The sequence below is a fragment of the Bradysia coprophila genome (assembly GCF_014529535.1).
Source record: "Bradysia coprophila strain Holo2 chromosome IV unlocalized genomic scaffold, BU_Bcop_v1 contig_84, whole genome shotgun sequence".
NCBI lineage: Eukaryota > Metazoa > Arthropoda > Insecta > Diptera > Sciaridae > Bradysia > Bradysia coprophila.
The window spans coordinates 877,847-1,022,025 of record NW_023503376.1 but is presented as its reverse complement, the minus strand read 5'-3'; the positions used below and the strand labels follow the sequence as shown (position 1 = coordinate 1,022,025).

The 144,179-nt window shown below is 36.0% G+C and overlaps 3 protein-coding genes and 1 long non-coding RNA gene across 6 annotated transcripts; 1 reads left to right on the top strand and 3 right to left on the bottom strand.

The window, feature by feature from the left end:
* Positions 1-2,682: 2,682 nt before the first annotated feature.
* Positions 2,683-4,803, bottom strand: LOC119072722 (probable cytochrome P450 6a13). Its single transcript, XM_037177997.1, has 7 exons — positions 4,206-4,803; positions 3,899-4,083; positions 3,713-3,840; positions 3,414-3,635; positions 3,207-3,351; positions 3,035-3,138; positions 2,683-2,972 (listed from the first exon to the last, which is right to left on the bottom strand). The coding sequence occupies exons 1-7, from the start codon at positions 4,713-4,715 to the stop codon at positions 2,785-2,787; spliced, it is 1,482 nt and encodes a 493-aa protein (XP_037033892.1). The 5' UTR covers positions 4,716-4,803; the 3' UTR covers positions 2,683-2,784.
* A 10,986-nt stretch (positions 4,804-15,789) lies between these two features.
* Positions 15,790-60,274, bottom strand: LOC119072719 (mitogen-activated protein kinase-binding protein 1). 3 transcript variants are annotated; one of them, XM_037177995.1, is made up of 19 exons: positions 59,851-60,141; positions 58,459-58,629; positions 44,935-45,026; positions 34,620-34,721; positions 34,527-34,549; positions 33,801-34,132; positions 31,902-33,734; positions 31,594-31,845; positions 31,391-31,527; positions 31,187-31,325; positions 30,900-31,077; positions 30,703-30,830; positions 23,443-23,542; positions 18,747-18,946; positions 17,085-17,175; positions 16,928-17,014; positions 16,642-16,863; positions 16,381-16,570; positions 15,790-16,309 (listed from the first exon to the last, which is right to left on the bottom strand). In XM_037177995.1, exons 2-19 carry the CDS (start codon positions 58,549-58,551, stop codon positions 16,165-16,167), a joined length of 4,344 nt encoding a protein of 1,447 aa, XP_037033890.1. In that variant the 5' UTR covers positions 58,552-58,629; positions 59,851-60,141; the 3' UTR covers positions 15,790-16,164. The 3 variants fall into 3 exon arrangements, with proteins under 3 accessions (XP_037033890.1, XP_037033889.1, XP_037033888.1); XM_037177993.1 differs by lacking the exons at positions 15,790-16,309; positions 16,381-16,570; positions 16,642-16,863; ... (1 more) ...; positions 17,085-17,175; positions 18,747-18,946 and adding exons at positions 20,245-22,894; positions 30,507-30,554 and having other exon boundaries at positions 59,851-60,251; XM_037177994.1 differs by lacking the exons at positions 15,790-16,309; positions 16,381-16,570; positions 16,642-16,863; ... (4 more) ...; positions 31,391-31,527; positions 31,594-31,845 and adding exons at positions 20,192-22,894; positions 30,507-30,554 and having other exon boundaries at positions 59,851-60,274.
* A 12,682-nt stretch (positions 60,275-72,956) lies between these two features.
* On the bottom strand, positions 72,957-136,643 carry LOC119072721. The gene is made up of 3 exons (XR_005086913.1): positions 136,099-136,643; positions 85,855-86,511; positions 72,957-72,969 (listed from the first exon to the last, which is right to left on the bottom strand). It is a non-coding gene; the product is annotated as an uncharacterized LOC119072721 (long non-coding RNA).
* A 2,807-nt stretch (positions 136,644-139,450) lies between these two features.
* Positions 139,451-140,620, top strand: LOC119072720 (origin recognition complex subunit 6-like). Its single transcript, XM_037177996.1, has 3 exons — positions 139,451-139,816; positions 139,887-140,331; positions 140,399-140,620. The coding sequence occupies exons 1-3, from the start codon at positions 139,628-139,630 to the stop codon at positions 140,545-140,547; spliced, it is 783 nt and encodes a 260-aa protein (XP_037033891.1). The 5' UTR covers positions 139,451-139,627; the 3' UTR covers positions 140,548-140,620.
* The last annotated feature ends 3,559 nt before the right edge of the window (positions 140,621-144,179 follow it).

Sequence of the window (144,179 nt, the reverse complement as noted above, 5' to 3'; positions counted from 1 at the left end):
CTGCGTCACACTTTTCTCGAAGAGATTTTGTTGGGATTTTTTTAAGCGACTGAGGAACATATTTACCGCAAGGTTTTGATGCCCGCAACTCCTACGCGTTCCTATATATTTTATTGATACCTGTAATGCAGTTTAATGTCGGGCTAAAGATAAAAAAGGCATTTAAAGAAAAGGATCTCGATCTAGGGCTGACGGTGTAATTTTTGCCAATGTGAGTGTGGAGTCAGAAGGTGGTGCCATCCGATGTAAAAAATGACTTTTGATATGTGGTATAGGACCGACGGAAACGTGTTTCATAGCATTTAAATCTCGAGAGAGGTGCGGGAAAACAGAAAAAGTATGAAAAAAACCAGTTTTGCATTGTCACCAATAGCTACTGTTGTACAAAACCGATTTTCTTAAAAATTCAATATTTCGTTTAGTTTCGTCGGTACCTTTCATTTGACATATGGCACACCATTTTTGAGCGAAAACATTTACCTGAAAAACTAATGAAAAACAGGCAAAACACGATGTCAAAATGCAGCCAGTGAAAACTTTCTTTTTTGTTCATTGCTTCTTTAAAAGTAACCAGCAGTAAGGGACTGCTTTCCCGAGTTACAGCTTCTAGAATTTTATTCACATGGAACAATACTTTGTTCAGATGTGACCAGAAGGCAGCCTTATACCCATGCCATTTTATTCTCACAGTTATATTCACTTTATAAGTCCCTTCATAGTCACAGTAACAGTTCTGGCGATGTTTTGGAGAGCACTTCCATTTGAGTGAAACGTTGTCGATAGCAATGAAAGTAGATAAGTAGGTATGGCCAGTCCATACAAGTCGGAGCACATACGGATTTGCATGGCGCCACCTCAAACGAACTCATTTCTAGTGGAAATTTGCACTAGAAATGAGTTCGTTTGAGGTGGTGCCATGCAAATCCGTATGTGCTCCGGCTAGAACCAATTTGAACATTTGGCCATACCTATCTATCAGTCAAAAACACTCAAAGAGTAAAAGTGACGCAAGTCCCTGGGCATACTTCCAAAACAACTGATATCGCTGTAGGTGACGCATTCTGCGGTTAGGCGCAAAAATTGTAAAAGCAAAAATTTTACCAAAAAAAATCTAGAAAAAAATTAACAAAAATATTTTGCGTCACAAGTGGCAGATGTTGAGGAAAGTACTGTTAATAAAATTGTTAAAATAGGGAAAAATACGTCCTGAAGCAAAGGAAAAACGGAAAAAAGCCGAATCATCTGCCACTTTGTGACGCAAAATTTTTTTGTTAATTTTTTTCTAGATTTTTTTTGATAAAATTTTTGCTTTTACAATTTTTGCGCCTAACCGCAGAATGCGTCACCTACAGCGATATCAGTTGTTTTGGAAGTATGCCCAGGGACTTGCGTCACTTTTACTCTTTGAGTGTTTTTGACTGGTATCAGTTCTTTTGGAAGAATTAGTAAATTGAAAAATTTGAAAAATTTGAAAAATTTGATAAATTTAAAAAATTTGATAAATTTGAAAATTTTGAAAATTTTTGAAATTTGTAAAAAGTTTTGACAATTTTTGAAATTTTTGAAAAAATTTTAAAATTTTGAAAATTTTGAAAAATTTTGAAAAAATTATAAAATTTTGAAAAAGTTTTCAAATTTTGAAAAATATTCAAAATTAAAAAAAAATTAAAATTTTAGCTATATACTAACTATATATAGGTCAATGTAGGTATATACTAACTATATATAGGTCAACGTATCTATATATAGGTCAATATAGTCATATACTAACCATATATAGGTCAATATAGCTATATATATGTCAATATAACTGTATATACGTCCCGTTGCCCAACATACACCAAAAGTGATCAAATTTTTCCCGCTGCCCAACATACACCAAAAGTGATCAAATTTTTCCCGCTGCCCAACATTCACCGAAAGTGACCAAATTTTTCCCGCTGCCCAACCATACACCAAATTTAATTTTTCCTACTACCCAACATTAAAATTTTTTTTTTCAAATTTTCACACTCAAAAAATCCACACACACACACACACTTAAAGGTGTTCTTATATGGGACTTATATGGGAACTTCGAGGAGCGCTAGCTCCCAAACGAGGCCCGTTCCCCCCAAATTTTTTTTTCTGGAATGTCTTAGAATGACGACTAGAATCTATTCCCAAAATTTCAAGAAATTCTAAAGAAGACTTTAGGAGATAGGCTATAACTGGAAACACGGACGGACGGACAAACCACAAAGTAACGTAGGATTTTTTCATTTCGTTTAAAGTACTGTAATAGACCAAAATGTATGGGATAGTGGCTTCTTGGAAGATTTATTGCGTGGCCAAATTTTAAGCTGCAAGAACGTGTGATAGCTCGTTGAACTCGTACGGACGCCTAGTTTTTTTTGAAGCTAATTTGGAGTCATTTGGATTTGAATTGTAGAACTTCAATATTTGCTGTATATATGGTTCTGCAGTCTACGACAAAATTTTTTTTTTTAATTTTTTCTAGTAATAGGACTTGCGTCACGGGCGCTATGCTAACGCGCGCCCATGATTTACTTCCATTGGTCGATAGAAAGTTAAGTAAAACAGAGGTAAACAAGGTAACTCTATTTTTTGTGTGGGGTCTCAAAACAATCGGCGTATTTGCCTGTTTCCCGCTGTTTTCCGACTCGTTGGAATCCAGAAAATTATTATTTAATGTTTCCACCGAACTTCAAAAAAAACGTTTACAAGATAAAGTGTTTTATCTGAAAATTGACTTATTAAGGCACCGGACAATCTGTCGTCGAATCACTCCCTTTTTCGTGGAGTCAAAATTATCTTGACGCCATTCTTTGCAACATTCGAAAACGACATCGGATGCAATTCGAATGGTTTGTTGTTAGGACCCAATTTAACATGGAAATATCGAATCATCTCGAACAGTCCCATCTTCATATTGAACAATCCCAACTGCATGCCGATACACATCCTGGGCCCTAATCATGCATTTTCATCAATTGTAAAATTAAAACTTTTTTTTTTTGGATCCAATACTTACCGTCACCAAACGGTATAAAGGCAGACTTTGGTCGAAGGAGCTTTTGTTCTGGAGAAAATCTCTCTGGATCAAATACATCAGGATCGGGAAAGTAGGTTGGATCTCTTCGTTATGGAAATGTAAATTTCGTTAACATAAATCGAAATGACAACAGTTTCACTCATCCACTTACTTATAAACTGCTGCAAAGGGTAGTACAATTGGAGTCGTTGCTGGTATTGTCACGGGTATCTTCTGACCAGGAAGAAGTGGCATTGTGTAATCTTTAGTGCATAGCTTAAGCAATCCAAACAGAAATGGTTCAGCCCTCATAGTTTCTATATGACAACAACAAGGAAACTCAAGGACCTCGAAGCATTTTACCTTGATCAGGCCTTACCATACAGAACCTTTTCAAGATATTCGTGTTTCTGGACAAGGTCGTAGGTTACTTGATTATCGTTAGCTGCAATTGCCTCGTCAATAGTTTGCACCAATTTATCTTGAATGTGTGGATGTTTGGCTAGTTGGTACAGAGCTAATACCAAAGTATTGGGTGTGGTGTCATATGCTTCGAAGAAAAAGGCAAAGCAAATTCCAGCAATTTCGGTTTCGTTCAATCCTAAAATGAATTGAATGAGGCGCTGGGAACATATAGTTTGACCTCTGTCATCAGACGTCAGTCAAAGCAAGTTGTACCGTATTTTTCGCGGCCACTCATTATTGTCTGCAGTAAATCTTCACACCGAACTGTTCCCGAGTCACGAGCCTTTATTTGATCGCTAACAATTTGCTTGAGACGATTTGACATTGACGGCGAAACGAGGCTAGAGCATCATCGTTAATTTAATCCGCTTACGATGATTGTTAGAAATATTTTCTTACGCAACGTTAAGGTACTTCAAAATGTCCTGCACGAAGAACGTGACCATCATTTTGATAGCAGTTATTGCATCCGGATCAATCATTGATTTACCCATGTCTACGAACTCGGCTTGTTGCTCAAAGGATCTACCGTCAATGCTAAAGGTGCTTCGAATCATAGATTCAACAGTGTAACGGGAACATACCTAATTATTCGGGTTATGAGTCACTAGAGTAACTAAGACAATACTGATTCTGGCGTAATTCTTCGGCAGTAGCTGCCACTAATTTACACTAATTTAATTTTACGACAAAACACCACACTTACGTCTTTCGCGTCCACCTCAGCATTTTCTCCCAAACTCCGCACGAATCGTTCCCACTCCCTTCCCACTTCTAACACACAAGTAAGTGTTTGGCGAATTTTGTTTGCCGAAAAAAATGACCCGAAATAGGTTCGACCTCGTTGCCAGTTTTCGCCGTTCTTGAAAAATGGATTCGTACTTCTCAGATCATCATCGGCCGAAACGTTGGCATCATTATCGTGAAAATTCGGAAAGGCCTTGACCAGGATTTCTCTTTGCAATTCCGGATCTCGAATCAAAATCGCCGGCTTGAACAGCTTGTAGAAACCAATAAACGGAACATCGTTAAATGTATTATACCATCTTATGGGAGCGATGCTATGGTGCTCTTGCAACGTTAACGATTTGAACAAATTGCCGAAGAAGAACACTGGCTTTGGACCTTTGACTCCATGTCGTTCCCAGTACGTGTATCGATGTCTTAGCCAGAAATAGCAAAGTATGGTAACGACAATGAAAGACAATAGCAACATTGCAAAGGTTGTTTACAGATTAAGACTTGATAGTTAAATGTCTCAGCGACAAGCGAAATTCGAATGCATTGTTGTTTATTTGGGCGTTTAATCTTATCGTTAAAGAAATAATAAAAAGCTCTGATGTCGTAAAAGTTTTATAATTAGCCACAAAGATAAAATGATGGCCAGATCGAATGTTATGTTTCTTCCGAGCGTTATATAGGAGTAGAAGCCAGACAAACATTTGTGATTGCTTACGTTTGCTTGTTAGATAATGTTAGAATTTACGGTCCAACAACGTTCGAGTGGTGGCGGGACATTTCCACACCGTCAATATCGTCAGGAACGATATTATCGTTTTTTTGGACGATAGTATCGTCTCAAAATCGATAATATCGTTTTTTAGACGACACTATCGTCCAAAAAAACGATATTATCGCCCAAAAAATTTTCATTCAGGACGATAATATCGTCTAAATTGAAAAATTCTAAAATATTGTCTGGACGATAGTATCGTTTTCTGGACGATATTACCGTTCTAGAAAATCTAATGGATATTTTCGTTTTCTGTACGATAATATCGTCTTAAACGATAATATCGTCCTGGGCGATATTATCGTTTTCTTAAATGATAATATCATCCAGGACGATACTGTCGTTCAAAAAAACGATAATATCGCCCAGGACGATATTATCGTTTAGTTTTGGGTGGGTAATATTGTCCAGGACTCAATTTTACTCAGAGGTGCAGCAAGAAGCGAATTCTCTTCCAAAATATCGAAAAACAATTATCAGAGGAAATCACATACACATCAGTGTTTAAAAAAGGCGTTTAGTTCGTCCCTAAATAATTCATCTTTTTACGAAATGAATATCAACTTTGATTGTACATAAAAAGCGTTTTAACACGCCGAGCGATCCGGCCCATTGCCCCGGAGCGAAGCGGAGAGCCGCAATGCGAGCCGGGCGCCGGAACGGTGTCGGAACTTAGGAGTTAATTTTTTTTTCTCGCATCGTCTCATAATTAGTCTGTGTAATTTTTCTATATAAAATTTAAATTTACGGAACCAAATGAACCAATTTTTAATATTTTGTGTTTCGTCTTCAACAACCATCCAGAACGATAATATCGCCCAGGACGATATTATCGTCTAGAATTTTTATTTTAAATAAATTAAAAACGATATTATCGTCCTGGACGATATTATCGGCTCAAATTTAAAAAAATAAATTAATTAAAAACGATATTATCGTCCCAAAAATTATCGCCCAGGACGATAATATCGTCCAAAATAACGATAAATTTGTTCAGAAAAAGAAAATAACGATAATATCGTCCAGCGGATATTTTCATCCAGGACGATATTATCGTCAAAAAAAACGATATTATCGTTTTTTGAACGATATTATCGTTTTTTGAACGATAATATCGTTTTTTAGACGATAGTATCATCAAAAAAAGCGATAGTATCGTCCAAAAAAAACGATACTATCGTTTAAAAACGATATTATCGTTTTTTTAAACGATAATATCGTCAAGAAAACGATAATATCGTCCTGAAAATATTTTAAAATTTATAATTTTAGACGATATTATCGTCCTGGATGAAATTTTTTTGGACGATAATATCGTTTTTTAGACGATAGTATCGTCTAACAAACGATACTATCGTTTTTTGGACGTTCCTATCGTCTAAAAAACGATAATATCGTCCAAAAAACGATACTATCGTTTTTTAGACGATACTATCGTCTAAAAAACGATAATATCGTTCCTGACGATATTGACCGTGTAGTTATGTCGCCTCATCGGTTTCAACAATTTCATTAAGCTTTGAACAATGCAAGAGCTGAACCTTTTCGACTATTTTAATCATGTATCGAAGTAATTAGTTCTGTTGTTTGTATGAATATTTAGAGAACGTCGCAACTCGCATTTGTAATTATCTCAGTAAGTAAGTATCAAAAAGGACTTGCGTCGCATTTACCCTTTAAGGGTTTTTAGACTGATATCACCACTTTTGTAAGTATGTCATGTCGACAACATCAAAAAACCTTATGGAAATTAAAAAATGCTAGAGAAATCAACCTGAATCCAAAAGACCAATCTTGGAACACCTCACTTATATCGAAAGTAACTCAAATCAATCCGATATTTAAAATACAGTTTTATGCCAAGATTCCTGTGAGTATACGGGAACACCTTTACCACAAGACAACAATAAAAACAGCAAAACTAAACGATGACCTCTGATTGATATGGTTTTAGAAAAAAATACAAGTCAAGGCCAGGTGAAGTTGTTTACTATCGCGATTTGTCACTTGGCCAATCGGGAAAAGTTCTTCATATTTTTTTACAACTGTCCTTTTTTTTAATTTCTTTATTATCATCCCTTGACTGACGTGTGTGGGATACGAACGATGATTTATACATATACACATACAAAGATAAATACATTTAGGTCGATAGATCAATCCTCTTAAAGAGATTTGTCAAAGAAAAACAAAATAGAAAAATAAATTAAATTAATTCGGATAATTAAGGGACTAGAAGGTTACATAAAAAACAAATATCACAAAAAATAATCTAATCATCACAAAGGCAGCACTAAATTTCGGATCAGTTAAGGAAAACAAATCAAAATTTTCTCTACTTTCCCGTTAGTAGTTTCTGCTCGAATAGGAATAGATGAAAGTGGTAAGTGGCCCAAATGTACAACCCTTCTTAGGATTACAGTGACAGCCGCGTTTGTGATGTTAGACTAGTGAACCGTGGCACTTTGAGTCCCCACGGCTTCAAACCTGTGTACCATTTTTCCTACGACTTTTGTTATGTAGCCCAAGAAAGGCGAGACGAGTGTAGCCCTAGTGAATATCTCGGCAATCAAACGTCGTAGGAAAACCACATTGGAAATGAAGGTATTGAGGCCAAATAAAGATGAGAAATATTTTTTTTACGGGCTAGACCTGTCAAGCACGAAATAGCCGCCAACGAAAATTTATTTCTCAATTCATCATTCTTTATTTGACTTCACTTCAATACCATTATTTGGCTAAAATACCCGTTTTGACCCCAAATTGTTCTACTTCTGGCGCTAGATAACAAAAGTCGCAGAACAATTGACTTTATGTGTCTAGTAATAAAACAATTTGGCATAGGTTTCAAGCTCTGACACTGGCGTATAATGTTCATGATTTTCAATGGTTAAAACGAGCCATCAGAACAGTCGGAGCGTTTGCTGCGACTGAGCCCCGTACAAACCCGTATATCTATTGCGTACGTGACCCTAGTGCGTCTGTCACCATACTTTGACCGTAAACCTATTGCGCCGGTTAATGTAGTTAAAGTAAAATTATTATGTTATGTGTACATCTTACAAATTGCGCATGGCGCAATTACGAAGCCCCGTACGACGTTCCTTTCAAATGAAACAAAAATTTCAAATCGCCCTAAAAATTTTATTTTTTTGAAGGGCCTAGTATCGGCCTCAGTCCGAGGACCCAAATTTAAAATTTTTTTCAACTACATTCTATTCGGCCTTTGATTACCTTCCAAATGAAACAAAAATTACGAAAAACGGATGAAATTTGCTCGAGTTATATGTAAAATACACATAGGGCCCTAGTAGTGGCCTTAGTCCAAGGACCCAAATTTAATTTTTTTTCAACAACATTCTATTCGGCCTTTGATTACCTTCCAAATGAAACAAAAATTACCAAAAACGGATTAAATTTGCTCGAGTTATATGTAAAATACACATAGGGCCCTAGTAGTGGCCTTAGTCCAAGGACCCAAATTTAATTTTTTTTCAACAACATTCTATTCGGCCTTTCATTACCTTCCAAATGAAACAAAAATTACGAAAAACGGATGAAATTTACTCGAGTTATATGTAAAATACACATAGGGCCCTAGTAGTGGCCTTAGTCCAAGGACCCAAATTTAATTTTTTTTAACATAATTCTATTCGGCCTTTCATTACCTTCCAAATGAAACAAAAATTACGAAAAACGGATGAAATTTACTCGAGTTCTATGTAAAATACACATAGGGCCCTAGTGGCTTTTCACTTCTAAGGCCCTAACTCACGGTCCACTCACCCGATTTTAAAAAACTTTTTTTTCCTGGATTGGTATTGACAATACCTATCATTTGCCGTGTCATTTACATTTCCATCGTTTATTTTGCCATAAATATCACCAAAAGACCTTAAATCACTTAGGTGGCCCTAACTCACGAAGGGCCGACCCGAATATGCCCATCTTCGAACTTAGCCTCACTATTTCGACTATCTTTCAGGCAAAAAAAAATTTTTAGACCCGTACGAAGTACTGGGGTCTTATAGGTTTACGCATACGTTTGTAACACGTCGAATTGGACTCCCTGAGTAAGGGGAAACCTATTGTGGTTGTCAAGAGATGCCAAATCCGCGAAAAAAAAATGTCCGTCTGTCCGTCTGTCTGTCTGTCCGTCTGTCTGTCTGCACGATAACTTGAGTAAAACGCATCCGATTTTGAAAATTCTTTTTTTTCCCGTTTGGTAATGTCAAAAGACAGGCTAAGTTCGAAGATGAGTGATTTTGGATCGACCCCTCCCGAGCTGTGGCCCAATAAGGTATTTATAATACCGATCGACAAAAAAAAAGTTTATGGAAATCGGATGACCGACTCGTGAGTTAGACTCCTTGGTGTGGAACAGGCACAGGGCGGCAAGCAGTTTTTGCTTGTAGGTCGGCCACATTTGAACATATTTCGTCTGTTTTAGCTTTATTAGATAGGTATTGACCGTACCAATCAGGGAAAAAATAATTTATGAAATTATGTTCTCCGGAGCGTGACCTAGGTCTCTTGGAGTGAGCTCTTATCTGGCTACTCGGAAGTACAGTGAACGTGGTGTATTTTGACAATATCTCGAGTAAATTTTGACCGAATTTCATGAATTTTTTTTTGTTTGAAAGGTATTAACGAATGTAAAGCGTCGGTACTATTTCCGGTCTCCTAACAAAATGGCTGCCGGCGGCCATATTGGATTTTAGTAAAATTGAAGTATCTTGGGGAAAATGGTACTAAGAGAGTTTCTGTTAACATGGAAATAATTTGTTAAGTGTGAGGGGTTTCAGGGATTCCATATACGGACATCTATATATACCTATATACAGCTATATTGAGCTATATACAGGCATATAGAGCTATATAATAGCATATTCCTCTGCGAAATGTTTATTTACAGTGAAATATAGGTAAATATAGCGGTATATAGCTGTTTAAATAGGAATTTATGAAATTTGACTTCGTACGGGGCTGTCTATATTGCCTCCGGCAATTTAGTTGTATATGATAACAAGGCAAAGAGTGGATAATGTAAGTGATTTTAAAGGGAGAATAGTTTTTCAGCAGAGAAGAAAATGAAGTAAGAGAAATGAAGAGTTTCACATTAAAGGCTTTTGATACGAATAGGTGTTTCGTACGGGTCGGCGTTAGCTATGTTTTGAAATCGGATTTGATTTACTCAAGATATCGACGTGACAGACGGACAGACAAAATTTTTATTGCAGATTCGTCATCTATGAACATAGGCAAACACTTTGGCCTTACCGTCTGCTTCGAATTCCATCAATTACGGCATCGTAATCCTATAAGCCCCTTTGTACTTCGTACGGGGCTAAAAATGGCTTCACCGGTCCACTCGTCCTCCAGATAAAAACTCCAAATTTCAAATTAATTTTATTTTTATTATATAAATTATTTATTTATTATTAAATCCTGCCTTCGACTGTTAATACAATATTTTGTTTCTGTCTAATTTCTTTCAAATTCCACATTCGTCATTAAAATACAATTTAAAAATTCCATACTTACAATCAAACCGTCAATCATTACACTGTATCAGTGTTATGTGAATGAAGTGCATACAGAAAAATATTTCTTCTTTTTCTTCTTCCATTTTATTTATTCTCATTTTACATTTACATTTAACTTTTGTGTAATTTATTAGGATTAGATTTTAAGAAACTAGATTTTGTTAGGACTGTTTTTTATCATTGAGTTTTATATTCTTACCACTCAACAAGATCTATAATGTTTTTTTTGATAAATTTTATTTTAAACATTTGTTTTAAAACGCAATTAATTGTATAGGTGTGTCCCCCGCTGGCGGTTAGTTGGGTAAAGTTTTAATTAATTTTTCGGTTTTACTATTTTAACTTAACTTCAACCACAATGCCCGATTTAATTGTCGCGATTTTCAAAGTGGTGGTGGTATGAGTAAAAATTGGTTAAACGTTTACCATTCGATATTATAATAAGTATTTGTTAAGGAGATGAACTATTTGTAAGTTCATTTCAATTCTTCCGGCCTTTTCGTTCAACAATTTAAGTAATTGTTTTACTTTTTAATTCCTTATCACTTAATTGCAGCGATTTATACATTCCTTATAGTCTGTTTTTGGTGTCTTTTATTTTTCGTTTCAATTTTTTTTTTCACTTTTAAATTTAATGTTTTTCGATTAAAATAATTTAATTTTCGTATTTTCTTCTTATTTTTTTGAATAAATTAATTTATCCAATTTTTCTCTCGGTTATTTTACTAATATTCTATTTTGTTGTGGTCAGTCTTTTTGCAAAAATAATTCTCTTCGGATTTTAAATGAAAAACGGGATTTTCATTCTTCAAACCTTTTAGAAATGGCATCCGTGACGCATAAAGATTAAAATCTGATTCTTAATTTGTTTAAACTAATCGCGCACACTGTTTGATAATTCTGTTTTCATTTGTTTCACTACTAAGGAACAGAGGGATTCTTTTGAATTTCGACTGACCGAAATCGGCGCTATTTTTTCCGGGACTTTTTTATACATGTCTAGTTAGGCCTTGGTGCCTAGGCCCCAAAACCAGTCTCAGATATTTTTGATCTTCCTTACCTGGTTGGTTGTAAGTGGCCAAAAGTCGAAAAATGAGGTTTCGTAGTTCGGATTTCATTTCCGTAAGGTGGCGAGGACACGGGCGTGTATGGGTTCGTTGGAAAGCTGAGGTCAAGTACTCCTGGGGCAAATATTAACTTCATAAAATTTGATGATAATCGGCCGAAAGTATGACTTCCGGAAAATTTCTCAGAAGCGATGGAACCTCCGTGAACTTTGATGAGTTCTGTCACCTCCCTAATGCAATTATTTGATTAAATTATTACTTATTATGAATGTGGAGGACCTCAGCTTTACACCGATATCCATATTTGGTAGTTTGGTACGTGACTACGTAACAGATGAAAACTGTGTGTTTCACTCCGCCAAACTAGTAAATATGCGTATCGCTGTAAAGCTGAGGCCTTCCACATTCATAATAAGTAATAATTTAATCAAATAATTGCATTAGTGAGGTCACAGCTCTCATCAAAGTTCACGGAGGTTCCATCGATTCTGAGAAATTTTCCAGAAGCCATCTTTTTGGGCCGATTATCAGCAAACTTTATGAAGTTAATATTTGCCCCAGGAGTACTTGACCTCAGCTTTCCAACGAACCCATACACGCCCGTGTCCTCGCCACCTTACTGAAATGAAATCCAAACTACGAAACCTCATTTTTCGACTTTTGGCCACTTACAACCAGCCAGGTATGGAAGATCAAAAATGTCTGAGACTAGTTTTGGGGCCTAGGCACCAAGGCCTAACTAGGCATATATAAAAAAGTCCCGGAAAAAATAGCGCCGATTTCGGTCAGTCGAAATTCAAAAGAATCCCTCACACTAGTCTCAACTCATCGCTTTTTTCTGTCTGTCACCGACGGCCGTTTCTGAAAGGTCAAAAATCGAAATGTGCACTACGTAAGTAATATTCATAAAATGAGGACTGAATAATATGGCTGGGTTTGATGATGGTATTTTTAAGCGAGATTTGCGCTAATAAAAAGTCGATAGCGAGCCTTATACGACTTCTCCTGGCAGGGCATTTCAGATAAATTATCTGTTGATTGAATTGAAGTGAAAGTTGCCTCTTGACGTTAAATATAAGATTTCACCAGGGACTACTTTTGCGTAATTTCTCAAACTTTTCCAAGTTTTCCTAAATTTTCCCAAAATTGATTTAAAATATGGCAAAATGTTATCCAAAACATGTCTCCCGGATTTACTTAAGGGTATTTTCCGAGGAACAAGATTTTAGACTCAAAACTCTAGTTTCAAGAAAGAATTGCAGTTTCAGGCATTAGATTGATCCTTCCTTCATCATTGCCTCAAACTGTTGAAAATTTGATCTCAGTTAACTGATCATGCAACACTATTGTAAGAGGCGCAGGTCTGCATTTTTAGACGCATATACTACGACGATTTCCGCTAGCAACATTTTTCCTGCCAAGGTCCTTCCGACTCTTATAAGTTCCAATTTTTTAAAGCTCTTGTCGGGCGGGCTGAATAATTTTGATTAAAATCCACTCAAGCTCGGCCCGAGTCTCGTTTTAAAAATTCCGAGATGAACTAACCCGACCGATTTAAGATCCGCCCGGTCCGGGCTCACCTTTACTAGTCAACAATTTGAAGTTTTTGGAATGTGCACAAGTGGTGGCATAGTGCTTTGGAACTTGGATAGGTTTCGATGCATTAAGTACAGCAACCGCTTGTCCCAATGACGTGTAGTTCAACTACGACCGATTGGCTCAAAAAAATGTGTTGCCTGTCTTCATCATTCTTCAGGAATTCGTTGTAAATTGATGCAGAATCACTTATAGTGGAAACAACAAAAGTTTGAAATTTTGAAAGGGCGTTTTGTGTACGAAAAACTGAAAATGTAATCCCCGTATTTTTGTTTCGCCACGTTCGTACTCAGTCCTCCAGAGAATTTTGATTTGTTTGATGTGTCTTAAAATAAATGTTTTTTTTTAGGAAGAAAGAAAATCGATTTTGTTTAAACGATTTGCAGCCCCTGTATCTTTTTATAATTTCTTCTTTTCCTATTTTTTTTTTGTAACAATAAATGATATGATTCTCTTCTAAAGCTCATTTTTTTACCTAAGTTAATTTAACGTATAAATCGAACAAAACGAAAAAAATTTAATTTAAGAAAATTTGAGTGAAATTTGTCTACAATAAAATTATTTGCTATTTCAGTGGAGTTTTTATGCTAAAACAAAACAAAACAAAGTTTCCTTTAAGATCCGAATAAATTGCAAAAACATCGCTGACGTTAAGAAATCAATTTTTTGCGCAGTTAAATCAATCATCACAAAATGTTCCTAAAAGCTCCACTGCGACTTAAAGCTTTTTACTATTTTCTTTTGCAATTTACTCGGCATTAAAACAATGAATTTTACACGGATATGGACGGGAAATTGATTAGCTAATTAAATTAGATTTTCTTTGTTAAATTTTTAAAAATTTATTTACTTTGTTCAACGACGAGAGTCAATTAATTGAATTAAAATGAATTTATTTGGCAGTTTGCAGCCGTTAGCAGCCGTTTTGCACGGCAGAAATTCGAACTGTGTCAATTTTTGTACGTAAAAACGAAAACTTTCAACAAAAATACACGTTCTCTTTCTCTCTGCCCGCATATGGATGGTCTATCTGTCCGCAATAACAATGTAACAATCATCCAGTTCCAAAAAAATATTCAACTTTAGAGTGGAGATCAATTGTATTGGGTTGTGGTTATTGGTTAGTTATTGCTACGCATATTAGGATGTGATAAAGCGAAAAATTATGCGAAAATTTTGTTAGGCTGAGTAAGGAAGCCATCACACATTAAGTCCTTAAATTCTACAATTTTGCATTTGCAGTTGGATTGTGTGCACGACTCGTTGTAGCATTGTGAAGGTGACATTGATGGTGTTTCTACAAAGACCTGAACTCAAATCAAACGTGAAATAAGACTGTGCTACTGAGGCAACCACCTAAATTTGAGTGGAAATATTTTTGCTCTGTGATCTGGCAAGGTGTTAGGGAATCTCGCGCCGCGTCATTCACAATAACTCACAAAGTGACATCTTCCTTATACAAAATGTGTCAAAATGTGAATTATTGTGAATGACGCGGCGCGAGATTCCTAGTAACCCTCTGGCAAGTCACTGTGAGTCTATGGAAACAACAGAAATCAATTTAAGTCACACCAAAAAAATGGAGTTGCCTTTCCAAACGGGGCTTTAACGGTTTGATGGTCGTAAAACTCATGAATTTTGAGGATTTCGTTTTTGCAAATGTTTCAGAAAAGCTTTGCCTTCACAAATAATGTGTCGGCTTTAAAAAAAATGGTTGTTGACAGTCTGTTTCAAAAGACCGGAATCTTGTAGCCTGTCAGCCGTTTCAAGAATGCAAAAATTTTGAACCACAAACTAAACATAATTGATCCACACTCAACGCGTTGTTGAATGCTTTGAGACCGAGAGCAGACCGTCTTGCCAGTGCCTTACAAGGTCCCAAGGTTTGCAACCGTTGTGCACCATTAGTCCCGCCCTCAGAAGGGTGAGTATAGCGGGGAATTTTGATTTTGAAAAAACTCCGAATTTTTTTGTAGGATTTTTTCGGAACTTTTCCGAATTTTTCCAAAATAAAATTCGAAAAATAAGGCACCGAAGCCTAGATTACAATGTAGCAGGGCTTACTTTAGAGAATTTTAATTCCAAAAAATCCGAACATTCTGAAAAAATTCCGAAAAAGTTCCGAAAAATTCTGAAATAATTTTTCGAAATTTTTCAGAACTTTTTCGGAACTTTTTCAGAATTTTCGGAATTTTCAGAATTAAAATTCTCTAAAGTAAGCCCTGCAATGTAGATGAACCAAATTGATGCCACACTGAAAGTGTCAGTGCCATACGAAATATTAAATTGAAAATTTAACGGACAAAAAAAAATCGTAAAATTTGACTTGTCAGGACTGACGGACGTTGCTGTAAAATTTGAATTTTTCACAACCAACATTTTTCGTCTTCGGTATGGTTTCAAACCTTGATTTTGTGAGAACTGGTCGACGTGCGGTCTCTCAGCCAATTTGAACGTAATGAATTGGTCGCTGCATTGTGATAGTAAGCGTTTCTATTAAGCGTTATTTTGGTTAAAGCAAAAAGTGACGTTAAGTAGGTTGATCAAGATAATAATTAAAGTCTAAAATACAACAAAAACACGAAATTTTAACTGTTGAATTAACAAGAAAGAAAACTTTAAAAAAAAATCAAGAAAAATTTCCAAATAAAAAACAATTCATCAGCGGATGTCCAATCGGAATGTTCAACCGACGTTTCTTGTTTCTCATTAATTTGGATTATTTTTTTCTTAAATTTAATTTGGCTGGCAAAACACTCTTCTTTGTCCATTTCTTTCTTCACTCTTCCTATCCGGATAAACAACGACAATAACATACAACACCAGAAAACAATTCCAACGGAATACTCGGATCCCTCACACAGTTTCTAAACAACTAAAATACCGTAAAACACTCTCATTGAGCTTTATGGCCGAATTTTGCGAAGCACGACAATCAATTCCTTATGTGTTCTGCACATGCTTTTGAACTTTGTGTAGCATATCCGAACATTTGTCCATCATTTGAACGTAATCACCGTTTTGGGTGGTGCCTCGATTGTCCTTCAAGTGATATGGCTGATGAGAATTTGTGCTGTCATTCGACGATCTGATCAAAAAAATAAAATTCCGATTTTAGATTTGTTGGAACGGGATGCCCTGAAAAAGCCTGATTCTCACCTGTTGTTGGTCACTTTTGTCAGCATGGATTGTGTCATAATAACGGCATTTTCCAACTCTTTCAACATCAGATTCTTATGCCTTGCTCCCGACGATTCATCGCTGTGTTTTAACCGTTGATGCAGCTGCATAACGGAATTCGTCGTCACCATCAGTTGTGATATAATATTCGAGCATAGTTGTGAGGTTACTGCAGGACGAAGGAAAAACCGAAAATTGAATTCGTGTCTTGGCAGAACAAAGAAAAAAAAAACGACTTACAATCAGCGCTGTCCACATCAATATCTTTTGTCGGCAGTTCCTCGTAATTGTGCGGCTTTGGTTTCAGCGGTGAACCACCCATTCCCGGTATGGCCCCGTTGCGTTTGTGATCAACTGATATACTTCGCGGCCGTGGTGGAACGGCTGGTTTGCCATTGGTTGGAGGGATCGATTGAGCTTCTTCGGAACTGGAGTCGTCTTGACCCAGGCTTGACAAATTTACTGTAAAAGGTGCAGACAAGTTAAACCGAGGGCTTCTCTAAGAAAACAATTACATTTTACTTACCACTACTAAAGGCATTTGTTAGGCCTCGACGCCGATTTATGATACCAGCTGCAGTCTTTGAATTGTTATATTGTCTGCTCGACGGAGCTGATAGATGAAAAAGACGTTTTTTCTTTCGTTAGTCTTAGTTCAGAGACTTGAGTATAATGTAACATACCGTTGCCGTTTCCATTGACTTTATTTTGAGATGAAATTGTAGGTCGTGCAACTCCACCTCTTGCATTTGCACCTTCTGCGTCTGAGTCGCTCTTTAACAAAAAACGGAAAAAAAATTCAAGAAACAAACGATTTGAACGGTTTTTTGTGACCTGTCGTGGCGCTCCCAGACTCACGACCCTCCACTTTATTGTTACAATTAAGAGTCATATCGCCAAGACTTCAGGTGATTGGGGAACAAGCCGACTCCGATTTTAATGAGTGATAGCTCGTTGGATTCGTCTTTCAATTCTAGGAAACACCTATCTTTCACTTTTCTTAAAAAAAATTGTTTTCTGTGAAAAGTGTTCAAAAGTGATCACATGTCAGAGAGTACCGAAAGCAGTTTTTCGGCAATAACTCAAGAAAAAATTATTTTAAATTGTTGTAATGTTGTACGATTGTCGGCCTTGGAAAGACCTACAGATAGAGTATACGCACTGCTTGGTGCTAGTTGATCCACGAGAGCTATGACTTAAAATATAGTGAATGTTCGGAGAGTACTGCTTCTCTGCAGCTTCGTTGTTCCACGGAACTAAGTATGGGGTGTTGTAGCTGGCCTCACCCACTATCGTTCCACACATAAATGAGCCCAGTACTTTTGTGCTGCAAGCCCACAGAAGTGTTAGAAAAAAAGTTGGTGCCAAAATGCAGATTTTTTTCTTCTTTCTGAGGGCTCTACAGCTGGAACAGCATCTGGAACGGTACTATGGCAGTCATTCTTTATCGTCAGTCGTTAGTTTTTCAATTGGACCAATATTTGCTACGTGACAGGAGTTTGGCAAACCGTTTGCTCCCACTTGATCGTATCGTTTTTCCAAACTCCTGTCACGTAGCAAATATTGGTCCAATTGAAAAACTAACTACTGTTCCGGAGTCCTGAGGTCATTTGCTATACGCTAACACTTTATTTGACTAAAATCCTCCGAGAAAAATTTGATAATTTTTCTCTTGATATTGCTAACATTGGATCTGATATATTCGTGACATATCGAAGCGTTTTTCTATTGATAAGGTAAAAGAATAGTAGACGATAAAGAATGACTGCCATAGTACCGTTCCAGATGCTGTTCCAGCTGTAGAGCCCTCAGAAAGAAGAAAAAAATCTGCATTTTGGCACCAACTTTTTTTCTAACACTTCTGTGGGCTTGCAGCACAAAAGTACTGGGCTCATTTATGTGTGGAACGATAGTGGGTGAGGCCAGCTACAACACCCCATACTTAGTTCCGTGGAACAACGAAGCTGCAGAGAAGCAGTACTCTCCGAACATTCACTATATTTTAAGTCATAGCTCTCGTGGATCAATTAGCACCAAGCAGTGCGTATACTCTATCTGTAGGTCTTTCCAAGGCCGACAATCGTACAACATTACAACAATTTAAAATAATTTTTTCTTGAGTTATTGCCGAAAAACTGTTTTCGGTACTCTCTGACATGTGAACACTTTTGAACACTTTTCACAGAAAACAATTTTTTTTAAGAAAAGTGAAAGATAGGTGTTTCCTAGAATTGAAAGACGAATCCAACGAGCTATCACTCATTAAAATCGGAGTCGGCTTGTTCCCCAATCACCTGAAGTCTTGGCGATATGACTTTTAAATATCAAAAAGTGGTAGAACTTACGGCTTGATTAAGTGTTCCGACCGAGATACTTCTTGTTCCCATTCCCGAACCGGTTGTGGTTGGAGCTGACGATGTGGCAAAGGGATTACTTTTTCCCACTGAAGAATTGCTTCGTTTCGGCGGTACTCTGCTACTTGGTACGGTTTGCCGATTGGATGGAATCGGTTTGAACGATAGCGACACATTCGTTGACTTATAACCTACATTTTGTCGGATTGGTCAAATGAGTTAAATGAGTTTTCGGTCGATTAAAGTGGTTGTAAAGAAATTGTCAAATCGAATTCAAATTGAAACAAAAGAAAAATTTAACTGGACATTTAAATGCAAAACGAACAACAAAAACACTGTCAAAGAACTAAATTGGTTTTCTGATTAATTTTTTTTTTGTACGAAAGACAACAACATTTTACCTTTTCCCATACTTAAATCGCTAAGCGAAATAGCACGTCTAATTGACGACGAATCATCATTTTGAGTTGAATTTAAGCTTTTTGGATTTCCTAGAACGAATGTTTGTAAGCAAATTTAGAAAAAACAAATCGAATAACATCGAATAGAACATCAAGATAATCAAAATGAAGGAAATGTAAAGCAAAGTGGTTAATATTATACGCTAAAAGCCAGTGAAGCCATGCCAATTCGTTAACTAAAACATGTTGACCTGGAGTGAATCGAAGAAATCTTTCAGACGAACTGAACTCAAAAGGCGATAGATCAACGATTCAATGAAGTCTCGACATCGAATGGTTCAGGTTCGAATCGGTGTGCCTCAATCGATGTTGCACTGATTGGTTGGTAAACCCATCCATTGATAATTAAAATCCTGATTTGATCCTCCACACTACTGACATTTCTTTTTATCATAGAAAGCTCTAACGGTGCGGTTGAATGAATTTTAGATGAGCATTTCGATGCATTTTCGATATTTTTGTGTATTATTAGTCAACTCGGAGCCCTGAACAAGGTTCCACAAAAAAATATTTTGATTTTCATCCGTACCATAGGTGCCAGTGGAGCATAGACAGTACTGTCCACAGAGAGAGAGCGATTGAAAACTCATTGGGGTTGCAAAAGGTAGTGGTTGGAATAAGTGTGTTTCAGGTGGCGCTGAGTTTCACGACTGTGACCAAATATAACGGAAAAACTTTGAGCTACTGCCGGTCTCTACGTAAACGGTCTACCAAAATAATTTTTGGATATTTATAGAGGTCCCTCAACCACTATGTTTTAGCTTCATCTCTCAAGTATCTACGCCTCTATGACCTTTTGAAAATCGTGTCTTTTACACTTTGGTATGTCTCTGCCGGCTTCTCTTGCACTCATGGGAACGAACTTTGGCTATTAGAATTCCAACCACTGTCGATTGCAACCCCAATTAATTTCGCTCTATCTTTTTTGAATCGGTCCATCTGTGGACAGGATGGCCTATGTTCCGCTGGATACGGATGAAAATCAAAATATTTTGTGGAATCTTGTTCAGGGTTCCGAGTTGACTAATATACAAAAATATCAAAAGTGCATGGAAATGTTCAGTTAAAATTCACTCAACCGCACCGTGCTCAACCACGACACGACGGTCAATGATTTTTTCTTTTTTCTTTTTGTTTCGTTCGTGCGCATCAACAAACAAATAAAAAAAAAACGAAAAACAACAGCCAAGGGTCATGCAGCATTAAAAAGATCGTGCAAAACAACGATGACCGAAAAAATAAGAAGGAACTGTAACAAATAGAAAGCGGATGTTCTCACACCTTCAAGGGACAATGCGTTTTCAAACTGTTGATTCGAATTGTCGTCAATGTTCAATTCGCACAGTTGCAATTTAGCCCCCTCCAGCACATCCGGCAAGCTAAAATTCCGTTTCATTCGCTGCTCAAATTGTCGCTGTGTGAGCACATAGTCATTTTCGTATTGCAACGTTTTCGCCAAATTGTCAAAGTTCATCGTTAACGATTTCACGTAACCCTTCTCTTTGCTGTTACATTGAAATGGTTTCATTCGATTCTCCTTGAGTATACGTTCGTGCTCCAGTTTTTTCTCTTCTAATTCGACCAGTTTGTTAATCACATCGATTTTCTTTTCGATGTCTTGGAACTTTAAGTACTCAGATTGGGACAGGAATTTGGAATTTAACACAGACCCGTCATCGATACCATCCCGTTTTTCGTGAAGTTGATCAAACAATTCAGCGGAACTATCTTTCGGAACAACTGGCTTGTCATACAGTTTTAGATGATCAACATTTTCATCTTCAGTCACACCTTTTTCCGCCACATAAACGTCGAATGATTTCTCATCGCTCGGTTTATCCGACTGCTGCACATTTGTTTCGCAGTTTCCAACCGTGTGATATCGATCCTTATCCCGCAGACTTCGTTTGCTTTTCACACTAGACGATCGTCGATTTTTCGCGGGCGGAGGCTTATGCGGAACATAGTCCATTTCCAGCGTACCTCCATATTGTCCGGACATTTTGCGTTCCTTTTCAAATTTTTCCAGATTTTGTTCGTACTTCTTGGTACTGCGTTGCGTTCGACGGCCATCGAACATATCGATATCGAAACTGCACGACTTCTTCATCACATAAACACTCGGATCTTTGAAAATATCGATTCGTTTAACCGTTTTCGGTTGCGAGGGCATTTTCTTTTGGCTCGACCTCTCGTCAGCACATTCGAATATTGGATTGGTTTTGCAGTTTTGACGGTGGTTGGCAAATTCTTTGCTCAAACTTTTGTTGACTGACGAACTGTAGTTGTTGGATGTAAGACGCGGAATGAACTCATCAATTTTGGATGTAGGCGCAGCAGTTGATAACCAAGGGAATGTTGGTGAGGATGTAACAGTGTTAGTCGCAAACGGTTTCGGATTAAGTGTTCGGGACGAATCTGATCCTACTTGGTTGTCTAGTAAAGTTTCGTAGCCATAGCCGGACATGTCGTAGGTTTGCATATAATAGTCAAAGCCACTCGTAGCATTTGGACTAGATCCGTAAGACTTAGACGCTAGTTCGACGGTTCGGCTTTCATTGTTTGCCGTCGCATAACTGCCAAGTATTTCTCGTTTGGTACGAATGAATAACGCTTCCAGTGGAGCACTTTTGCATTCCGAGTCATCAGACAAGATGCTTTCCATGCTGTTACAATAGCTTACACCTTCAGCCCCACCGATACTATACTCGTCGGACAACAAACTTTCCTGGCTTTTCTTGTTACAATCGCCCGACAGAAAGAAGCTAGCACTTGAATGTCTTTGGTGGGAATTGAACAATGAATTGTCTTTGGGTTCATTGTCGTCGTTTAAAATGTCGGATAACGACACGTTTCGATACGTAGCGAAACCGAAATCTTCGTAAATGAAGTAGTCTGAGCTTGAACGCTTGGGAAGTGTGGTTGGCTGATCATTTCGTCGATTGTGTTTCGGACAAACTGATTTGGTTGCTTTGCGACGATCAAAATTTGGCACATCAAGATCCAAGCTACAGTCTTCTAGCGAATCTGAACTAAAATTACCGTCGTCGTTGTCGAAGTATTCATTATCTTGTAGCGTGGATTTACTGTATCTTGGCTTAAGCATATCGCCAGTAGAATTGCTTTTCGGTATGAATGACCGCTTCGGATCAAAATCATCCAGATCACCGTACTTTTCGGTTATTTCCGCTATCATCTTCTCGGTGTCATTGTGTATCATATCCAAAATGGTTTTGGCATCTTCATGGTACATGGAATGGCGTTTTGGTGGTTCAGTTACGGTGATTTTATTGCCAACCTGATTGGCTGCGGCAAAACTGGACCAGTCCACTTCTTCGTGAACTGGCGACACCGGGCACGATTTATAGTGTTTGAGGATACTCGGATGCTTTTGTCCTTTGATCGGCAATACTGTCGGTTTATTCGACGTTGTGGACACCTGATCCAAATTGGGTAATTCTAAAGTATTCGGACGTGTTGATGATTTCGTTGATGGTAATGGTGGTTGTGCTTTTTGTGGTAATGAATGTGCTGTGGATGCGTTGTGATAAAGACCTATTTCACACGGATACGGTGGATAGTCACGCTGTAATTGACGTACGATGTTACAGTTATGGGTTAGTACAGATTTTGGTGCAGCACAGTTCAAGTAGTTTGCATGAGTTTTATTATTGTCTCCTGGTTAGTCATTCAAAAATTACCCGAAAAAGCAGCATTGGAAGGAAGAAAAATTTATATTTTCATGTGAACTAAGTTCGTTATCTATTTATGCACACAGGTATGTTATTAAGCCGTTGTTCTGATGGAAAAGAGAAATGAAATGTGCAATGATTCCCGGAAACAGAAAAAACTTTGGTTAATGATTTAGTTGAAGTGAAGTTTAGAGAACATAAAACAATGACGTGTCAATAATATCCCAATATTCTCTTCCAACCAATCAGATCACGACATTTCTTTTCAAATTTCACAAATCTATGTTAACCTTCCACAGACGGCGTCTTTTGTCTTACATATTTTCAATTGATCAAAGCAAAATCTTTTACTTCACAAGTTTGAACATTTCGATAAAAGTGAAAAATTTACTAGATTCCATCTGTAAAAGGTTATTGATATTAAAGCCTCAACTGTTACGAGTGGTTAGTTGCCATCATAGCATACCGGTGTTAGCTTCTTCAACCCTAAACGAATTATTTGCATTAATTAAAAAAAACTAATTCCAAACTCACCGGTTCGTTGTAAGCGACCTGCCAACGAATTATCGACATGCGAGGATCGACTTAAATCAGCTATACTTTGACTGGCTCGTAAATTCGATCGATAGCCCACCTGAAAGTGTATAACGGTGTGTTGATTAAGAGATTTTACGGAACGTTGGCGTTTCGAAAGGCAATTTACACCAGCTAAAACGTTATTTGTTGAGGTAAGTGGACACATAAAGATCTTAAGCGGAAGTGATTATGTTATCGCATTCAATCCCGAAGGATTGCATTCATTTTCGCAGTTATAGGATCAAACGCAGTTTTCATATTTTTAACAATTCAAAAAAACTGGAAATCTGAGTTAGAATAAATGGATGAACCAAAAATCTGTAAATAGAGGCCTTGTCTCAGACCTGTCGTGCAACAAAGGGATGATGGAAATTTTTCAATTAGGACACTACGTCTAAACAAACCAAATTAAAAAACAATTTTCAACTTTGTCTCTCAAAAATTTATGAATTTGTTGGTTCAATGGACTCGATGAGGCGACATAACTACACGGTCAATATCGTCAGGAACGATATTATCGTTTTTTAGACGATAGTATCGTTTTTTAGACGATAGTATCGTTTTTTAGACGATAGTATCGTCCAAAAAACGATAGTATCGTTTTTTAAACGATACTATCGTCTAAAAAACGTTAGTATCGTCCAAAAAAAATTCATCCAGGACGATAATATCGTCTAAAATTATAAATTTTAAAATATTTTCAGGACGATATTATCGTTTAATAAAACGATAATATCGTTTTTAAACGATAATATCGTTTTTAAACGATAATATCGTTTTTAAACGATAATATCGTTTTTTTGGACTAAACTATCGTTTTTTTGATGTTACTATCGTCTAAGAAACGATATTATCGTTCAAAAAACGATAATATCGTTTTTTTAACGATAATATCGTCCTGGATGAAAATATCCGCTGGACGATATTATCGTTATTTTCTTTTTCTGAACAAATTTATCGTTATTTTGGACGATATTATCGTCCTGGGCGATAATTTTTGGGACGATTTTTTTAAATTTGAGACGATAATATCGTTTTTAATTTATTCAAAATAAAAATTCTAGACGATAATATCGTCCTGGGCGATATTATCGTTCTGGATGGTTGTTGAAGACGAAACACAAAATCTTGTAGATAAACGCCTTTTTATAGACGGCAAATATATATTAAAAATTGGTTCATTTGGTTCCGTCAATTTAAATTTTATATAGAAAAATTACACAGACTAATTATGAGACGATGCGAGAAAAAAAAATTAACTCCTAAGTTCCGACACCGTTCCGGCGCCCGGCTCGCATTGCGGCCCTCCGCTTCGCTCCGGGGCAATGGGCCGGATCGCTCGGCGTGTTAAAACGCTTTTTATGTACAATCAAAGTTGATATTCATTTCGAAAAAGATGAATTATTTAGGGACGAACTAAACGCCATTTTTAAACACTGATGTGTAGGTGATTTCCTCTGACAATTGTTTTTCGATATTTTGGAAGAGAATTCGGTTCTTGCTGCACCTCTGAGTAAAATTGAGTCCTGGACAATATTACCACCCAAAACAAAACAATAATATCGTCCTGGGCGATATTATCGTTTTTTTAAACGATAGTATCGTCCTGGACGATATTATCGTTTAAGAAAACGATAATATCGCCCAGGACGATATTATCGTTTAAGACGATATTATCGTACAGAAAACGAAAATATCCATTAGATTTTCTAGAACGGTAATATCGTCCAGAAAACGATAATATCGTTTTTTGAACGATAATATCGACAAGAAAACGATACTATCGTCCAGACAATATTTTAGAATTTTTCAATTTAGACGATATTATCGTCCTGGATGAAAATTTTTTGGGCGATAATATCGTTTTTTTGGACGATAGTGTCGTCTAAAAAACGATATTATCGATTTTGAGACGATACTATCGTCCAAAAAACGATATTATCGTTTTTTTGGACGATACTATCGTCTAAAAACGATATTATCGTTTTTTAGACGATAGTATCGTTTTTTAGACGATAGTATCGTCCAAAAAAACGATAATATCGTTCCTGACGATATTGACGGTGTGGAAATGTCCCGCCACCATGGACTCAATTCATGTTTATCTGATTCAAGAAAAAATTAATTCTAATAAGCTGAAGCGTAATTCAGAACGCACGTCAACATTAATTGGGTTATTTTCGATGTTATTACAAGTGCATCTTGCAACCTTTCAAAAACGGCGTACAATGGTTAAATCTGTTACTTCCACTGTTTAAAATAGCTCACAGAGTTTGAAGCAGAATCTTTTACTTCATTTGTTTAACTGTAAATCATCGCTTATTTCTGTCATTCCTGTCGATAACAGATGATCGGCCGTTTCTAAAAGTCTATACGTAACAACATTGAAAGTTCCATTCGGAAAATATATTGACCACTGCGACTGCAGTTACTACATTTCTTCGCGAACGTAACCGTATCTAATTATACCATTACCTCATTACACTATCCGCGGTTATATTCGCTTAAAAACAATAATTTATTGAGCTTGAACGCAAAATCTGCATGATCTATAAAGAACAGTTTCGTCCCAATATGTTGCAATGTACAGTGTCCGATGATCTTTCGAGTCAGTAATCGGACGCATTTTCCATTGGACTTTTTATATGTGCCTAGATTGGTTTTTGTCCCTAGAACCTAAAGCCACTTTCAAAAAAGTTCTTCGAAGCTTGTGTGGCTGATGGGAGTCGATCGTAAACTGAAAACATGGACTTTTCATACAGAAATTTCTCGAGGTACACGAAACGTTCATGGTCGTGTGGGGTGTCATATGAAAGTTAATTGCATGTACTTTCAGGAGAAGTAGAGCTTACGGAAGTTTGGTAGCATCTCCGATAAGTGATAAGCACTTAAACATTTCAACTTCACATAATTCATCGTAGATGCTACCAAACTTCCATAGGCTTTACTTTTCCTGAAAGAAAATGCTATTACCTTTCATATGACACCCCACACGACCATGAACGTTTCGTGTACCTCGAGAAATCGTTTTAAGAAAAGTGTGAGTTTTCAGTCTTTTTTCGGTTGAAAACTTTAACTGCACATGTCTCAGTGTGGATGAATTTTAAACCCAATAAGACCCTATTTGCCCCGGAATTACATGAAATTACCTTTCTAATGACACCCCATACGGCTCGAGTAACTGGAGAAATTTTTGTAAGACAAGTGCAATTGTACAGTTTTTGATCACCTCACACTAGCCACACAAGCTTTGAAGAATTTTTTTGAAAGTGGTTCTGGCCTCTGGGGTCGAATACCTTATTGGTCATATATAAAAAAGTCCAATGGAAAATGTGGCTGATTTCAAGATTCTGTTTTTCTAAAGAATCTTTCTAAAAGAAACTAACAAAAATTCAAAACATTGAAAACGGCATATTCGGTAAATTCAGATTCAGCTTAAACCAGGCATATCGTCAAAACTTCAGGTGATAGGGGAACAAGCGGTCTCCGATTTTAATGAGTGATAGCTCGTCAAATTCGTCTTTCGTTTTTTCGAATATTTTTTTAATTTTCGGTTTTCAAAAGTGAATACATGTCAGGGGAACCTGAAAACAGTTTTTCGGCAATAACTCAAGAAAAAAATTATTTTAAATTATTGGAATGTTTTACTAATGTCGACCTTGGAAAGACCTACAGGTAGAGCTTGAGATCTGTATTAATTCATTTTCATGCCTTGGGTTTGAACTAAGGAATTTTTCTCGTAATTTAGGCCCTCAGCATGAAGTGTTATTTACGTGTCTGTTGTGGACGGTTTATTTTAGGCACTTTCGCTTGTCGCCCTCGCTTCGTTCGGGCTACAACTCGCGAAATTGCCTAAAATATACCGTCCACAACAGACACGTAAATAACTATTTCTAGCTCGGAGTGGATATTTTGCTGTCGCTTTCGTTCCACTTCTTACATCATCAGAACTTATCGCTTGTACATCGTTAATTTTGGTAGCCTTATATCCGATATCCGGTGCAATCGATGTGATGTTACAGCCAGAGCTTAAGAGTGATACCGCCGAATCTTCAGGTGATTGGGAAACAAGCGGTCTCCGATTTTAATGAGTGATAGCTCGTTGGATTCGTCTTTCAATTCTAAGAAACATGTATCTTTCACTTTTTCTTAAAAAAATTTGTTTTCTGTGAAAAGTGCTCAAAAGTGAAGACATGTCAGAGGGTACCGAAAACAGTTTTTCGGCAATAACTCAAGAAAAAATGATTTTGAATTGTTGTAATGTTGTACGATTGTCGGCCTTGAAAATACCTACAGGTAGAGTATACGCACCGCTTGGTGCGAGTAGATCCACGAGAGTTATGACTAGAAATATAGTGAATGTTCGGAGAGTCCGCCTTCTCTGCAGCTTCGATGTTCCTCGGAACTGAGTATGGGGTCTTGTAGCTGGCCTCACCCACTATTGTCCCACATATAAATGAACCCAGTACTTTTGTGCTGCAAGCTTGCAGAAGTCTTAGAAAAAAAGTTGGTGCCAAAATGCAAATTTTTTCCTTGTTTCTGAGGGCCCAACTGCCAGAACAGCGTCTGGAACGGTTCTACGTGAGTAATTTTGTATCGTCTACTATTCCTTTACCGTATACGCTTCGCTTTGACTCGAAAATAGGTCGTTACAACATACCCAGTGTTAGTAATTCATGTGAAAAATTATAAAATTTTTCTCGGAGGACTTTAGCCAAATAAAGTGTTAGTGTATAGCAAATGACCTCAGGACTCCGGAATAGTAACTAGTTTTTCAATTGGACCAATATTTGCTACGCGACAGGAGTTTGGAAAAACGATACGATCAACTGGGAGCAAACGGTTTTCCAACCTCCTGTCACGTAGCAAATATTGGACCAATTGAAAAACTAGTTACTATTCCGGAGTCCTGAGGTCATTTGCTATACACTAACACTTTATTTGGCTAAAATCCTCGGAGAAAAATTTAATGATTTTTCTCTTGATATTACTAATACTGGATCTGATATATTCGCGACATAGCGAAGCGTTTCTCTATTGATAAGGTAAAAGAATAGTAGACAATAAAAAATGATTGCCGTAGTACCGTTCCAGATGCTGTTCCAGCAGTTGGGCCCTCAGAAAGAAGGAAAAAATCTACATTTTGGCACCAACTTTTTTTCCAAGACTTCTGTAGGCTTGCAGCTCAAAAGTACTTGGTTCATTTATATGTGCAACGATAGTGGGTGAGGCCAGCTTCAACACCCCATTCTCAGTTCCGTGGAACATCGAAGCTGCAGAGAAGGGGTCCTCTCCGAACATTCACAATATTTTTAGTAGTAACTCTCGTGGATCTACTAGCACCAAGCGGTGCGTAAACTCTACCTGTAGGTCTTTCCAAGGCCGACATTCGTACAACATTACAACAATTTAAAATCATTTTTTCTTGAGTTATTGTCGAAAAACTGTTTTCGGTACCCTCTGACATGTCTTCACTTTTGACCGCTTTTCACAGAAAACAATTTATTTTAGAAAAAGTGAAAGATAGGTGTTTCCTAGAATTGAAAGACGAATCCAACGAGCTATCACTCATTAAAATCGGAGACCGCTTGTTCCCCAATCACCTGAAGATTTGGCGATATCGCTCTTAAGATTCATATCGCCAAGGGTGATTGGGGAACAAGCCGACTCCGATTTTAATGAGTGATAGCTCGTTGGATTCGTCTTTCAATTCTAGGACATATTCGTGACATATCGAAGCGTTTTTCTATTGATAAGGTAAAAGAATAGTAGACGATAAAGAATGACTGCCATAGTACCGTTCCAGATGCTGTTCCAGCTGTAGAGCCCTCAGAAAGAAGAAAAAAATCTGCATTTTGGCACCAACTTTTTTTCTAACACTTCTGTGGGCTTGCAGCACAAAAGTACTGGGCTCATTTATGTGTGGAACGATAGTGGGTGAGGCCAGCTACAACACCCCATACTTAGTTCCGTGGAACAACGAAGCTGCAGAGAAGCAGTACTCTCCGAACATTCACTATATTTTAAGTCATGGCTCTCGTGGATCAACTAGCACCAAGCAGTGCGTATACTCTATCTGTAGGTCTTTCCAAGGCCGACATTCGTACAACATTACAACAATTTAAAATCATTTTTTCTTGAGTTATTGCCGAAAAACTGTTTTCGGTACTCTCTGACATGTGATCCCTTTTGAACACTTTTCACAGAAAACAATTTTTTTTAAGAAAAAGTGAAAGACACGTGTTTCCTAGAATTGAAAGACGAATCCAACGAGCTATCACTCATTAATATCGGAGTCGGCTTGTTCCCCAATCACCTGAAGTCTTGGAGATATCGCTCTTAATATTTGGAAATTAATTTCCAAAAAATGCCTTAAATTAACATACATTTTCAAAAACAATTCCCAAATATTAGGCTCTGGTTGATGACCTTCTTATATGCATGTGGAATGGAATCAAAGTCTAAGTATAATTGCCTGGTTCACTGTTTTCAATCATGGGAGATTAATCTCACTTGAAAATGACGTCACTTTTGTACGAAAAATTTTGTCATTTTCCAGCGAGATTCATCTCCCATGATTGAAAAGAGGAACCCAGGCAGAACTTTTTCAGACAACTATGGCCTTTTGTAGACTCGAAAGCTGTTCAAACCCACTAGTTAGGCGATGGCTCTTTTCTGTTCACTCCACACCTCGAGAGTCATTAAAAACTTCCTACAATTATGCCGGTGCTCACTTCAGTGATCAGTTTTTTAAAACTGAATTTTTTGTCCGATTTTGAATTCAAGTTCTCGAAAAAAAATGACTGCACGGTGTTGTGTGCGTGGACGAATAATTAAACAATATTAAAGTGTTGTGTTGTGATATCAATTGAGTGTTTAGTTAAGATTGGTGATCATTTTGTTAATTACAAAGCAATAATCTAGTTGGTGGCGGGTGAATGTTACACAAGATGGTTAGATTATCAACGCAACGAATGAAATTAATATTTTTCGGCACAATGACAAAGACAACAGTATCTCACCTCGTGTATTGTTTTCAGTTTTTTACCTGCGCTACGATAGCTATCAGCCTAAAATGTGTACCGTCGAATTAAACACAAAAATGAGAAGAAAAACAAAAACTTAAACTTTAACCGACTCCAAACACATAGAAATGAAACAAAATCAATAATGACATGACGGGGTTGTGGTGAACGATCCCCTTAATACGAAACTTACATTTTCCAATTTCTGTTTGGCCTCGTTGATCACTTTCATCAGTTCTTCTTTCTTAGTATTTGAAAACGATTTCGAATACGACGAATTCTTGTTGTCCGTATTGTGTTTTGCACTGATGCTTCGTCGACCTAAAAAGTCGACACGGAAATCAATTATAAATTGATGCGAAAATTCGGTAACGACGATAGACTACATACTTCTCTCGCCTCTGTCCGACAAAGCACCAGGTCCATCGAGAGCTGCTTGTAGAAAACTAGATGAACTTTGTTGAGGTATACTTTCAGAACTGCCACCCAATGTGGACGCTAACGATCGTTCCGCATTATCACCACTAGGAGTTGAGCCTTCATCTTCATCGTCTGTTGTGTTGAACATCTGTAAGAATTGACAAGGTTAAGAAGATCGTAAGCAAACGAAAACCACTTCTGATTTTGAAGAACTGACTGGGTAAGAGAAACAGATAAGAGAACTAAACGTAACTCACTTGACTCTGACTAGGACTGGAACTGCCAGTTCCAGTTGGAGTTGTAGCAGTTGGTAAACTTAACCCTTGACGTTCAAATTTCTGCCGACGTACCGATTTCCGTAGCTCATCCTCGTTCATTGCATTCACTTTGAAATCCCTGCGACGGATGTAAAACAAAAATTAATTTCTTTCGCAAACACACACCTGTATAGTGGCACTTACGTTGGAGTACCAGGTGCCACAGTGGGATAGAACATCATTCCGTGATCGGAGCTAGTTCGTTCTCCATCGGATATGTCCTCCACATCGCCATCGTGCTCATTGTTCGACTCAAAGTTCATGCTGTTCAGTTTCTTGTCCTTTGAAAAATGGAAAAAAAAAATTATTTTCGTTCAATTGGTGCTGATTGTCCCCGTTTAACTCACATTCTTCGACACCGACAACAAATCTCGTCGATTTTCCATGCCACTGTCAATCGAACTGTCTTCGCTAAGGTACGTATTGTAAACATCTTTGGAACTGCCGCTGTTGTAGTCAGAAGTCTGATTATTTGTTTGAATGGTTGGTATTGTGTACGATGAATTAGGACTATCAGCTGGTCGCAATTCCAAAGCATCCGGTTCGAAGGTTCCCTTCTGCGCCCAACGACCACGAGGCTTCGATCCCGCTCCGAATAACTGTCGTGGAACATAAGATTAGTAAAACGAACAGAACGAACAACCGCTTCACTCACTTGACTTTGACTAGGACTGGAACTAAGAACATTAGCACTGGGTGGTGGTGAATCGTCATTTGTTTTCTTTTTCGCCCATTGTGGCAGTTGTCCAACATCTGAGAAACGATAACCTGGTTTATTTGGCAAATCATCCAGAAAATTGGGCGGCGACCCGAATGTGTCTGCATGGGGTGTAAGGGATTCATCACTAGCCGTTGACTGGCTTATGTGTCGAGGAACACTTGGATGACCCGATCGCAAAGCTTGTTGAGACAGTCGAGCCTGCATTGTCACCATCATATCGTGCGGAACGTCCCAAATGAACAAGCATCCATCGCCGCTGGCTGATATCAAGTGTCGGCAGTCGTTGGTAAACTTAAGGCCCGTTACCAATTCACTGTGACCGTACATTCTAGCCATGCATTCGGTCGAATAATAATCGTAGACACTCAACGTTTTGTCCGTGCAGGATGTGGCTATGTAAATACCGCTGAGATCCAAGCAGAGTTTGATCAGACTGCCCTCATCGGAATGCGAACCCTTGAATGTTTTGGTGTGTTTGGCGTTTTGTGTACCGTAGATCCGGATATTTCTGTCCTGGCATGCGGTTAGGATGTGCTTCGAATTGCTGTCGATTTCCATGTCGTACAATGTATTTTTGCCGGAACAATTGTTTCCGCGCAAGAATTGATTCTGTTGGAACGTTCGGAAAATAATTGACTTATCCGCACCGCACGAGACCATTTGAAAAGCGCTCCCGCTGATGCCGGCTATAAACTTCACAGAAGTTATACTGCTCGAATGATCGTCCAACGTTTGTAGTATCTGGTAACTGTTTTCAACGTCAAAAATGTGAATGAGTCGATCGCGACTGGCACTGGCCAACAGCTTTCGATCGATTTTCTCACTGGTATACTCAAGACACAACACTTCCGAGTCGTGTGCCTCGATAGTTGTGATTAATTTCAAATTTTCTAGATTAAAAATACGAATGTTGCCACTTCTATCACCAGTGGCCAAATGGATGTGATCGGGACTAATTTTGATGCATCGAACACCGTTACGACCATCGTAACTGGACGGCTTTTCCATGTTCAATATCGGATTGTCCACGTCTTTGATGTAGTTCAGTTCGTCGTCGATGTACAGAACTTTGAGCAGTTCTTTGCTGTAAATGTTACGCCGATAAATTTCGTTGTTTTCACAGTCGTCCAGACCCCACACACGAATCGTATCGTCCGACGAACACGTCAAGAAGCAATCCAATGGCAGTTTATTCGAAACATTAGTTTTCAGGTAATTGTGTGATGGCACAGTTTCTACGCCCCAGATGCACGCGGAATGATACAGAAACGAATGACTTTTGCCGACGCGTCGAATGTCTCGCAGATCCCAGATGTACAAACTGTGATCGTTGTACACGCAACTGACCCGTGACCGCGGCTCGTCGAATACCATTGCAATTGTGTCGGGAAATTTAGCATTTGGTGGAACGGCTGTTATGTGACTGATGTGTGTACCTTGCGCCACGTCTGCACCCAAGTAATGCGTTCGCGGTAATGTGGTCAGATACTCCAACGTTTCGGCACTGAACACACGAATTATTGATTCAGCACAGCCAACAAGAATGTATTTGGAACTGATGCACAGACAATTCGCTGATGTTGTTCGACACGCAACCCATTTATCAAGCAGACGTCTTGAATTAAATTCGACTAAATGGCCATTCCGAGTTATAGCATATGTACTGTCGGCAGCATCACCTTTACCGCAGGCAACCGCACAAAAATCGTTATTTCGTAATTCACCTAGAATGGCGCTTCTTCCCATGAGTGGTATTGGTTCTTTGTACTGTAATGGAATGGAATTGATTGTAAGCGAGCCGAACAGTTTCCAGTTACTATGCTGATCACTCACCTTCCTACTCCCTTCCAAATACCAATATTTAACGTGTCTATTTCCTACAGTAACAAAATAACTTCCATCCTCGCTGAAACACACATCCACCACCTTGGCACTGACTTTGTTCGATGCAATTTTCAAATTTGATTTCCAATCGAATACGTTCACAATCATGTCATGTTGGGAGCCGACAGACACTAGATACTTGCCGGTCGGTGAAAATGCTATGCAACTGATGGCGTATTTGTGACCGAGAAATTCGGCTACCATAGTGCCACCAGTTGTGCCACTCTCTGCTTTTCCATTTGTCGTATCCAGTTCCCAAACTTTGATTGCCGGATTTTGACCTGTTCGGAATGCATTTTATAATGAAAAGATGTTCGAATTGTTAACGAATCATCGCGATGAAATGGTAACTCGTTCATGACTCGCTTCTAATATTAACCGAGTTCGAATTGCTCGAAAATTTCATGCAACGACATTTGAATCGAAATAAGTGATTAAGTGAGATCAAAAATAGAGAGAAATTGTCGTTGTACTCTATGCTGTACAAAGTTCTTTAAATGACGATAATGTCATCGTTATTAGTCGATTTCTAAATTTATTCAACAAATTTTTTCCGATAGCAACAATAGACGACAGGTACACGACTTCAATTTCGACAAATTGCAAGACGAACGAACAATCAAATTTTGACGATGACCATTTTCGTACTCGGAAAATATAAAATATTCTACTCACCGCATTCTCCAGTTGCAATGTAACTGAAAAACGTGAAATTATCATTTGTTATTGGAATCGAATCAGTTTCGCTTGTTTAACTCAACAACTTACCGTCCACATTGTGAGTAGGCAATAGCGGTAATGGCTTTTCTGGACGTATTCAGTAAGTATGATTGATTCAGTTTCTTTGAGTTAAATAAGACGACTGTGCACCTGAAATAGAAGAAAAAATTGTATTTTGTTGAAGCAATTGCGAAAATTAGTCGAAACTATGATTTTGAATCATGCCTGCACGTTAGTAAGCAGGCGTGACGCAAGTCCACACTACAAAAAATTAAAAAACATAGCTAACGCCGACCCGTACGAAACACCTATTCGTATCAAAAGCCTTTAATGTGAAACTCTTCATTTCTCTTACTTCATTTTCTTCTCTGCTGAAAAACTATTCTTCCTTTTAAATCACTTACATTATCCACTCTTTGCCTTGTTATCATATACAATTAAATTGCCGGAGGCAATATAGACCGAGGAAATAGTACCGACGCACAGTGTTCCAAAACGTTACTGCCACATTCATAAATCTATTTTTGACATCAGTACGTCACTTTGCGACCCCTTTATGTCCGGAATTACCCTACAGTAACAGTAGACTTTCGAAAAACCAAGAAAAAATTTTGTTGGTTTCTTGGGTTTTGGAGCCCATTTTCCCCGTGAGGGGTTTGTAAATTTTCCATGTTAAATATAAAAATCCTAAGGACGTTGCAACTTGCATTGAGACACCTCAAGCATACTCCTTATGGTATTTTCTATGTTCCCGAACCTACCTGCTCACCAATCGCTGTAAAACAGATCTCTTATTCCTCATTTTCATCAATAATCAAAAAAATTCAAAAAAGCCTCATGAAATAAAATCGTTGTCTCTAACATTTCTGCAGAAGTAAGTGAAGGCGAGAGGCAGGGGAACATAGAAAATACCATAAGGAGTATGCTTGAGGTGTCTCAATGCAAGTAGCAACGTCCTTAGGATTTTTATATTTAACATGGAAAATTTACAAACCCCTCACGGGGAAAATGGGCTCCAAAACCCAAGAAACCAACAAAATTTTTTCTTGGTTTTTCGAAAGTCTACTGTTACTGTAGGGTAATTCCGGACATAAAGGGGTCGCAAAGTGACGTACTGATGTCAAAAATAGATTTATGAATGTGGCAGTAACGTTTTGGAACACTGTGCGACGCTTTACATTTGTTAATACCTTTCAAACAAAAAAAAATTCATGAAATTCGGTCAAAATTTACTCGAGATATTGTCAAAATACACCACGTTCACTGTACGGCCGAGTAGCCAGATAAGAGCTCACTCCAAGAGACCTAGCTCACGCTCCGGAGAATATAATTTCAAAAAAAAAAAAATTTCCCTGATTGGTACGGTCAATACCTATCTAATAAAGCTAAAACAGACGAAATATGTTCAAATGTGGCCGACCTACAAGCAAAAACTGCTTGCCTGTTCCACACCAAGGGGTCTAACTCACGAGTCGGTCATCCGATTTCCATAAACTTTTTTTTTGTCGATCGGTATTGTAAATACCTTTTATTTGACGTATCACTTACAAGTTTAACGTTTAAATGTCCGGAGATATCTTCGAAAAACCGTAAAGCACTTATTAGGCCACAGCTCGGGAGGGGTCGATCCAAAATCACTCATCTTCGAAATTAGCCTGTCTTTTGACATTACCAAACGGGGAAAAAAAAGAATTTTCAAAATCGGATGCGTTTTACTCAAGTTATCGTGCAGACAGACAGACGGACAGACAGACGGACATTTTTTTTTTCGCGGATTTGGCATCTCTAGACAACCACAATCCGTTTCCCCTTACTCAGGTAGTCCAATTCGACGTGTTACAAACGTATGCGTAAACCTATAAGACCCCAGTACTTCGTACGGGTCTAAAAAAATTTTTAGGGACAAAGGAACATATATACAGCAACTTTTTGACTTTTCCCCCTTGGCTCCCACGACTCTTTAAGTATGATAATCGTATTCTGGGCGTCAATACGAGTTCAACGAGCTATCGCACGTCTCATTAAGTTCAAAATTGGCCGAGATATTGCATTTCAAAGTCTAGATTTTTCTATGGGAAAGGTCAGATTTGACCCATTCTGAAATGATGAATTTTACCAACCTTTGCTTGCTTGCTTGTGGAATCTATCTCGAGAACGGCGCCTACGATTTTGCTGAAATTTTAGGAGTAGTTCCTGGGCATGATTCTAAGACTTTTGGCAAAAAAAAAATTAGGTCGACATGATCTTGTTTAGGAGCTAGGGCTTTTGGAAGTTCCCATACAATTTCCCCATATAATTAAATGTAAAATGAAGTTTTATGTATGTGTGTGTGTAAGTATTTGTATGTGTTTCTCGATATGTTATGACATGAAGGCTGTTCGGAGATTGGAATGTTTTTTACTTTCAGTTTTGGAGTAGAATATGGCCGTTCGTGCGAAAACTGGAAAAATTTGTTCACTATCAGTTTTTAGACTTATCTCGGGAACTGTGGCAGATGGAAGGTTGGTTTCTTCGGCAAAGTCTTAGATTTTGGGAGTAGAATAGAGCAGTATGTACAAAAACTGTAAAAATTTGGTCACTATCAGTTTTTAGACTTATCTCGGGAACTGTGGCAGATCGAAGGTTGGCTTCTTCGGCAAAGTCTTACAGTTTTGAGAGGAGAATAGGGCAGTATGTACAAAAACTAGAAAAATTTGGGCGCTATCAGTTTTTAGATTTATCTCAGGAACTGTGGCAGATGGAAGGTTGGTTTCTTCGGCAAAGTCTAAGAGTTTTGAGAGTAGAATAGGGCAGTATGTACAAAAACTGTAAAAATTTGGTCACTATCAGTTTTTAGACTTATCTCGGGAACTGTGGCAGATGGAAGGTTGATTTCTTCGGCAAAGTCTTAGAGTTTTGGGAGTAGAATAGGACAGTATGTACAAAAACTGCAAAAATTTGGTCACTATCAGTTTTTAGACTTATCTCGGAAACTGTGGCAGATGGAAGGTTGGTTTCTTCGGCAAAGTCTTAGAGTTTTGGGAGTAGAATATGGCACTATGTACAAAAACTGGAAAAATTTGGGCGCTATCACTTTTTAGATTTATCTCAGGAACTATGGCAGATGGAACGTTCGTTTCTTCGGCAACGTCTCAGAGTTTTGGGAGTAGAATATGGCACTATGTACAAAAACTGGAAAAATTTGGGCGCTATCAGTTTTTAGATTTATCTCAGGAACTATGGCAGATGGAGGGTTGGTTTCTTCGGCAAAGTCTTAGAGTTTTGGGAGAAGAATACAGGCGAAATGACCAAAACTGGAAAAGTGTTTCAATTTTATGGTTGGTGTCTTCGACAAAGTCTGAGTGTTTTAGAAGCAGAAAACAGTGGCAAATATGAAAATGTGGTTTTGGTATCTTTTGTGTTACGGGACATATAAAACTGCTTTCTTCGTCTCTAAATAAAAACTTTTGATATGTTATAACTGACGCTTTAACCTTAAAACTTACAAACGTAAAGACAAAAACCTCTTAGAAGAGGAAGGGTGACGCAAGTCCTTTACTTACAAAAGTATTGATATCAGAAAGGGTGACGCTCAAGGCTCCGATACGCAAAAATTTTACTTTAACACCAATTCTTTATATTAAAAAAATTGCGTCACAAATGGCAGATGATGAGGACAACCAGACAACAAATTTATTAAAAATTATTTTTGTCGTCCTTCTAACTGAGTGATTAATTGTCGTGGCACCATTACAACTATTTCGTTCAAGTATGTTTCGTGAATGTAAATTTTTAACATACAAGAAACTAAGCTTACACAGGTGCAATCTGAATTAATACCTCTTAAAACTTCAGAGCAAACATTTTGAATATCCGTAGAGGTTTCTTGGAAGCGTCTGACTTCAATCTTTATAATTTTATTTTATTTAAAAAAATGCGAATGAAAATAAACTAAAAAAGTGGAATTAAAAAAAGAGAAAACTGAATTCGCGTATAGTCGAAAGTAGAATTACTTCAGAAATAGAACCGAAATCATCTGCAATTTGTGACGCAATTTTTTTAATATAAAGAATTGGTGTTAAAGTTAAATTTTTGCGTATCGGAGCCTTGAGCGTCACCCTTTCTGATATCAATACTTTTGTAAGTAAAGGACTTGCGTCACCCTTCCTCTTCTAAGAGGTTTTTGTCTGATTAAGCAATACTGGAAATAATTGGCGGCACTTTAGCTCAGCAATAATTTAAATATATAGGTGCTTGATGCACCAGCTGTTACAACCGAAGCACGATTGCAATCGAATTCATTTAGTTAAAACTGATTTACAGTAAATGTCAGTGAAATTTACGTATGGATTTGATTCACCTGTTTTTCATCAGGTCCACTCAAACAAACAAAACTGATCATGCTTCTTTATACGGTTTTACCACTACACTCGCGTGCGTGTACTTTTTTCACCCGTATAAAGCCGTATAATTGTTTGTATAGTGGACCAGGTGAAAAACAGCTGAAGCAAATCCATGTCTAAATTTCACTGACGTCGACTGTAACAGATTTAAAAGAAAATTGTAGAAATGGTTCAACTGTCGATGTCGACAACAAAAATAACTGATAAACGTTGACCAATGTCTTCTAGTAATCGCAAAACCGCAGAAGTAAAAGGCTTTGTTACCTAAGAAACTATGCTTCTCTTCAATAAGCAGTGATAGCTTGAACAAAGTAACAAAATGATCAACAGGGGAAAGCCCGTAGAAGGTTACAACATTATCAGACAAAAACCTCTTAGAAGAGGATGGTTGACGCAAGTCCTTTACTTACAAAAGTATTGATATCAGAAAGGGTGACATTCAAAGCTCCGATACCTTTAATGCCAATTCTTTATATTAAAAAAAAATTGTGTCACAAATGGCAGACTAACGATGCGCCTTCCCCTGGTTTGAACCTTATCCACCGAAGGAAGTTCTGTTTAATCATTTTCACAAGGTTTGGCTTTTGTGCCCCATACGATATGAAACTTAGGAAACCGTGGTCAAACGTCCTGCCATTTTCACAAGCAACCAGTTATTCGAGGAACAAGTCTTTTGTTTGCAGAATTTGTAATTCAAAATCTTTTACTTCAATTGCTTTAACACTGCTTCCGTATGAGTAAAAACTTATCGTTTTCTGTGTCGAACAGAATAATTGTTCATAGCTCAGTTCCTCCTAACACACACGTTGTATGACAGGCTTGGTATAAAGTCCTGATTTTCCTGATATCAGCAGAAATTGAGGAAGAAAATGAAGAAATTTTGAGCACAATGTAAGCAAAATTCATTTAAGAACAAATTTACCCGGGAGAAGATTGTTGTTGTTCTTTTAAACACGTAAATAAAATGCAAACATTAACTACAGATAAATCGTCGAGGTTATATCCAGATATGGTTAGTGGTTTCTGATACAAATATCAAAGAAAAAAATGCGGCACATTTATACGTTGAATTAAAAACTATGTTAATGAACGATCAGAATTTTTCTTCTCTTTTTTTTTCGTACAGAAACCTAATTTATGATTGAAAATGATTATATTAAAATGTGCATTTTAAAACGATAATTACATTGCAGCATTTGACAAGAAAATCTGTTTTTTGTTTAGGATCTGAGGTGGTCTGCAAGGTCAGTTTCAGCTCGGAGAGTAATGCAATTAATCATTAGGTGCATATTTGTATTGACTTAGGCGACAGACGTTTCGCATTTCTCATTTTTATTAACTTTGGTTTTTGGTAATAGAACATTAAGTAGCGAATTTATGTCCAACCCGAAACATTTTTGATACGAATAGTGATAAGCATTTGGATGGCGTCGAAACTAGACATTTGAGTTCCGTTCTTATTCAAAAGTCATTGTAATTTACTCAATTTTTATCGCAAATTTTAGCCAAACAATCGTACGAGTAGTTCCACATACCCACAGACTCTTCGCTGAATAATGACGCGATGTACATACGGCTATTCATCTGCTATCGATAACGACGACGAAAATAATGACAAACTCTAGGCAATACGGTCCTTTTTAAATAGTAAAATGTTAAAAAAAAATGAAGTACAAGATTTGAAATCAACAGATTAAAAATACTTTACTTTGATCGATGGAAGTAATAGACTCGAGTAGCTGTTTAGCCGTTTTCTAAGAATAAATATTGATGTGCTCCAATCACTTAGTGTTTCTAACCCGACCGAGTAAAACACACATACCGGTGCGAATAGCGCAGAGGGATTCTTTTGAAAAACAACCTACCGAAATCGGACGCCTTCTCCAGTGGACTTTTTTATATGTGTCTAGAAAGGTATTCGATACTAGAAGCCAAGACCAGTTTGAACAAAATTCTTCGAAGCTTGTGTGGCTGGTGAGAAGTGATCAAAAACCGAAAACTTGCACTTTTCTTACAAAAATGTCTCCAGTTACACGAGCCGAATAGGGTCGTGTGGGGTGTCATTAGAAAGGTAATCACATGTACTATTGTGACGAATAGGGACTTGATGGTTTTAAAATTCATCCACACCGAAATATGTGCAGTTGAAGTTTTCAACCGAAGACGTACACTGTTCTTACAGAAATTTCTCGAGGTACACAAAACGTACATGGTCGTGTGGGGTATCATTTGAAAGGTAATTTTATGTGCTTTTCCATCCAGTTTCAACTTGCTACAATTGGATCTGTTCTAAAGTTTGGAGAAAAAATTTGTGGAGAAATTGGATGAACAAAAAAAGAATTTGGAGGCCTCAAAATCATGCGTCATACGCCCAACGTTTGTATGACCAATTCTCTTTTCTGTATTAGAAAACATTTTATTTAAACAAAATCGATTCACAGCAACTGACATTTCAATTCGAATTGTCTGCCTTAAAAATATACCAAAAAAGTGTCATCTTGTCCCGGGCGACATTTTATTATTTAAGAGTCATATCGCCAAGACTTCAGGTGATTGGGGAGTGATAGCTCGTTGGATTCGTCTTTCAATTCAAGGAAACACGTATCTTTCACTTTTTCTAAAAAAAATGGTTTTCTGTGAAAAGTGTTCAAAAGTGATCACATGTCAGAGGGTACCGAAAACAGTTTTTCGACAATAACTCAAGAAAAAATTATTTTAAATTGTTGTAATGTTGTACGAATGTCGGCCTTGGAAAGACCTACAGATAGAGTATACGCACTGCTTGGTGCATGTTTATCCACGATGGTTATGACTAAAAATATAGTGAATGTTCGGAGAGACTCCTTCTCTGCAGCTTCGTTGTTCCGCGGAACTGAGTATGGGGTGTTGTGGCTGGCCTCACCCACTATCGTTCCACATATAAATGAACCCAGTACTTTTGTGCTGCAAGCCCACAGATGTCTTGGAAAAAAAGTTGGTGCCAAAATGCAGATTTTTTCCTTCTTTCTGGGGGCTCTACAGCTGCAGCAGCGTCTGGAACGGTACTACGGCAGTCATTTTGTATCGTCTACTATTCTTTTACCTTATCAATAGAAAAACGCTTCGATATGTCACGAATATATCAGATCCAATGTTAGTAATATCAAGAGAAAAATTATTTAATTTTTCTCCGAGGATTTTAGTCAAATAAAGTGTTAGCGTATAGAAAATGACCTCAGGACTTCAGAACAGTAATTAGTTTTTCAGTTGGGCCAATATTTGCTACGCGACAGAAGTTTGGAAAAAGGATATGATCAAGTGGGAGCAAACGGTTTTCCAAACTCCTGTCACGTAGCAAATATTGGACCAATTGAAAAACTAGTTAGATCTGATATATTCGCGACATATCGAAGCGTTTTTCTATTGATAAGGTAAAAGAATAGTAGACGATAAAAAATGACTGCCGTAGTACCGTTCCAGATGCTGCTCCAGCTGTAGAGCCCCCAGAAAGAAGGAAAAAATCTGCATTTTGGCACCAACTTTTTTTCCAACACTTCTGTGGGCTTGCAGCACAAAAGTACTGGGTTCATTTATATGTGGAACGATAGTGGGTGAGGCCAGCCACAACACCCCATACTCAGTTCCGCGGAACAACGAAGCTGCAGAGAAGGAGTACTCTCCGAACATTCACTATATTTTTAGTCATAACCATCGTGGATAAACATGCACCAAGCAGTGCGTATACTCTATCTGTAGGTCTTTCCAAGGCCGACATTCGTACAACATTACAACAATTTAAAATAATTTTTTCTTGAGTTATTGTCGAAAAACTGTTTTCGGTACCCTCTGACATGTGATCACTTTTGAACACTTTTCACAGAAAACCAATTTTTTTTAGAAAAAGTGAAAGATACGTGTTTCCTAGAATTGAAAGACGAATCCAACGTGCTATCACTCATTAAAATCGGACACCGCTTGTTCCCCAATCACCTGAAGTCTTGGCGATATGACTCTTAACATCTCCGATTTGATCTGCATTGATGTAGTCGAAAAACCAAAAAAAAATCGGATCTATTACTTCATTTGATTTAAATATTTTGAATATGTTGATTTCAATTGTCTATAAGAACACGTTAGTCAGAGCTTGTCCTTGTCGTTGAACCCGTTGGGAAACCTAGTGACTAGTCACCTGCTACTGACAACTTAAATTAATTAGGAATGAGACCATTTTATTCTATAATAGTTTATGTTGAGTCAATTATGCAATCATCTTTTGAAAAACACTTTCCATGGCAGCTGCAGAAAATTGTTCAAGTAACTGGTACAAATGTTTTGATGTTAATTATTAAAACAAATAACAAATCGAATTGATGAACGTAACCACTAACCATATATGTCATTAGCGGCTTTCAATTTCAAGCAATTTTTTTTTTTGGAATTCTGAATATAAATATAAAATGAAATTCCACAAATTATTATTTCACGCATATTTATTGGTTGATATTGGATACATAACAACCCAATTAAATTGCAAATTGTTTCGCATTCATCTTAATCATTCAATTTCATGAATTGCGGTCGTACGGGCATAATATTAAGTTGTCAATGAAACGGATTTTTGTTTTTCGAAAATAAAATAATTTTCTTTAGCGAAAATAAATCAAGGTCTAATTTAGTATTATTACATTTTAATTTCATTTAAAACTAATAATAATAAAAGCCTGAATTCGTTTTCGCTAAATTGTATTTTACCATTTTCGACCGCATTGAGTTTTACGTACAATGGAAATGGATATATTCTCAGAAGAGCCACATTGACCTGATATGAATTTGGTTAAAATAAATTAAATTCCTCATTAAGTCCAGTCGTTTAATTTTAGCAATGACAGAGTAAAGACGTTATTTTTTAACAATCTTATTGTTTGTTGTTGAGAAGGTTAATGTGGTACACCGGTACAGAGTGAGGGAATTATGAAAACCGGCAATTTCAAATTCGATTCAAGCTATTCCTTCCACATGAAAAACAAAACGTTTTTTTTACCATACACATATGTACGTGGTGATGTTATCATGTAATAAGGTACTGCATTGCCAATTGAAAATATAATCTCACTTTCATATCTATAGATGTTGCGTTGCTGCTATTCCTCTCCGTTTCTCTTATTAAGAGTGATACCGCCAAAACATCGAACAAAATCAGACATTTTGGGACAAGTGGTCACAGATATTAATGCACAAAAAACCTCAAAAAAGCGAAAGACAAACGAAAGGAAGGGATAAAATTTCGTCGACTTGTGGTGAACTTCCGCTAAAGTCACTCCAACCCTTTGCAGTGAAACTTATCCAAGGAGGTTTTTACACGTTATGGTACTATAGAGACTAGGCTATCTCACCATACATACCATGTCTCGGACTTATGTCACTGCAGTCGGTCAGGGACTTGGGAAAATCACCTATTTTTTCACCTAAAATGATTGATATCACCAACAGGTCAACATGGACCTGGTGGTGTGTATACTCAAAATGTGCGTCTCTTCAGGGCCTACAAGGCTAGCGAAAAAAGTTTTTTTCCCAAAATTGTTTTACTCGCCTAATCGGAAGAAAACGATTTTGGGCCCCTTTTGGCAGACCCTTACTTCATGACCTCGAGCGTCGACAACAAAATATATGACACCAAACGTAGTACCACGTTTTACTCGCAACAGTTCAACGAATCGTTTGAGCTTTAAATAATATCCGTGACCCCTCGCCCCAAAGTTGTTCGAAGATTTCGCGATATCACTCTTAATCCAATTTCGTACGCTATTTAAAATGGCAAATGAAAGAAATCAGGGAAACCAAGAAGACTACAGCTTAGTTCCGAAAATGGGATTTTTAACGGGTGCAAAACAGTAAGTGGAACAAATAGAAATAAATTGACTTGTAATCGTCGGTTCGTCGAATTCTCAAACAGTGTAATAATCTCGGTAATAATCTAACAATAATATGATTTTTGAACTTACCCTGCTGGATAGGCTAAAACACCAGTCGTAGGCGACACATCGAGCGCTGCATTGCTACATACTGTTAGGCCCAACACTTTCTTCAGTTTTATCTGAAAATCGAAAAGAAGCAAAGGTTAATAACATGGCAATTTGCGAATAATTTCGTTCGTTTACTTAGAGCCTAGACGATAAACTAATGGCAAACAAGAGACGTTAATTAAAATTCATTTTTTTTTAAACTCAGACAAATTGTCTGGCATCGGTACACATTTGCATAGTTAATTGTCTGCATAATCGTTCGATTAATATAGCCGACCAGACTATTGAGACTTTACTGGATCAAGGAAAGGCGTAACGAAAGCAAAAACATTGCAAAACAACAATTTGCGTTGTTTTCAATATTTCAATATACGGTACGATCTCAACGCCATATGCAAAATTAAATTGCTTCATTTCACAACGTAAATAAAATCGATAATCCTATGACTTCAATTTATACTTACTCGGCCAATTTTGTACACAATTAATGTTATATTCCAACCTTAATACATTGTAATGATGCAACCGTACATTGGAGCTCTCCAATGGGACAACAGTTAAATATTAAAACTTTAAAAATACAATTTTAACCAAAATGTAACCTTCTCGTAACGTGTTTTTGGGTATGTCAACTAGGAAATTTTTTAAGTACCAATCAACCCACGATAACATGTTTATATAGGAATGCTAGTTTGCAACGTTTCAATGATTAAAGAATTCAATAAAATTTATTGACACCTGAACACCACACAGGTTGAATCATACATCAAAAAGCTGAGTAATTACGTATTCCAAATGAGTCTTAATTACCACATCAATTATTTAGAAATGAACTGTAAAAAAAAGTGGATGGAAACAAAAATTGTTTATTGTGTATTGTGCACCAAGTATCCATCTGTAACCGCAAGAAAAAAGCGAAAGGAAAACGAGATTAATTAACAAACTAACTTTCTTTGTAATCCATCATCGTTCGTGTATCTCGACGACGAGATTTATCTTATAAAAAACATCTTATCATAATCGCTTCTCAAAGCAAACTTCTTCGGCTACTTTATGTTGAGTTTGATGTTTTGACATACTTTGATTATCGCGGCTTTTAGCGAGCGGTGTAATGTTAATTTATGACTTGTTAAATTGATGTAGGAAATTTTCTACTCTACGAGCGGCTAATCTTTCAGTAGAAATGGTTTTTAGCCCCGTACGAAGTACAAAGGGGCTTATAGGATTACGATGCTGTGTGTAATTGATGGAATTCGAAGCAGACGGTAAGGGCAAAGTGTTTGCCTATGTTCATAGATGACGAATCCGCAATAAAAATTTTGTCTGTCCGTCTGTCCGTCTGTCCGTCTGTCACGTCGATATCTTGAGTAAATCAAATCCGATTTCAAAAATTTTTTTTCCCCTGAAAGATAGTCGAAGTAGTGAGGCTAAGTTCGAAGATGGGCAAATTCGGGTCGGCCCTTCGTGAGTTAGGGCCACCTAAGTGATTGGTGATATTTATGGCAAAATAAACGATGGAAATGTAAATGACACGGCAAATGATAGGTATTGTCAATACCAATCCAGGAAAAAAAAGTTTTTTAAAATCGGATGAGTGGACCGTGAGTTAGGGCCTTAGAAGTGAAATGCTACTAGGGCCCTATGTATATTTTACATAGAACTCGAGTAAATTTCATTCGTTTTTCGTAATTTTTGTTTGATTTGGAAGGTAATCGAATGCCGAATAGAATGTTGTTGAAAAAAAAATTAAATTTGGGTCCTTGGCCTAAGGCCGCTACTAGGGCCCTATGTGTATTTCACATATAACTCGAGTAAATTTAATCCGTTTTTGGTAATTTTTGTTTCATTTGGAAGGTAATCAAAGGCCGAATAGAATGTAGTTGAAAAAAATTTTAAATTTGGGTCCTCGGACTGAGGCCGATACTAGGGCCCTATGTGTATTTTACATATAACTCGAGCAAATTTCATTCGTTTTTCGTAATTTTTTTTTCATTTTGAAGGTAATCAAAGGCCGAATAGAATGTAGTTGAAAAAAATTTTAAATTTGGGTCCTCGGACTGAGGCCGATACTAGGGCCCTATGTGTATTTTACATATAACTCGAGCAAATTTCATTCGTTTTTCGTAATTTTTGTTTCATTTTGAAGGTAATCAAAGGCCGAATAGAATGTAGTTGAAAAAAATTTTAAATTTGGGTCCTCGGACTGAGGCCGATACTAGGGCCCTATGTGTATTTTACATATAACTCGAGCAAATTTCATCCGTTTTTCGTAATTTTTGTTTCATTTTGAAGGTAATCAAAGGCCGAATAGAATGTAGTTGAAAAAAATTTTAAATTTGGGTCCTCGGACTGAGGCCGATACTAGGGCCCTATGTGTATTTTACATATAACTCGAGCAAATTTCATCCGTTTTTCGTAATTTTTGTTTCATTTGGAAGGTAATCAAAGGCCGAATAGAATGTAGTTGAAAAAAATTTTAAATTTGGGTCCTCGGACTGAGGCCGATACTAGGGCCCTATGTGTATTTTACATATAACTCGAGCAAATTTCATTCGTTTTTCGTAATTTTTGTTTCATTTTGAAGGTAATCAAAGGCCGAATAGAATGTAGTTGAAAAAATTTTAAATTTGGGTCCTCGGACTGAGGCCGATACTAGGCCCTTCAAAAAATAAAATTTTAGGGCGATTTGAAATTTTTGTTTCATTTGAAAGGAACGTCGTACGGGGCTTCGTAATTGCGCTATGCGCAATTTATAAGATGTACACATTACATAATAACTTTACTTTAACTACATTAACCGGCGCAATAGGCTTACGGTCAAAGTAGGGTGACAGACGAACTAGGGTCACGTACGCAATAGATATACGGGTTTGTACGGGGCTCAGTCGCAGCAAACGCTCCGACTGTTCTGATGGCTCGTTTTGTTAATATAAGCCGGAAAGTGATAGCCATGGCAAAATTAACTTTCTTCGAACGGCAGGCGCAATTTATAATGATTGGCTCTGCCACATCTTTTGCTTAATTGTGTCATTGTAGTTAACAATAGACCAGCCGTTCCTAAAACACTAAATGGATTCTGTTTAAGGGTGCAATGACTTAATAAAAGATTGTAAAGTACTTTGGCAGCGCCTCGAGTGACAAACTCTACATCTAGTGCCTCAGAAAGCATTTACAATTTAGCATGCTGGTGGAATTTCTTCCTGCGAGCAAAATAATCCTAAAATTGCCGCTTTTTAAAAATTGCCGCAACTGGGTTGTGGTGATAAATTCTATTTCCAAACGCAGGCGAGAAAATAGTCATTTTCTCATCACAGCTGAAACTTCGGGAGTCTTTGTTGTAAACATTATGTTGACCTCGGGAAAAAGTTGGAAATTTCATTTTCTCGTGTGATGTGTGGCCCTCGCTATACTCTAGTCACAAACAACACCATCGAAATGAAATTTCGAACTTTTCTTCACTCGGTGAGCAAATAACTGTTTCATTTGTGCGGTTTGATTAGCCTAATTTTCTCCACCATGAGAAAATGACGGTTTGTCTGATGACAGCTATGGGCAGAAAATGTATTTTTTCTCCCTTGTCATGTCCAGACGGGAGAAATTAACATTTCATCAAATCTAAATTGATGTTTGCCGTTTGCGTCTCGTGGAGAAAACTGATTAATCACACCTTGCCCAAGTAAATAACTATTTTGGGAGCTAGATGTGTAGTTTGTCGCTTGAGGCTGCAGGTACATCGTGTACCAAAAAAAAGTATTATTGTCACCGAGTTGCATTACACCGTTTTTCTCAATCAAGCCAACGAAAGTTTTACTTTTCGTCACTGAGTAGAGAAAATAACTATTTTGACTGAGGTCTAAACATTGAATTATGGTTCTAATCTGTGACAATAGGCATTGCAAAAATGAACGAGAAGGAAAGGTTTACATTTTTTAATCCAAAACAAAACATCGAAACTTTTCTGTTTTACAACAATTCTATTGCTGTAACCGAACTGTCGGCTTCATAACATTATACAAATTCGAATGAAATACCATTTCTCAAATTCGTCGTATTCAATTTCGTGGGCGTTTATTTGTCCGCTTCCATTAATATAAGTTGCTGTCGTCGATTTTTCTTAGTTTGTTTTTTTTTCGGTAAAAATACAATTTTGATTTTATCAACGACAAAATCTACAGTCTTATGAATTACGAGATAAAATGTGTATAAGCTGCATGATAATCTTATCGGCAGTATTTTTTGCGTGTGTTTCCCAAATCTGGAAAATTACAGATGAAGACAACTAAATACCGACAGGTTTTGATTTGGTAGTTTGGTTAGCAAGTGAACGCCTAGATTCTTATGTTTCAACATTTCGTTCCGCGACTATTGCAATCTTGCAAAAAATACAGAAAATCAAAATCTAGGTTTTCTTTTGTTAAACAGACTATGTGGATTTCAAATTCAAACCACAAATGTATCTCCCAAAAATGTCTGCTTTTACTTTTCTTTGACTGTATTTGACTGAATGTGTTATCATTCAGAATGAAATCGAATCGGTGCTTTTGACATTTTATTATGAATGAAGGGGTAAGGCTCCTTTTGATTACAATTCTTCCGTGTACTAAAGTTCAAGTCATTTCATTTGTTTCTGCCGAAAGGTTTTTTTAGATGAAAAATCATTTTCTAGATTTTTCTTTTAAGGGTACAACATCAAAGGCTATGTGCAAACAATATGTTTGTACAGGGAAATGTTAATGGAAAACGGATTTAATTATGCAGCTGCAAATACTCTTGATGCCTGCATCAATATTTCAAAACATGAAAGTAATGTAAACGTTATTTATGTCGAAAACTAAGCAGACTTCTATGAGTTAAGCATCACAGCCACCTAATAACTTATACAAGCAGATTAGACAAGCAAGCAAACAACTAAACTATGTCTACATGTTGGGTGGGTCAGATCCCTGACTGTCTAAATTTCTCAATAGATTGTAAGGGAAATGATTTCTGAATAATTTCAATCAAATGTAAATTTCGATGACCACAAAAACATAATCAGAAAAAGAAATTCTAGAACGGTCCTAGTCTCTCATTGATAATTTCATTTTGACCAGGGGTAATTTCGCCCAGAGCTTTCTTGTTCGAAGTTACCTTTATGTTCCATGCGGTACTATTGTCTATAAAATGCACAGGTCTAAAAATTGCGTCTTCAGTTAAAATAATTCTTGTGTGAATTCCGAGCCTCGCTCCGCTATTTTTTAATTGTTTGAGAATTACTCCAGTCATCGTGTTAACAAAGAGAAGAAAAGGCTTCTTTTGAGAACTACTACCATATCGTTGAACCGATACCAACGCATCTTCAACCTTGAACTTAGGATTTCAATGCTTCATCGAATAAAACAAAGTTTTTGAAAATTGGTTGAGATTGGCTAAAGATATCGTGTTAATAAAGGCACAACAGTGTTACGTTTAGAGGGATTCTTTTGAAAAACGACCTGTTGAAATCGGACCCATTTTCCAGTGGACTTTGGTATATGTGCCTCAATAGGTATTGGTCCCTAGGAGCCAAAAATAATTTTTTGAAAATTCATCGATGCTTGCGTGGATAGCGAGAGCTGATCGAAAACCGAAAACATACACTTTTCATCTGGAAATTTCTTCGGCTACACGAAGCATACAAGGTCGTGTAAAGTGTCATTAGAAAGGTAATTGCATGTACTTTCGGGGCAATGAGTCGATCATGGGAGGTAAAATGCAACGCTGAGGAGTTACGAGCAGTTGAAAGTATGGGTAAAAGCTTGATTATTTCTGCGAACTTCTGACGGTTCCTCTGCATTCGAAAAGCAACAAAAACATCAAAAAACTGTTTCCCCTAATTGCTACTGGTCTTAGCTTTCTAATGCATGTTTTCGGTTTTCAAAAAATTATTTTTGGCTTCAAGGGACTAATACCTATTGAGGCACATATAAAAAAGTCCACTGGAAAATGGGTCCGATTTCGGCAGGTCGTTTTTCGAAAGAATCCCTCTTAACGATTGTCATCATATTTCCATACATTTTTAATCACATAGTGATCGTGTTACGTATGTACGGTGTATTTTCTGCTGTAAGACCCATGACTTACAGTCAATGGAATAAGAAATTATGCAACTCCTATGGCACCGACAATTTTTATTTAGCATCTGTCAGCAAAATGGCACCGTCAGGTAAATGTTATTCCTTTGTCTTTCCTACGTGGCTTTAATCTATTGACTCATAATAAAACCACTGAATTTCTCACTATCTTACCGTTTGTTCTTAATTTGGTTTTACAATTAAATTGTCCATCATGTTCAGTACTTGTTAACATTCTAAGTTAACAGTCTTGGTTACAATGAAAATTTTTGCAACATAGTTGGTCTATTTTATCGGTAAAAACATAGTTTTAAAGCTGAAAGACAATTATAAAATTCGCAATAAAACTAAATGTTGTGGATGGATCAGTTTTAAATTGCTGTTGTCCAATAAAATATTTACATTCAACCTAATTCAATGTTTAATTGGGAAGCGAGAGAACCTTTTTGATATTTTAGCTAGATCCGAATGCACAATAAAAAAAAAAACTTGAAGGTTGTTAGTCTTTGAGTTGAGACAGTAATTGCATCTAAATCTCATTACATTACATCCCGCTTTGCATGCAATTATTTTCATATTGATCGAACGTGAGTGAGTAGGTAGATGGTGAATGATTATTCAATTGCAAGTGCATTCCATAAACGATTTTATGAAAGAAATAATAATCAAAATATTTATTAAATCGCATCAAGAGTTACCCGCAGTTCTATTAACCAACAGAAATAATGCGTTGTGTTTATTATATAATTAACACCTCTCGGTCGGAACGAGCACATTTTGCACGGACAAGTATAATAAACACATTCTCCAGCATATGTGGCATTGTAAAAACGGAAAAAAATTATTTCTGGATTGCATTTGAAATTGCATTTCGAACAGCAAAAATGTTGTTACATTTTCGATAAAAATTTGATTCAATTTGACATAAATTTTGAACCTTCAGGCAATAAATTGCATTACATAATATTGTGTACCCTACCACATAGACTGTCGTGTAAGTTCAATTTTACGAATGAAAAACATGATTATCCACACGATTTTTGTTGAAAAAATTTGTGGAATCTCAGTGACTTGCCAGCCGAGAGAGAAAACATGAGAATTTTCATTCGACTGGATGGCAATTGGCAATAAAATAAGATTTTGAAATCAGATACAAAGATGATGTTGGAAATGTATTTTTATTATTCTGATATCAGATCCGTATGTCAGGAAACAGAAGATTTATTGGTCATTATCCAATAAATGTATTGTTCTATAATGATTAACTCTGGCATTGATGGCTGGAAGAGGTTCATAAACGCCTACGATTTATTGAGTGCAGGGTATGTTATTAAGGAATTTGTTAAGAGCAATGAACCCTTTGCAAATGTTTAGCCTACACTTAGGCGGAAGAACATTCCGTTAAAGGAAAAATTGGTTTGTGAGTCCTAACTCAACCCTTGGAGGAACCTGTACATAAATTTGCACAATCTGCAATGGTTTCCCCAAGTGGGAAGAGTTATCACCCACAAACCAATTTTTCCTTTCAAAGTCCTTTTACATTTGCAAATTTTTAGCCTACATTTAGGCGGAAAAACATTCCTTTAAAGGAAAAATTGGTTTGTGAGTCTTTCAACCCTTGGAGAAACCTGTACATAAGTCTGCACAATCTGCAATGGTTTCTCCAAGTGGGATACTTATCACCCACAAACCAATTTTTCCTTTCAAAGTCCTGTTACATTTGCAAATTTTTAGCCTACATTTAGGCGGAAAAACATTCATTTAAAGGAAAAATTGGTTTGTGAGTCTTTCAACCCTTGGAGAAACCTGTACATAAGTCTGCACAATCTGCAATGGTTTCTCCAAGTGGGATACTTATCATCCACAAACCAATTTTTCCTTTCAAAGTCCTGTTACATTTGCAAATTTTTAGCCTACATTTAGGCGGAAAAACATTCATTTAAAGGAAAAATTGGTTTGTGAGTCTTTCAACCCTTTAAAGGAAAAATTGGTTTGTGAGTTATGAATTAACCCACTTGGAGAAACCTGTGCATAAAACACAATCTGCAAAGGTTTCTCCAAGCGGGATAACTTATCACCCACAAACCAATTTTTCCTTTCAATGTCCTCTTTTTCGAAAAAAGATTTTGGTTCAAAGTAATCATCAAAAAACGAATATTTTTCCGCCTAAATGTAGGCTGAAAATTTGCAGAGGGTCAACTGCTCTTAAATCATTCAAATGAGTAGATTTCGTTGAATTCAATTCCAAGAAATATCGTTTACAGGTTCACTGTAGATTCAATTCAAAAACAACCAAAAACAACGGATAGAAAATCAATGAATTGTTACAACAGGTTGCACTGCGGAAATTAATTCCCCTCCCTCCTCGATGAGTGACATAATCTTGCCAATGGGCCCTTATGATGTGCTAATAATCGTAAAATAATGTCACGTTCGATATCATAACAATTTACTGTTTTTCACACATGTCTCTGCGTTCCGATCGATCAATTCTGTGTCCAATTTATTACTCACTTCCTTAATCCATTACCAATTGTCTGACAATCTAATAGCTTTACACTATTTTCGTTTAGTTCGCAATTCCACTTTTTTTTCGTATCTAACATTCCGATGGTAGAGTAAGACCAAAGTAATTTGCATAATGTGGACGCAAAAGAAATCTCAAATGTGATTCAGATCAACCAATTTGATAGTATGCCTATAAATGCCATTTTAACAAATGTTATTGTCCAACTTCCTCATTACAATTGAAACACATTTGAAAGCATGTAGCATTGCAAAATCCAAAATTGAAAGAAGTAAAAAAAAAAAATCGGTTGAAAAAGGCAGTTAAAGACGTTTAAAATTCGCAAAATTTCTTATGACTTTTAGTAAACAAAAAAGCGCATACCAAACAAAACAAAGAGCTTAATATAAATGGTTTTTCTTCGGAACAGAGAGAAGAAGAAGAAGAAAAAAAAAACTTGAAAATCCAATTTGTATTATACAGTTTGGGCGTTTAACAACAATCGCCCACTAAACATTTTCACATATAAACGAACCAACTGACCGCGTTAATAATTCAATTTGTTTTTATGTAATACCATACGATATGACAAGTGTTGTCGCTTGTTTTGGATTTTTGCATTAATGGAAACTTTTTTTCGATTTTGTTTTTTTCTGTCGAATTTTTTAAATATTTTTTTTTTTAACATTTTTGAGCGTTAACAGTGTTTTAAATCATAGCATTTTTCGTAAATAAATTATAGTTCGCATTATGTGTTTATCTTCAACACAATGGCAAGGTCAAAATTCGGGTTTTATGTGGGTGTGAATTATCAAGTTAGAGTTGATGTTAATATGTGTACTTAACAGATATGATGGGCAAAAAAATGATAATTTTAATTTCAATTTTTACGAATTTCAACAAAAATTTATGCTAATTAATGGATCCTGATTGAGAACAAAGTTTATGTTGATATAATCTACGCCGGTATAATGAAGTGATTAGCAATCATTCGAGAAAAAAAAATTGTTTGATTAAATTTTAGCGGTAGCTTGGAGTATGTACTGAGTTATACTGGGCTTCAAGTAATTCTTATCTGTTAAATTAAGTTTTGAAGAAGAAGGCCCCACATAAACTTTGGTAATGTTTCGAATTAAATTCACAAATTGAAGTGAGGTAAAATTTTCCTTTTCTCCTGAGCAATAGCAATTCTGGATAATTTATTCGCTCTCATTGCCAATATAATCAAAGCAGGGCTTACTTTAGAGAATTAAAATTCTGAAAATTCCGAAAATTCTGAAAAAGTTCCGAAAAATTCTGAAAAAATTCCTAAAAAATATTTCGGAATTGTTAGGAATTTTTTCAGAATTTTTCGGAACTTTTTCAGAATTTTCGGAATTTTCAGAATTTTAATTCTCTAAAGTAAGCCCTGAATCAAAGAAGTTAGTAAAGCCAACACTCTAGAGTTTTTTTCATGTGACGATAGGATTAAAAACCAGCGGTACAATCTTCAGAAAATTGAGTCAGTTATTAAGATATGCTGATGACCTAGACTTAATTGGATGGAACATTGACATCGTTAAAGAGAATTTCATGAAAATTTAAGATAGGGGTGCTGAGTTCGGTCTCAAGGTCAGTGAGAGAAAAACCAAGTACATGACAACTTCATTGTCTGATAGCAGACCAACGGAATATACGCTGGAGGTGAATGGAAAACACTTCGAGACTGTCGACAGCTTTATTTACCTTGGGTCGCTGGTCAATAGTGACAATAGCATCGGAGAGGAAATACGTAGAAGGGTAACGCTTGGTAACAGGAAAGCTCATCCGGTCAAAAACACTCAACCGCAACCTTAAGTGCGAATTGTACAGATCGCTGATTCGACCAGTTGTAGCATATGGAAGCTTGGAAGCTTGTTGCATGACACAAAGTGACGAAAAGACACTTTTTGTTTTTGAAAGGAGAATTCTTCGATCAATTTTTGGAGGTGTCAATGTGAACGGCAACTGGAGAAGAAGATGCAACCATGAGCTGTATCAGCTTTACAAGGAGCCTGATATATAGTCAAATTCATCAAAATCAATCGATTCAGATGGCTCGGTCATGTACAAAGAATGAACGAGGAACGAGTACCACTGAAACTGCTAAATACAAATCCCGATGGAAGACGCAGACCAGGAAGACCAAGAGCGAGATGGAAAGATGCAATTGAGTCTGATCTAAAAGTACTAAGAGTGAGCAACTGGAGAACGTTGGCGCGGAATAGGTCCGATTGGAGAAGATTGCTGAATAGTAGGTTGTAGTGCCCGCCTAAGTAAGTAAGTAAGACGATAGGATTAAGAACGCAATGACTCAGTGTAAAGATTATCGGCTGGAGTTCTGTGGAACCCACAGTGTGGGTCTCGAGCGTAAATCTCATGAGGTTCGTGAAGAATTTTCTACAAACATTTCTCATTGCAGATTAATAAAAAAAACCTCCCGACACTTAGAACTACGGTAGTAGATGCAGTTATTGTACTCGTTCGAGCTGTACTGTAATGAAAGTAATTCCGGAGGGATTACACTTTAATTCCAAAAAAGATTAGGTCGCGGTATTCTCTAAAAGATTCTAAATCTAGGTCCATATCGTCCAAATCTCTATCTGTGCGAAGGAATGCAAAACAAAAAAAATATTGGGGCGTTAAGTGTTGAAGTAAGCGTACCCATTATGGTAATCAAATTAAAATAAGAACATGAGTGGGGGAGATGTGAAAGAATTAGTCTGTAACACCAGTGGCACTTAGTTAGCAAATCCCACCCACAGAATCTACTTTGACAGCTAAGCAAAATCCATTTTAGGTACAAATAGTCTAGTTCTAAGTACCGATGGAAGAATCATTTTAGAATTCAATTTTCAACTTCTCAAAGACTAATCGGTAGGGCGTATCGAATTTTGAGAATTTTAAGGGTCGCGATAGCCTGTGTGCGGAAAACGTAGATCATTGAAAACTAAGTCCAGGCATATGGTTGATGGATCCGAAGGTGCCCGGGAAGAAGTCCCCCCGGACGACTTTAACTTTCAAATGGTCATAACTCGGAAAGTTAAGAGTATTTTTGAAAACAATGTTCTAGCAGGATGTAGAGCGTTAAAAACTCTACAAAACTGCCAAAGAAACCGATGGTCCAAAAGGTGTGTCTGTCGAGGTTTTCTAACATCGAAAGTTCGACATTTTGGTTTTTGACTTTTATTTCCTGAGAGACAAATTATTAACTTTAGCTTTTGGCATGAGGTTGTAGAGGAGGTCGAGTACTACCAGTACACTAGGCATTGTCCCGGTCGGCGATCCATCCGAAACCAACATTAATGAATGAACTTTTTAAGTGTACCCACGTCGCCCACGAAGCCAGTGCAGACACTGTAACCGGTGTTGCTGAGTCGAGGTAACCTTGGCCAGTAAGTGCACATAATATTCCATAACAGTAGCTGAACTCTTTTACAAAATATTTGGGATCTCGATGTAGCACATTATATTGACACGGTATACCACGAAGTTCAACCTTTTGTAAAAATATCGAAAAATGTGTATTTGCAACGAAATCGACTTCGTACTACTGTTCGTGGGTCAAATAACTAATTAAAACGATTATTTGTTGTTTTTCTCACAAATTTCACTTTCTCAGATTTTGTAGTACAAAATGTGCTACACCGAATTCTTAAATATTTTGTAAAAGAGTTCAGCTACTGTTATGGAATATTATGTGCACTTACTGGCCAAGGTTACCTCGACTCAGCAACACCGGTTACAGTGTCTGCACTGGCTTCGTGGGCGACGTGGGTACACTTAAAAAGTTCATTCATTAATGTCGAAAAAGTGGTTTCGGAAGGATCGCCGACCGGGAAAATGCCTAGTGTACTGGTAGTACTCAACCTCCTCTACAACCTCATGCCAAAAGCTAAACTTAATAATTTGTCTCTCAGGAAATAAAAGTCAAAAACGAAAATGTCGAACTTTCGATGTTAGAAAACCTCGACAGACACGCCTTTTGGACCATCGGTTTCTTCGGCAGTTTTGTAGAGGATTTTTAACGCTCTACATCCTGCTAAAACATTGTTTTCAGAAATACTCTCAGCTTTCCGAGTTATGACCATTTGAAAGTTAAAGTCGTCCGGGGGGACTTCTTCCCGGGTACCTTCGGATCCATCAACCATATGCCTGGAATTAGTTTTCAATGATCTACGTTTTCCGCACACAGGCTATCGCGGCCCTTAAAATTCTAAAAATTCGATTCGCCCTACTAATCGGTTATAGAGCAGATAGAAATCGTGAATTGAATGACTTGGGATTAAGTTCATGGGAATAAAATTATCCAGAAGGCTGAAGGAGTTATACAATTGTGGTACAGTGTTATTAAACGACACCTTAAAGTACTTGGTCATGTAATACCATTTATTCCATGGAAAAATTTTGATACTGAGCCTGCTACCACGTTACCAAAATAATCGTTTTTTAATTTTAATTTTCTATTTCAACTGCTTAAGTTTACCCATTTCCGATAATTGCATCCAATTAATTTATTTAAAAAATGCAAAACTTTCAAACTGTCCCGCACAGCGACTTTATGACGGAAATTCTAGTTAGTTACGCTAATTAACATTATTCTGTTTTCGGTGCTGTTCACCAGTGGTGTAAGTATATACCGGAAATTAATCGATTTTTTTTCATATTAACGAAAATATTCACGTCTAAGATCCGGTATGAATTTGGAATGAGTAAAATTCACAAAGTATAAATTCTTGTTCACTGTTTATTCACCTCTTTCTGTATATTAACCTTGACATTGCCTACATATTGCTCTGGTAATAATGATTTCATTTTGGTTGTAACTTTTGAGAAAGAAGTCAACCAACCGAAAATGTAAAAGTAACAGAACAGTATATTACAAACCTGATACGCAGCTATTTCGTCGCTGGTAAAAAGTTGAACAGGTGATGAATTTCGCGGGGCAAACATTTTTTTAATCCAATGTTGAATGGTCATGAATTGCACTTATAATAATTCGTTTGAGATGTACACAAACTTAACATATTTTCTGTCGTACGTAGGGTTTTACTGCTTCTAATAAAAGATTCATCAATTTTTATGGCGGTATAACAACGTGTCTGTGTATCGGATCGGAAGTGAATCAGTATCAAACACATTCCAATGAAGGACGATCAATTATTCTATCGACATGTCTATCTATCGATCTGATCTGATGAATACATTTTCGATTCAAGATCATAATATCATGATAACTGGCAATAAAAAAAAATTGATTTTTTTATAAGTTCGAAGCGAACAACGTCGACTGCGCTTATTAAAAACTGTTTAAAACAACATTTACTGGTTTTAATTAGCGACCGTGTAGTTCAAACAAATAACAAATCGTTTACTGGAGATATGTTATTTACGGCACGGATTCCAAAAATTGTTTAATATCGATTGGGCTCTCAAGTAATGAACATTTTCTATGATGTTGCATGATAGCTTCACATTATTCATCCGATAACATTAAACCGAACCCAAATAATAATTTTACTTTGGAGAGGAATTTTACAACTTCATTTTAGCTATATTTAATGTATAATTAAGAAATAACAGTCCATGACCTTGGGGTGAAAGTTCGGCTAATAATTATAACGGGGCCATAATCATTATTCCCCGATGTTTAAATGAAAAACTAAATCCTTCCATTTCTCGCACGAACATTAAATCGTGAAGTGCTGGCCTATTTATTACAAAAGACCAGGAGTGGTAGAAAATGTTTACATCGAGCAAAATGACGTCATTTCAAAGCACGGAACGTCAATGCAAGTAAATCAAAACGAACATTTTTTTATAGTTTCATTCGAGAAACAACTACTGAAACTGAGTTTTTATATGAAAAACTATTTGCCAATTTGAAGACAAAAGTCTCCTGTAGCGACAAAAAAATGATTCAAAGCTGAACACGACAATGAAATCTTAATGTGAATAAATATATAATTTCCCATATACACAGACGCGCAATTTGTTACACCGTCATCTCAATCGTAAATGAATTGACGTATAAAGGTAGCGATTGATGTTAGTTCGATTGCAAATTTTAATTTTCTTCTCTAAGTCATTTCGACCGAAACGTACAATCGAAATGTTGAGGTAGAAAAAAAGTTGGATTCTTTTCAAAATTTAATTGTTATGCCACGGTAAGCAAACATCGAGTAACTAATCAATAAGAAACACTGTAATCCCACATCGTTAATCCAATTTTGGGATAAGAATCAAATTTGTAAGAATTCTTATTTTAGTAATCCACACCTTTATTTCACTGAATGGGAACCACTTCAATAAATAATTATTTTTTTTTCTGTTATTTTCTTTCGTAAGTTCGTTTAAATTAAAATGCGATTCTCTATTAATTTCGTTTTGCCGTTTGTTTTTTTATCTTGTCCACATAAGCATTAATTTTTATTTTATCGTTTTCGAAGGCGATTTTTGCTATAGATAAATTATCAAAATAAATAGCAAAACAAAAAACAACACGAAACCGACGACAAAATTATTTTTTTTTAGAATGTGTTACCGACAAGCGTTACAGGTAAACTAAAACAACGATTCAATCCACACACATATCTTACCATTTGGTTGAAAAATTTCTAAATGTTATACAAGAATGTGTTGGAGGAATATCATTTTCATTATAATAATTTTGTTCGTTCATTCTCTTCTCATACGTGTGAATATATTCATACATCCATAACAACTGGTTGAGATGGTGTTTGTGTAGTTAACTTTCGGTGGTAAAATTATAAGGTAACCCAGCATCAACAATAAGTCAAAAGTATAAATAATGAACACAAATTTTCGATAGATTGAAAGATATTACATTCGGTGTGTATCTCTCTTTTGGTTCGGAAGCAACAAACAACGAACAGATCTGAGGTTCACAACTTAGATTGATAACTTCGAGATTGAGCAATGAAATTGAACTTAACATTTCTACTCAAGACGTACACGATTTCGTTGATTTTTAGCCCCGTACGAAGTACGAAGGGGCTTATAGGATTACGATGCCGTGTGTAATTGATGGAATTCGAAGCAGACGGTAAGGGCAAAGTTTTTGCCTATGTTCATAGATGACGAATCCGCAATAAAAATTTGGGCCGTCTGTCCGTCTGTCTGTCACGTCGATATCTTGAGTAAATCAAATCCGATTTCAAATTTTTTTTTTGCCTGAAAGATAGTCGAAATAGTGAGGCTAAGTTCGAAGATGGGCATATTCGGGTCGGCCCTTCGTGAGTTAGGGCCACCTAAGTGATTTAAGGTCTTTTGGTGATATTTATGGCAAAATAAACGATGGAAATGTAAATGACAGGATAGGTATTGTCAATACCAATCCAGGAAAAAAAAGTTTTTTAAAATCGGGTGAGTGGACCGTGAGTTAGGGCCTTAGAAGTGAAAAGCTACTAGGGCCCTATGTGTATTTTACATAGAACTCGAGTAAATTTTATTCGTTTTTCGTAATTTTTGTTTCATTTGGAAGGTAATGAAAGGCCGAATAGAATGTTGTTGAAAAAAAAATTAAATTTGGGTCCCTGGACTAAGGCCACTACTAGGGCCCTATGTGTATTTTACATACAACTCGAGTAAATTTCATCCGTTTTTCGTAATTTTTGTTTCATTTGAAAGATAATCGAACACCGAATAGAATGTTGTTGAAAAAAAAATTAAATGTAGGTCCTTGGACTAAGGCCGCTACTAGGGCCCTATGTGTATTTTACATATAACTCGAGCAAATTTCATCCGTTTTCCGTATTTTTTGTTTCATTTGGAAGGTAATCAAAGGCCGAATAGAATGTTGTTGAAAAAAAAATTAAATTTGGTTCCTTGGACTAAGGCCGCTACTAGGGCCCTATGTGTATTTTACATATAACTCGAGCAAATTTCATCCGTTTTTCGTAATTTTTGTTTCATTTGGAAGGTAATCAAAGGCCGAATAGAATGTTGTTGAAAAAAAATTAAATTTGGGTCCTTGGACTAAGGCCACTACTAGGGCCCTATGTGTATTTTACATATAACTCGAGCAAATTTCATCCGTTTTTCGTAATTTTTGTTTCATTTGGAAGGTAATCAAAGGCCGAATAGAATGTAGTTGAAAAAAATTTTAAATTTGGGTCCTCGGACTAAGGCCACTACTAGGGCCCTGTGTGTATTTTACATTGAACTCGAGTAAATTTTATTCGTTTTTCGTAATTTTTGTTTCATTTGGAAGGTAATGAAAGGCCGAATAGAATGTTGTTGAAAAAAAATTAAATTTGGGTCCCTGGACTAAGGCCACTACTAGGGCCCTATGTGTATTTTACATACAAATCGAGCAAATTTCATCCGTTTTCCGTATTTTTTGTTTCATTTGGAAGGTAATCAAAGGCCGAATAGAATGTTGTTGAAAAAAAAATTAAATTTGGGTCCTTGGACTAAGGCCGCTACTAGGGCCCTATGTGTATTTTACATAGAACTCGAGTAAATTTCATTCGTTTTTCGTAATTTTTGTGTCATTTGGAAGGTAATCAAAAGCCGAATAGAATGTTGTTGAAAAAAAAAAATTGGGTCCTCGGACTAAGGCCGCTACTAGGGCCCTATGTGTATTTTACATACAACTCGAGTAAATTTCATCCGTTTTTCGTAATTTTTGTTTAATTTGGAAGGTAATCAAAGGCCGAATAGAATGTAGTTAAAAAAAAAATTAAATTTGGATCCTCGGACTGAGGCCGATACTAGGCCCTATGTGTATTTATACTCAATAAATTAAAATTTTAGGGCTATTTGAAATTTTTGTTTTATTTGAAAGGAACGTCGTACGGGGCGTCGTAATTGCGCTATGCGCAATTTCTAAGATGTACACATTACATAATAATTTTACTTTAACTACTTTAACCGGCGCATAGGCGTACGGTCAAAGTAGGGTGACAGACGCACTAGGGTCACGTACGCAATAGATATACGGGTTTGTACGAGGCTCAGTCGCAGCAAACGCTCCGACTGTTCTGATGGCTCGTTTTCACTCAAGAGGAAGACTTTGAAAAGATATATCTGTCTATAATGATCGACAATCAACATAGGTGTGGATGTTTGGTAAAAACATCTATCTCTTTGTACATAAATATTTATTTACTTATTTATTAACAATGATACTTGGATCATGTACCGATAATAAATGGATGCCGTATGCACAGCAATATTAACAGATTTTTTTTTCTTCTCCAAAGCATAATCAGGCACCACTACTTTGTATGATAATTTCCAGCATCACACAATCAAGTTTTATACAATGTTATAAAAACAGCAAACACATTATAGAGGTGCACTGTGTGTTGACATAACAAATTTGTATAATTTTGAAGAGTTTTTTTCTGTCTTTCTTTTAAAATATAATTAATTTTTTTGCTAAGCGTGCTCGGAAATTTATTACACGCCATCGTATTTCGTGTTTAATAGACGAGAAGGAGAAGAATCACCTTTTTTCTGCTGTTGAATGTAAACTGTACATTTAATAATAATCAAATATTCGTCATACAATTTGGTTAGCTGTACCACGTACACCATGTAAGGGTAAGGTTATAATAATATAGGATCGCACACTCGGCAATGACATATCAAAATTATTTTGTGTTCAAAAGATCAATCAGAAATTTAAATTATTTGGTGAATGACAAGCAGAACCACAATGTGTGTCCACGGTTTTGACATCAGTTGACACCCACTAGAGATTGATCGGAAACTGAATTCTAGCATGTCTCGGTGTTGATACTAACGAATGGAACGAGTTTTGTGTTAAACATTTTTGAAAAGTATTATCATCGAAAACGAGGCGTGTACGGTCTAGATAAAAGGGTGGATGAGAAAATGAACAAAATTTTGACTAAAAAAAAACGAACAAAAAATCACCGACGATTATCCTTTGAATATGAAAACAATTTGGTAGAAAAGAAATCGCGTCAGCATGAAAAGTCGACGTTTACCGGAAACCAAGGACTTCTACACTCCTTGCTAATAGGTTTTCAACCGGTATATGTTGTATTTCACTCCATCTTTTCAAGTAATCCAGATTCGGCATGACACATTTTTAAGCAAGTGTCTATTTTACTGAATCGATATGGTGCCTGTCTGTTACGCCTAACAATTGATTTTCATAGGTTGTAGGAAAATTTAACGAGTGAGTTGAATCCGCAGGAAACCATTCACCTAGACCACCATAGGGTCTGTTGTATATGAGCTCCTTGGGCATAACTACTTTTCTAGATTAATGAGTTCTAGAAAGCAACAACGTATCGAGAGTTATCATGCTCCAAGAGTAATAAATTCTGTAGAGCCTTGAACCCTTGTTGTTACGAGTCTAGGACTGTAATAAACCTTCCAGAAAAAGAATTCCTTTAGTGAAGCGCAGTGCAAGATAAAATGAAGAATTACGCTATATCAGCTCTGCGATCCTACTACATAATATTACAGATTTAATCAATCGATTATTTTTAGTCTTTCGCAACCGGAAACGTGCTACACATCTGTAAATCTGTAACTTCTTTTGTTAAAATGTCGTATGGTCTTTGAAACAAAATCTACTACTTCATCAGTTCAAACATGAATTTAGCTATATTAGACAAGAGAACACGAGTCAGAACTCATTTTCCGCCATCGTTGTCAATAACAGATGAGTAGCCTTTTATTGGTTTGTTGGATTTTGGTTTGACATATCGGGTGTCAAGCATAAATCCCTTTGGGTTCATTGAGGAAATGAGAAAATGCATCAATCTCATTCATTACACAATGAATCGCCGATGCAGTATCCGTACACATATTGACAATTTGCCTTTACATGAAATTGTATCGCTAGTGTACAAATACCTTGTGCAAAGTCTGTCCATTCTTCTTCAACATTCAAAGACAGTACAATGTCGTAGATCACCGAAACATAAACCTTCGATTTCCTTATTTAATTTCAGTTTTTTTTTTCCTAGTTATATTTAAGAGGAACAAACAAATGAATCAAAACCATTTAATTCACGATCAAAACAAACATCAGTGTGAGACAGTCTCACAGTCTGTTACGATTTGGTTTAGACATCAAAAGCGCTATTCTTTTAGAGAACCAAATACGGCAAACTGAGCAAAAAAAATGATCCAATAAACGTGTCATACGAAAAATTTGAGGAAAAACAGTTAGAAAGAAGTATAAACAGACAAATTTGTGTACATATTTACCTGTGACTCTGTGAATCAATGTAATTATGCATTTTAGGTAGGCGTACATTTACAGGTTTTGAATGAAAGTTTTTTTTTCTTTTAATTTGAACCTACGGTTATATGCTGCTGATACAAAGTTGTGAAAAACTATTACTGCTACGTCATTTATATCACTGTATCATAACTTTGAAAATTAAAAATTACGATCACAAAAGACATAAGACGTGACCGACAACAATGGAAGTACTTAGCATACATAGAGACATAGAGTACCAGATAAGATCAAGCTAAATTCAGTTAAGATATCGAGATTATGAATTATCTGTTTCGATTTCTTTATGTGTACAACGTTCAACGTAACACATATACGAATGTGGTGCATATGTGAAAAAGGGCAGCCCGGAATGAATTGAAATTCAAGCGAACGTTTCAATTTTAGAAAACTTTCTTGTCGGTCGAATTTCGTAACAAAATACATTACCCGTCGACTGTTAACACAAAAACTAAACTTGAATAAGAAACCGTGTACGTCCGTACGTTTTATTTATTGGAAAACATGTTCAACTGTATCGTGTTGATAGACCGGAAGAAATATGCAGACATTGGCTTTGTACAAATTTATTGTCGTAGTCTGAAAGTCTATCCGTTCCATCGATCCGTTCTGATTTTGCTAACATAAAAACCATCATAATTAAGAAAGTCTTCGGCGTTGTTTTTCTGCCGAAAACAAGAAGGATTTTTCTTCTATGGAAGTTAAGAGAAATTATTCCCTTAGTTTGGACGCAAACACCATCCTCGGGATTCAAAATGGTATAAATGGAACTAAGACAAAACGTTGCACATCATCAAAAACCAAACAACAGAAAATTACTGATCAAGCAGAGTCCCCTTGGAGTTGATGTGTGTGTTCTCCTTGGAGTTGATGTGTGTTTGACCCTTTCTTTACACAAGACACAAGTACATGGGAGAGGGGAAGAATTGAGGTAAGTGCTCTTTGCGAATAGCCATTGCTTTTCCCATACTGTTAGGGAAGCGATGGCTCAGTGGTTTCGTACTATCCGAATTCAATTCCCGTGTCAGACAATTCCGAATAGAATTCTTTTAGTTATTAACGTCCTAAAGTTCACTCAAACTTCATAATTTGGGTGTTTGTAGGCTGCAACGATGTACACACTGAATGACTCGTATAAACATAAACGCATAAACGCATAAACCAAAATCTGATGAATTTATGTACATAAGTCTTTAGCCTACATTTAGGCGTGATATCACCTATACTTCAAGGCGTGGTTCGGAAGTCACGTTAGGCCGAAGGTCTAGACTGGCCCAGAGAGTGGGGTTTCTAAATGAACAAATCCATTGATGGGAATGTTACCAAAGTCTGAAAATTTAGTAGTTTCTCCCTACTTATGCAGTGTTTAGACCCGTACGAAGTACTGGGGTCTTATGCGTTTACGCATACGTCCGTAACACGTCGAATTGGACTCCCTGAGTAAGGGGAAACCTATTGTGGTTGTCTAGAGATGCCAAATCAGTGAAAAAAAAATGTCCGTCTGTCCGTCTGTCCGTCTGTCCGTCAGTCCGTCTGTCCGTCTGTCCGTCTGCACGATAACTTGAGTAAAACGCATCCGATTTTGAAAATTCTTTTTTTTCCCGTTTGGTAATGTCAAAAGACAGGCTAAGTTCGAAGATGAGTGATTTTGGATCGACCCCTCCCGAGCTGTGGCCCAATACCACAATAAAGTGCTTTACGGTTTTTCGAAGATATCTCCAGACATTCAAACGTTACACTTGTAAGTGATACGTCAAATAAAAGGTATTTACAATACCGATCGACAAAAAAAAAGTTTGTGGAAATCGGATGACCGACTCGTGAGTTAGACCCCTTGGTGTGAAACAGGCCAGGGCGGCAAGCAGTTTTTGCTTGTAGGTCGGCCACATTTCAACATATTTCGTCTGTTTTAGCTTTATTAGATAGGTATTGACCGTACCAATCAGGGAAATTTTATGAAATTATGTTCTCCGGAGCGTGAGCTAGGTCTCTTGGAGTGAGCTCTTATCTGGCTACTCGGCCGTACAGTGAACGTGGAGTATTTTGTCAATATCTCGAGTAAATTTTGACCGAATTTCATGAATTTTTTTTTTGTTTGAAAGGTATTAACGAATGTAAAGCGTCGGTAAAATTTCCGGTCTCCTAACAAAATGGCTGCCGGTGGCCATATTGGATTTTAGTAAAACGATATAAAGTGGGAAAAATGATGCTTAGAGTGTTTCTGTTAACATGGAAATAATTTGTTAAATGTTTATTTACAGTGAAATATAGGTAAATATAGCGGTATATAGCTGTTTAAATAGGAATTTATGAAATTTGTCTTCGTACGGGGCTGTCTATATTGCCTCCGGCAATTTATTTGTATATGATAACAAGGCAAAGAGTGGATAATGCAAGTGGTTTTAAAGGGCGAATAGCTTTTCAGTAGAGAATGAAGTAAAAGAAATGAAGAGTTTCACAGTAAAGGCTTTTGATACGAATAGGTGTTTCGTACGGGTCGGCGTTAGCTATGTTTTTAAAGTGTAGTTTTGAACTTTCTTTATAAAAACATGTAATGGGTTTGAGTTTCGGCTTAAGTGTACAGTAATCATTGGTCTCAACGATCATTTCCTATTAAAAGATTTCAATTCTAACAATGTAACGAGCAATGATTTGCACCATTTAGACAAACAAATCTTGTCCGCAAAGCGCGATGAAAAAAGTGAAATTCCGAAGACAATCAAATTGGCGAAATAGTAATTATATTTTCAGATCGAACTTATTATATATGTACACTGCGAGATGGTAGATAAAATCTGTTAAAGTTCATAGGACAAACGAAATATCCGAACAATAGAACGTTCATAATTCATCTCTGAAATAGAAAACAAATGAAAGTATATTTCTTCCTATAAGCAAGAGCATTATTGCAATATTTTTGTTTGAATAAAATCGAAAACATTCGATCACGAATTCAATTGAGAACTATAAATATTCATGTCCACGCTTTTTTTGCTGAAAATCGCATAAGCGCTGATAGTACGGCGGGATCGTGGAAGTGGTTTTAAAATGCTGAAATGGTAAATAATTTTATGATTTTCTCACAGATGAGTTACCGTACTATACGTTACACGTTGTTTCGTGGAGTTGATAAAGAAGAAAAAAATTTTTTTTTTCTATTCGACCAGCATTAGAAAGTGTTATGATTTTTTTCATCATTATTATCGTTCGAAACACATTTGTACGTACGGTATATTCCATACATTCAGTCATTGATACATACATAAATTAAAGGTGCAGTTAATTTTGCTAAATTAAATCATCTGCCGTTCAATCTCAGTTAGCAATCGTAAAGTATGCGAAAAAAAATAATTAATGATTGATACGCATCAGTATTTAGATGGGAGCATTGTGCGTTAGCTAAACTTGTATCAAACTCACAGTTGTATATATAACCGAACAACATGAATTGAAAATTCGCTTGGTAATGAATATGGTAAACGACAAATTCAAAGTCCGATTTTTACGTATTACCGACTAATTCAAATTAGCGTGTTCATTCTGTACATTCCGATAATTCACGAACAAATACTAAAAATGCATTTTCATGAATCGAATGTTATGCAACATTCTCTAAAATATCGTATTGGTTGACTAGTTGACTGGTTTTACAGTTCAAGTAGAATGATGTAATGCAACAAACGAGTCCATTTGATCTTTCAGAAACGACTAGTCATCTGTTATCGACAAAGTCATGAAATATAGGTGCTGAGATCTGGCATGATTTTGCATCAAGAACTAAGCAATACTTTTAACAAGCGAAGTAATAGATCACGATTTTGAGAAACTGAATACCGGAAGCTTTTCCACTCCAGTTTTAGTTTGCAAATACGAATCAGTTTCATTTCATTTATTTGGTCATTATTCGTAGGCCAGGCCTTGTTCAATTGACATTGGTTGTTCATGTTTGGACAATTATTTTGAAGAAAATATTTAACGAGAGACTGACATGGATGGAACGCATCATACTGTTCAAAGACATCGATACAGTTTAGTTAGTTTTTCGTGATCGTACTAGCAATTCATTGAAGAATACACAAACAACATCACAAAAATGGGAAAGGTTTTTGAGTGGGAACCAAAAGACTTATTTGATCGATTCAGCGAACTTGAAGAATTTAAAGCTCAAATTGGTCGTTGCTATACTCTTCTTGAGGTTTTCAAAATGATTAGTCGGGATTTGAAATGTTTTGCGTAGTACGACTCATAATATGAGCCCATCGAAAAGAACCGATTCGGAATGAATGGTCTAGCAGACGCAATTACCATCATCACTCTGCGAGTTCTAAAAATACGAAGGGCTTTTGAAACTCATGAAGCAGGGGGTCTTTCTCGAACCAATCAAATTTACAGATTTTCATGGAACTACTCTCGTTTTGCCGCAAATTATGATCGTCGCAAATACGACGAATACATTTCCTGACTTTGAATTGGTCTACAATGTCACTCACATCCATAGTTAATATTCAAAATAAATCATAAATAAAAATAGTTAAATGTTCAAATAAATATTGCAAAATTTATACAAAAATGTTTAAACAAAATGTAAAGACGAAATAAAACAAATTTGTCAAGGCCGTCAACCGCCAACCGAAAAAACAAACGTATTCCCAACAAATTCGGTTGTGGATTCATATTATTTTTACGTCTTAATAGCGATTACCATTGGAGTTGTTACACAGCACCGTTTTTCTAGATGAACTCACTACATATCGATTTTAAGTTTTTAGACCCGTACGAAGTACTGGGGTCTTATAGGTTTACGCATACGTTTGTAACACGTCGAATTGGACTCCCTGAGTAAGGGGAAACCTATTGTGGTTGTCTAGAGATGCCAAATCCGCGAAGAAAAAATGTCCGTCTGTCCGTCTGTCTGTCTGCACGATAACTTGAGTAAAACGCATCCGATTTTGAAAATTCTTTTTTTTCCCGTTTGGTAATGTCAAAAGACAGGCTAAGTTCGAAGATGAGTGATTTTGGATCGACCCCTCCCGAGCTGTGGCCCAATAAGTGCTTTACGGTTTTTCGAAGATATCTCCGGACATTTAAACGTTAAACTTGTAAGTGATACGTCAAATAAAAGGTATTTACAATACCGATCGACAAAAAAAACGTTTATGGAAATCGGATGACCGACTCGTGAGTTAGACCCCTCGGTGTGGAACAGGCACAGGGCGGCAAGCAGTTTTTGCTTGTAGGTCGGCCACATTTGAACATATTTCGTTCCTTTTAGCTTTATTAGATAGGTATTGACCGTACCAATCAGGGAAAAAAAAGTTTATGAAATTATGTTCTCCGGAGCGTGAGCTAGGTCTCTTGGAGTGAGCTCTTATCTGGCTACTCGGAAGTACAGTGAACGTGGTGTATTTTGACAATATCTCGAGTAAATTTTGACCGAATTTCATGAATTTTTTTTTTGTTTGAAAGGTATTAACGAATGTAAAGCGTCGGTACTATTTCCGGTCTCCTAACAAAATGGCTGCCGGCGGCCATATTGGATTTTAGTAAAAACGATATAAAGTGGGAAAAATGATGCTTAGAGAGTTTCTGTTAACATGGAAATAATGTGATAAGTGTGAGGGGTTTCAGGGATTCCATATATGGACATCTATATATACCTATATACAGCTATATTGAGCTATATACAGGCATATAGAGCTATATAATAGCATATTCCTCTGTGAAATGTTTATTTACAGTGAAATATAGGTAAATATAGCGATATATAGCTGTTTAAATAGGAATTTATGAAATTTGTCTTCGTACGGGGCTGTCTATATTGCCTCCGGCAATTTAGTTGTATATGATAACAAGGCAAAGAGTGGATAATGTAAGTGATTTTAAAGGGAGAATAGTTTTTCAGCAGAGAAGAAAATGAAGTAAGAGAAATGAAGAGTTTCACATTAAAGGCTTTTGATACGAATAGGTGTTTCGTACGGGTCGGCGTTAGCTATGTTTTTTTTTTGTTTTTTTGGTTAGATGTTGTAGCCAATGAAAAAGTAAATAAAAATTTATTATTTCAACGATGGTTGACGGCTAAATTTTAACGAATGGTTGACTGTTAAGTGTTTTTGCTGATTTTTGTGAATAAATTCGTATGTAGAGATAGATGTGCCTTACAGGTGTATCTTAGTAAATATCTAAGCAAATAAAGATGAAAACATTATGATGTGTTCATTTGGGTAAATAAGTCTCTTACGTAACTTTACATTCAATTTTTTGTTTCTCTTAAATTTAAAGTCACTTTTGAACTACGTATCAATTATGAGTAGTTCTTGTCTCTGGCATACAAACTGTGTAGACTGACTTAAGATTTAAACGAATTTAATTGGTCGGTAAATATTGCAATAAGCTTACAATTTGAGTGGAAAAACTACAATACATGTTACGTTTAAAGCTAACGAGGCATATTGAAATCGAGTCTGAAATATTTCGTTACAGCCATGACACTCCCTCACAACAATATATAGAAAATAAATATTTTCGCCTGCAGTAATCGAACAGAATTTTCAGAATTTTGGAATGTACGGTCAAAAAACACAATAGTATACCGCGCGTCCACCATTCCATTGATATACAATGTATTATGTGCATACTGGTCGTATAGTGACGGGCATCGATTTATTACAAGCATTCAAATGCAAAACGAATTTATGTATTGTCGGATTATTGGTGTCAACACGTCTCTGTAAACCAAAATTCAATCCGTTCGCATACAAAATACTAAATACATGACAATAGATGAATCAAAATGATAAATCCTACGCATCACACGTTCACATTGTTGCATATGTACGACGTTGAGTGTAGATTCTCAAGGCGCTTTTTTTTCTACACAAAAGTAAATAATTTACTTGTTAAGTGGTCTATTTGGATTAAAGGAATTAGTTTTGGTGTAGGTTACTTTAAAATTATAATTCATGAATAGCGAGCGCATTGCGAACGACATACCAAAAAAAAATCATTCTTTTCATTGCACAGGTGTAATTAATGACTTAATTGAAATATTTAATATTTTTCGAACAATTAATGAATCAAATTGAGAAATTATTTAATGTCGTCCACATTTGTGATTTTGCAATTTGATATCCGGTGAGGATATAAGTGTATGTAAATGTTAATGAGAGGTGGTCACATTTTCAACTTCTATGAGCAAATGAACTATAATTCAAGAAAACCAGCACTAGCCACCTGACAAACATTTTATTAGATTTCTAAAAAAACTTCTTTCAAAATGAAAAGGTAATGGCCATATCAAGAGTCGCAAAAACTCGACTGGTCATCTGTTAGCGAGAACGGAGACTTAAATAGGCGGTCAGCTAGTGATGCATTATATAGTAATTGGTTTTTCAGTTACTGAAGTATTTGATCTTAAATCACAACTCTATGAAGTAGGTTGAACCCCTGCAGTAATAGATTTATGGTTATGCCGTGCTGCTCTCGCTATTTTTGAAAGTTTAATTGATGTAAACAGACAACATAGTACTGCCAGTGGGAACTTTCGAATAAAATAGCAGTGACAAGTAGGTAGCCGATTTTAAGTTGTCATGTCGTCGACAAATAAAATATCGGTTTTAAAGCGCAAGAACTTGTGAAAACACTTTTTTTTTAAAACTACAGAGCAAAATATTTTCGAAAAATTTCATTCTTCTGGAAACTTGGGCCGATATTTCCATGGAAGAATTCTATTTGACGGAAGTCGGAATTCCCCCAAAAAAGTGTCCGGGAAAATTCATCATCTTTGAAGTGATTTTCCCTGGCTTTTTTCAATCCATTTTTCTTAAATAAGGTGTCATTCAATAGACACATTCAAGTACTTCTGATTTCAGCCAACCGGTCATGATTCAGGAGCCTGAGATACATACGTCCTAATACTTATTTTTTTTTTTGTTTTCTAGTTTTTCTGCGTAACTAAAAGTTGAGATACGAGTTCTAGTGTCTCTTGCACATTGACATTCTCATCATTACTTCACCTCTCCTTCATTTATGTTCAAGGATTATGAAAAGATCCATTTTTAGGTCATTGCTGACGATTTTACCTATTACACAGCTACTGGGAAAAACTACGGTCAGATGTGGTGGTATGTTAGCATGAATTTACTTCAGCTCTTTTTCAGCTGATCCATTGTATATGTGGACTGTTTATAAGGTTGAAGGTGCATGCAACACGCATGCCGGTGGTACTGGTAAAACCGTATAGAGCGATTCTTTTGAAAAACAGAATCTTCAAATCGGACGCATTTTCCATTGGACTTTTTTATATGTGCCTGAATTGGTATTGGTCCCTAGAACCTAAAACCACTTTCAAAAAAATTCTTCGAATCTTGTGTGGCTGGTGGGAGGTGATCGAAAACTGAAAACATGCTCTTTTCTTACAAAAATTTCTCCAGTTACACGAGCCGTACAGGGTCGTGTGGGGTGTCATTAGAAAGGTAATTGCATGTACTAATGGGAAAAATAGGGTCTTGTTGGGATTAAAATTCATCCACACTGAGATATGTGCAGTTGAAGTTTTCAACCGAAAAAAGACTGAAAACTTACACTTTTCTTACAGAAATTTCTCGAGGTACATGTAACGTACATGATCGTGTGGGGTGTCATTTAAAAGGTAATTGCATGTACTTTTAGGAAAAATAGAGCTTACAGAAGTTTGGTAGCATCTTCGATGCAATATAAGCTTTTAAACATTTCAACTTCACATAACTCATCGTAGATGCTACCAAACTTCTGTAAGCTCTATGTTTTCTAAAAGTACATGCAATTACCTTTCCAATCACGCCCCACACGACCAATAACGTTTCGTGCAACTCGAGAAATTTCTGTAAGAAAAGTGTAAGCTTTCAGTCTTTTTTCGGTTGAAAACTTCAACTGCACATATCTCAGTGTGGATGAATTTTAAACCCAACAAGACCCTATTTTTCCCATTAGTACATGCAATTACCTTTCTAATGACACCCCACACGACCCTGTACGGCTCGTGTAACTGGAGAAATTTTTGTAAGAAAAGAGCATGTTTTCAGTTTTCGATCACCTACCACCAGCCACACAAGATTCGAAGAATTTTTTTGAAAGTGGTTTTAGGTTCTAGGGACCAATACCAATTCAGGCACATATAAAAAAGTCCAATGGAAAATGCGTCCGATTTCAAGATTCTGTTTTTCAAAAGAATCCCTCATAAAGACGTATGAATAGCTTTGATTGTTTGTGTGGATCAGCTGAAAAACATATGGAGCAAATTCTATGCTGAAATTACACTGACTCTGACAGAATCTTTAAAGTTATCGGCTACTTTCCGGCATGTTGTACGATTGATTTTACCATTAGCCCAATTTTGCACTAGGTCGTTTGTAAACGTTACCAATTTTCAAGCCATTTTCAACGACAGAATTTTTGTGTTTAATGAGTTCTGGTTTACTCTTTTCGAACAGATTTTTTTTTATTAAACAAGTACGACGCGATGGCGATGTATTACTGTAATCAATTATTACGATGACTCAATGCATTATCTAAAATGCAAATTAATGGCAGGAACTTGAAGAAAATTGAAATTAATTCACAAAGATTGTGAACAGCATCTTTATTCACTACACAGACATCGTTTACAACACGTGAACGTAATTTGTTATGTACGGAGAGTATGGTGAAGTGTTGTGCTGGTTGTGCTACATATATTAAAAGAAAAACTGGAAGTTGATACTGAAATTTGTACGAGATATATGGAGGTTTTATAAGTTTTCAACTTTAATCCGTTGAATCCGTTTGAATAAAATTCGTGAAATAAAAATTCGTTGACGAAAGGGATAGCGAAAAACTTCGATCATTCATGATCCCAAAAAAAATCTCTTCGAGAAAAGTGTGACGCAGTCTTTGAAGTACAATTTCTAAAAAAAATTTGACTGGAAACAACCAAAATTTTACCAAAAAAATCTGCGTCGCATGTGGCAGATAAATTTTCTTGCTGGTCTGTTCGTGAACATTTGCCACTTTGCGACGCAGATTTTTTTGGTAAAATTTTGGTTGTTTCCAGTCAAATTTTTTTTGGTAAAAAATATTTGGCAGATGATGAGAAAAACTAAGCCAGCTTGTTTGAACTAAAATTGGGTGTAAAATTTAATTTTTGCGTAACGAAGCTGAAAGCGTCAACTCTAGCGATATCATTCATTTTAGAAATTGTACTTCAAAGACTGCGTCACACTTTTCTCGAAGAGATTTTTTTGGGATATCAGTCGTTTTAGAAGTTTTAGAACACTGCTTTTTATAACAGTTTACAGTTTTAATTCAAAAATTTGACGAAAATCGAAAATTTGACGAAATTCGAAAATTTGACGAAATTCGAAATTTGACGAAAATCGAAAATTTGTCAAAAATCAAAAATTTGACGAAATTCGAAAATTTGACGAAAATCAAAAATTTGACGAAAATCAAAAATTTGACGAAATTCGAAAATTTGACGAAAATCGAAAATTTGACGAAATTTGAAAATTTGACGAAAATCGAAAAATTGACGAAAATGGAACATTTGACGAAATTCGAAAATTTGACGAAATTCGAAAATTTGACGAAAATCGAAAATTTGACGAAAATGGAACATTTGACGAAATTCGAAAATTTGACGAAAATCGAAAATTTGACGAAATTCGAAAGACGAAAATCGAAAATTTGACGAAGAAAGTAATTCTCTATCTGCCACCATTCAAGAAATATCTCCAAAACCCCAATTGACCCACCCATTTCCAACTTTCGACATTTTTCACAAATGCCCTTCTTTTCTACTCGTAAAACTCTGAGACTTTGCCGAAGAAAGTAACTCTCTATCTGCCGCCATTCAAGAAATACCTCTAAAAACATAATTGACCCACCCATTTCCAACTTTCGACATTTTTCACATATGCCCCTCTGTTCTACTCGTAAAACTCTGAGACTTTGCCGAAGAAAGTAATTCTCTATCTCTCATAACAATAACATATCTCGATAGATAGACAGATAGACAGACAGATAGAAACATACAGAGTAAGTGGAAAGATTTTGATTGTTTGGAAAACGTTAATTTGGTGCATTTTCTGTCAAAATGACCAACTTCAAAGCGATGTATCTCCGGCAATTTTAAAGTTACATAGTCGAGTGATAGCTCGTTTTGCTCGTATTTGAAGCGCGAATAAGATAGATTAGGATTTGTGGTGATACAGGCCAAAGGAAAGAAACTTAAATTCTCGCCTATAAGTTGCCGCGTCTCAAAAAAATTTCTTCGTTCTTTTTTTGGAAGTTAGACTGCGTCAAGTCCTCCGCTATCGCTCCGGACATGATTACTGGCCCTATCATTAACCTGTTACAGACGGCAAGCATACGACCAGTATTATTATTGGCTCTTTTACTTCCATCGATCAAAGTATTGTTAATCGGTTGATTCCAAATCTTGTACTTCATTTTTTTAACATTCATTTTACTATTATAAATGACCAAATTACCCAGAGCTTGTCATTATTTTGGTCGTCGGTATCGATAACAGATGAACGACAACAGCGCAATAATAATAATTTCATCTTTTATCGACGTGTCAACAACCTCTTCTCCATAATAATGTGTTTATTGAATGAAAATATGGGACAATCAGCAAAAGGCTAACAATAAATATTTATTACCTCTTCGCATCGCACGTAATTCCAATTATAATCCATCGAATTGAGAACATCAAACGCATCCAACAATGATAATCAAACCAAAAGTTTTACTATGCGGAAATCAATCATCGGCTATTCAATTTTTAATGGTATTTCAAACACTGGTTACCATTCACCACACTTACACACAGTGATTAAATCGTTAAAATTCAACGCAAATCATTGTGGCTATCATCACAGCTTTTGGCCGTTGAACGAAACTGAGCAAAATGATTAAAACTTAGGATGAGATTATTGTGTACGCATCACAATTATTTAGGTTACTTAACAGCAAGACATCAAAAAAAAACAAAACGCGTTGACTATTCAAGTAAATTGTGAGTATTTTCAACTTAAAAATTAAAACTGTTTTTGTTTTAAAAACACACAACCGACACACTGTGATAATGCGACTGGCGTTTTAATCGAGGTTTCGATTCAATGTAATACACCGTAGGGTAACATTCGAGTATATGTGTGTACAAAAACCACTCAAATTCAAGAGAAAAAAAAACAGTGACTGTGTACAGCGGTGAAGGTACGACTATGCAAATAGAAAATGGTACATCTGTGTGCTGTGTATTAGAAATTATAATGCGATAGATAAGAGTATATTTATTGGTGTTCACATACTCGCAGTAATTAAATAACTTTGGATTTTTTTGTAAATCATGTGTACGAAAGGCAATAGATCGACAATTACTACGGTTAGAGTACGACAAAGAAGGAAATAAATCGAACGGCATTCTGTTTTCTTCGATCGTTTGGCTGTTGTTTTTTTTTTGTTTTTTTTTGTGTCTAACACTAACGATCCTACGTAAAATTTTAAAAGGTTTTACTTTTAACGAGACTTATGCATAGAGTTGGAACTGACACCAACACTTTCGAAATCACAAAGTGTTATACTTTCCCAACAATCACAATCGCATACACATATGTGCGCGATATAAAGTATTAAAATGAAAAGCACAAGACTCGGTAATTATTTTTGGATACTAATAAACGACCGATAAATTAATTCAATACTACCGATAAAAAGTAATAAATGACCGATAAATATGGTACCGATAGAAAATAATAAATGATCGATAGGAAATCCACAAGTACCGATAAAAATATTCAAAACTACCGATAATTTTTTACCGATAAAAAGTACTAAAATACCGATAAGTTGGGATCTTTATCGATCGTTAATCACTCTTTATCGGTAATCTATTATTTTTTATCGATCATTCATTATATTCTATCGGTAGTTCAATATATTCCATCGGTAATTTATTATTTTTTATCGGTACTTCCGTTTTTTCTACCGGTAGTTTATTATTCTTAATGACCAAATACCGTTCTGTCTCGCCGGGATTTTTTTTTTTTTTGTTTATGGGAAATATTCCTCGAAATTATTCGGCTCGAAATAAAACCATCTCAATAAAAAATATTTGAGCCAGACAATAATATACTCTTACGGCTCTTACAGTCAAGAAGAAATATTAACAAAAAAAAAACAGAAAGGTCACGATCCCACAATAATAGAGGAATGATACGAATGTGGTAATAGTGTGGTGATGGTGAGGCTCCCAGTCTATAATTTTCAACGGCCCTTTATATATTGCTAGAAGGATTGCGCAAGTGACTTATCTCACTCATAAATCTGATTTTATAAGTTATAAGTCAGATGGTCATAAGTCGTAAGTTATAAGTCGACTACGTACGAAATCATAGGTATAAGTCAAAGTTATAAGTCATAAGTTGGTAGGTATGGAAATTCTGGAAAATTCGTGGAAATTTGTGTGAAATCAGAAAAAGTTAGGAAAATTAGTGGAAAATCAGGAAAATGACGGTAATTTGTGGTAAATCTGGAAAATTTGTGGAAAATTCGTGGAAAATTAGGGAAATTTGTGGAAAATCAGGGAAATTTGTGGAAAATCAGGGAAATTCGTGGAAATGCAGAAAATGAGGAAAATTGGGAAGATTCGTGGAAAATCAGATAAATTTGTATAAATTTGAGGGAAATCGGGACAAATCCCTTGACTAAAAGTCAAAGATACTTTTTCACGCCGTTAAATGGTTTCCTCGCCGATGCTTCTTCGATAACACCTCTATTTTTGGTCTACACACCTATGTCGTCCGATCTTCTTGATTTATGTATCAGTAGAGACGCGTTGGCACAAAAACGAACCATATTGATGTTCATCCCTGTAGCATCTATCCCTGAGAAATGAGAGAAAAAAGGCTTTGGTCCAAGCCTGTGAACATGGAATTTTTGTCACTGCGATAAGTCGACTAGATGTCGTCCGATCTTGGTGATTTATACGTCATCAGACGAGCTTTGGTACAAATACGAACCCTATTGATATTCACCCCTGTAGCATCTATCCTTGAAAAATGAGAGAAAAAAAGGTTTTGGTCCAAAACTCCAAAAAATGACAATTTTGTCACTGTGATAAGTCCAGTAAATATTGTGCGATCTGTGTTATTTATGTATCAGTAGATGCGTATCAGTATAAGTAGATCACCCCTGTAGGATCTATCGCTGTTTAGGTCCAAAATCCTAACTTTTGTCACTGCAATATGTTCACTGATTCGAGTTATTTATAAATCAGTTGATGTATTTCAGCGCAAACATGTACCCTACTTATAATGATCTCCGTAGGGTATATGGTTGTTTAGGGCCGAACTCTAATAATTAAAATTTTGTCTATTATAAGAAGAGTCAAACATGACTTGCTTACTTCCAATCTCAATGTTATTTCAAAATTATAGATGGGGATAATAATTCTCTATTATTGTGGGATCGTGATTAGACCCGTACGAAGTACTGGGGTCTTATAGGTTTATTAGACCCGTACGAAGTACTGGGGTCTTATAGGTTTACGCATACGTTTGTAACACGTCGAATTGAACTCCCTGAGTAAGGGGAAACCTATTGTGGTTGTCTGGAGATGCCAAATCCGCGAAAAAAAAATGTCCGTCTGTCCGTCTGTCCGTCTGCACGATAACTTGAGTAAAACGCATCCGATTTTGAAAATTCTTTTTTTTCCCGTTTGGTAATGTCAAAAGACAGGCTAAGTTCGAAGATGAGTGATTTTGGATCGACCCCTCCCGAGCTGTGGCCCAGTAAGTGCTTTACGGTTTTTCGAAGATATCTCCGGACATTTAAACGTTAAACTTGTAAGTGATACGTCAAATAAAAGGTATTTACAATACCGATCGACAAAAAAAAAGTTTATGGAAATCGGATGACCGACTCGTGAGTTAGACCCCTTGGTGTGGAACAGGCACAGGGCGGCAAGCAGTTTTTGCTTGTAGGTCGGCCACATTTGAACATATTTCGTCTGTTTTAGCTTTATTAGATAGGTATTGACCGTACCAATCAGGGAAAATTTTTTTTATGAAATTATGTTCTCCGGAGCGTGAGCTAGGTCTCTTGGAGTGAGCTCTTATCTGGCTACTCGGAAGTACAGTGAACGTGGAGTATTTTGACAATATCTCGAGTAAATTTTGACCGAATTTCATGAATTTTTTTTTGTTTGAAAGGTATTAACGAATGTAAAGCGTCGGTACTATTTCCGGTCTCCTAACAAAATGGCTGCCGGCGGCCATATTGGATTTTATTAAAAGTGATATAAAGTAGGAAAAATGATGCTTAGAGAGTTTCTGTTAACATGGAAATAATGTGTTAAGTGTGAGGGGTTTCAGGGATTCCATATACGGACATCTATATATACCTATATACAGCTATATTGAGCTATATACAGGCATATAGAGCTATATAATAGCATATTCCTCTGTGAAATGTTTATTTACAGTGAAATATAGGTAAATATAGCGGTATATAGCTGTTTAAATAGGAATTTATGAAATTTGACTTCGTACGGGGCTGTCTATATTGCCTCCGGCAATTTAATTGTATATGATAACAAGGCAAAGAGTGGATAATGTAAGTGATTTTAAAGGGAGAATAGTTTTTCAGCAGAGAAGAAAATGAAGTAAGAGAAATGAAGAGTTTCACATTAAAGGCTTTTGATACGAATAGGTGTTTCGTACGGGTCGGCGTTAGCTATGTTTTTTCTGTTTTTTTATATTTCTTCTTGGCTATAATAATCCAGAGCCGTAAAAGTACATTATTTTCTGGCTCGAATATATTTTATTGAGATAGAAAAAACGGAAGTACCGATAAAAAATAATAAATTACCGATGGAATATATTGAACTACCGATAGAATATAATGAATGATCGATAAAAAATAATAGATTACCGATAAAAAGTGATTAACGATCGATAAAGATCCCAACTTATCGGTATTTTAGTACTTTTTATCGGTAAAAAATTATCGGCAGTTTTGAATATTTTTATCGGTACTTGTGGATTTCCTATCGATCATTTATTATTTTCTATCGGTACCATATTTATCGGTCATTTATTACTTTTTATCGGTAGTATTGAATTAATTTATCGGTCGAATATAATATCCCATTATTTTTATCAATCTGGTCACATCTGTTTTCATTTTATATTGATGCGTCACGAGAAACGTTTGTTTGGCTATTCGGAAAAAAAACGAGAGCTTTTTTTTGTTTACCAGTTTGAATGCACACCATTTATACACAGATATGTGGGATCAATTACAATGTTCCATGTCCGAAACGGATAATTTAGCAAATGGGGAGATCTTCCCAATTCACACAGCATGGACGAGATGAAATTGCAACTTAAAACTTTCCGTTCAAATAATGATTTGTTCTTTAAATTAGTTCGTCATACCAATCTTAAAAGCTTTGACAACCCCAACAACATTCAAACTACCGCATAAAATAAAACTCGAAAATAGGTCATCCAAATGATGAACAATCACTTTACGTGCCTAACTGGGCTTGTTCAAAAGGACAAGGTCGTCGAAAGACGAGTGGATGTGTACTTGTTATGTAGTTATGCTGCTACAGGGCAATTTACAGAAAAAATTCCAATTTGTTTGAAATGAGACATAGAACTTGTGCAGCAGTTTCGAATTGATTTCTTCTTGAGATAAAATAAAAAAAAAACTTTTTGGGGTGAATTTCGATGAATCAGTCAACAATCAACTACCACTTTTTCCAATTCGTTCCTCGGTTGAGTTTTTATTTTTGAAGTTTCAATCTGAAGTACGTTCACACAGTCAGTGAGTTCTGTCTGGGATGAATACAATAAATGTTTAGATCAGTGGATGTCCTGATACACGCTTAACCTAGCTGCACAATGATATCCGACTTGTCATAAAATTAACAGGTTTAGGATGCTTTCGGATGCATCCACTGATATAAACATAAATATTCGCCAGGTGCGAGATATCACCTTTTGAAGTTCATAAAAATTTCCAACCCTTGACTGAAACGTTATTTTTGTTATTTTAGAACAGTTGTGGTGGAAATGTAAGATATCTGTGCTTGTCCCGCATCTACTGGACAATATCTATGCAGTGAGCCCCCACACATGTATGTCCATAGCATGTAGCAACGGTAAATCACTGACAAAAAAACGAGACTTAAGAGTAGTGTCTCTCTGCTCTTTCTTTATATTTATTCCCCAATTCATTTTCTGAATAAAGTCCTTAAGAAGCATCTACACAACGCTAAGTTGTAGCCTAAATTCGTGCGAAAAAATGATATATTTTCGGTGATAACTTGAGTATTCGCGTCCTTTCTGGGAAAAGTGGGACTATCGTTTTGTGTCTAAGATTTTGTGGCAATTTTCGTGAACATTTATCATTGTTACTCAATCATTGTTCTTCACACAAAACGATGGTCCGACTTTTTTTTTAGAATAAACGCGTACATGAAGTTTCATCGAAAATAGATTATTTTTTCGCACAAATTTAGGCTTTGTGTTGATTTGTCTTAATAGTGCTTAAACAATAGGGCGTATCGAATTTTGCAAATTTTAAGGACCGCGATAGCCTGTGTGCGGAAAACGTATATCATCGAAAACATGCCTAGTGTACTGGAAGTGCTCGACCTCCTCTACCACCTCATACCACAGGCTAAAAAAAATCATTTGTCTCTCAGGAAATATAAGTCAAAAACCAAAAGGTCACATTTTCGATGTTAGGCAATCTTGGCAATGGCACTTTTTGGACCATAAGTTTCTTCGGTAGATTTGTAGAGTTTTCAAAGCTCTACATCCCGCTAGAACATTGTTTTCAAAAATACTCTCAACTTTCCGAATTATGACCATCGGAAACTTAAAGCCGCCCGGGGGGACTTCTTCCATGGCTCCATCGGATTCATCAACCACATGCCCGGACACAGTTTTCGATGATCTACGTTTTCCGCACACAGGCTATCGCGGTCCTTAAAATTTGCAAAATTCGATACGCCCTATTAAACAATGGTAAAATGAAGTTATAAAAGTGCATGCCGACGATTCTAAGGTTTTTCGTCCACTAAAAAGCACTGTAACGATACAGGATTTTTTCTAATGGTTGCTGAAGTTATCTTCCAGTTCATCCAATTTTTTTCAAGTTGGTTGATAAATAGATGAACTTTGTCGTGGGACTCCGAATCACGATAAGACAAAATATTGTTCCTAACTTATGCTAAAAAGTTTTTCAGCGAATTCGATTCCAGAATTTGCCTCCAGCTTGTACTGGATTTATATTACGTATCGAGGTGATAAGGAAAATTATTCATGAAATGGGAGTATTTTCTCACTACAGTGAACGACATCTCAAATGTCTCACTGTCAAATTTTTCTGAGAATTTTATTGTGTCATTGCAAATTCACAATGACATTCTCTGAAAAAAATGACAGTGAGACATTTGAGATGTCGTTCACTGTACTCCAATTATTGGAGTCCAATATTATTCATGTACGAAATCGACCTAAGGAATTTCATTCTGCGTCCATTAAAGAAAAATTTGCAAATCAGTGAAGATTATGTCAAGCTATCGTTGTTGGAAGTGTTGCGGACATCTTCTTTATTTAACGTCTCTTACCGAAGCATAACATTTTCAAGAAACGTGAATTCAGCGTTACGGGCATTTCAAGTAATTTTATGTCATAAGACCCTGACTTTCAGTCAACGGAATAAAGTATCCTATTGAGACAGGTAGATAAACCTCGCAATATCGCAGTGCAACTCAAATAAACGCATTAAATTCGATTTATAGTACTGCCGAAGAAGGGAACATAGTAATTATAATTATCTATCTCTATAAGCAGGTGGGTGTAAACGTTCCAAAAAAAAAACCAAATCAAAGACATGTAATAAAAATGCTAATCTGACAGAAAACAGTGTTGAATTTGCAATAAAAAATCACTTGTAGCCTTGGCAACATCAATAAATCTCTTTTTTCTCCTAATGAGGAAAAACCAACTACTGAGTCAGAGCAATTTAAATGAAACTCACGGGGAAATGAGACTGACCGCGATGAAAATTTCATTGAAAGCTAAAGTTTACGGAGATGTAGATGATCATGTGTTTAAGGTAATGGAACTCAGTGACTAGGTTCGTATTCACACCAAATTGTATGTTAAGACGAATCACGTCAAAGATGCGAACTATGAGCGTAAAATATAACAAAAACATAGCTAACGCCGACCCGTACGAAACACCTATTCGTATCAAAAGCCTTTAATGTGAAACTCTTCATTTCTTTTACTTCATTTTCTTCTCTGCTGAAAAACTATTCTTCCTTTTAAATCACTTACATTATCCACTCTTTGCCTTGTTATCATATACAATTAAATTGCCGGAGGCAGTATAGACAGCCCCGTACGAAGTCAAATTTCATAAATTCCTATTTAAACAGCTATATACCGCTATATTTACCTATATTTCACTGTAAATAAACATTTCACAGAGGAATATGCTATTATATAGCTCTATATGCCTGTATATAGCTCAATATAGCTGTATATAGGTATATATAGATGTCCATATATGGAATCCCTGAAACCCCTCACACTTAACACATTATTTCCATGTTAACAGAAAGTCTCTAAGTATCATTTTTCCCACTTTATATCACTTTTAATAAAATCCAATATGGCCGCCGGCAGCCATTTTGTTAGGAGACCGGAAATAGTACCGACGCTTTACATTCGTTAATACCTTTCAAACAAAAAAAAATTCATGAAATTCGGTCAAAATTTACTCGAGATATTGTCAAAATACACCACGTTCACTGTACTTCCGAGTAGCCAGATAAGAGCTCACTCCTAGGTCTCTTCGGTCACGCTCCGGAGAACATAATTTCAAAAACTTTTTTGTCCCTGATTGGTACGGTCAATACCTATCTAATAAAACAGACGAAATATGTTCAAATGTGGCCGACCTACAAGCAAAAACTGCTTGCCGCCCTGTGCCTGTTCCACACCAAGGGGTCTAACTCACGAGTCGGACATCCGATTTCCATAAACTTTTTTTTTGTCGATCGGTATTGTAAATACCTTTTATTTGACGTATCACTTACAAGTTTAACGTTTAAATGTCCGGAGATATCTTCGAAAAACCGTAAAGCACTTATTGGGCCACAGCTCGGGAGGGGTCGATCCAAAATCACTCATCTTCGAACTTAGCCTGTCTTTTGACATTACCAAACGGGGAAAAAAAGAATTTTCAAAATCGGATGCGTTTTACTCAAGTTATCGTGCAGACAGACAGACAGACAGACGGACAGACAGACAGACATTTTTTTTTTTCGCGGATTTGGCATCTCTAGACAACCACAATAGGTTTCCCCTTACTCAGGGAGTCCAATTCGACGTGTTACAAACGTATGCGTAAACCTATAAGACCCCAGTACTTCGTACGGGTCTAAAAACTGTAGGTCACACTTCGAGGGGTAACAGAATGATAATAGGATGCAAGTTCGAAAAAATGCAGCTGGAAAATTCTTCTCAATGTTGAAATTCGCAGTGGAAGAGCGAGGAGAAACGGAAGTTAGAACGAACCTCCACTCTTTTTCTCTCGTAGCAATTTAAGTCTTTCTTTTTTTTCATTCAATTAAATCAAAACCATCGTCTGAGATTCAATTAATTTTTAAGCATGTTGTGGACCACACAAAAAAATTGTAGTCGTAGCACTTCAACTAAGTTTTGTAACTACAAAAATATCGGCTACATCGCATGGTAAAAGTATTTAAATAAAAAAAGATTATTTTTTTTTCACTGCCAACGAACGTAAAGTCATGGTTCATTGTACACAAGTACACGGCTAACAAACACACCAAACCATTCTCGCATTACCTACATATTCACGTGTGATTGTTATACATATGAATTTGAATAATTAATACAATCTAATGTAATGTTGTCTATGTAACCAACAATTAAAGCGAATTCAGTTATGATAAAAATGACTCACCCGTTCGTTCAATCCGCCATCGTTTTTACCGCGCTTAAGTGAGGGCGCCCGTATGTGCTTTAAATCCATACCGAATGTGTTGCGCACACTGAAGTGTTAACTCAAACCACACGTTTAACGTTTGCGTCTTAGCTGAACGAAATCATTTTCACAAAGTCAGGCGCGCCATCTGATTGCTAATTCGGCGCAGCAGCGAAACGTTGTAGCCGTTAAATTTTTAAATAAATTTCCGTACGTACATACAAGATCTGTTCTTGTTATCGTTTGGGTACGTATGACGTGTAACGACGATAAAACACAAACAGAATAGTATAACAAAAAAAAAGAAAAAAAAATTAAATTTATTTTTGTATTGTTACACCGCACGATCACAAGGCATTAATTTGTGATTCTCATTTGCATTAGCACATTGCACTGTAAGCCGTTTCATTGTATGCATAAGATTTGGATTTTATTTTCGTTTAATTCCATTTGCAAAATATTTTTTTTTCTTTCTCTCTTTTTTTCACATAATTGTTTCGCAATAAAACGTTATGAATGAACAAAATTATATCACTAATTTATGCTAAGGTAACAAAACCGTTTATATTGTTTCACTGTAAAAGTCTATTTTAGGCACATTTGAGCGATGATATTATTCGTCGGACTGGGAGCTGAAACGAAATTGAAAGAAAATTTATCAACTGAGATATTCAAGGAAATGTTTTAGTCAGTTTAGTGCTTTAGAAGCTTTAACCTGTCACACACGGCAAGCATATTAACAATTTTACTATATCTGATCTATTACTTCATTTGATCGAAGATCGAAAAAAAAAAAAAAAAAAAAAAAAAAAATCGAAGATTTTCAGAGATTGATTTCAGAAATCTTTTACTTCATTTGTTTTGAACATAATTTTTGCTAAATAAGACCTCATTAGATAGAGCTTATCGTTTATTATTGCTGTCATTGTCGATAACAGATGACAGCCGTCTGTAACAGGCTAAGAAGTTTGTTTAGGAAAATATAAATTATTTTGATGACACAGCGACCTTTCATCAATACCCAACTAAAAGGGTCGAAGAATGGTGAGAGCACAAAGTTTATAAGATGTATAGGAACTTCGTGTTTTCAGTCATTCTCAAAACTACTCCAATGTTAATCTACGGCGCAATTTAATTTTTAGACCCGTACGAAGTACTGGGGTCTTATGGGTTTACGCATACGTTTGTAACACGTCGAATTGGACTCCCTGAGTAAGGGGAAACCTATTGTGGTTGTCTAGAGATGCCAAATCCGCGAAAAAAAAAATGTCCGTCTGTCCGTCTGTCTGCACGATAACTTGAGTAAAACGCATCCGATTTTGAAAATTCTTTTTTTTCCCGTTTGGTAATGTCAAAAGACAGGCTAAGTTCGAAGATGAGTGATTTTGGATCGACCCCTCCCGAGCTGTGGCCCAATAAGTGCTTTACGGTTTTTCGAAGATATCTCCGGACATTTAAACGTTAAACTTGTAAGTGATACGTCAAATAAAAGGTATTTACAATACCGATCGACAAAAAAAAAACAGTTTATGGAAATCGGATGACCGACTTGTGAGTTAGACCCCTTGGTGTGAAACAGGCACAGGGCGACAAGCAGTTTTTGCTTGTAGGTCGGCCAAATTTAAACATATTTCGTTCGTTTTAGCTTTATTAGATAGGTATTGACCGTACCAATCAGGGAAAAAAAGTTTATGAAATTATGTTCTCCGGAGCGTGAGCTAGGTCTCTTGGAGTGAGCTCTTATCTGGCTACTCGGCCGTACAGTGAACGTGGAGTATTTTGTCAATATCTCGAGTAAATTTTGACCGAATTTCATGAATTTTTTTTTGTTTGAAAGGTATTAACGAATGTAAAGCGTCAGTACTATTTCCGGTCTCCTAACAAAATGGCTGCCGGTGGCCATATTGGATTTTAATAAAAGTGATATATCTTGGGAAAAATGGTACTTAGAGAGTTTCTGTTAACATGGAAATAATTTGTTATGTGTGTGGGGTTTCAGGGATTCCATATACGGACATCTATATATACCTATATACAGCTATATTGAGCTATATATAGGCATATAGAGCTATATAATAGCATATTCATCTGTGAAATGTTTATTTATAGGAAAATATAGGTAAATACAGCGGTATATAGCTGTTTAAATAGGAATTTATGAAATTTGACTTCGTACGGGGCTGTCATATTGCCTCCGGCAATTTAATTGTATATGATAACATGGCAAAGAGTGGATAATGTAAGTGATTTAAAAGGGAGAATAGTTTTTCAGCAGAGAAGAAAATGAAGTAAGAGAAATGAAGAGTTTCACATTAAAGGCTTTTGATACGAATAGGTGTTTCGTTCGGGTCGGCGTTAGCTATGTTTTTGCTTTATTTTAGTAGAAAGAAAAAAATTAATTTATCGACACTGTCTCCATTCCATTCCACTAAGTCCCATATTGATCGGTGTTTTATATGAAATACCTGTGCTACAATCAATTAAATAAACTAGTTTCTAGTTTTTCGTTTTTTTTTGTGTTTCACAACACTTGAATTCGAATGATAAGACCTTTCGTTGGTGTTTGTTTTCAGCTTGAGTTTTATATTTGCAACATATGTATTTCTGCTACATATATGGAAACTACCAGCCAGGCTGTTAATTCTTTTTGTATATTTATATTTTATAGCTAATGTCAACAACGAAAGTCAAAGAAATAATTTAAATATTGAATAATATAGAATTGGTGGTGTTTATATGCGGACAGAGACGATTGTGTTTGCTGTAGAGTGTGTTGTGTGTGCTATATTGGTTATATAAAGTGAGAAAATTGTATTCACCGCGAATCAATTTATGGGCAAAATTATTCATACGGAATGGTCTGTTGTTCTTTAAAATATGATAAAACTGAACTGATATTCTAGCGAAAATGTAAAATAGGCGGATTCGAATTCAGTTTTAATACAGGCAAATCTTTCGTATTTTGAACACACAACACGCAAAAAATATGAGAAATATTTACCGATTATACAAAATGTACGAGAGACGTTACCTAGAAACTACTGTGTCATCATGATAAATTGAACAGTATAGAACTAAGCCCCAAGTACTTGGGTGTGTCAGGTCTTGAATTAATTTTTCGACAGATTTTTGAACTTTTAATAATGATACTAAAGGGACCGAAAACCGGGCAAGAAAATAAGGTTTTCATCAGAGTAACTCAGTCAAAATTTGTGCCTTCCCTGATCACAACATTTCCAATGTCCTGGTGGTTTGTTCGGCGAAGCTTTTATTGCCCAGTAACCAAATTTAGCGAAAATATTTCACAGTAAAGAGGTCACCAGGATACCGCATAAGAGTAGCGATTCTACACTATTTTCTGCAAGTCCTAACAAGTCCTAAAAGTTTAAGGCTTAAACAAGGAGAAAACAAAAATAAAATTATTTTCACTAACTCTAAAAATTTACTGCACTCGCTTCGCTCTGGCCGCCCTCAAACGTCACAAATTGCATCACTGAAGTTACCGTGTTATCGACCAAATAAAAAAAAATTCTTTCTAAAATTACTTTGATATCGGCTCGACTTCAACGAATAATTTTTTTTTAATCGGTTGATAATTGTCACGTGTCTTCAATACCGACACTCAAATACACTGTCTGACTGTAGTGAAATTTCAGCATGAATTTGCTGCAGTTGTTTCAATCAAAACAATCAAACAATCAAAACTGTTTCTACGTTTATACGGTTGAATCTGCTTCACATCATAGTAAAACCGTATAAAGCCATATAAACAGTTTTGATTGTTTGTGTGGATCAGCTGAAAAACAGCTGCTGCAAATTCATGTTGAAATTTCACTCCCTCTGACTGTAACTTATGCTTTTTAGAGAATTCGATTCCAGAAGCCACCTTGATCTAGTGTCGATCAAAACTCAAGTACGTAAGCTTTTGTCGACTCAAGAATTTTTAGCCCCGTACGAAGTACAAAGGGGCTTATAGGATTACGATGCCGTGTGTAATTGATGGAATTCGAAGCAGACGGTAAGGGCAAAGTGTTTGCCTATGTTCATAGATGACGAATCCGCAATAAAAATTTTGTCTGTCCTTCTGTCCTTCTGTCCTTCTGTCCGTCTGTCCGTCTGTCCGTCACGTCGATATCTTGAGTAAATCAAATCCGATTTCAAAATTATTTTTTTTCCCTGAAAGATAGTCGAAATAGTGAGGCTAAGTTCGAAGATGGACATATTCGGGTCGGCCCTTCGTGAGTTAGGGCCACCTAAGTGATTTAAGGTCTTTCGGTGTTATTTATGGCAAAACAAACGATGGAAATGTAAATGACATGGCAAATGATAGGTATTGTCAATACCAATCCAGGAAAAAAAGTTTTTTGAAATCGGGTGAGTGGACCGTGAGTTAGGGCCTTAGAAGTGAAATGATACTAGGGCCCTATGTGTATTTTACATAGAACTCGAGTAAATTTCATCCTTTTTTCGTGATTTTTGTTTCATTTGAAAGGTAATCGAAGGCCGAATATAATGTGGCGAAGAACGTTTTAAATTTGGGTCCTTGGACTGAGGCCGCTCCTCGGCCCTAAGTGTATTTTGCATATAACTCGAGTAAATTTGATCCGATTTTCCTAATTTTTGTTTCATTTGAAAAGTAATCGAACGAGGAATAGAATGTTGTTGAAAAAAAAATTTGGGTCCTTGGACTAAGGCCGCTACTCGGCCCTAGGTGTATTTTGCATATAACTCGAGTAAATTTCATCCGTTTTTCCTAATTTTTGTTTCATTTAAAAGGTAATTGAACATCGAATAGAATGTTGTTGAAAAAAAAAATTAAAATTTGGGTCCCTGGACTAAGGCCTCTCCACGGCCCTAAGTGTGTTTTGCATATAACTCGAGTAAATTTGATCCGATTTTCCTAAATTTTGTTTGATTTAGAAGGTAATCGAAGGCCGAATAGAATGTTGTTGAAAAAACATTAAATTTGGGTCCTTGGACTAAGCCCGCTACACGGCCCTAAGTGTATTTTGCATATATCTCGAGTAAATTTCGTCCGACTGTTCTGACGGCTCGTTTTTTTTTTTGATAATCAGAATTGCTCAAGTTGTCGTGGTAGAGAAAATTTTCTTTTGAAAATCTGCTAAGAATTACACGAGTTATATTGAGAATTTAGAACATATGAAAAAAACAGATCGTTACTGTCACTTTAAGTGATTTTCTGCCGCGCCGTAAGACCGTGACTTTCAGACAATGTAACGGTACGAATTGATTTTGTCGTCATTTTGCATTTTTCGAAAAGTTGTGCTACAAACTGAAACCGAAACTCCAATATTTACTATAAAATTTAACATCGCAAACAATTCTCCTTTGGCTTTGACTTGCAATCAACAAGAATTCACAAAAGTTTCCCCAAATTCGCTGAAACAATTCTCGAAATTTTATAGACAACCCAGATGAGCATTGGAAACGCGCACATTTTTGCCATTACTGACCTATATTTTATGCATCGGTGACCTATATATTTTGACGAAAGCTTAATTCAATTCAGCTTCATTCAAAATTCTTGATATTTTCGTGCAATTTCAATCACTTGCAGGGAAAATTTATATTTCATGCTATGTATACAACATAACATATTGTTAAAATTTATAAAAGCCGACCTATAGTAAGTGACAGCAATGAAAAACTAAAATTATTGTTGATCCCAATTTCCCTTGTTAAATTTTCACAAAAACAGTGACGGAGCACAATGTCACATAGTTTCTAGCTAGTTTGAATTTAAAACAGAAAGGCTCCAGAAACACTCTGCTTTTGTTGTCATTTCGTTTCAAGCACACAGTGTAAACGATGAAAGAAAATCTGGTTGGAAATACAGTCCATTAAGCCAACATATCACGAAAACATAACGCTTTGCATTATCGAACGAAATTAGAAGCAAAATCTTTTAACAAAAAAACTTTGATAAATTGATTTAAAGTTATGAAAGGCTGAATTTTATCGGCAAAGTTGTAGAAACATGTTCGGTAATCCCTGGCCATAAATAGTTTGATTCATGAGGACGTAGATAAATGTTGTGATAGTGAAACTGAACTCTAGAAATTGACCTTCATACACCACGAACAAAATTCATTTATTATTTTGACTCTTGCAAATATTGTTGGTTGAAATGGATATGCATTTGTTGATATGTCTGGTGCGGCAAATGATGACAAAATGGTCATCGTAAAATAAAACACAACATTCTCTAAAACAAATGAAAATTGAATTTAACTATTTCACTCCACTCTTTATCAGAACGTATTTCCATCACATAAACAAAAAACAAGCTGATTTCGTCGTTTACGACTCATCAGTGCACCTTTGTCATGACCATGTGCATATCAGCTCGTACACTTTTAGACTAAATCAAATCAAGTGTACGAAACACATCACACGCTGACCGTACTGATAGAACAATGGGTTACTGTAAATACGATTCGCTCGATGCTTCGAGAACCTAATTGTGAGTTTTTGGTTATTTTCATAGCAGAACTATGACCGAAAAATCGCAAACAAATATACATTCAAACGATCATCCAAGATGATATTTACGTTAGAAATTATTTTGCATATCGAAAGGCTAACCATACCTCCGTGTTTTAGAGCACACAACTCGGAATCATTTAAATGAAAAATTAAATGTGAAAAGAAACTTCTTTTCAAAATCAATTTTGGTTCGATACATTCGCGCTCGAAGAAAAATAAATTTCTTCAACCGCTGCATCATCCACGGATTACTGCCCGAAACAGGCCTTCATCGTAAAATAAAAAGTGTACGAGCTGATATGCACATGGTCATGACAAAGGTGCACTGATGAGTCGTAAACGACGAAATCAGCTTGTTTTTTGTTTATGTGATGGAAATACGTTCTGATAAAGAGTGGAGTGAAATAGTTAAATTCAATTTTCATTTGTTTTAGAGAATGTTGTGTTTTATTTTACGATGAAGGCCTGTTTCGGGCAGTAATCCGTGGATGATGCAGCGGTTGAAGAAATTTATTTTTCTTCGAGCGCGAATGTATCGAACCAAAATTGATTTTGAAAAGAAGTTTCTTTTCACATTTAATTTTTCATTTAAATGATTCCGAGTTGTGTGCTCTAAAACACGGAGGTATGGTTAGCCTTTCGATATGCAAAATAATTTCTAACGTAAATATCATCTTGGATGATCGTTTGAATGTATATTTGTTTGCGATTTTTCGGTCATAGTTCTGCTATGAAAATAACCAAAAACTCACAATTAGGTTCTCGAAGCATCGAGCGAATCGTATTTACAGTAACCCATTGTTCTATCAGTACGGTCAGCGTGTGATGTGTTTCGTACACTTGATTTGATTTAGTCTAAAAGTGTACGAGCTGATATGCACATGGTCATGACAAAGGTGCACTGATGAGTCGTAAACGACGAAATCAGCTTGTTTTTTGTTTATGTGATGGAAATACGTTCTGATAAAGAGTGGAGTGAAATAGTTAAATTCAATTTTCATTTGTTTTAGAGAATGTTGTGTTTTATTTTACGATGAAGGCCTGTTTCGGGCAGTAATCCGTGGATGATGCAGCGGTTGAAGAAATTTATTTTTCTTCGAGCGCGAATGTATCGAACCAAAATTGATTTTGAAAAGAAGTTTCTTTTCACATTTAATTTTTCATTTAAATGATTCCGAGTTGTGTGCTCTAAAACACGGAGGTATGGTTAGCCTTTCGATATGCAAAATAATTTCTAACGTAAATATCATCTTGGATGATCGTTTGAATGTATATTTGTTTGCGATTTTTCGGTCATAGTTCTGCTATGAAAATAACCAAAAACTCACAATTAGGTTCTCGAAGCATCGAGCGAATCGTATTTACAGTAACCCATTGTTCTATCAGTACGGTCAGCGTGTGATGTGTTTCGTACACTTGATTTGATTTAGTCTAAAAGTGTACGAGCTGATATGCACATGGTCATGACAAAGGTGCACTGATGAGTCGTAAACGACGAAATCAGCTTGTTTTTTGTTTATGTGATGGAAATACGTTCTGATAAAGAGTGGAGTGAAATAGTTAAATTCAATTTTCATTTGTTTTAGAGAATGTTGTGTTTTATTTTACGATGAAGGCCTGTTTCGGGCAGTAATCCGTGGATGATGCAGCGGTTGAAGAAATTTATTTTTCTTCGAGCGCGAATGTATCGAACCAAAATTGATTTTGAAAAGAAGTTTCTTTTCACATTTAATTTTTCATTTAAATGACAAAATGCATTTACTGTGATGGGTTAATGGAGTCAGGTAACAATAAATACCTTCAAATGGTTTCAACTTTAACAAATGTAGTTACCAAGCCAATAATTTAACGGCATCAGTCGTAACCTTATTTTATACCAAGTTCATAATGTGAATGTAGACACACCGCTTTAGCTTTAGTCATAGTTACAAAGCTGATATATCTGGCACATTGATGCGATATTAGAAAATCTGTTCGTTCTCTTCAACGTCTAATTTCATCTATTGATGAAAACATCAGTACAATGGAGAGACAAACGATCGATAAATATTCTTCCGAGAAACATTTCCATTGCAACAATGATATGTCGTGAAACTATCGAATGCTGCCGTAGAATTAGTTCAATAGAAACAGGTAACTCACAAACAGGTTCGACTAGCTAATTCAATATAATTAAACATAAATCTAATCTTTCCACTATAAATATGAGTTTAGGTGAATTTATGTCTTCAGAGGTATTGTGTTTATACATATAATCGTTGACGGTATTCAGAACCAGATTCGCAAGTGGTTCTGTTTTTAGGATAACCGTCGGAAACGGCTGGCTGCTGCTAATTCTATCATTTCTTTCATTATAGTTGTGTGCATGGTATGCAAATTTCGAGTGGGTATACGGTATTACCATAACGCTTTCAATTTAGCGAAAATAAATATTTTGTCAACCTGTTTTGAAATTCTGGTTAAACTGTGATTTTAGTTACTTTTAGCACGAAACTACTGTACAATACTGTTGAAACGGGATGAATTTTATACCCAGAGTAAATCACAACAAACTTCTGATTTTGCGGCTGTGTGCACACAAGAGAGTGCAGACGAGTGGAGTCGAATTATTTACAGAAGAAAATAGTTGGCAAGTCGAGTCGACTAATCGATGTCTGATGACACTAGTAATGCTAGCATGATTAAGCCTTCCAAGTTCATCTGTTAGCGACAATGAAAAAAATAAGATCTGACCTCCAGTTGGTGTGCTTTTATATAGCCAAAAGTATTTTAACATTAGTGAAGTACAAGATTTTTAACAAAAAACGTTTCTTTAAATATCAGAAGTAATAGATTTAGTAATTATTACTTAAGATTCTGCTTACAATGCATGTTAAACAGTTCTCCCGTTTCCTAGTTGATTTTTTAAAAACATCTGAATCTAATCTGAAGTTAGTAACAGAAATAGTAAAACATATCGGAAGACATGAAAGCGTAAAAATCGGCCACCCTCAATTGACTTCGAAGGTAGTTGTGAGAATGGCTGAGTGACATCGAAGGATTCTTTTGAAAAACAGTCTACCGAAATCAGACTCATTTTCCTGTGGACTTGTTTTGTATGTGCCCAGAAAACAAAAACACTTTCAAAATACTTACTTGACGCTTGTGTAATTATTGAGAGGCGATCCAAAATCGACAACATGAACTTCTCCCATTAACATTTATAAACGAAACGTAAAAAGTCGTTTGAGGTGTCATTAGAAAGATGTCATGTAGTGTCGGGGCAAATAGGGTCTAATTTCTACCCATTCTTCAACTGTTCACAATGAAGTGTGTATCAATTTTAAACCCAATTGACAGTATTTGCCCCGAAAGTACGTATGCGTATCTTTCTAATGACACCCAAATTGACCTTTTACATTTCGTGAGCCTGGAGAAATTTCCATGAGAAAAGTGCAAGTTTTCGATCTTCTCCTACAAGCGTGGAATTTTTGAAAGTGGTTTTGGCTTCTAAAGGCAAATACCTTTCTAGACTAGACACACATCATGCCCGCACGTTAGTTAGCGGGCGTGACGCAGGTCCACTACCAAAAATGTTTTAACAAAATTTTTTTGAGGACGGCGCAGCATATTTACAGCAACTTTTTTACTTCTCCCCCTTAACTCCAACGACCCCCAAACTTAGATATTTAGAATCTGGGCATCAATACGAGTTCAACGAGCTATCACACGTTACTACAGCTTCAAAATTGGCCGAGATATTGAACTTCGAAATATTGATGTTTGTATGAAAATAAGCAAAATTTCGAATTTTCAGATAACTGAAATCGCCTACGTTAGTTAGTTAGTTAGTTAGTTAGTTCCAGGATTCCGGGATCCAGGAACTCCTAAACGTTTCTATAGATTTTCCTGAAATTTTGGTTATAGGCTAATAACGGCCCAAAAATAAGAATGGAATTTTCAAAAGTTGGAAAAAACCCATATCTTGGGAGCTGGAGCTTCCCAAAGTCTCCATACAAATGCCATATAAAAGCCAATTTGTATATGTGTGTGTGTGTTTTGTATATTTTGACACATGAAATTGATGGCCATGTGTGTTGTTTTGGGATGTGTTTCTTGTTGGAAATTGTGTGGTATGGTTGGGCAGCGGGAAAAATTTGGTCACTTTTGGTGTATGTTGGGCAGCGGGAAAAATTTGGTCACTTTCGGTGAATGTTGGGCAGCGGGAATAATTTGGTCACTTTTGGTGTATGTTGGGCAGCGGGAAAAATTTGGTCACTTTCGGTGAATGTTGGGCAGCGGGAAAAATTTGGTCAGTTTCGGTGAATGTTGGGCAGCGGGAAAAATTTGGTCACTTTTGGTGTATGTTGGGCAGCGGGAAAAATTTGGTCACTTTCGGTGAATGTTGGGCAGCGGGAAAAATTTGGTCACTTTCGGTGAATGTTGGGCAGCGGGAAAAATTTGGTCACTTTTGGTGTATGTTGGGCAGCGGGAAAAATTTGGTCACTTTCGGTGAATGTTGGGCAGCGGGAAAAATTTGGTCACTTTTGGTGTATGTTGGGCAGCGGGAAAAATTTGGTCACTTTTGGTGTATGTTGGGCAACGGGACGTATATACAGTTATATTGACATATATATAGCTATATTGACCTATATATAGCTATATTGTCCTATATATAGTTAGTATATGACTATATTGACCTATATATAGATATGTTGACCTATATATAGTTAGTATATAGCTACATTGACCTATATATAGTTAGTATATAGCTATATTGACATATATAGTTACATTGACCTATATATAGTTAGTATATAGCTATATTGACATATACATATATAGTTAGTATATAGCTAAAATTTTAATTTTTTTTTAAATTTTGAAAATTTTTCAAAATTTGAAGAAAAAAAATCAAAATTTTAAACAATTTTCGAAATTTTTCAAAATTTTAAAAATTTTAAAAATTTTTCAAACATTTCAAAAATTGTCAAAATTTTTCAAAAATTTTCAAAATTTTCAAATTTTTTAAATTTATCAAATTTTTCAAATTTTTCAATCTACTAATTCTTCCAAAAGAACTGATATCAGTCAAAAACACTCAAAAGAGTAAAAGTGACGCAAGTCCCTGTGCATACTTCGAAAACAACTGATATCGCTGGAGGTGACGCATTCTCCGCTTGTACGCAAAAACTGTAACAGCAAAAATTTGACCAAAGAAATTCTAGAAACAAAATTTTACCAAAAAAAATTTTGCGTCACAAGTGACAGATGTTGAGGAAAGTACTGTTAAGAATTTTTTTAAAATAGGCAAGAATACGTCCTAATACGTCCGAATCATCTGCCACTTTGTGACGCAAAATTTTTTTTGGTAAAATTTTGTTTCTAGAATTTCTTTGGTCAAATTTTTGCTGTTACAGTTTTTGTGTACAAGCGGAGAATGCGTCACCTCCAGCGATATCAGTTGTTTTGGAAGTATGCACAGGGACTTGCGTCACTTTTACTCTTTTGAGTGTTTTTGACTGATAAAAAGTACACTGGAAAATGCCTCCAGCTTCGGTCGGTCTTTTTTTATAGAAAATCCTTGAAAATTTAAAAGAAAATCTTTGAAAATCCATTCAGAATCACTAAAGAATGCTTTGAATCGTCGAGCATCATCAGAGTTAGTTTTATCTTTTTGAAAATCCGTTGTCAACGAAATTTAAAAACATCTGCCCGTCCCTGTTCTTCAAAAGAATTCCTCATAATGACTTACACACAATGTCATGATCGCCACTTAAGACAGATAAAAACTGAGTTCGCTCTTAGCAATGGCTATTTCAAGCCATTAATAATTTATTTGCAAATCTACTTGTTAAATGCTTATGCTATTAGCCAACAAGTATTATAATTTATGATCTGTATTTTTCGTATTTAATAAGATCATAATTTTTCCGCCAAATATTTTAATGTGTACACATGTAAACCACTCGTAATCGCACCCATTTTCATTTCATTTTAGTCCATAAATTTGATCTAGACATAAACATATCGAAGCCACTAGATGACTACACATATACACTCCTCAAGACAATTTACCTGAACCGAATGTTATACGTACGAAATGGTGAACATCTTCTCAATTTAATTACCGAAAAAAAAAAATCGTCTCAGTGACGCAACTCTGCAACACATTATATGGTTTATATAAATTAAAAATAATTTTGAGCAAATTAGATTTGTGTGTTTCGCAAAACAGATTTCGTTTTACTTTGTGGTCTTCGGTGATGCAAAGACGGGCAACAATTCAACGATTTTAAGTGAATAAATAGAAATAAATTCGCACGCTTCGGTCCGTTTAATATTTTGTCTGTTAAGAGTCAATTCGCCAATTCGTCAGCCAAATTTTCAATTTCTGAAACTAGGCCCCATCTTTTGGATGGGTCAGATCCCTTGACTGACTGACTACTTTTCTCAAGAAGATTTTTGTAATCCGAGCAAAAAAAATCACTCTAAAAGTATATAAAAGTATACCAGGGTATGCGTACCCTACTTTCGATACAAAACACGTATATGAGAAATTCCAGCACTTGATCATATACTGGCTCATACGTATTTTCAGTACTTAAGAGGCATCGATGATTTGCTGAAAAGTATACATTTGGGTGATTTTTAAATACTGTCTTTTGGTGATATATTTCCACCAAAATTATCATTTTTCAAGTATGTACAACCGCAATAACGACCACGAATGTGTTAGCTTTCAACATAAAATAGATTTGGTTGTAGCAGTTTGACCAACCCTGAGAAAACTGAGCAGTTTATGAAAATTTCGATACACTGGTCACTTTTTTCAGAACTGGTCAAGTGACTACAACCAAATCTACTTTCTGTTGAAAGCTAATACATTCGTGGTCGTGTGGTCGTGTGTTTTGAAAAAAGGATTCTGATGAAAAGATACCATCAAAAAGGCAGCACGAGATACAGACCCTGGAAAGAGGCGAATTTCTTGCTTACATATTGAATAAAAATGAAACTCGTGTGATTACGGCCCTCGCTTCGCTCTGGCCGCAAAGTTCACACTCGTCCAAACTTTGATTTTTTTCTTATCATCGATATAAAGATATTACACACACAAAATTTTGGAATGAATCCTAGAATATTACTCCAGTATATTCCATTAACGAGCTTAACCCAAAAATGTCTTTCTTAGTGGGATAATTGTCTTTTGTGGACCATTAAGAATTACTCAATTAATAACACGATAATATCACGGGACGATACAAAAATTCTTTTAGGAATATTTCTGAGATCCCCCAACCGTCATAGCCCAACTTTGAACTTATCATCGGGAATGGAATTCCCCGTCGAATAAAAAAAGTTTTTGAAATCCGTTGAGGATTACGTCAAGCTATCGTGTTATCTCGGAACGAGACAAAAATTCTTTTGGGAATATCTCTAAGATCACCAGCCCGTTACGACCCATCTTCGAACGTAGCCTTCGTAATTTTATTCCCTGTCGATTAAAAAAAAGTTTTTGGAAATCCGTTGAGGATTACGTCAAGTTATCGTGTTATTAAGGAACGAGACAAAAATTCTTTTGGGAATATCTCTAAGATCACCAGCCCGTTACGACCCATCTTCAAACTTAGCCTCAGCAATTTAATTCCCCGTCGATTAAAAAAAAGTTTTTGGAAATTCGTCGAAAACTACTCGAGTTATCGTGGAATCAAGCGACCAGACAAAAATTCTCCTGAGAATATCTCTAAGAACACCCGACCGTAATAGCCCATCTTCGAACTTAACCTCATTAATTTAATTCCCCGTCGATTAAAAAAAAGTTTTTGAAATTCCGTTGAAAATTACTCAAGTTATCGTGTTATCAACGAATCATCAAAGTGTGACAAACATTTTCTGTATTTAAGGTTTTTGGTCATACATTCATGCATTTTCAATCATAGTAGTGATCATTGTGTGACAACCATTTTAGGGTGTTTATCATCCGTAAGACCCATGACTTTCAGTCAAGGGAACAAGCTATCGCCGATATTGTTGAGTTATAGCTCATTCAATTCGTCGTTCATTTCTAGCGAGAGGGTGTCTGCCATTTTTTCTCAAAAAAAAATCCAGTTTGGGTTTAATGTGTCTACATGTGATGTGATGTCAGAGGGTGGTCAGAACACTTTTTTAGCAATAACTTGAGGAAAGAGTAACACAAAAAGTTGAAACTTTGTAGGATTGTTGGCCTATCCACGGCCGACTGTTTGAGTCCACTCTGACTTCCGCACGCACCACCCATGGCCAGCCATCAGTCAAAGTATGGTCAACTTTCAAATAGTACTGTACCTCTGCAACATCATTGTTCTGATGGGTGAACTACATATTATGGTAGCTGGCTTCAGCCTCTATCACATATCAAAAATCTACCACAGAAATTTTGTGTTGCAGGATTTGCGGACCATTTGAAAAAAAGTTGACCCTTACGGCTGGAATAAAAGAGTAAATTTGAACGAAATTTTTGTCCAAAATGTTTTTTTAGCCGATCGATTCCGAGTAACTCTTTTCAAAAAATACATTTCCTCCTTCCTCAAAAAAGTGTTCTGACCACCCTCTGACATCACATCACATGTAGACACATTACACCCAAACTGGATTTTTTTAAGAAAAAATGGCAGACACCCCCTAGCTAGAATTGAACGACGAATCGAATGAGCTATAACTCAATAATATCTGCGCGAGCCTGTTTTCCAAGTGGCTGAGAAATTGACGAATTGACTCTTAACGGTTTGAGAGTGTTAAAGACTACCACTACTTTCAAGTTCACTTTTACTCAAACAATAAACGAGAGTTAATTAGATTCGACGTCTAATCACACGTTCATACTGTTCACACCCAACAAAATCGAAAATTGTTGTCAAAATAGTCGTTTCGACTTCCCATATCTGAGTCATCATTTGTAATTAAACTCGTTACAAAGTTAACAAATTGGAGTGCACAGTTTGAGTAAAATAATTGCGGAAATTTTTAAGTTTTCAAATAGCTGCTACTCTACTTTTTCGTTAGACTTTTAATTAAGATGGGTGTAGAGATTACTCGCTAAAATTCACATTATCTTCTATTCAATATTGCAAATGAAAGGCTTGAGACTCAATTCGTATAAGCTTCTCAGGTATCTGTATATCTTTGACATTTTTAAGAACGAAACTTGAACATGATGTAGTGTAGGTAGTAGGTACCTACCATCATCAATTAACAACAGATAATTCACACAACTTCACAGGTTTCAAACTCATTTAAAACAAATTAATTACAGCAGCGTTAACAACTCACAGAGCGGTTGAACTAAATTAAAAAAGCATTAATCGTGCTGCGGAGGTCTGCCTAGAAAATCTCGTAGTTCAAATTTCACTTATTAACACTTAACTAGTTCTCGCCTCAAATCGATCACATCATGCAATGCAATGTTATTAAATGGTGACTGACAGATTAGATGTGAGATAGAAATTTGTGTAGTGGTTTGTAAGGCAATATCCAGTACTAGAGGTGTGCACCGCCGATTTTACGCCGGCGCGCCGCCGATTTTTTGCTAAATTTTCGGCGCGCCGCCGCCGAAAAATAATAGCTCACGCCGCCGCCGCCGCCGATTGTATTTTCGTCGCGCCGAAATTTTGTACGTTTACTGCTTTCAACCATTTTAATGGGCGGTAATATAAAGTTAAATTGAAATATCTATACAAAAGTGTGTGCTTGAGTAAAAGGTTTGAGCAAATGTTTATCTCTCTTAATTTATAAGTCAGGTTTCTTTATGCTGCTCAGCTAATACACTTATTACTTATAAATTTAAGTTTATCTAAATCTCTTATTTGCGAAAACCTTCTACTACGAACTCACTCCTACATAGAAGATGGACTAAAGACAACGGGAACGGTTATTGCATAAATCGAAAGATAATAGTAGTGAGTTTGCGTAAATGACATATAAATTATAAGTTGGAAATAACAAACCTGCAGAACATCTAGTATGATGATGTGACTTAAAATTTCCAACTTGTAAGTTGACTTATAGCTTATAGGTTATGAAGGATGGCTTACACGGTTTATCTTGCAAAAAAGCGGACGATGGATTCCAGGACATGATGAAGTTAATAAAATCTTTTCTCATGCTCAATCTGTTACAACCTCCGGGCATTTCTAGAGATGACGGTAAAAGACCGGACGTTGGGATTTTGTGCGATGTAACCATTAGATAAATTAGATAAATCAATCATCCAAAAAATCTGGATCAATTGCAGATAATGCTGAAAGATTCAAGCATAATCATTACATACGTTTAAAAGAAAAAATTTTATTTACACCTATTGCTTTTGAATCACTAGGTTGCATGGGTCCCGAAACAAGTACATTAATTAAGAAATTTTGTTCATTAATGAGAAAAGCTTCTGGCGAACAACGCTCCATGGATTACCAAATACAAAAGATTTCTATTGCAATTCAACGGAGAAACGCTAGTTGCATTTTGGGGACTTTGGGGCGTAACAGAGTTGATGATTTTTATTTATTGTAAATACTTGTTTTTGAAAAGATCGTTTTTTACTGGTTGCGCTTTGCAGCCTTCTCGCTTATATGTCATTTACGCAAACTCACTAATCATTCGTGGATTCATTAAATCAGATGTTTTTAAAATAAAAGGGCAGTGGTTGTACATTCAAAATATAAAAGGTGAGATATGTCTCGGTTGATTCCCCTTGTATAAGTTGTTGATACTTCAGATCGCAAGATAGTAAGAATTCAGTGTTCGTAAAAAGGATTGCGCACGCTTTTTCAAATGTTTTTGCATTATTTTCGAAAATTTAGATTTTTTGTAGATTTATCGGCGCGCCGATCGGCGCACCGCCGCCGACTATAAATTATCTCGGCGCGCCACCGCCGATCCCTTACCAGTCGGCGCACCGCCGCCGATTATTTTAAGATAGGCGCACACCTCTATCCAGTACCCAGAGTACACACAGTTCCATGAACATTTTCTTTAAAGTCATATTACCAGCGAACACACTGCAGCCAATGCGACATACGTGGATAACTGTTAAATATCTACAATATAACATACCACATGCTGCAAGAATATGTGGTGTAAATAAACAAAAGACAAACATAGCCAGCCATATATACACTCATAAAATACTTGAATAAAAGCAGCGCTCCAGCAATGGAAGCAATTGCCTTTTTAATATGTCGAACGCATAAAAGGAATATTTTCGATTGATATGTTGTATGGTTTTTCTTTGGCCACAGATGAATATAATATACCAAGACGTCTTGGAACGGTATTGTACGTTGCGGTGCGTCTCAATCTCAATTTCATTGTTTTTGTGTATTTTACTACTGAACGCATTATATACGTACCGGGTATGTTTGGTGTGTTGAAAGTTTTATTATAGAAAAGTTGTTATTTCTTCAGTTTCTTAACCAGGCAATCGTTCAATTGATGTTGATTTTCATGACTCTGTTGACTCGTTTATTATTTCTTTACATAAGGTTTTGTGTTGTTACACTCGGTGTATAATGATAATGAACTCCGTTGACCGATTCGATGTTTATCATCATCATCGATGCGATAGTTGAAATCAAACAATTTTTGTATTTACAAAAAACGAAAAATTGTTTACTTAAAATACGTAGCTTGACTTCCATTTCCGAATCGGGATAAAATATATTTAAAAAAAAAAAAGTTGAAAAGATTAGCGCCCGTTGTCTACATGCAACTAGCTTTGCCAAGAATGTACACCTCATCTCTCGACTCTGTTTTTTTCTTCACAATTTTACATTCTGACTACATTTAAGCATCGATCATGGGCGCGCGTTAGCATAGCGCCCGTGACGCAAATCCTATTACTAGAAAAAGTTCAAAAATTTTTTTTGTCGTAGACTGCAGAACCATATATACAGCAAATATTGAAGTTCTACAATTCAAAGACAAATGACTCCAAATTACTATTTAAAAAAACTAGGCGTCCGTCGAGTTCAACGAGCTATCACACGTTCTTGCAGCTTAAAATTTGGCCACGCAAAAAATCTTCCAAGAAGCCCCACTTCCGTACATTTTGGTCAATTTCAGTACTTTAAACGAAATGAAAAAATCCTACGTTACTTTGTTAGTCCGTCCGTGTTTCCTATCTTCTAAAGTCTTCTTTAGATTTTGTTGAAATTTTGGGAGTAGATTCTAGTCGTCACTCTAAGACGTTCCAGAAAAAAAAAATTTGGGGTGAACCGGCCTCGTTTCGGAGCTAGGGCTCCTCGAAGTTCCCATATAGGCCCCATATAAGAACACCTTTAAGTGGGTGTGTGTGGATGGTTATGGCAAAACAAATTTGTTCGCTTTTGGTATTTGGTAAGCTCTGCTCGCCTCAATTTTTTTTTCCTAAATTTAGTATTTTTTAAATTTTTAATTTTTTTAAATTTTTAAATTTTTCAAAATTTTTTAAATTTTTCAAATTTTTTTAAATTTTTCTAAATTTTTTAAGTTTTTAAAATTTTTTAAAATTTTTCAAAGTTTTTTAAATTTTTCAAAATTTTCCAAAATTTTTCAAATTTTTTAAATTTTTCAAAATTTTCAAAAATTTTTAAAAGTTTTCAAAATTTTTCAAAATTATCAAAATTTTTCAAAATTATCAAAATTATCAAAATTTTTCAAAATTATCAAAATTTTTCAAAATTATCAAAATTTTGCAAAATTTTTAAATTTTTTAAATTTTTTAAATTTTTCAAATTTTTCAAATTTTTTCAATATTTTCAATTTTTTCAATCTAATAATTCTTCCAAAAGAACTGATATCAGTCAAAAACACTCAAAAGAGTAAAAGTGACGCAAGTCCCTGTGCATACTTCCAAAACAACTGATATCGCTGGAGGTGACGCATTCTGCGCTTGTACGCAAAAACTGTAACAGCAAAAATTTGACCAAAGAAATTCTAGAAACAAAATTTTACCAAAAAAATTTTGCGTCACAAGTGGCAGATGTTGAGGAAAGTACTTTTAAGAAATTTTTTAAAATAGGCAAGAATATGTCCTAATACGTCCGAACCATCTGCCACTTGTGACGCAAATTTTTTTTTGGTAAAATTTTGTTTCTAGAATTTCTTTGGTCAAATTTTTGCTGTTACAGTTTTTGCGTACAAGCGCAGAATGCGTCACCTCCAGCGATATCAGTTGTTTTGGAAGTATGCACAGGGACTTGCGTCACTTTTACTCTTTTGAGTGTTTTTGACTGATTTATGAACTTCGCAGCATTATTGTTTACCATCGGCATCATAAATGCAGAACATGAAGAGCTCTAGCTGAGAATAGTTTACGTTGCTATTCATGCACACGATGGAGTTATGTATCGGTTATTGGATTTACGAGAATATTTTTTTATGAATCTGGGTTACTGCTGGAAACTCATATTGATATTTCCATTTATAGTTAAACATAATGTCCGTCAGCTAATATGGTTAGGTGTGCAACAAGAAATTTACATATTTTCTGTCATCAGAGATGCAATAACTTTCAAAATAGAATGTTTGCATTGTAGTAACAACGCACATAGTCTTGAGACTATGCAATACATTTTCTGTGTGACCATACATAAAGCTAGAAGCCATTGACTTTAAACATTCTGTTTCGACCAACTCAAATGGTTGGTATAATACGAAAGCTTCATGTGGATGAAACGATGTTTTAGTTAAATTTACGATTGAGCTGAATTGAACAGAAATGAATGTAATAATCAATGAATAACACTTTCGGGCCGGCACTAGTTTAACGGTTGAGCGAATCACGAACGCCGGAAAAGTACTTGCAAGTATTTATTGAAAGTAAATGGCAAAACCATCAATATCGTTCAAATGCTAAAAACAATAATCTATAATTTTACCAAACGATGTTTAGGGGCATCATGAAAAATATCCTTTGTGCATTGCGAACGGGAATTATTTAATGGAAAAAGTATAATTTCCAGTTATTGAATTAATGATCCATATGCCCCGATTCATTAGAGGTGTGGTAGACAGCGTAGTCTTTTCTGTATCGATTTTAATTGTTGCGAGTCTTTGTTTCATTGCATTTTATATCATCTAGACATACGAACCGAAAAAAAAGCGAGCAGCACACATTTTTTAGCAACATTAATTTCAATCGAATTTTATTTCAAATTGGCATTGTTGTAGCTTTTGATTTGTTCTGCTCCATTAAATTGGTTGTCTTCTTTTCGGAATTGAGAATAAAGAATGTTTATTGCTGCATACAACATATGGAATGAGAATGGCGGTAGCAGAGAGACTGTTGTATTACACTAATACATCCGGGATATGATCTTGTTGTTGTTGTTGTCGTTTATGTGATTAAAAATGAATTTAATGAGGTTGGTCATTAATAAGAGGAAAACAAATCGATTATACGTGGAGTCTTGCAACGTTAATAAATGTGTACGTTTTAACGAAAGTGATTCATTTGTTGCAAGCAATGACCCTTGAAAGCTCAAACTTTATTATTGTTAGGAGTTATTATAAAGAGATTTTATAAGACAGAATTTCTGGGAACAGTTTGTCCCGATGAGGCGACATAACTACACGGTCAATATCGTCAGAAACGATAATATCGTTTTTTGGACGATAGTATCGTTTTTTAGACGATAGTATCGTCCAAAAAACGATAGTATCGTTTTTAAGACGTTACTATCGTCTAAAAAACGATATTATCGTCCAAAAAAATTTCATCCAGGACGATAATATCGTCGAAAATTATAAATTTTAAAATATTTTCAGGACGACATTATCGTTTAAAAAAACGATAATATCGTTTTTAAACGATAATATCGTTTTTTTGGACGATACTATCGTTTTTTTTTTATGATACTATCGTCTAAAAAACGATATTATCGTTCAAAAAACGATAATATCGTTTTTAGCCCCGTACGAAGTACGAAGGGGCTTATAGGATTACGATGCCGTGTGTAATTGATGGAATTCGAAGCAGAGGGTAAGGGCAAAGTGTTTGCCTATGTTCATAGATGACGAATCCGCAATAAAAATTTTGTCTGTCCGTCTGTCCTTCTGTCCGTCTGTCCGTCTGTCCGTCACGTCGATATCTTGAGTAAATCAAATCCGATTTCAAAAAAAAAAATTTCCCTGAAAGATAGTCAAAATAGTGAGGCTAAGTTCGAAGATGGGCATATTCGGGTCGGCCCTTCGTGAGTTAGGGCCACCTAAGTGATTTAAGGTCTTTTGGTGATATTTATGGCAAAATAAACGATGGAAATGTAAATGACACGACAAATGATAGGTATTGTCAATTCCAATCCAGGAAAAAAAAGTTTTTTAAAATCGGGTGAGTGGACCGTGAGTTAGGGCCTTAGAAGTGAAAAGCTACTAGGGCCCTATGTGTATTTTACATAGAACTCAAGTAAATTTCATTCGTTTTTCGTAATTTTTGTGTTATTTGGAAGGTAATCAAAGGCCGAATAGAATGTTGTTGAAAAAAAAATTAAATTTGGGTCCTCGGACTAAGGCCGCTACTAGGGCCCTATGCGTATTTTACATACAACTCGAGTAAATTTCATCCGTTTTTCGTAATTTTTGTTTCATTTGAAAGATAATCGAACACCGAATAGAATGTTGTTGAAAAAAAAAAAAAATTGGGTCCTTGGACTAAGGCCGCTACTAGGGCCCTATGTGTATTTCACATATAACTCGAGCAAATTTCATCCGTTTTTCGTAATTTTTGTTTCATTTGGGTGGTAATCAAAGGCCGAATAGAATGTTGTTGAAAAAAAAATTAAATTTGGGTCCTCGGACTGAGGCCGATACTAGGCCCTTCAAAAAATAAAATTTTAGAGCTATTTGAAATTTTTGTTTCATGTGAAAGGAACGTCGTACGGGGCTTCGTAATTGCGCTATGCGCAATTTCTAAGATGTACACATTACATAATAATTTTACTTTAACTACATTAACCGGCGCAATAGGCTTACGGTCAAAGTAGGGTGACAGACGCACTAGGGTCACGTGCGCAATAGATATACGGGTTTGTACGGGGCTCAGTCGCAGCAAACGCTCCGACTGTTCTGATGGCTCGTTTTGACGATAATATCGTCCTGGATGAAAATATCCGCTGGACGATATTATCGTTATTTTCTTTTTCTGAACAAATTTATCGTTATTTTGGACGATATTATCGTCCTGGGCGATAATTTTTGGGACGATAATATCGTTTTTAATTAATTTATTTTTTTAAATTTGAGACGATAATATCGTCCAGGACGATAATATCGTTTTTAATTTATTTAAAATAAAAATTCTAGACGATAATATCGTCCTGGGCGATATTATCGTTCTGGATGGTTGTTGAAGACGAAACACAAAATATTAAAAATTGGTTCATTTGGTTCCGTAAATTTAAATGTTATATAGAAAAATTACACAGACTAATTATGAGACAATGCGAGAAAAAAAAATTAACTCCTAAGTTCCGACACCGTTCCGGCGCCCGGCTCGCATTGCGGCCCTCCGCTTCGCTCCGGGGCAATGGGCCGGATCGCTCGGCGTGTTAAAACGCTTTTTATGTACAATCAAAGTTGATATTCATTACGTAAAAAGATGAATTATTTAGGGACGAACTAAACGCCTTTTTTAAACACTGATGTGCAGGTGATTTCCTCTGACAATTGTTTTTCGATGTTTTGGAAGAGAATTCGGTTCTTGCTGCAGCTGCACCTCTGAGTAAAATTGAGTCCTGGACAATATTACCACCCAAAACTAAACGATAATATCGTCCTGGACGATATTATCGTTTAAGAATACGATAATATCGCCCAGGACGATATTATCGTTTTGGACGATATTATCGTACAGAAAACGAAAATATCCATTAGATTTTCTAGAACGGTAATATCGTCCAGAAAACGATAATATCGTTTTTTGAACGATAATATCGACAAGAAAACGATACTATCGTTCAGACAATATTTTAGAATTTTTCAATTTAGACGATATTATCGACCTGGATGAACATTTTTTGGGCGATAATATCGTTTTTTTGGACGATAGTATCGTCTAAAAAACGATAATATCGATTTTGAGACGATACTATCGTCCAAAAAACGATATTATCGTTTTTTGGACGATACTATCGTCTAAAAACGATAGTATCGTTTTTTAGACGATAGTATCGTCCAAAAAAACGATAATATCGTTCCTGACGATATTGACGGTGTGGAAATGTCCCGCCACCGTTTGTCCCTCAGTAGCTGTACTGTACAATAAAATCAATTCTCTTTCCAATCACAAATTTGCATAAACATTCAATATCCATCTCATGAAACCACTTCAGCGTTCACAAGTAAATAACAGCAATTAACATAACGCAAATACATTTTACAACAACAAAAAAACTGTCGCCGACAAATGTTTTTTTTTTCTAATTAATAAAATCAAGAGATTATACGATTTTAGCTGAGACAAATGGCAATCTCATAGCGAATCAGATAGAACAAAACCGATTTAATAAAGCTATCACATTAATTTCTCAGGTCTCAGCGATTTTAGATGAATAATCAGCTAATTTTAATTACATGTTTAAGGTTAAAGGTCGCAGGAATTGTGTGCAAAGAAACAAAGATTTTGTCATCAATAATTACGTGATATTTGTCATCGCTGAATCTGTACACTTGGAGTTATTACTTAGCTTTTATTTACATAACAAAAACAAGGAATGTTCAAGGTTCTACTAAGTAGGTGACATTAGGTCTGTCTATTATCATTTGAGGAGAGATATGCATGAGCCGAAATTTTTTTATTCGGGAAATGTCTTTTTGTGACGGTTTGTGCACAACTCTGCTCATTTGAGAGTTTTCAATTAGTCGTTCTCAATCTTTTGCCAGAATGATAAGTAAGCCCGAACATCATGGCCCTATGTTATAGTAAAGTGTCGTGACGTCTAAGAAACTAGTTTTAAGGAATTTTCATAAAAGCTTATAATTTCGGAACTATGAGCGTTTAAACCTATTGAGCTATGGGACCTATAACTCGAAAAATATGGCAGACAGAAAGTTCGTTTAAAAGACAAATTTATAGAGTTTCACATTCTAGTCGACAAGTGTTACGAGGTTTTCTCCAAAAATTGCCAATTTGGGAGCTATGAACGTTTTAAGTGTGAGCTATGTCAGCCATAACTAGGAAAATACGGCAGATATAAAGTTCGTTTAAAAGACGAAGTCACAGAGTTTTGGATTTTAGTCGACACATGTTTCAGTGTTTTTCAAAAAAATCCCTGTTTTTATTGCGTTATACCAAATTCTCAAAAAAATCATACAAAAGAACTGATATCGTCCATAACCACTTACAGTGGAGGTGTGACGCAAGTCCTTTTATCCACTTACTTAGATGTTGAGGAAAGTACTGTTAAGAAAATTGGTAAAATAGGGAAAAATGGGGAAAAACCGAATCATCTGCCACTTTGTGACGCAAAATTTTTTTGGTAATTTTTTTTCCAGAATTTTTTTGATAAAATTTTTGCTTTTCTTTTTGCGACTCGAAGCTGTAAGCGTCACCCCCACCGATATAAGTTTTTTTGTAAGTGGATAAAAGGACTTGCGTCACACCTCCACTGTAAGTGGTATTAGAGATAGGTCAATAACCTGTTGCCGACAGCTGTCATCTGTTATCGACAACAACCGCAATAATAAACGACACGCTCTGACAAATGAGGTATTATATAGCAAAAATCATGTTCAAAACAAATGAAGTAAAAGATTCCTGAAACCAATCTCTGAAAATCTATGATCAAATGAAGCAATAGTTTGATTAGTTTGAGAGGTGGATCGTTACCGGCTTCTAGTAACTTTTGATTTTTGTGAAAAGGGACTAATGTCACCGCTCTATTTTTTGTGCTTCAGTGTTTTGTCTACTTGTATGCTCCACGGCACTTTCGAGTCCTTACATCAAATTGTTATATTACCCGATACGAAAAACACTTTTGTTATCTACCGTTAGAAGGACTAGAACAAGGTTAGCCCTAGTTCATATCCCAGCAATCACAAATCGTCAAAAAAATCGAAAGTGGTGTCGAAATTATGGTATTGGAGCCGAATGAAGAATGGAATCGAATAATAAGATTTTTGTTGGCAGGTTAGGCCAGTAGTGTCTTCCAAATTGAAAATTCGAAAATTTGACCTGTCTGACACGCCCAGTCGCTCTGGTCGCAATGGTCTAACAGCCAATATAACTGAAACATAAAACTTATTTCCCTATGTTCCATAGCATCCACATAAAATATATTGCTATGTCACACGATGGCATTATTAAATGAATGAGTTCGCGGCTTTTATTACCATACATAAAGTTTCAACGAAATTCAGTAAACACAACAAGTGTTTGCGTCGTCTTTAAGTCAATAATCAAATTATGAACACAGCCAAACCAAACTCAACAAAAATGCCTCGCAACTAAAAATAGTATCGGATTGCAATATGATGTAATTTCAGCAAACTAAGGTAAAATACATTTTAGCTTATTTACAAATCATTTGCTCTTGGCTGTGCCTCCATTGGGTTCGATATCTTATTATGTTACCTTGCAAATGCTTATGTGTGTTGTCGGAAAAGATTAGCGAATAATAATTATCATCGGTCGTCGTCGTCGTACACATCCATCGTTAGTTTCAATTACGTAATTATATGTTATTCTCAATCATTTAGCATGGATTCATAAACTTGTCGTTAGTTCTCAAAATCTAGAATCATGCAAAGAGTAGTTACACTTCGTTAATCATTCGAAAATGTGTAAGTGTTGGAGAAGTCAATCTTCACTTAGTTTCTGAAAATCGATTCATCTTCTAACGGAAATTAAGAGAAGAATGTAATCGTGAGTTTTGCACCAAGCCGACCAGTTGTGTCGAAAGGCTGAAGTAATTACCTCCTTAAACTTAGGAGATCGGAGATTGGTCATTGCACGAACCTCTGCAAGCTTACTACAGAATAGATCGATCCTACCTGTGGCTTGGCACCTGAGACTGGTGTGTATATCTTTAGGGATTGTCCGCTATATACCAATCTCCGGTTTCGCACCTTCGGGTATCATGAGCTCCAAGATGAGGACCTACCATCATTAGATGGCAAATGACTTAACGACTTCTTATCGAAAACAGGGAAGTTTTCCTAATAGAACTAGTAAGGTCAGGAAGAAGCATCCAAAAAACTCTAATCTATTCTATGTGGAATCATGGCTTCACTGCAAGTCCAAGGAAGCATATTCTACCATTGTAGCGTCGTTTCAATGATTGAGGTCCCACTTTTTACCTCGGGCAATAGTCAACGATTTCTTACAAATAACAAATATTAAGTGGATTGTAATGCTGAGCTTGTTAAATCGTTAATGGTACACTGAGGATTCCATGGACATTCGAAATTTATCTCTAAATAACTCATGTGGCCGCTTAGTATTCATGAAAAATGTTGGTTTCAATTAAAACTGAAAGAGTGCTAGGACGAAGAGAAGTCGTGGTTTCTGAATCAAATTTACATTTTTCTTTTAATTGAGATCTATTTACGATAGAAACGAATCCAAAATATCCATGCACTTCTTTTGCATTACACTCTTCGCGTGTTATAACAATGGAAGTTATTTACTTAAAAACGAATAAACAATGGACTTGATGAGTCGTCTTTCTTCAATATTTTAAATTATTTTCCCAGACAATAACTGTGTTTTGCAAAATGTAAATTTGAATATAAATTCTGAATGCATCACTGACTATTCTGGTAGGAAATTCAGTCTGAGATTCATGATATTCATAATAAAAGTATGAGAGGTGGGCGATGCAATGCGAACGCTGGCGCGCCAGTTGTATTGTTTTAGGTTCAATAATTTGGGTTTTCGATGAAAAAAAAAGGTCGTTTGAATTATATTCCATTTTAATAACTTGTTAAGAGTCAATTCGCCAATTTCTCAGCCACTTGGAAAACAGGCTCGCGCAGATATTATTGAGTTATAGCTCATTCGATTCGTCGTTCAATTCTAGTGAGGGGGTGTCTGCCATTTTTTCTCAAAAAAAATCCAGTTTGGGTGTAATGTGTCTACATGTGATGTGATGTCAGAGGGTGGTCAGAACACTTTTTTTAGGAAGGAGGAAATGTATTTTTTGAAAAGAGTTACTCGGAATCGATCGGCTATGGGCTAGAATTGTCACCCAGACACGTTACTTATAAAAAAAACATTTTGGACAAAAATTTCGTTCAAATTTACTCTTTTATTCCAGCCGTAAGGGTCAACCTTTTTTCAAATGGTCCGCAAATCCTGCAACACAAATATTCTGTGGTAGATTTTTGATATGTGATAGAGGCTGAAGCCAGCTACCATAATATGTAGTTCACCCATCAGAACAATGATGTTGCAGAGGTACAGTACTGTTTGAAAGTTGACCATACTTTGACTGATGGCTGGCCATGGGTGGTGCGTGCGGAAGTCAGAGTGGACTCAAACAGTCGGCCGTGGATAGGCCAACAATCCTACAAAGTTTCAACTTTTTGTGTTACTCTTTCCTCAAGTTATTGCTAAAAAAGTGTTCTGACCACCCTCTGACATCACATCACATGTAGACACATTAAACCCAAACTGGATTTTTTTGAGAAAAAATGGCAGACACCCTCTCGCTAGAAATGAACGACGAATCGAATGAGCTATAACTCAACAATATCGGCGATAGCTTGTTTTAGAAATTGAAAATTTGGCTGACGAATTGGCGAATTGGCTCTTAAGTGCTCTCTATCAATATTTGTACGCCAAACAACTTTTCTTTCAGCACGAATTTGAAACGATTTTTTTTTTAAGAAACCAGTTAATTGTAAAATCGACCATATTAATTCACAGACTAATCTCCTCAGAAACGAGTTAAATTGAAGTTTGTTATTTTTTTTTCTCTCTTCTAACAACGATAATTGTCAATAAATAGAAATTATAGTGCTCAATGTACACACAAACCAAAAAAAAATAAAAATCGTCCATTGCAAAGTACTTATGTTGTAGATTTTAATGCCACCAGCTTTTACTTTAGCATTAAGTACGGAATAGATTTATTTGAACTTTCTACATGGTCACTTACGAGCCATGGACATACTATTGCATCCATAAATGGAGTTGTTTGTTTAAAATTTATTATAATACCAAAAAATCATATCACTAATAGGCCCGTCGTATCACATAAAATTGTTATTGCATGTCGATTTATTTAAACAATTTTCATCATGCAGACACACTGTAATGTTGACTGCATATATTATATACAGGTAATATGGGCGATGAAATTATGTGCCAGTGTAAGATCGTAACTTTGCTTTATGGTTAGTGTGCTATTACAAATTTATTCAACCCACAACGAAGGAGGTGTGCCTGTAAATTATAAAATTAGGGAGTCGATAACCACATATTCTGTTTTACTATTCCCTTTAATTTTGCAGTCAATATAGTCCAAACACACCTTAGCCGAAGTAATTTGTGTGATAAAAAGGTTGATGAAAAAGCGATGTTTTTCGCAGTAAAAGCATAACACTGCATTGAGTAATAGCACTCTATTTAATTTGTTAAAAAAAAATCTTTTCATCGAAACTTAATGGTACGATTAATAATAAGATTCATCAATAAAAATGTAAAAAAAAAATCATTTTTCCTTCAAAGTAAACCAGCACACCACACTCAGTTTTCTTCGTAAAATGGAAAAATAAATTCGTTAATTAACTAGATAATATTATGTGAGCGTGTACAAGTCTGTCATAATATTATGAGTGAATTAAAGGCTATACCAAAGACCTGCCTGTATTGTCACCCTCAAAAATCTATTCGAAATTCATCCTAAATGAGTTAGCTTGGTATAATTGGGTTATGACTGACTTCATGCAGTGATCTGACTCATATATCCTAGGTCCTGACCTTCTAAGGCCATTCTCAGGCTGCCTTGGTGCTTTTGGTTTTTTGTAAATATATCTACAGAAAAATAGACGTTGTAAGTGTAAATTCAACGTCAAAAGCATTGACAACAATAAACTGGTAATACATAACAAGTTGATAAGAGTCGGACATGTAAGTCATAAGTTAGGGCCACACTCTCTGCCACACCGACTGAGTTATTGGGAGGCCCTAACAGTATTTTTAATAAAAATCGAGTAAATGTTGTCCGCTTTTCATGGTTTGTTTGTTATTTGAAAGGTATTCACAGTATCGAAACAGAAACAAAGAGCTCATTAAAGTCGCAATAGTGGGTCATGGGTTAGGGCCTCACGTAGTGACGTATTGCTTGGCCTAACAGTACTTCCCACGTAAATCAAGTATATCTAGTCTGATTTTCATGGTTTTTTGAAGGTTATTTGAAAAGTATTCGCGATACTTAGTCGGAAAATATGTTTATGAAGATTCATGTGTCGTATATATGTTTCATGTAAATCCAAACTAAAGACAACCGCACTACCTTTGAGGAATGTGCTACACATGACACTATTACTGCCACTTCATTTCTTCAAATCAGTATTAGGTCAACTTTAGTTTGAATCCGATATTAACCTATTTAGTAACTCAGTCTTCAAGACGTTATCTACTGTGGAATTTTTATGTGCAATACTAAACCGTAAATATTTACCACACTACAGTCAACAACCTCATAAGTAATTGGAAATGATTTTGTCTTTTTTTATCGAGTATTAAATGTTCACAACATTTAGTAACAATAGACGTTGTGTATTTACCTGCTCTTCGCCGCTCGTTTGTTGACATCACATCTAGCGACAAATACGACCAGTTTTCGCAACTTGTTGCATAATAGTTATTTATACAACCGAGTGATAAATGGTTTTTTAGGCACTAGATGTGTAGACATCACTCGTGATCGCAGGTCGAGTGTGAAAATACACATCGTGTGCCTAAAAAATCATTTATCACTCGGTTGTATACAAAGTTTTTCGCAATAAAGGCAACGGAAGATCCTACTTTTCGTGCATGCTCTGCTAAGTAGTCAGAACAACTATTTTAATAAAGAAAAAGCTTCTTGAGCTAATCTTGCGATGTCGTTTACATGGTCACTGAAATGTTCACATCACATAAATCTCAAGATTATCTCAACTTATCTGAAGTGCGTACATGTGATGTCATGCTTTTAAGTAAATAGATGAACTCTCTGGTTCTCAGCCATGGTTTTATTGACAGTTTGTAAAAGGATGCATTTTCAGGTGGAAAAGAACAATTATGCGCTGAGTGAAATTCCTACTATAGGCTAAAAATTTCGCATCTATACATTTCGAAATGGGTACGAGCCAGAATGATTTTAGACAAACTCAAATAAGTGTGAAGTCGATACAGAGCATTTCTTTTCAAAAAGTTCTACGAATAATTTCTCATTTTATGACAGTTCCTATAAGGAAAAACTTTCCAGCTTCTTAGAGCTGCTATATCGGTTCTCTCTTAACTTTCAACGATACCAGCTTACATTTCCAGGTAAACAAAATACTGAAATTGTCCGTTTTTTTATTCATTTCATTACACCTTACGGCATATTGTGACCGGTAATCACCACATCCATAATTCCTTTGACCCGGTTCAACCATCTGGGAGTAGCTCTGAAAAAAGCCTTTTCTACTCTTTGTCAACACGCTAACTCCACCAATACTCAACCGTTTCGAAGATTTTCAGTGAAATTAAACAGAATTGAATTAACGAGAGATTAGGACCGTGCGTAAATGGAGTTTCTAAAATATTAGGATCCCACTACTGTACATAGAATCTTCTTGCTAACACGTTAGTAAATGAGGGCTTTGCGCATACGATGTGTTCCCTCACATCTATTGCGCAAAACAACACATTTACTAACTAGTTAACAAAATAGCTACTCTATGACCATCGTAATCATATTTCAGTGAAATAATTCAATAAATCATTACTTGCACAAAAAGTATTGAGAAGTTCTGACAGTCAAAGGATCTGACCCACCCAACAGATGGGACCTAGTTAGATTAATAGGTAAATGATGACAATAATAATGGATAATAAGAACAATGATCACTTAATAAAATATTTTTATCTTGAAAAACTTCTAAACATAATCGGCGCATCAAAAAAAATACAGAGCTCGCGCTGGCATGTTTTTATACTGTTTTATCGTTTTATCATTAGACACTGTAGAAGATTTCAAAACAAATCTACTTCATCACTAGAGCATTAATTTTTCGGCACTAACTGAATCGTGTGAGTGAGTGTATGCATTTGCATCGTTTGATGTAATGTTTCTTATTGTATCAATTTTCATCCCAGAAGTTACAATTGATCACTATAGCCTTGGCTTTTTTGACAACTACTGTATGTGTGAATGTGTGTGGGAGTATGTATACTACGACCGAATATCATTTTGCACTCGAGTTACGTCCAAAATCGATATACTTTGAATTAATCATCACAGTAGCACTGACTTTTTAAACACCTACTGCGTCATGTGAATGTCTGTGTGTATCGTATGATCGATTGTGACTTCTGACAAAAGTAACATTTCTGTGTGAGAAGCATTATCAAATCGATCTTTGTGAAAGCCGTTTGAATACTTTAAAACATTTCTATCTTAAATCTATTTTTCTTAATTAATTAAACTTTTTTCATCTTATTTTAAAAACTTCTAAACATAATCGGCGTTTATTTCATAAACGTTCGATAAGTTGAAAGCCTTTCGAGCATTTTCTTTTAATATTTTAATATTCCTTGCCTTTTCTTCTTCTTTTTAATTATTTTAATTTTTTTTATCTTAAAAAACTTCTAAACATAATCGGCGTTTGCTTCATAAACGTTCGATAAGTTGGAAGCCTTTCGAGCATTTTTTTAAATATTTTAATATTCCTTGCCTTTTCTTCTTCTTTTTAATTAATTTAATATTTTTTATCTTAAAAAACTTCTAAACATAATCGGCGTTTGTTTCATAAACGTTCGATACGTTGAAAGCCTTTCGAGCATTTTTTTTTAAATATTTTAATATTCCTTGCCTTTTTTCTTCTTTTTAATTAATTTAATATTTTTTATCTTAAAAAACTTCTAAACATAATCGGCGTTTGCTTCATAAACGTTCGATAAGTTGGAAGACTTTCGAGCATTTTTTTTTTTTTTAAATATTCCTTGCCTTTTCTTCTTCTTTTTAATTAATTTAATATTTTTTATCTTAAAAAACTTCTAAACATAATCGGCGTTTGTTTCATAAACGTTCGATACGTTGAAAGCCTTTCGAGCATTTTTTTTTTTAATATTTTAATATTCCTTGCCTTTTTTCTTCTTTTTAATTAATTTAATTTTTTTTATCTTAAAAAACTTCTAAACATAATCGGCGTATATTTTATAAAAAATGCCAGTTTGTTGCATTGGCTGTAATGACCAAAAACGGTCCAAAAATGATAAATTCTATACAGCCGATTCATTGTCTCTCGTTACCATCAATAATCTTAGACAGAAATTCAATGCAAAGAAACGGAAGCTGGATGAAGTTTTTGAAATTCCTTCATCCAGTAAAATATGTAAGTCTTGCTACGATATGCAGCATAACCGTACGGTGGTATCTGTAGACCTAAATCAACCTGATTTGTCGATTTACAGAAAAGGAAACCATTCTCATACCCAGTGCACATTCGGCTGTAAGGTTCTCGGAGACTTGATATCAGTACCAGCGAAAACTCGTGATTTTCTATTGTTGCATTACAAGTTTCTGGTCTTACCCAGTTCCCGAATGTGTACTTCTCACGTTGGCCTTGACGATTTTTGGCCAATAGTCAAGCAAATTACCCGAGAAGTTACAGCCGAAGACCAGAAAATGGTTAGTGATCTCATTTTGAGTCACTACCATAATTTGAAGAACGAACACATTTTCGACGTCGACAATTTAAACCGACTTGACGACGACGATTTTCGTTCGTGGTTCGGTTTCGACAAGGCACAGTTTGATATTATTTGCTCGTATGCTAAAACTTGTAAGCCGAAGCACGTAGCTGTTCTTCTGTGTAAAATGAGAACATCCCTGGCAAATCAACAGCTATCTCTGCTATTTGGATGCAGCGATCAGACTATTGCTAATCACATGGTTTTAGCTAGAACTGACCTCCTCGAAAACTTTGTTCCACTTTTTATCAACAACAATGATCGAGATGTCGTCATTAGCCATAATACTCCGACAGCTAAAGCACTGTTCGACATTCCTGACGAAAATGCTCTGTGCTGTTTCGATGCAACGTACAGATTTGCTCAAAAGTCGAAGAATTTTGCTGGACAGAAGCAGATGTGGAGTGAACAAAAAAAGATGCCGTTAACGAAGCCAATGGTAGGTTGCGCACCAGATGGATACGTGTTGTTTGTTTTCGGTCCATACGATGCAACTCACAACGACGCCGTTATTCTGAAGGATTGCCTAGTTCGGTATGAAGATGAGCTATCTGTCCTGACAAAGAATGATGTGATTGTTGTTGATAACGGCTTCCGCGATGTCCTTGACGATCTCAAAAAGAAAGAGTTCATCGCGTACGTACCGGGTACAGGACAGCGTAGTACTCTGGAGGCCAATAAAGCAAGATTTGTCACAAAAATAAGATGGGTCAACGAACAGGTGTTTGGCCGATTGAAAAAGAAGTTTAAGTTGTTCGCTATACCTGCCCACAATGCGACTCTCACACACGATTTCAACGCGCTTTTGATTGGGTTTGCACTGCTGAATTTATTTCACGAACCCATATTGAGCGATAAAGAACATCCAGATGTAGCTAGTTTGATGAAGTCTCGGTTATTAGTGCCGAACCTGTTGAAAGATGTTGTCGGGCATTACAACTTGGCAAAAGTTAAAGTTCCGTACATAAATGTCAATTATACTGCCTTGGACAATGATGAAAACAACGCGATCCTTGAATTCCCAAGACTAAGTATGGACGATTTATATGGTATCAGTCTTGGACCTTACCAAATTAATAATGCTGTGTCGTATTACGCGCAGCACAAAAACGACTCCACTTTTTTAGTTCAAAAGTTTGAACCGAAAAAAGGACACCGAATTTCGGACCTAAAATATGACGATTTTGGCATTGAAATTGAAAATCCAGTGCTTGTAAAGGCTTACATGAAGTCAAGATTCCGTAGTACGAAAAGTCATCATATTTTTGTACTTGTAGACAAATGTCAGTCTGGTAGAGACGCAATAGTCGAATATTTTTGTACATGCGAGACTGGCTCTCGAACTGCAGGCTGTTGCAGTCACGTAATGACAGTGATCTGGTAGGGGTACGGACAGTACAATCACATTCATATACCAAACCCTCAAATCACCAATGTATCCATTACCATTCCTAAAGTCAGAAATGACGAGGACGATGACATATGCGATGACATAGACGACGACATAGACGATTAAAAACAACGTGTGTTTGGATTGCGGAGACAAAGTAAGAAGCTAAGGGGTAAGAAACAGTGGAAATAAAACAAAAATTGCAGGGAAAGTGGGGGAGGGGTAACGAGATGTGCAGTGAGAAAAGAGAAGGAAAAAGAGTAGCGACAATTAGAATTTTAGGGGATCGGTAAGTAATAGTAAAGATGAAAGGGGTTAGAAACATTGGAAATAAAAAGAATTACTAAGAAGGAGGGGGGAGGGGTAACTTTTCAGAAACGGGAAGTCATTTGTTATCGACAACGACGAACAAAATAAACGATTGGCACCACATTACATTTGTTAAAAGATCACACAGAACGAACTGCTTCATACGAACGGAGTATCAGATTTATTAAGGTGGTGAAAGAATCAAGTAGTTACATGTACATTACAGTATAGTCAGTCAAAATGTATAATAGTGTTTGCAGAATGCAAAGAAATAAGGTGTGAATTTGACACAGAGAGCTGAGAGTTTCTTTGCTAGAGAGAATATTTTTTATACCGATATCGATACATGGTTGTCAATTCAGAAAGGTTGTCGATAGAAAAAGCGATGCTCGTCACAGCTCTGTTCCTAGCATGAACACTACTTTGAGAAATATTCAATTTGGAGGATTTTGTAATGAGATCTACCACTTAAGACTGATTGTATTGTGTCTTCTAATTCATACAACGATAACACGTTGTCTATCTTTACGAAAGAAACACAGTACCTACTGTGACTTCATCAGACTCCGAATATTTTTTAGGTTCATGCTAGGAGCAGTGCTGTGAAACTGGTGGATTGTTACTTAGATTGGAAAGTTAGAGCCTAGCAATAAGTCACTAAGTGAGGCCCCAACTCATGTTCGACTCCGCCGACTTTAAGAAGCTGTATGCAATCTGTTTCGGTATTGTCAACACCTTCCAACAAACAAATAAACCCTGAAATGAGACAACGTTTACTTAATAAGAAATAGTGTTAGCGCCTAGCAATAAACCATGAAAATCAGACTAGATATACTTAATTTACGTGGGAAGTACTGTTAGGCCAAGCAATACGTCACTACGTGAGGCCCTAACCCATTACCCACTATTGCGACTTTAATGAGCTCTTTGTTTCTGTTTCGATACTGTGAATACCTTTCAAATAACAAACAAACCATAAAAAGCGGACAACATTTACTCGATTTTTATTAAAAATACTGTTAGGGCCTCCCAATAACTCAGTCGGTGTGGCAGAGGGTGGGCCCTAACTCGTGACTTACATGTCCGACTCTTATCAACTTGTTATGTATTACTAGTTTATTGTTGTCAATGCTTTTGACGTTGAATTTACACTTACAACGTCTATTTTTCTGTAGATATATTTACAAAAAACCAAAAGCACCAAGGCAGCCTAAGAATGGCCCTAGAAGGTCAGGGCCTAGGATATATGAGTCAGATCACTGCATGTAGTCAGCCACAACCTAATTATACCAAGCTAACTCATTTAGGATGAATTTCGAATATATTTTTGAGGGTGACAATACAGGCCATTTTTTGCAAATTCCTTGGTATAGCCTTACGGTTTCGAATTTGTTACTCCGTGAAATGTTGTCTACTTTATATAAATTGAACAGACAAGAGGTAAAGTCTTTCTCATCAGACGATAATGAAAGTACCGCGCAAATTAGAGCTTTAATATTCGATAATAATGATTGCTGAATGAAATTTTAATAAAAGCTTTCACGTGATAAGATATGAAGACGATCTCTAGTGTCTCGCACTTTTAAATGTACCTTCCTTTAATCGACCCTTACTATGAGACTTCGGGCGAAACATAATGAAAAGGGCGTACGTCACTTATCACTAACCAAAACAGACGGAATAGTGGGGGTTCTTAGCGATTGCATAGTGCATTTTGTGACAAAGGTCTGAAAATTTGACCATCGGTAAATGTGGATGTGGAGCCCAAAATTTGAGCCCCTCCCCCTATCCTCACACCTCTTTAAAGTTTACGGTGCAGAGGTACGTTTGATGAATTATTGTGAAGCCGCCATGACTCCTACCATAGCTATATATTGCTCAAATGAAAGAGGAAAGTCCAAAATTTTTTTTGACACATTTTGGTTTCCCAAATTTTTCATTTTCATCGGACTTTTCCGGGCTGTTCCGAAATGTCAGTAAAAAAGTTGAGTTTCAAAATGAGATAACTTGTGAAATTTAATTTTTACAAAGAAACGACGTTCGGAAGGTTTGTTCGTCATGAAATTCTCTACGGAAATAAGGTATCACACTCTTTCCTATCTTTAACGGTGGCGGATCTGGAACCGATTTTCCGCTTTCCCACCATATAATGCTAGAAATGAAAAAATAATAATTTTCAAGATTTTCACAAAAGTTAAATTTTTATTTTGTTAGGAAACTTGCTGTTATGATACATAAAGTTGTTTCTGTTGTAAATGATGTCCCCAGTTCCTCATCCAGATGGTCCACCAGTCAGAACTCTGTAATTTTGCGACTTTTCAATGTAAGTTTTGAATGTGTTCTGGATTTGGAACTTTCAAAAGTTCTCCAGCACAAAGTACCCAAAATTTCATAATTCCTCAATAATCCCTGACATCCAAGCTGATTATCCTTATAGGATATAGGTAGGAACCAGGGCCTAATTTTTGGAAACTAATTTCTTGAATTTCTTGAAATTTCTCGAATTTTCTCGAATTTCTTAAAATTTCTCGAATTCGAGAAATTCGAGAAACTTCAAGAAACTCGAGAAATTAGTTTCTTGAAATTTCTTGAATTTCTCGAAGTTTCCCGAATTTCTTGAATTTTCTGGAATTTCTTGAAATTTATCGAATTCGAGAAATTCAAGAAACTTTGAGAAATTCAAGAAATATTTCTCGAAATTTCTTGAATTTCTCGAAGTTTCTTGAATTTCTCAAAGTTTCTTGAATTTCTCGATTTTATCTAAAAGTTTCTAAAAAGTAGGCCCTGGTAGGAACAGCGTTGGAAGTGTCACATGTTTTTGGTTTTTCAGGGATTTTTTGAAAGAACTACATTTGTTAAGTTTAATAAGGAAGAATTACAGACCTGGCGTCTTTCTTCCGCTTCCAATTCTAGAGCTGAACGTTTTAAAGGACGTACTTGAATTTTTTTGGATTTCCTTTGGCATTTTTAGGATTATTGACCTGGTAGAGTACTAGTTCCTAAAATTCAAACATTCTAAATGGTCCGGCATCTTCCCAGTTCTAGAACTCTGGGATTTTAATGGATAACTCAGATTTTTTTTGGATTATCTTCTGGCCTAATAAGATGACGAAAGTAGTAGTTGGTTGGTTCCTAAAATTCCATCATTCTTCATGGTTCAGTATCCTTCCGGATCAAGAACTTCAGCATTTGCCGGGATCTCAAAAGCCTTTGAAGGTGTTCTTTTCATTTTAGGAAAGTAAGTTCCCACAATTCCATGAAACAACATTGTGCACTATCAAAAATCTTTTAGAGTTAATCAGTCTATTCAATATATCTAGAACTATGAAATAGCCTTGTTCCGAGAGAATTTAGAATTGGTTGTGAATTGGAAAATTGGAGAAACATGGTTACGTACACTGACCACACATGAAAAATGTTGTGTTCACCTCTGGAAGAACTTCGCTTTTGTTGGAATTTCCTATTTCCTTCAAACAAACAACTGTTTCACAACGCAGACGAGGAAATAGTCATTATCTCACCTCACCTGACACTTCGGAGGACTGGTGTGGGAGAAACGTTGTTTTGATCTCGGGGGAAACGTAGGAAACTATATTTTCTCGGAGGACGTACGACCTCGCTTAACATCTTTTTCCCTCGAATAACTATTCTTTAAAGGACTTCGATTCCTCAAGACACAAATTCAATAGAAGTTACAGCATTTTAGTAAATTAATTACGTTCAGTACGTTGACTGGCAGCAGAAAAAACATCGAGTTTAAACTGAACCATGAATGCCACTAAATCAAGCTTAACTAAGAAACCGATTACTAACAAAAATTTCATACAACTTGTACACTGTACAGTGTCTGTTTTTATCGTTGACGATATGTTTTATCCGATTTGTAGCTGTTTATACTCAGAAGAATGATGACTTTCTCACAATAGGTTGGTTTATGGCTAACGAACCGTACGATAAGAATTTTAGTTTTTTGTGAGTTTAATAAAACGTCTCCATGCGGTTAGCAATTACTGGCTGTATAAAATATCATAAAACAAACTATCGGCCAATAATGTGCTAACTTCATTTTATTGCCCTCAATCTAAGACACACAAAGAAGCCGATTGCTTAATCCAACAGAAATTATGCGCAAAATAATTCAACAAATGTTCGCCAAATCGTTTCGATTGGTCGTCGAAATAACATGATTAGTTGACTATATATTTTGATATATATATATTCGTGTCGTATATACGTCGCACTTGTCACACCGCAATGTTACTCTATTAAACGGTTGTTGTTACCAGAAGGTCTCATATTATAATCTAAGCAAGGTCATCATAAATTTTAAGAAACAGCGCGAATACATAATATCACTTTGCACTGGATAAAACGATATGTTAGATAAGATAAAAGTAAGATAAAACGTTTTCCAATTTCAACGGTGTGTTGTATATATGCCAATGTAAGTGTTTTGTGAGTGGAACGAAAATGGTGAATGTTCGGCTTAAATTACCTATATAATACGTACGTTGGACGTGTTATTTAATTACATCTGGCTTTTATTACTTAGAAATGTAATTCCGATTGAACGGAATTAAAATATTGCGTGCAACGAAATGAAGAGCATAGAAAATCCTCAATTTCTGTTAATTCTAAAATTAACAAAAAATTGTTAAAAAGTTCAATTTAATCTGGTTGAAATCTCTGTTAAGCCATTCCGACTCTATCCAAACTATCATAAACCTTTTTCTTCTTTTATTCTTGTTTCTTTCGTTGAACGAAATTACCGAAATAATTCGTAAATTGTTAGGTATGGCAGAAGACTGCGTTTGATTCTAATATTAAACGAATATGTACGCGCCGAGAGTTTTACGGTGACGGTCAATGCCACGGAAAAAACAAAAGTAAATTTATTTTCCGCTTGAAATTCTGTACTTTATGTACGTTTGAATACACTAAATACCTATCTGGATATGCTAAATGCGTCAGTTATGTAGACATTTTCAGTCTATAAGCTAAATTTATGTTTTGTTCAAACGACAAACAGACAAAGAAATAAATTATGGTCTCGGGTCTGTGTTGTCTCTACCTTTTTTTTCTCTTTTCTTTTATTATAATCCAAATTTAGATAGAAAAATGAACGTTTGTGTAGTACTTTGTTCACTTATATTGCGCAAGGTACTTACATAAAGACAATGGAATAGTTCGGTTTGGTGTTAGGTCAAGGTCACGCCGTAGAAATGTAATTGAAATCATAAGCAAAGTCACCAGATTGGATGTCTCGTCTCATCAAAAGATTAAATTTTCGCTGGCACAACTCTTTGTTGCTGCATTTACTAGATAATGATATTAAGAGTGATATCGCCAAATCTTCAGGTGATTGGGAAACAAGCGGTCTTCGATTTTAATGAGTCATAGCTCGTTGGATTCGTCTTTCAATTCTAGGAAACACGTGTCTTTCACTTTTCTTAAAAAAAATTGTTTTCTGTGAAAAGCGCTCAAAAGTGAAGTCATGCCAGAGGGTACCGAAAACAGTTTTTCGACAATAACTCAAGAAAAAATTATTTTAAATGGTTGTAATGTTGTACGATTGTCGGCCTTGAAAAGACCTACAGGTAGAGTATACGCACCGCTTGGTGCTAGTTGATCCACTAGAGTTATGACTAGAAATATAGTGAATGTTCGGAGAGTCCGCCTTCTCTGCAGCTTCGATGTACCACGGAACTGAGTATGGGGTGTTGTAGCTGGCCTCACCCACTATCGTTCCACATATAAATGAACTCAGTACTCTTGTGCTGCAAGCCCACAGAAGTCTTTGAAAAAAAGTTGGCGCCAAAATGCAGATTTTTTCCTTCTTTCTGAGGGCCCAACTGCCAGAAGAGCATCTGGAACGGTACTACGGCAATCATTTTTTATTGCCTACTATTCTTTCACCTTATCAATAGAAAAATGCTTCGCTATGTCGCGAATATATCAGATCCACTATTAGTAATATCAAGAGAAAGTGTTAGCGTATAGCAAATGACCTCAGGACTACGGAACAGTAATTAGTTTTTCAATTGGACCAATATTTGCTACGTGACAGGGATTTGGAAAACCGTTAGCTCCCACTTGATCATATCGTTTTTCCAAACTCCTTTCGCGTAGCAAATATTGGTCCAATTGAAAAACTAATTACTGTTCCGGACTCCTGAGGTCATTTGCTATACGCTAACACTTTATTTGACTAAAATCCTCCGAGAAAAATTTAATAATTTTTCACAAGAATTACTAACACTGGATATGTTGTAACGACCTATATTCGAGTCAAAGTGAAGCGTATACGGTAAGGGAATAGTAGACGATACAAAATTACTCACGTAGAACCGTTCCAGACGCTGGTCTGGCAGTTGGGCCCTCAGACAGAAGGAAAAAATCTACATTTTGGCACCAACTTTTTTTTTCAAGACTTGCAGCCCAAAAGTACTGGATTCATTTATATGTGCAACGATAGTGGGTGAGGCCAGCTACAACACCCCCTACTCAGTTTCGTGGAACTCTAGTGGATCAACTAGCACCAAGCGGTGCGTATACTCCACCTGCAGGTCTTTTCAAGGCCGACAATCGTACAACATTACAACAATTTAAAATAATTTTTTCTTGAGTTATTGCCGAAAAACTGTTTTCGGTACCCTCTGACATGTCTTCACTTTTGACCGCTATTCACAGAAAACAATTTATTTTAGAAAAAGTGAAAGATAGGTGTTTCCTAGAATTGAAAGACGAATCCAACGAGCTATCACTCATTAAAATCGGAGACCGCTTGTTTCCAAAGTTAAAAAAATCACCTGAAGATTTGGCGATATCACTCTTAAACCAAGAGCCTCAATCCATACCGTTCCTCCATAAGATTGTAATTTGAGACCTTTGTCGTTTTGTTACTATACGCTAGAATCGTCCTAACGAGGACATGCCTAGTGTATATCTCAGTCAGCTCACATTGTATAGAGGGGGGAAAATGGTGTCAAAATGGATGTCATGCTGTTTCATGAACAATGAATCTTAAAATTTTTATGGTAGGGCCTATCGTGTCGTATTAAGTTGGAAAGTCGTAATTTGACTCGGCCATCACGACAGAACTTACAATCAAAAATTAATTTTTCTAATTAGACTCTCCGTGTGGATTTAGTACCTTTATTTCGACAGCAATTGGGTTTCTCTACGATGCCAACTGACAAGTTCCTCGTCAGCGTCCAAAAACAAAAGTACCAGAACAGATTACGTAGAATAAGAGTATGAGGAATGGGCATCAACGTGTGCTTCAACGTCAGTCTTCGAAGCATTAACGAAATATTCAAATGTTAATTTTGTTGAAAATTTGTGAATTGTTGTGACATTGCAATAAAACATTTTATCACTCGGAATCATCATTCAGATATAATTGAATGTTCATTGTGTTAAACCACCACTTAAAATTGTCGCACATAAAAAGATGAGGTAATTCTATGGCGTAATTCATAGCTTATAGACAGTATGATGAGACTTTATATCCCATTTAATTCTTCAGAATTGTCAACACAATATTTCACTATTGTGCTGTGGAGAAAGAAAACAAAACATTTCAATTGGGTCACCTACATTCATTGCATTGCAGACTGCAGAATTTAACGTTCTGTCCCATTTTGTTCCGCAAAAATTCCCATTGATTTCATCGTTTTTGTAAACTTTTGATTTAAAATTGCAGCTAAACACAAAGTGCACTTAGATTTACTATTATTGACTCCCTGCAGACGTGCAATCAATGTATGCAATTATGAGCTATTACGTTCCAAAACGATGAAACGTGACAAGTTTTTCGAAACAACTTTCCACGAGTAATGCCTTGTACAATGTACAATGTTAGAGCCTGTTTGTGAATTTATTATTTTAGATTATAATAATGCAGATGATAAGTACACTCACATCTCCACCTTACTTGCATAGCACGAAGACTTATGTGTGTGCCGTAAGGTTAATAATGTCTCATATTGTTCGCAGTTTCTTTAGTGTCGGAACACAATCGAAAGAATCGGAAATCAGACACAATTTGATTGGCTTACAAAAGGAGTGAAAATGAACTGAGAGTGAATTCGGTTTTGAGGGTACATTACATCTGAAAGAATGAAAAAGGAAGTGTTGACAGTACTTAAAGGGAAATTGAAAACGTTCCGACATTTGTAATTTACTTAACTTGAATTAGGTTTGGATTTTTCCTCGATTTATTGGTCTCGTCGAACGTAAACCGATTTATTGTTTACATTCGACAAGACCGATAAATCGAGGAGAACTCCAAATCTAATTTTACATTTCACGGTCGAGAAAAGAGTACCGAACCTGCACAGCACCTAGCTTTCGACAACATAACTTAACTTGATAGGAGAGGGATTCTTTTGAAAAACACCCAACCGCAATCGGACCGTTTTTTTAGTGGAATCATTTTTACGCGACACGAGCCCTAGCATCCAAAACCACTCTCTAAATTGATTTAATTGTTATCATTAGTTACAGACCAACATGGGCTATGTGTGTTGTCGATGGGTGAACTTTGAAGATTGTTGTACCTCTGCTTTCAATATAAAAAAATGTCTCACCTTTCTAATGATAACTCACCTACGAGTAGTCAGTGGAACAGGTCAGAATAATTATTTGTCTGTGTACATCTTCACTTCACTATTCACCGGGGATTATTATTACTACTCATGCATCAGTGACAGAGTAGAGTATGGGGATGGACAGACGTTTCTCTTTTGCATCGAAAGTTTTTTTAGCAGAGCTACAGCACCCTCCAAAGTTCCCCCATTTTAGTGTTAAATCTGAATTTTTAAAGTGATGTTTCTCACTGTCGGCGACATCGAAAACAAACATAACCCACATAATCCAATAATACCATAGTCGGCCATTTCCCTCGTCACCTGCTGCAGGAGAAAAACAGGTAAGAAAATATCACTTTTCAGATTTCGTGCACATCCCACTGGCGATCGGGAAAAAATGTGAAAGTTGTTTTGAATTCTAGGGGTTCAATTCGTGTGTGGACACATAAAAATGATTCCACTAGAAAAACGATCCGATTTCGGTATGCTGTTTTTCAAAGGAATCCCTTTCTGAAATACAATTACATTCTCCAAAGGACGAAGCCCGTTTCAAGGCATTGCAGCAGCCAGAGTCAGGGGGTTGGCTTCAAGTCATTCCATCGAATAACAGCGGTACAGTAATGGACGATCAAGACTTTCAAACATGCGTAGCACTTCGTCTAGGAATAAAATGCTTCGAAAATTACAAATGCAATGATTGTGGTTCGTTTGTGGATGGAAGCGGTACACATGGACTTAGTTGCCCCAACGCCAAGGGTACCTACCTAAGACATGTGAACATGAATCATACACTCAAAAGAGCTTTAACATCAGCCAGACGCAATTGCGATCTCGAACCAATTGGTCTATCTCGTGATGATGGAGTTACTCTAGCCCCTTGGTCTAAAGGAAAACGTTTAGTGTGGGACGTTACATGTGTTGACACTTTGGCACCTTCTTATCTAAACCTTACATCGAAAAAAGCCGGTGCTGCTGCTGCGCTCGCTTGTAAACGAAAACACGATCATTATACAGGAATCAAGGCGTCAAACTTCTTATTTGTTGGATTAGCTTTCGAAACTTTGGGTCTATGGTGTGATGAAACGAAGTCTTTTATTGATGAAGTTGGGAAATTGTTAATCAAGGGAATCGGGTGATATACGTGCCAAAAAGTTTCTATACGAAAGAATTTCTTTGGCCATTCAACTAAGGAATGCGCGTAGCATTCTTGGAACACAACCGAAAAAAGAAAAGCCTAACGAAATTTATAACTTATAATTCCCATGTAAAATGATGTACTTTTCGATTGTTTGTAATAAAATTTGATTTCAAAATGTCATTGTTACAATAAATCCCTCGGAGTCATCCGATTGATAATAAAAAATTTACTTTCTAAAACATGCAGAAAACTGAAGCTCAAAAACTCTTCTTTATTTTCAAAGAAAATGATCAAAAATTTTAAATTTTATCTGATTAAGACCGATCTGACTGGCCTCCAGGGGCTATTTAGTCGAATTAATTTGCCGAAATTCGCCAAAATTCGCCAAAATTCTCCCAAATTCGCCGAAATTCTCCCAAATTAAAAAATTCAAATTTTGAAAATTTTCTTCCAAATTTATGTTTTTTGAAATATTTTGCTAGTTTTGTGATATAGCATAACAAAAATATGCAAGAATCTACCAAATTCACAAATATATGTAAAATTCACAAAATTAGGACATTTTTCATCGTTTTTCCAAAAAAAAAGCCATCATGGCTTCCCGGTTAAAAATAGATTTTTAGAATGTCTTGGCCAAAAATATGTAACTAAGCTCTACGATTCTTTGAAATTTCTTAAAATCATGTATAAATTCACAAAAATTCGCAAAAATTCGTCAAAGTTCGCCAAAATTCGTCAAAATTCGCCAAAATTCGTCAAATTCGCCAAAATTCGCTAATAATTCAACTAAATAGCCCCTGCTGGCCTCTGCCAATCACTCTTTTCTCACGAAAAGCGAAAGGAATTAAAATTGATATCTGAGTGTTGCACTTCACAATAAATACGAAACTCGGCTAGATACAGGCCTCCCACTAAATTTTGCCCTGTCCGAAATTCGGACATTTCGGACAATTTGTATAAAATTTCGGACATTTCCAGAAAAAATTTCGGACAAATGTTTTCCAGTTTTCACTAAAGAATCGCAATAGGAATAGTCTGTGAGACATTTAAAATCATTCCCTCACCAAATTTCATAAAACGTTCAGCAGAATTTGGTGACAAATTCTAAACTCAAAAATTTGTTTGGAGTATATTTTGACGTGACATGAATTGATCATTAAGTGGTATATAGGACTTGAGAAATGTTTTACTAAAAGTATTGTGAAATTTGAGGGTTAACTGAAACCTGGCTGAAAATATTTAAAAAAGAAAGAAAAAGTTTTAGAACGGCTTTCTTCAAATAAAACTAGTTGAACTTCCGGGCAACATACTTTTTTACCGCAGACGACTTCAATTCCAAAAATTTTGTACTAATGCTTAGAAATGTATTTTACTTTACTAGTGAGGGAATGTAGCCTTTCTCTCACTAGTGAAAACCCTTTCCCTCGCTCGTAAAGTAAAACGCCATACTATACACTGGTTTAGTAATGTACTATTGTTCGCACTTCAAATTTGTGCTAGATGCCTACTAATACGTCGACCTTCAAAACATCAGTCGTATTTTTACTTTTCGAAGCTCGATACGCCACAGGCAGGCAAATTTTCTATTTAGTTCCAAGTAACTTAAAAAATTCGACAATATCGATAGTTCCCTTACTGAATAAAAAATCTTTAAAAATTTGTCAATATGGGATGCAGAGTTTTTTGAATTTGACTGCCTTCAGAAGTTAAAGTTATCCTGAAGAAACCAGGAGAGCGTGTCTATCTCATCGATTATTAAAATATCTATGTGGAGGCTCGGATTGTGACGAGTGAAATGAAAGTAGTTTAAGTTAATGGCGGCTCGCCGGTTCGCTGATGATAAATTTTAAAATCTGTAAAATCGTCTATCAGCGGACGCCTGAGTTTCTATGGTGAACGAAAAAAAACTTGCTGGAGACGATAGAGCGTGAAAAACTATAGAACAAATCCGTTGTTGGCGGAAAAAAAATTTTAAAGCGGAGATAGCGGAGATCGCCGTAGAATAAGGGTTTGAAAATGCAGACCTCCGCCAATTGCAATAGTTTTGTATGACCAGTTACCTCAGATCAAATTTTTAACACTTTGAGGCAATAGAGAAAGGATCAGTCTAATGCCTAAAACTACGATTTTTTCTTGAAACTAGAGTTTTCAGTCTTAAAAATTGTAACGCAACAGATCGTTATTGGCGGAATCTGCCCTTTTAACAAATTCAGTAACGATTTAATCAAATTAAAATCGTTTTTAGTAAAACACTTATTTAATTAGCGAATGACTGTTGTTGACTGATGGACGAATCTTAATTCAAATAATTCAAAGGGTTGTACATATGTACATATGTACGTAAAATTAATTTACTCCCTCATAAATTTTAAGACAAAGAATTGGTACACGGAAATTATAATTGAAAAATGTATGAAGCGCGCCGCAGGCGATTTTTTTTTGTAGAGTCTTTTATAAGTCTCAATATTTAAATCCGGTCAGATCTTGAAGAAAATTTCGGACATTTCGGACATTTCGGACAATTTCGGACAAATGTGTAAAATTTCGGACATTTCGGACAAGCGGGACGCCTGGCTAGATATAACTTTAAATGTACGTTGGATCGTAGTTAAGTCATTCAACGAAATTTTTATCGCTGTAGGTATCATCAAAACAAAATTTAGTGTGTTGTTGACATTGATATGACTGGTTTGATTGTATGTATATAAGTCGCATAGGATACTATTGTGGAGCTAAAAGGTAGGTGATATTAGAAAAATGAAAAGATAATTTTTTTTTTTCATAAATTAACGATAATAAGTACATTAACATTAAATATTCGTCATTATTATTTATACACAGCGCATTATCAAAATGGAACAAAATACTTTTTTTTCTTCTTTCCACTTTTTACTTTGACATATTAATACATTTGGTTTAACTGTAAAGTGGATTATAATGAAGAATTGTGAGTGTTCCATGTAATTTTGCATGACTCAATTCTTTTGTGTGATTTTTTTGTTTTCTTAAATGTTTCCGGGTTAGACTTTCGTAACAAATAAAATCGCAAAACAAGAACGTTGTCGATTTGTCTTGTCTAATTTGGCGAACATTGAAACCTTTCGCGAATATTTACGTGCAGTTTCAAGCGTTCGCTGGATGTACCGCACACGTTCATAATTTTTTTTATTTCCTTGGAATCTTATCAGATTGACACTGACAAAATTTCTACAGATAAGTTTGTGTGGCGAGAGTACCGCCTGTTAAGAGACAATCGCCTGTCGAGAGTTCCAACAATTTTTAATGGGTGAAATCAGATTTGTGCAATAACTTTTCAAGTTGCATCGATGTTAACAACCGTTGACTGATTAATCTCGACTGATTACTAATGGGACGATTTTGAACATTTTTGATGATGGAGAACGGTAACGTCACTCCAGTGGTGGTAAGACGTTCAATCAAGCGCTCTGTTCAACATTTAGAACTAGTTAAAATGGTCGATGTCTCGAAGTCTTCTTCTTCTTCTTCTTCTTTAGCCTGTTTGTATCCACTGCTGGATGTGGGCCTCCCCTAAATTTTTCCATGTTGTACGATCCATTTCCACTTGTTGCCAGTTTGTGTGTCCATATGTACCTTTGATGTATTTCTTTATTCCGTTTGTCCATCTCTCTGGTGGTCTTCCGACAGGTCTTGTTGTGGGGGGTCTCCAGTCCATGATGGCTTTGGTCCAACGGTCATCTGTCCTTCTTGCAATATGTCCTGCCCAACTCCACTTTAGAGACGCAATTCTTTCCATGACATCAACGACTTTTGTTTGTTGGCGAATCCATTGGTTTGTCATTTTGTCTCTGAGTGTTATTCCAAGCATACTTCGTTCCATGGCTCTTTGTGCCACTCTCAACTTATTTTCAGATGCTTTGGTTAATGTTAACGTTTCTGCTCCATATGTCAACACTGGAAGGACACACCTATCGAAAACTTTCCGTTTTAGACTATTATTCATTTTGCTTTTGAAAATCAGGCTGAGTTTCCCGAAAGCTGCCCATCCACGACCAATTCTACGCTTGATTTCTGCAGTTTGGTTGTCTAGACCTAATTTCAGTTTGTGACCAAGGTATACATAGCTGTCGACTCTTTCAATAACTGTATCTCCAATTTTTATTTGTCTGTCGTCGTCAATGTTTGTCATGATTTTCGTTTTAGATAAGTTCATCTTGAGACCAACTTTGTTAGCCTCTTCATTTAACTCTTCTAACATGACTTGTGCTTGGTATAGATTTAGTGCGACTAGGACAATGTCATCTGCGAAACGGAGATGACTAAGGAATTCTCCTTTTATGTCGATTCCCTTTTTGCTCCAGTCTAATTTCTTGAAAACACTCTCCAGGACTGATGTGAACCGTTTCGGTGAGATGGTGTCACCCTGTCTTACACCTCGACCTAGCCTGAATTTCGTCGTGTTCTCATGAATTTTGAATTTTGAGGAACCAATCCTTGACACTCAAGATTTTGGAGACTCAGTAATAGTACATTACGTCCTTGTTTGGAGATTTTTAATTTGCCGAGAGGGAGGTTTGTAGCCCTTGCCTCACTCTCGGCAAAATCAAAATCTCGAGGCAAAATAATGGTTTGTCCCTTGCGCAAAAATATTGTAGCACCAAGGAGATGATGTTGTTGGCATAAATTGACAGTTTCTATCAAACTGAGATTTTGAATGGATTTACTGGGGCTTAGTGGAAGCATTGACCTAATAGACTGTCTATATCAAACTTCTTCCAAATTTTATTTTTGAATTTTAGGAGCTCATGCGACCATATGCGTAATTGTAGTATTGTAATCGCAAATGGCTAGTACGTCGCTTCGCGATAATTAGCTTTCCTAAGATCTCACGTAAACGCCGAAATTACCTGATTTCTCATTGTCTTAATTTATCAATGATGATTACTACATTCACCAACTCGTAAAACTCTAATCGGTTTACATGTGTAATGGACTGATAAAGCAGCGTAATCATTTACGTTTCAAACCGAACCACACACAGTTATCACCTTATGCTTATCAACGAAGCGAAATTAATCAATTAAACAAGCCGAATTTCCACCTCAACAAAACAACAATTCGATCGGATTACAACAACAACAACCAGAAAGTCCGATGATCATCACAAAATTTACAATCAACCAAACGATATTCAAACAAAACACAGCTGAAGCACAAAAAATCGATAAAATTGTTTTTGCTTTGACCAGACGGTTGGCATCGAGTTTTTCGAATGGCAGCATAGGCGAAAAATCGACACCGATAACAGTTTGTTACTTCCATTCGAAATAAACCAAAAAAAATAACAACCGACCGCCATTATTGTTTATAACAAATTGACCTGTGTGTGAGAGAACAAAGGGGGCTGTAAATGTGTTTTAAAAAAAAACTTACCTGTCGCATTGCAGCGGCTCTTTTGGATGAGGTGTTGTTGTTCGAGGAAATGGTTATTATTCTCGACGAAAAGAGAATGCGAACTGCATTCAGTTCGGTTAGGAGCAATTCCAGTGAGTAAGCTTTTCGAGTCACATGTACACAAATTAGGTGATTACAGTTGTTAACACTTATTCATTAAATATTTCCTAATTGAATGATTGAAGAATATTTTAACACAGACACAAATTTGTCACGAGTGAAGGAAAGAAAATTGCGATGACTTCGATTGTCGAATATGTTCACAATGAATGGAAAGTAATTTGTGTTCGCAGATTAGATAAATTACTAATTCAATTGTTCTCATTCAGTATTTAAGTCACAGAAAACTAGTATTTTCAAAATAAATTTAATTCTACGAGGAAAAATATCCATCCGCAACAATTGACGGCTGAAATAAGACTGTCAAAATTTTGACGCGTGGCAATGGTGCTTGTTTAATGACAACCGTGCGTTGCGTTGAATTTTCAATGAACTGCTGAATAACGTGTGGATGGTGAAACGTTTTGAGTGCCCTCTGTGTTGATAATATTGATGTTAAATTGTAAGAAAACGCGAACCAATTTGAAAGAACTCGGATTTAAGTTTTGTTTCGATTTTCTTTAAAAAAATTTTTGGTTTTTGTTTTAAGAGTCTGAATGAAGATCTGGTAGTAAAGATTTATGTTTCAGCAAAAAAAGACGTACGGTGTTGTTTGAAGTTTCATCAGTTGTTTCAAACTCTATGGTTTCAAAGCTCTCTCATCGATTGATTACGAATCTGTTTTGGACGATTGATTTTAGCCAAGCAAAAGTCTGAATGCGAAAGTTCCAAACATTAACCGTCCCAGACACATATATGCAGAGCCTAATATTTGGGAATTAATTCTCTAAATTCCCAAAAATTCTCTAAAATTCCCAAAAATTCCCTAAATTCCCAAAAAATACCCTAAATTCCCAAAAATTCCCTAAAATTCATAAAAATTCCCAAAAAATACAACAAATATTTCAGAACATATTGAATATAATATATTCAGTAAATTGAGCTTAAGCGGCATATCGCCAAAACTGGAGGTGATGGTGATAGGGGAACAAGTGGTCTCCGATTTTAAGGAGTGATAGATTCGTCTTCAATTCTAGAGAATCGTATCTTTCATTTTTTTCGAACATTTTAAATTTTCGGTTAAAGTGTTCAAAGGTGAAAGCATGTCAGAGGGTACCGAAAACTTTTTGCGGCTATAACTCAAAAATAATTATTTTAAGAGCAGTCTACACTCCGACCTTCTATGAAAAACATTTTCGATGATAACTTCTTATTAGAATAATTTTTGAAAAAAGTGGTTTCATCGTTTGGTGCCACAACATATAAAGTTTCGATAGCCACCAGAATAAACCGCAAGCCTTTTTTTAATAAAAACTTTTTCTATTTTTTTATAGAAATTAATTAAAAAAATCACTGCCATGATGAACTCACGTACGGAAACTCTAAAGCATCCAAATGTGATATTAGGTATCTGTCAGCTGATAGGAATATTTGGTTTGTTACTGTGGATTTACATAGCAACGTAAAAGTGACAGATGCAAAAATTTTCTCATACGGCAACTCGAAATTTCATTCATAATTTTAATTTTATGAATGAAATTTCGGGTTGCAGTATTTAAAAAACATTGCATCTGTCACTTTTACATTGCTATGTAAATCCACGGTTAGTGTTGGTTTTTGGTTATCTCGGTGATCACAATTAAAACAAACTGTCAACAAATAAAACATCCCAATTTGTTAAGTCACGAAATTGTTTTTTTTTCAAGCGCGAGATTTTTTGAAAATTGGAGCGGCTTTTTAAACTGAAATTAAGAATTTCAAATTCCACTTTTCCAATATCAATATACATTTTCAGTGTGTTTTTGATGTGTTCATTGAAATAAAAATAATATGGACAAAGGCTCGCGGTTTATTGTCAAAATTGATGCAGTCTACGCCGAGAAAACTCAAAAGTCCAAAAAATATCACAAAAAACAAAAATTTTAGGAGTTTTGAGTTTTTTCTCAGTACACTACATCAATCTGGATAATTCCAGTGGCTATCGAAACCTTATATGTTCTGGCACCAAACGATGAGGCCACTTTTTTCAAAAATAATTCGAATAAAAAGTTATCATCAAAAATGTATTTCATAGGGGGTCGGAGTGTAGATTGCTCTTAAATTATTGTGGTGTTGTACTAATGTCGGCTTTGGAGAGACCTACAAGTAGAGTATACGCCCTGGCTGGTGCGAGACCATCGACAAGAATTATATCGTTCAGAGCATAATATTTGGGAACCAATTTTCAAAAGTTCACTAAAATTCCAAAAAAAAATCCGATTTTTTTTTTTTGCTTGGTCATAGTTTTTAAAGGTTTTTGAACTTTTCCTGATCTTTTACGAGCATCTAATTATAAAAATGCAAAGAAAAGAAATTTTAGGGAATTTTTGGGAATATATTCCCAAAATTCCCAAAAATTCCCAAAATTCCCAAAAATTCCCTAAATTCCCAAAAATTCCCTAAGTTCCCAAAAATTCCCAAAAATTCCCAAAAATTCCCTAAATTCCCAAAAATTCTCAAAAACGATTCCCAAATATTAGGCTCTGCATATATGTATACAATTTTACATGAAAAGGTAATCTAAAATTGAGGAAAATTCTGCAGAAACCCTCGTTATCATCCCACCTAAACGACTTTGTAAATGAATTGGTTGAACAAATTTTGATCTGTCTCATAATTCGAATTTGAATCTTCCACCGGCGCAAGCCAGGATATTTATTCAGGCTGTTACTTCACCGGACCGAATTTTCAACATTCAACAATAGGTATTCGTTCAACGAGCGAAGAAAAGTTGAAAATTGCATTTCGAAGGAGTTTTCTTGTTACGCTCTGGCCACAGGTCTCCCTAGAAAATGCAATTTCCAACTTTTTTCCCAAGTTGAACACAACGTTTTTCACAACAAATACTTACGAAGTTTCAGTGGAGGTTCCGAGGGGAGAAAATGCTTATTTTCTCGCCTGTGTTATGAAAAACCTTTTTCCTTTTTCTTTCATCAGATATAATAAGACTATTTCATGCTTCGGGGCCGAAAATGAGGGCAATTTTTCGAATTTTCTCGGGTTTCCGGCCCTCTGCATGAAAACTCACATGTGCACCTGTTTGGGACGGTTGATTTAAGGCACTTTCGCTTGTAGACCTCGTTTCGTTCGGCCTACAATCCGCGAAATTGCCTTAAATCAATCGTCCAAAACAGGTACACAAATGACTATTCAACTCATCGATTATTGTTGTTCTCGCGCTGATCGAAAACAGATGACATATTGTCAACCTCTGTCTGTCTCTTTTACTTATACGTCGTTCGTTGGTGATGAGCGTAATGAGACCTTTAGGCTTATTTTGTTGAAACCATTGGAGACGTATACACTTACCTGAATGGTTGTAACCATAATTTAGTTGACAGAAAGTTTTGATGGAAACATCGAATCCACGATGGAAATCCAAAGCGTTAAAGAAATATCGAGAATCATTGGAATCACTAAGCAAAAAGTGATCAACCAAGCAATGGAATATTTGCGGCTTTTGAAAACAAAAACCAATTTTCGAACAAAAAATGAGCTTTCAAAAATTGTGATATGTCTGGACATATCTGCAACGAAATCGGATGAAAGAGTCAATCTCGTGAGAACATTACGATGCAGCAAACATCTTCGTGTCTTTCAATTAAATTCATTTCATCTCATTGATGCAGGACAAGGGACGCCAGCTGATTAAGTATGGGGAAATCAAATATCGCAACGAGAAAAATACAATTCTCCACATCCTGGACCTAATGCAACCACCAAACATTAAAGGCATTTGCATTGCCTTGGAATTGTCGCGAATCAAGGATGTTGAAAAGAATGCACGGCTATTTATGGACAAATTGAAGAAAAGTAAATTGAACCTGTTGGGCGAATTCGGTCATCCCCAGAACGTTTGTATGGCTGTCTATCACTCCTGCAAATTGCTGGCGATCAAGGTCAACGAACGAAAATTGATCACTCTAAGCCGACTGCAACGGAAGCAATGGACACAGTTGAAAATGATTTGGCAGCCATGGCTAAATGATCACCCGTGGTCATCAGGTTCAACAACAGATTCCAAAGTTACTGCGAAAAATAAATCCAAGAACGTTACACTGGCACGAACCGATGGTATATTTGCGTAATGTCATGACCAAGGTAGTATAACGATTCTAATTGTATGTTATGACCTTTGCAGACCAGCAAAAACGTCCCACTCGTGTTATCGAGAATGATGCTACCGAAAGCTATGACGTGTGGAAGAAAAGAATACTTGCCAAAGCGTATGCAGATTTGGCGCTTTCGAAGAAGAAGCCCAGACGTCGCATCAAAAATGCCAAAAAGTAGTCGTTTTCGTTGTAATGTAAATTGAGCGAGCAAATCAGCTGTTAATAAAAGCAACCGTTTGATGATACTCTGATTTGTGATGGCTTTTTTGATTAACAATCGAGACCCAGAAAAGTCACATCCCTATGATCGTCGTTAGGTCGTAGACCCTTTGAAAGCATTTTTATTTCTTACGTTTCGGTATAAAATGGAAACTATACTTGATTCTAAGAAGATCCTACGACCATTCACATATGTTTCGGTATATAATGTGTCGAAAAACCGATTTCTCCAACCACAGGGAATTATTCCTTCTATGAAGATTTCGTTGTGTGTTCTGCCACCGGATAAGATAACAAAAATTATAAAAATTTATTTTAATCCCGGCAAAAACTCTTTCAGAGCAAAGTTGGACCTATGTGTGATAACTTCTAAGACAAGTGATATCGCTAGAGGTGAGGTCAGCGTCGTTACGCAAAATTGAATTTCACAGCCAATTAATTGAAATTAGCTGGCTTAGTTTTCCAAACCATTCGACAATCAATTTTTTCAGAAAAAATTTGAACAAACAGAATTTTGACTGAAAAATTTTCAACAAAAAATTTACCAAAAAATTCTGCGTCGCAAAGTGACAGATGCTCACGGGCAAACCTAAGAACTATATATATGTCCATATAGCTATATACTAACAATATATAGGTTCATATTGTTATATAATAACTATATACAGGTTCATATAGCTATATAGTAACTGTATATAGGTCCATATAGCTATATACTAACTAAATATAGCTATATCCTACATATACATACGTCAATTGAAGAAATTGGTTTTGAATTGTTCTCAATCAAGAAAAAATCGATATTACATTAGGTACTCTCACACATAATTTTAATATACATCAATATAGTTATATACTACATATATATTATTTATTGTCGGAGAAAGCATCCTCTCCCGCACTAAAACTCCGATAAAAAATATGTTTAAATATTACAATTAAGTTTCATTACAATTCATTTCATTAAAATAATTAAAATAAACAAAAGAAAAAACTAAAAACTAAAGAAACAAGAATTGAATAAAATTTCTTCATTAAATTTTCATATCTTGTGCTCGAGTTAATTCATGAAAAACATGGAAAAGAAAAAAAAAGAAAAAAATCATGGATTGTCTTGTAAGAATAAAGGATGGATTCCAGGACACGATGATGTAAACAATATCTTCTCGCATGCTTTTTCGTCAGTCCCTAATGTTTTGCAACCACCAGGGATTTCGAGGGACGATGGGAAGAGGCCAGATGGAATGACGTTAATTCCGTGGAGTAGAGGAAAGTCACTGATATGGGACGTGACAATTCGAGATACTTTAGCTCATTCTTATTTGTCTATTTCGTCGACTAAGGCTGGAGCTGTCGCTGATCAAGCAGAGCGTAGGAAACATAATCATTATGTCGGTCTGAAAGAGAATCACTTGTTTAAACCAATAGCGTTCGAAAGTTTGGGTAGCTGTGGCCCAGAAACGAAAGCGTTTCTCGTAGTTTTAGGAAAGATGATGAAGAAGGCTTCCGGAGAGAAGAAGTCTTTAGATTACTTGCTTCAGAAGATTTCTATATCGATACAGAGGCGGAATGCGGCTTGTATATTAGGAACTTTTGGAAAAAGAGTTGATGATTTTTATTTACTCAAGTTTTAATTTTTAATTTTTGTTTTTTCGTAGACATACTAATGTTTTCTTTTTTTCTTTTCCATGTTTTTCATGAATTAACTCGAGCACAAGATATGAAAATTTAATGAAGAAATTTTATTCAATTCTTGTTTCTTTAGTTTTTAGTTTTTTCTTTTGTTTATTTTAATTATTTTAATGAAATGAATTGTAATGAAACTTAATTGTAATATTTAAACATATTTTTTATCGGAGTTTTAGTGCGGGAGAGGACGCTTTCTCCGACAATAAATAATCTCTAAAACTAAAAAAAAACATATATATATGTCAATATGGCTATATACTAACTAGGCCCCACCTCTTGGGTGGGTCAGGTCCCTTGACTGGCTATTTTTTTTTCTATAATTCCAGCCTTAGTTTTCTAACCATTTTTAAATGAGGTGGTGTTTTTGAGATCACAAAATTAAAGTCACATGAAAAGGTGATGTCTCTTTTATTCAGAAAACAGCAGTCATCACATGCTTCATTTTACTCATATTTATTTAATTTCCTGAAGAAACAAAAAGAGCTATGAGTTGAAGGTCCAGCGAGCGATGTCTTACTCCTAAGTTGAGTCTCCTATATAGTCTACTAAAAGCGCTGAACAGGTGGCGCATTTCTTGCTTACCTCTTGAAAAAAAAACTCATGTGAATTACGGCTCTGGCAAAATTCACACTCGTGCAAACACTTTAGGAACGAAAAATTTCTTTTAAGAACGCGATTTCACGCAAAAATTGTCGTATATCGCAGATTACCAGTCCAATGTTCGAATTTAACCACATGAATTACGATAATGGTCGAAAACACTTAATATTTTCAAATCTGCGATTTTCGAAGCCTCTGAGAATTACTCGAGTTATCGTGTTATCAAGCAAGCAAGATTGTTCTAGACTTCTAGATTGTTCGACCTGAAATCCAGATTCACTTACTCGTCGAATAATTTTTTTTTCTGGAAATCCGTTTCAAAAATGTCGCGGTAACAAGTTGTGTTTACAATTATACTCCAGCCGCACTACTCCAATATTATCCATCTACGAACTTAAAATCGGGTAAAAATTACTTAAGTTATCACGATAACAAGGAAAAGCGTCTGAGTATAATTTGGCGTATTTCCTGCCTACCTCTTGAAAAAATATAACTCGTGTGAATTACGGCCCTCGCTTGGCTCTGGCCACAAAGTTCACACTCGTTCAAACATTTTAGGAACGAAAAAAATTCTTTTAATAATACGGATTTCACGCAAAAATTGTCGTATATCCCAGATTACTAGTCCAATTAAATTTAATGTTCGAGTTTAACACATGAATTACGCGACTGGTCGAAATTGATTTTTGAAGCCTCTGAGAATTACTCGAGCTATCGGTTTCTCAAGCAAGCAAAAACTCTTTTGGGAAGTACTTCTTAATTGTTAGACCAGAAATCCAGAATTTCACTACTCGTCAAATAAGAAATTTTTCTGGAAATCCGTTGCAAAAATGTCGTGGTAAACAAGTTATGTTTACAATTACTCCAAACTCACTAATCCAATATCATTCTCTGTCAATTAAAACAAAAAATTTGAAAATCGGGTAAAAATTACTCAAGTTATCGCGCGGTAACAAGAGAAAGCGTCTGTGTAGAATTTCTCCCATATCGTTGTTCAAACATTATCCATCTGCAAACTCAGCCTCAAGAATTTCAATCTTCGTCGAATAATACAAAAAATTTGAAAATCTGATAGGAATTAGGGAAGTTATAACGGTAACAAGTAAAAAACTCTCTTGAGAATTACTCCCATCTCATTACTCCAATATTGCCCATCTACGAACTTAACCTCATGATTTTCATTCTCCGTCGATTAAAAACAAAATTTTGCAAATCGGTAAAGAATTACTCGAGTTATCGAGTCCACAAGTGTACGGATGTTTTCTGTATTTAACGTTTTTTGCCAATGTAGAACATTTTCAA

Coding starts and splice junctions, on each gene's coding strand:
- LOC119072722 (XM_037177997.1), bottom strand. CDS start 4,715: ATGTTGCTATTGTCTTTCATTGTCGTTACCATACTTTGCTATTTCTGG. Junction 3,841..3,898: donor TTGAAGTACCTTAACGTTGC/GTAAGAAAATAT, acceptor ATGATGCTCTAG/CCTCGTTTCGCCGTCAATGT. Junction 2,973..3,034: donor CTTTATACCGTTTGGTGACG/GTAAGTATTGGA, acceptor ATGCATGATTAG/GGCCCAGGATGTGTATCGGC.
- LOC119072719 (XM_037177993.1), bottom strand. CDS start 58,551: ATGACCATTCAACATTGGATTAAAAAAATGTTTGCCCCGCGAAATTCA. Junction 34,133..34,526: donor CATTGCAACTGGAGAATGCG/GTGAGTAGAATA, acceptor CATTCCGAACAG/GTCAAAATCCGGCAATCAAA. Junction 33,735..33,800: donor ATTTGGAAGGGAGTAGGAAG/GTGAGTGATCAG, acceptor ATTCCATTACAG/TACAAAGAACCAATACCACT.
- LOC119072720 (XM_037177996.1), top strand. CDS start 139,628: ATGGAAATCCAAAGCGTTAAAGAAATATCGAGAATCATTGGAATCACT. Junction 139,817..139,886: donor CGGATGAAAGAGTCAATCTC/GTGAGAACATTA, acceptor TCATTGATGCAG/GACAAGGGACGCCAGCTGAT. Junction 140,332..140,398: donor TACACTGGCACGAACCGATG/GTATATTTGCGT, acceptor TGACCTTTGCAG/ACCAGCAAAAACGTCCCACT.